The following is a 144,179-nucleotide window of genomic DNA, read 5'->3' as shown; positions in this document are numbered from 1 at the left end:
TATCCCCTCATAGAACAGGCTATGAGAATAAATGGTTTGGAAAGTAGGGGACCCCTATTGACAAAACTATACTAGTTATACATAGGGAAATAAATCTGGTATGAAAAGGCCTATAACTAGTAACAAAATACAATAACAGTCTAAAAACCCACTATGTACGTAACTGTCAACGACTACACAAATATATATTTCTTTATGGGATTTATTATTTTGAAAAAATATAGCTTTTTTTTTGGTTGTCTATAGATAAATCATAATATCCCCTCATAGAACAGGCTATGAGAATAAATGGTTTGGAAAGTAGGGGACCCCTATTGACAAAACTATACTAGTTATACATAGGGAAATAAATCTGGTATGAAAAGGCCTATAACTAGTAACACAATACAATAACAGTCTAAAAACCCACTATGTACATAACTGTCAACGACTACACAAATATATATTTCTTTATAGCATTTATTATTTTGAAAAAAGATAGCTTTTTTTTTGGTTGTTTATAGATAAATCATAATATCCCCTCATAGAACAGGCTATGAGAATAAATGGTTTGGAAAGTAGGGGACCCCTATTGACAAAACTATACTAGTTATACATAGGGAAAGAAATCTGGTATGAAAAGGCCTATAACTAGTAACACAATACAATACCAGTCTAAAAACCCACTATGTACATAACTGTCAACGACTACACAAATATATATTTCTTTATAGGATTTATTATTTTGAAAAAATATAGCTTTTTTTTTGGTTGTCTGTAGATAAATCATAATATCCCCTCATAGAACAGGCTATGAGAATAAATGGTTTGGAAAATAGGGGACCCCTATTGACAAAACTATACTAGTTATACATAGAAAAAGAAATCTGGTATGAAAAGGCCTATAACTAGTAACACAATACAATAACAGTCTAAAAACCCACTATTTACATAACTGTCAACGACTACACAAATATATATTTCTTTATAGGATTTATTATTTTGAAAAAATATAGCTTTGTTTTTTTGGGTTGTCTATAGATAAATCATAATATCCCCTCATAGAACAGGCTATGAGAATAAATGGTTTGGAAAGTAGGGGACCCCTATTGACAAAACTATACTAGTTATACATAGGGAAAGAAATCTGGTATGAAAAGGCCTATAACTAGTAACACAATACAATAACAGTCTAAAAACCCACTATGTACATAACTGTCAACGACTACACAAATATATATTTCTTTATAGGATTTATTATTTTGAAAAAATATAGCTTTTTTTTGGTTGTCTATAGATAAATCATAATATCCCCTCATAGAACAGGCTATGAGAATAAATGGTTTGGAAAGTAGGGGACCCCTTTTGACAAAACTATACTAGTTATACATAGGGAAAGAAATCTGGTATGAAAAGGCCTATAACTAGTAACACACTACAATAACAGTCTAAAAACCCACTCTGTACATAACTGTCAACGACTACACAAATATATATTTCTTTATAGGATTTATTATTTTGAAAAAATATAGCTTTTTTTTGGTTGTCTATAGATAAATCATAATATCCCCTCATAGAACAGGCTATGAGAATAAATGGTTTGGAAAGTAGGGGACCCCGATTGACAAAACTATACTAGTTATACATAGGGAAAGAAATCTGGTATGAAAAGGCCTATAACTAGTAATACAATACAATAACAGTCTAAAAACCCACTATGTACATAACTGTCAACGACTACACAAATATATATTTCTTTATAGGATTTATTATTTTGAAAAAATATAGCTTTTTTTTGGTTGTCTATAGATAAATCATAATATCCCCTCATAGAACAGGCTATGAGAATAAATGGTTTGGAAAGTAGGGGACCCCTATTGAGAAAACTATACTAGTTATACATAGGGAAACAAATCTGGTATGAAAAGGCCTATAACTAGTAACACAATACAATAACAGTCTAAAAACCCACTATGTACATAACTGTCAACGACTACACAAATATATATTTCTTTATAGGATTTATTATTTTGAAAAAAGATAGCTTTTTTTTTGGTTGTCTATAGATAAATCATAATATCCCCTCATAGTACAGGCTATGAGAATAAATGGTTTGGAAATTAGGGGACCCCTATTGACAAAACTATACTAGTTATACATAGGGAAAGAAATCTGGTATGAAAAGGCCTATAACTAGTAACACAATACAATAACAGTCTAAAAACCCACTATGTACATAACTGTCAACGACTACACAAATATATATGTCTTTATAGGATTTATTATTTTGAAAAAATATAGCTTTTTTTTTGGTTGTCTATAGATAAATCATAATATCCCCTCATAGGACACGCTATGAGAATAAATGGTTTGAAAAGTAGGGGACCCCTATTGACAAAACTATACTAGTTATACATAGGGAAAGAAATCTGGTATGAAAAGGCCTATAACTAGTAAAACAATACAATAACAGTCTAAAAACCCACTATGTACATAACTGTCAACGACTACACAAATATATATTTCTTTATAGGATTTATTATTTTGAAAAAATATAGCTTTTTTTTGGTTGTCTATAGATAAATCATAATATCCCCTCATAGAACAGGCTATGAGAATAAATGGTTTGGAAAGTAGGGGACCCCTATTGACAAAACTATACTAGTTATACATAGGGAAAGAAATCTGGTATGAAAAGGCCTATAACTAGTTACACAATACAATAACAGTCTAAAAACCCACTATGTACATAACTGTCAACGACTACACAAATATATATTTCTTTGTAGGATTTATTATTTTGAAAAAATATAGCTTTTGTTTTGGTTGTCTATAGATAAATCATAATATCCCCTCATAGAACAGGCTATGAGAATAAATGGTTTGGAAAGTAGGGGACCCCTAGTGACAAAACTATACTAGTTATACATAGGGAAAGAAATCTGGTATGAAAAGGCCTATAACTAGTAACACAATACAATAACAGTCTAAAAACCCACTATGTACATAACTGTCAACGACTACACAAATATATATTTCTTTATATGATTTATTATTTTGAAAAAATATAGCTTTTTTTTGGTTGTCTATAGATAAATCATAATATCCCCTCATAGAACAGGCTATGAGAATAAATGGTTTGGAAAGTAGGGGACCCCTATTGACAAAACTATACTAGTTATACATAGGGAAAGAAATCTGGTATGAAAAGGCCTATAACTAGTAACACAATACAATAACAGTCTAAAAACCCACTATGTACATAACTGTCAATGACTACACAAATATATATTTCTTTATAGGATTTATTATTTTGAAAAAATATAGCTTTTGTTTTGGTTGTCTATAGATAAATCCTAATATCCCCTCATAGAACAGGCTATGAGAAAAAATGGTTTGGAAAGTAGGGGACCCCTATTGACAAAACTATACTAGTTATACATAGGGAAAGAAATCTGGTATGAAAAGGCCTATAACTAGTAACACAATACAATAACAGTCTAAAACCCCACTATGTACATAACTGTCAACGACTACACAAATATATATTTCTTTATAGGATTTATTATTTTGAAAAAATATAGCTTTTTTTTTGGTTGTCTATAGATAAATCATAATATCCCCTCATAGAACAGGCTATGAGAATAAATGGTTTGGAAAGTAGGGGACCCCTAGTGACAAAACTATACTAGTTATACATAGGGAAAGAAATCTGGTATGAAAAGGCCTATAACTAGTAACACACTACAATAACAGTCTAAAAACCCACTATGTACATAACTGTCAACGACTACACAAATATATATTTCTTTGTAGGATTTATTATTTTGAAAAAATATAGCTTTTTTTTTTTGGTTGTCTATAGATAAATCATAATATCCCCTCATAGAACAGGCTATGAGAATAAATGGTTTGGAAAGTAGGGGACCCCTATTGACAAAACTATACTAGTTATACATAGGGAAATAAATCTGGTATGAAAAGGCCTATAACTAGTAACAAAATACAATAACAGTCTAAAAACCCACTATGTACGTAACTGTCAACGACTACACAAATATATATTTCTTTATGGGATTTATTATTTTGAAAAAATATAGCTTTTTTTTTGGTTGTCTATAGATAAATCATAATATCCCCTCATAGAACAGGCTATGAGAATAAATGGTTTGGAAAGTAGGGGACCCCTATTGACAAAACTATACTAGTTATACATAGGGAAATAAATCTGGTATGAAAAGGCCTATAACTAGTAACACAATACAATAACAGTCTAAAAACCCACTATGTACATAACTGTCAACGACTACACAAATATATATTTCTTTATAGCATTTATTATTTTGAAAAAAGATAGCTTTTTTTTTGGTTGTTTATAGATAAATCATAATATCCCCTCATAGAACAGGCTATGAGAATAAATGGTTTGGAAAGTAGGGGACCCCTATTGACAAAACTATACTAGTTATACATAGGGAAAGAAATCTGGTATGAAAAGGCCTATAACTAGTAACACAATACAATACCAGTCTAAAAACCCACTATGTACATAACTGTCAACGACTACACAAATATATATTTCTTTATAGGATTTATTATTTTGAAAAAATATAGCTTTTTTTTTGGTTGTCTGTAGATAAATCATAATATCCCCTCATAGAACAGGCTATGAGAATAAATGGTTTGGAAAATAGGGGACCCCTATTGACAAAACTATACTAGTTATACATAGAAAAAGAAATCTGGTATGAAAAGGCCTATAACTAGTAACACAATACAATAACAGTCTAAAAACCCACTATGTACATAACTGTCAACGACTACACAAATATATATTTCTTTATAGGATTTATTATTTTGAAAAAATATAGCTTTGTTTTTTTGGGTTGTCTATAGATAAATCATAATATCCCCTCATAGAACAGGCTATGAGAATAAATGGTTTGGAAAGTAGGGGACCCCTATTGACAAAACTATACTAGTTATACATAGGGAAAGAAATCTGGTATGAAAAGGCCTATAACTAGTAACACAATACAATAACAGTCTAAAAACCCACTATGTACATAACTGTCAACGACTACACAAATATATATTTCTTTATAGGATTTATTATTTTGAAAAAATATAGCTTTTTTTTGGTTGTCTATAGATAAATCATAATATCCCCTCATAGAACAGGCTATGAGAATAAATGGTTTGGAAAGTAGGGGACCCCTATTGACAAAACTATACTAGTTATACATAGGGAAAGAAATCTGGTATGAAAAGGCCTATATCTAGTAACACACTACAATAACAGTCTAAAAACCCACTCTGTACATAACTGTCAACGACTACACAAATATATATTTCTTTATAGGATTTATTATTTTGAAAAAATATAGCTTTTTTTTGGTTGTCTATAGATAAATCATAATATCCCCTCATAGAACAGGCTATGAGAATAAATGGTTTGGAAAGTAGGGGACCCCTATTGACAAAACTATACTAGTTATACATAGGGAAAGAAATCTGGTATGAAAAGGCCTATAACTAGTAATACAATACAATAACAGTCTAAAAACCCACTATGTACATAACTGTCAACGACTACACAAATATATATTTCTTTATAGGATTTATTATTTTGAAAAAATATAGCTTTTTTTTGGTTGTCTATAGATAAATCATAATATCCCCTCATAGAACAGGCTATGAGAATAAATGGTTTGGAAAGTAGGGGACCCCTATTGAGAAAACTATACTAGTTATACATAGGGAAAGAAATCTGGTATGAAAAGGCCTATAACTAGTAACACAATACAATACCAGTCTAAAAACCCACTATGTACATAACTGTCAACGACTACACAAATATATATTTCTTTATAGGATTTATTATTTTGAAAAAAGATAGCTTTTTTTTTGGTTGTCTATAGATAAATCATAATATCCCCTCATAGTACAGGCTATGAGAATAAATGGTTTGGAAATTAGGGGACCCCTATTGACAAAACTATACTAGTTATACATAGGGAAAGAAATCTGGTATGAAAAGGCCTATAACTAGTAACACAATACAATAACAGTCTAAAAACCCACTATGTACATAACTGTCAACGACTACACAAATATATATGTCTTTATAGGATTTATTATTTTGAAAAAATATAGCTTTTTTTTTGGTTGTCTATAGATAAATCATAATATCCCCTCATAGGACACGCTATGAGAATAAATGGTTTGGAAAGTAGGGGACCCCTATTGACAAAACTATACTAGTTATACATAGGGAAAGAAATCTGGTATGAAAAGGCCTATAACTAGTAACACAATACAATAACAGTCTAAAAACCCACTATGTACATAACTGTCAACGACTACACAAATATATATTTCTTTATAGGATTTATTATTTTGAAAAAATATAGCTTTTTTTTGGTTGTCTATAGATAAATCATAATATCCCCTCATAGAACAGGCTATGAGAATAAATGGTTTGGAAAGTAGGGGACCCCTATTGACAAAACTATACTAGTTATACATAGGGAAAGAAATCTGGTATGAAAAGGCCTATAACTAGTTACACAATACAATAACAGTCTAAAAACCCACTATGTACATAACTGTCAACGACTACACAAATATATATTTCTTTGTAGGATTTATTATTTTGAAAAAATATAGCTTTTGTTTTGGTTGTCTATAGATAAATCATAATATCCCCTCATAGAACAGGCTATGAGAATAAATGGTTTGGAAAGTAGGGGACCCCTAGTGACAAAACTATACTAGTTATACATAGGGAAAGAAATCTGGTATGAAAAGGCCTATAACTAGTAACACAATACAATAACAGTCTAAAAACCCACTATGTACATAACTGTCAACGACTACACAAATATATATTTCTTTATATTATTTATTATTTTGAAAAAATATAACTTTTTTTTTGGTTGTCTATAGATAAATCATAATATCCCCTCTTAGAACAGGCTATGAGAATAAATGGTTGGGAAAGTAGGGGACCCCTATTGACAAAACTATACTAGTTATACATAGGGAAAGAAATCTGGTATGAAAAGGCCTATAACTAGTAACATAATACAATAACAGTCTAAAAACCCACTATGTACGTAACTGTCAACGACTACACAAATATATATTTCTTTATAGGATTTATTATTTTGAAAAAATATAGCTTTTTTTTTGGTTGTCTATAGATAAATCATAATATCCCCTCATAGAACAGGCTATGAGAATAAATGGTTTGGAAAGTAGGGGACCCCTATTGACAAAACTATACTAGTTATACATAGGGAAAGAAATCTGGTATGAAAAGGCCTATAACTAGTAACACAATACAATACCAGTCTAAAAACCTACTACGTACATAACTGTCAACGACTACACAAATATATATTTCTTTATAGGATTTATTATTTTGAAAAAATAAAGCATTTTTTTTGGTTGTCTATAGATAAATCATAATATCCCCTCATAGAACAGGCTATGAGAATAAATGGTTTGGAAAGTAGGGGACCCCTATTGACAAAACTATACTAGTTATACATAGGGAAAGAAATCTGGTATGAAAAGGCCTATAACTAGTAACACAATACAATAACAGTCTAAAAACCCACTATGTACATAACTGTCAACGACTACACAAATATATATTTCTTTATAGGATTTATTATTTTGAAAAAATATAGCTTTTTTTTGGTTTCCAATAGATAAATCATAATATCCCCTCATAGAACAGGCTATGAGAATAAATGGTTTGGAAAGTAGGGGACCCCTATTGACAAAACTATACTAGTTATACATAGGGAAAGAAATCTGGTATGAAAAGGCCTATAACTAGTAACATAATACAATAACAGTCTAAAAACCCACTATGTACGTAACTGTCAACGACTACACAAATATATATTTCTTTATAGGATTTATTATTTTGAAAAAATATAGCTTTTTTTTTGGTTGTCTATAGATAAATCATAATATCCTCTCATAGAACAGGCTATGAGAATAAATGGTTTGGAAAGTAGGGGACCCCTATTGACAAAACTATACTAGTTATACATAGGGAAAGAAATCTGGTATGAAAAGGCCTATAACTAGTAACACAATACAATACCAGTCTAAAAACCTACTATGTACATAACTGTCAACGACTACACAAATATATATGTCTTTATAGGATTTATTATTTTGAAAAAATAAAGCATTTTTTTTTGTTGTCTATAGATAAATCATAATATCCCCTCATAGAACAGGCTATGAGAATAAATGGTTTGGAAAGTAGGGGACCCCTATTGACAAAACTATACTAGTTATACATAGGGAAAGAAATCTGGTATGAAAAGGCCTATAACTAGTAACACAATACAATAACAGTCTAAAAACCCACTATGTACATAACTGTCAACGACTACACAAATATATATTTCTTTATAGGATTTATTATTTTGAAAAAATATAGCTTTTTTTTGGTTGTCTATAGATAAATCATAATATCCCCTCATAGAACAGGCTATGAGAATAAATGGTTTGGAAAGTAGGGGACCCCTATTGACAAAACTATACTAGTTATACATAGGGAAAGAAATCTGGTATGAAAAGGCCTATAACTAGTAACACAATACAATAACAGTCTAAAAACCCACTATGTACATAACTGTCAATGACTACACAAATATATATTTCTTTATAGGATTTATTATTTTGAAAAAATATAGCTTTTGTTTTGGTTGTCTATAGATAAATCCTAATATCCCCTCATAGAACAGGCTATGAGAAAAAATGGTTTGGAAAGTAGGGGACCCCTATTGACAAAACTATACTAGTTATACATAGGGAAAGAAATCTGGTATGAAAAGGCCTATAACTAGTAACACAATACAAAAACAGTCTAAAACCCCACTATGTACATAACTGTCAACGACTACACAAATATATATTTCTTTATAGGATTTATTATTTTGAAAAAATATAGCTTTTTTTTTGGTTGTCTATAGATAAATCATAATATCCCCTCATAGAACAGTCTATGAGAATAAATGGTTTGGAAAGTAGGGGACCCCTAGTGACAAAACTATACTAGTTATACATAGGGAAAGAAATCTGGTATGAAAAGGCCTATAACTAGTAACACACTACAATAACAGTCTAAAAACCCACTATGTACATAACTGTCAACGACTACACAAATATATATTTCTTTGTAGGATTTATTATTTTGAAGAAATATAGCTTTTTTTTTTTTTTGGTTGTCTATAGATAAATCATAATATCCCCTCATAGAACAGGCTATGAGAATAAATGGTTTGGAAAGTAGGGGACCCCTATTGACAAAACTATACTAGTTATACATAGGGAAATAAATCTGGTATGAAAAGGCCTATAACTAGTAACAAAATACAATAACAGTCTAAAAACCCACTATGTACGTAACTGTCAACGACTACACAAATATATATTTCTTTATGGGATTTATTATTTTGAAAAAATATAGCTTTTTTTTTGGTTGTCTATAGATAAATCATAATATCCCCTCATAGAACAGGCTATGAGAATAAATGGTTTGGAAAGTAGGGGACCCCTATTGACAAAACTATACTAGTTATACATAGGGAAATAAATCTGGTATGAAAAGGCCTATAACTAGTAACACAATACAATAACAGTCTAAAAACCCACTATGTACATAACTGTCAACGACTACACAAATATATATTTCTTTATAGCATTTATTATTTTGAAAAAAGATAGCTTTTTTTTTGGTTGTTTATAGATAAATCATAATATCCCCTCATAGAACAGGCTATGAGAATAAATGGTTTGGAAAGTAGGGGACCCCTATTGACAAAACTATACTAGTTATACATAGGGAAAGAAATCTGGTATGAAAAGGCCTATAACTAGTAACACAATACAATACCAGTCTAAAAACCCACTATGTACATAACTGTCAACGACTACACAAATATATATTTCTTTATAGGATTTATTATTTTGAAAAAATATAGCTTTTTTTTTGGTTGTCTGTAGATAAATCATAATATCCCCTCATAGAACAGGCTATGAGAATAAATGGTTTGGAAAATAGGGGACCCCTATTGACAAAACTATACTAGTTATACATAGAAAAAGAAATCTGGTATGAAAAGGCCTATAACTAGTAACACAATACAATAACAGTCTAAAAACCCACTATTTACATAACTGTCAACGACTACACAAATATATATTTCTTTATAGGATTTATTATTTTGAAAAAATATAGCTTTGTTTTTTTGGGTTGTCTATAGATAAATCATAATATCCCCTCATAGAACAGGCTATGAGAATAAATGGTTTGGAAAGTAGGGGACCCCTATTGACAAAACTATACTAGTTATACATAGGGAAAGAAATCTGGTATGAAAAGGCCTATAACTAGTAACACAATACAATAACAGTCTAAAAACCCACTATGTACATAACTGTCAACGACTACACAAATATATATTTCTTTATAGGATTTATTATTTTGAAAAAATATAGCTTTTTTTTGGTTGTCTATAGATAAATCATAATATCCCCTCATAGAACAGGCTATGAGAATAAATGGTTTGGAAAGTAGGGGACCCCTTTTGACAAAACTATACTAGTTATACATAGGGAAAGAAATCTGGTATGAAAAGGCCTATAACTAGTAACACACTACAATAACAGTCTAAAAACCCACTCTGTACATAACTGTCAACGACTACACAAATATATATTTCTTTATAGGATTTATTATTTTGAAAAAATATAGCTTTTTTTTGGTTGTCTATAGATAAATCATAATATCCCCTCATAGAACAGGCTATGAGAATAAATGGTTTGGAAAGTAGGGGACCCCGATTGACAAAACTATACTAGTTATACATAGGGAAAGAAATCTGGTATGAAAAGGCCTATAACTAGTAATACAATACAATAACAGTCTAAAAACCCACTATGTACATAACTGTCAACGACTACACAAATATATATTTCTTTATAGGATTTATTATTTTGAAAAAATATAGCTTTTTTTTGGTTGTCTATAGATAAATCATAATATCCCCTCATAGAACAGGCTATGAGAATAAATGGTTTGGAAAGTAGGGGACCCCTATTGAGAAAACTATACTAGTTATACATAGGGAAACAAATCTGGTATGAAAAGGCCTATAACTAGTAACACAATACAATAACAGTCTAAAAACCCACTATGTACATAACTGTCAACGACTACACAAATATATATTTCTTTATAGGATTTATTATTTTGAAAAAAGATAGCTTTTTTTTTGGTTGTCTATAGATAAATCATAATATCCCCTCATAGTACAGGCTATGAGAATAAATGGTTTGGAAATTAGGGGACCCCTATTGACAAAACTATACTAGTTATACATAGGGAAAGAAATCTGGTATGAAAAGGCCTATAACTAGTAACACAATACAATAACAGTCTAAAAACCCACTATGTACATAACTGTCAACGACTACACAAATATATATGTCTTTATAGGATTTATTATTTTGAAAAAATATAGCTTTTTTTTTGGTTGTCTATAGATAAATCATAATATCCCCTCATAGGACACGCTATGAGAATAAATGGTTTGAAAAGTAGGGGACCCCTATTGACAAAACTATACTAGTTATACATAGGGAAAGAAATCTGGTATGAAAAGGCCTATAACTAGTAAAACAATACAATAACAGTCTAAAAACCCACTATGTACATAACTGTCAACGACTACACAAATATATATTTCTTTATAGGATTTATTATTTTGAAAAAATATAGCTTTTTTTGGTTGTCTATAGATAAATCATAATATCCCCTCAATAGAACAGGCTATGAGAATAAATGGTTTGGAAAGTAGGGGACCCCTATTGACAAAACTATACTAGTTATACATAGGGAAAGAAATCTGGTATGAAAAGGCCTATAACTAGTTACACAATACAATAACAGTCTAAAAACCCACTATGTACATAACTGTCAACGACTACACAAATATATATTTCTTTGTAGGATTTATTATTTTGAAAAAATATAGCTTTTGTTTTGGTTGTCTATAGATAAATCATAATATCCCCTCATAGAACAGGCTATGAGAATAAATGGTTTGGAAAGTAGGGGACCCCTAGTGACAAAACTATACTAGTTATACATAGGGAAAGAAATCTGGTATGAAAAGGCCTATAACTAGTAACACAATACAATAACAGTCTAAAAACCCACTATGTACATAACTGTCAACGACTACACAAATATATATTTCTTTATATGATTTATTATTTTGAAAAAATATAGCTTTTTTTTGGTTGTCTATAGATAAATCATAATATCCCCTCATAGAACAGGCTATGAGAATAAATGGTTTGGAAAGTAGGGGACCCCTATTGACAAAACTATACTAGTTATACATAGGGAAAGAAATCTGGTATGAAAAGGCCTATAACTAGTAACACAATACAATAACAGTCTAAAAACCCACTATGTACATAACTGTCAATGACTACACAAATATATATTTCTTTATAGGATTTATTATTTTGAAAAAATATAGCTTTTGTTTTGGTTGTCTATAGATAAATCCTAATATCCCCTCATAGAACAGGCTATGAGAAAAAATGGTTTGGAAAGTAGGGGACCCCTATTGACAAAACTATACTAGTTATACATAGGGAAAGAAATCTGGTATGAAAAGGCCTATAACTAGTAACACAATACAATAACAGTCTAAAACCCCACTATGTACATAACTGTCAACGACTACACAAATATATATTTCTTTATAGGATTTATTATTTTGAAAAAATATAGCTTTTTTTTTGGTTGTCTATAGATAAATCATAATATCCCCTCATAGAACAGGCTATGAGAATAAATGGTTTGGAAAGTAGGGGACCCCTAGTGACAAAACTATACTAGTTATACATAGGGAAAGAAATCTGGTATGAAAAGGCCTATAACTAGTAACACACTACAATAACAGTCTAAAAACCCACTATGTACATAACTGTCAACGACTACACAAATATATATTTCTTTGTAGGATTTATTATTTTGAAAAAATATAGCTTTTTTTTTTTGGTTGTCTATAGATAAATCATAATATCCCCTCATAGAACAGGCTATGAGAATAAATGGTTTGGAAAGTAGGGGACCCCTATTGACAAAACTATACTAGTTATACATAGGGAAATAAATCTGGTATGAAAAGGCCTATAACTAGTAACAAAATACAATAACAGTCTAAAAACCCACTATGTACGTAACTGTCAACGACTACACAAATATATATTTCTTTATGGGATTTATTATTTTGAAAAAATATAGCTTTTTTTTTGGTTGTCTATAGATAAATCATAATATCCCCTCATAGAACAGGCTATGAGAATAAATGGTTTGGAAAGTAGGGGACCCCTATTGACAAAACTATACTAGTTATACATAGGGAAATAAATCTGGTATGAAAAGGCCTATAACTAGTAACACAATACAATAACAGTCTAAAAACCCACTATGTACATAACTGTCAACGACTACACAAATATATATTTCTTTATAGCATTTATTATTTTGAAAAAAGATAGCTTTTTTTTTGGTTGTTTATAGATAAATCATAATATCCCCTCATAGAACAGGCTATGAGAATAAATGGTTTGGAAAGTAGGGGACCCCTATTGACAAAACTATACTAGTTATACATAGGGAAAGAAATCTGGTATGAAAAGGCCTATAACTAGTAACACAATACAATACCAGTCTAAAAACCCACTATGTACATAACTGTCAACGACTACACAAATATATATTTCTTTATAGGATTTATTATTTTGAAAAAATATAGCTTTTTTTTTGGTTGTCTGTAGATAAATCATAATATCCCCTCATAGAACAGGCTATGAGAATAAATGGTTTGGAAAATAGGGGACCCCTATTGACAAAACTATACTAGTTATACATAGAAAAAGAAATCTGGTATGAAAAGGCCTATAACTAGTAACACAATACAATAACAGTCTAAAAACCCACTATGTACATAACTGTCAACGACTACACAAATATATATTTCTTTATAGGATTTATTATTTTGAAAAAATATAGCTTTGTTTTTTTGGGTTGTCTATAGATAAATCATAATATCCCCTCATAGAACAGGCTATGAGAATAAATGGTTTGGAAAGTAGGGGACCCCTATTGACAAAACTATACTAGTTATACATAGGGAAAGAAATCTGGTATGAAAAGGCCTATAACTAGTAACACAATACAATAACAGTCTAAAAACCCACTATGTACATAACTGTCAACGACTACACAAATATATATTTCTTTATAGGATTTATTATTTTGAAAAAATATAGCTTTTTTTTGGTTGTCTATAGATAAATCATAATATCCCCTCATAGAACAGGCTATGAGAATAAATGGTTTGGAAAGTAGGGGACCCCTATTGACAAAACTATACTAGTTATACATAGGGAAAGAAATCTGGTATGAAAAGGCCTATATCTAGTAACACACTACAATAACAGTCTAAAAACCCACTCTGTACATAACTGTCAACGACTACACAAATATATATTTCTTTATAGGATTTATTATTTTGAAAAAATATAGCTTTTTTTTGGTTGTCTATAGATAAATCATAATATCCCCTCATAGAACAGGCTATGAGAATAAATGGTTTGGAAAGTAGGGGACCCCTATTGACAAAACTATACTAGTTATACATAGGGAAAGAAATCTGGTATGAAAAGGCCTATAACTAGTAATACAATACAATAACAGTCTAAAAACCCACTATGTACATAACTGTCAACGACTACACAAATATATATTTCTTTATAGGATTTATTATTTTGAAAAAATATAGCTTTTTTTTGGTTGTCTATAGATAAATCATAATATCCCCTCATAGAACAGGCTATGAGAATAAATGGTTTGGAAAGTAGGGGACCCCTATTGAGAAAACTATACTAGTTATACATAGGGAAAGAAATCTGGTATGAAAAGGCCTATAACTAGTAACACAATACAATACCAGTCTAAAAACCCACTATGTACATAACTGTCAACGACTACACAAATATATATTTCTTTATAGGATTTATTATTTTGAAAAAAGATAGCTTTTTTTTTGGTTGTCTATAGATAAATCATAATATCCCCTCATAGTACAGGCTATGAGAATAAATGGTTTGGAAATTAGGGGACCCCTATTGACAAAACTATACTAGTTATACATAGGGAAAGAAATCTGGTATGAAAAGGCCTATAACTAGTAACACAATACAATAACAGTCTAAAAACCCACTATGTACATAACTGTCAACGACTACACAAATATATATGTCTTTATAGGATTTATTATTTTGAAAAAATATAGCTTTTTTTTTGGTTGTCTATAGATAAATCATAATATCCCCTCATAGGACACGCTATGAGAATAAATGGTTTGGAAAGTAGGGGACCCCTATTGACAAAACTATACTAGTTATACATAGGGAAAGAAATCTGGTATGAAAAGGCCTATAACTAGTAACACAATACAATAACAGTCTAAAAACCCACTATGTACATAACTGTCAACGACTACACAAATATATATTTCTTTATAGGATTTATTATTTTGAAAAAATATAGCTTTTTTTTGGTTGTCTATAGATAAATCATAATATCCCCTCATAGAACAGGCTATGAGAATAAATGGTTTGGAAAGTAGGGGACCCCTATTGACAAAACTATACTAGTTATACATAGGGAAAGAAATCTGGTATGAAAAGGCCTATAACTAGTTACACAATACAATAACAGTCTAAAAACCCACTATGTACATAACTGTCAACGACTACACAAATATATATTTCTTTGTAGGATTTATTATTTTGAAAAAATATAGCTTTTGTTTTGGTTGTCTATAGATAAATCATAATATCCCCTCATAGAACAGGCTATGAGAATAAATGGTTTGGAAAGTAGGGGACCCCTAGTGACAAAACTATACTAGTTATACATAGGGAAAGAAATCTGGTATGAAAAGGCCTATAACTAGTAACACAATACAATAACAGTCTAAAAACCCACTATGTACATAACTGTCAACGACTACACAAATATATATTTCTTTATATTATTTATTATTTTGAAAAAATATAACTTTTTTTTTGGTTGTCTATAGATAAATCATAATATCCCCTCTTAGAACAGGCTATGAGAATAAATGGTTGGGAAAGTAGGGGACCCCTATTGACAAAACTATACTAGTTATACATAGGGAAAGAAATCTGGTATGAAAAGGCCTATAACTAGTAACATAATACAATAACAGTCTAAAAACCCACTATGTACGTAACTGTCAACGACTACACAAATATATATTTCTTTATAGGATTTATTATTTTGAAAAAATATAGCTTTTTTTTTGGTTGTCTATAGATAAATCATAATATCCCCTCATAGAACAGGCTATGAGAATAAATGGTTTGGAAAGTAGGGGACCCCTATTGACAAAACTATACTAGTTATACATAGGGAAAGAAATCTGGTATGAAAAGGCCTATAACTAGTAACACAATACAATACCAGTCTAAAAACCTACTACGTACATAACTGTCAACGACTACACAAATATATATTTCTTTATAGGATTTATTATTTTGAAAAAATAAAGCATTTTTTTTGGTTGTCTATAGATAAATCATAATATCCCCTCATAGAACAGGCTATGAGAATAAATGGTTTGGAAAGTAGGGGACCCCTATTGACAAAACTATACTAGTTATACATAGGGAAAGAAATCTGGTATGAAAAGGCCTATAACTAGTAACACAATACAATAACAGTCTAAAAACCCACTATGTACATAACTGTCAACGACTACACAAATATATATTTCTTTATAGGATTTATTATTTTGAAAAAATATAGCTTTTTTTTGGTTTCCAATAGATAAATCATAATATCCCCTCATAGAACAGGCTATGAGAATAAATGGTTTGGAAAGTAGGGGACCCCTATTGACAAAACTATACTAGTTATACATAGGGAAAGAAATCTGGTATGAAAAGGCCTATAACTAGTAACACAATACAATAACAGTCTAAAAACCCACTATGTACATAACTGTCAACGACTACACAAATATATATTTCTTTATAGGATTTATTATTTTGAAAAAATATAGCTTTGTTTTTTTGGGTTGTCTATAGATAAATCATAATATCCCCTCATAGAACAGGCTATGAGAATAAATGGTTTGGAAAGTAGGGGACCCCTATTGACAAAACTATACTAGTTATACATAGGGAAAGAAATCTGGTATGAAAAGGCCTATAACTAGTAACACAATACAATAACAGTCTAAAAACCCACTATGTACATAACTGTCAACGACTACACAAATATATATTTCTTTATAGGATTTATTATTTTGAAAAAATATAGCTTTTTTTTGGTTGTCTATAGATAAATCATAATATCCCCTCATAGAACAGGCTATGAGAATAAATGGTTTGGAAAGTAGGGGACCCCTATTGACAAAACTATACTAGTTATACATAGGGAAAGAAATCTGGTATGAAAAGGCCTATAACTAGTAACACACTACAATAACAGTCTAAAAACCCACTATGTACATAACTGTCAACGACTACACAAATATATATTTCTTTATAGGATTTATTATTTTGAAAAAATATAGCTTTTTTTTGGTTGTCTATAGATAAATCATAATATACCCTCATAGAACAGGCTATGAGAATAAATGGTTTGGAAAGTAGGGGACCCCTATTGACAAAACTATACTAGTTATACATAGGGAAAGAAATCTGGTATGAAAAGGCCTATAACTAGTAATACAATACAATAACAGTCTAAAAACCCACTATGTACATAACTGTCAACGACTACACAAATATATATTTCTTTATAGGATTTATTATTTTAAAAATATATAGCTTTTTTTTGGTTGTCTATAGATAAATCATAATATCCCCTCATAGAACAGGCTATGAGAATAAATGGTTTGGAAAGTAGGGGACCCCTATTGACAAAACTATACTAGTTATACATAGGGAAAGAAATCTGGTATGAAAAGGCCTATAACTAGTAACACAATACAATAACAGTCTAAAAACCCACTATGTACATAACTGTCAACGACTACACAAATATATATTTCTTTATAGGATTTATTATTTTGAAAAAATATAGCTTTTTTTTGGTTGTCTATAGATAAATCATAATATCCCCTCTTAGAACAGGCTATGAGAATAAATGGTTTGGAAAGTAGGGGACCCCTATTGACAAAAGTATACTAGTTATACATAGGGAAAGAAATCTGGTATGAAAAGGCCTATAACTAGTAACACAATACAATAACAGTCTAAAAACCCACTATGTACATAACTGTCAATGACTACACAAATATATATTTCTTTATAGGATTTATTATTTTGAAAAAATATAGCTTTTGTTTTGGTTGTCTATAGATAAATCCTAATATCCCCTCATAGAACAGGCTATGAGAAAAAATGGTTTGGAAAGTAGGGGACCCCTATTGACAAAACTATACTAGTTATACATAGGGAAAGAAATCTGGTATGAAAAGGCCTATAACTAGTAACACAATACAATAACAGTCTAAAACCCCACTATGTACATAACTGTCAACGACTACACAAATATATATTTCTTTATAGGATTTATTATTTTGAAAAAATATAGCTTTTTTTTGGTTGTCTATAGATAAATCATAATATCCCCTCATAGAACAGGCTATGAGAATAAATGGTTTGGAAAGTAGGGGACCCCTAGTGACAAAACTATACTAGTTATACATAGGGAAAGAAATCTGGTATGAAAAGGCCTATAACTAGTAACACACTACAATAACAGTCTAAAAACCCACTATGTACATAACTGTCAACGACTACACAAATATATATTTCTTTGTAGGATTTATTATTTTGAAAAAATATAGCTTTTTTTTTTTTGGTTGTCTATAGATAAATCATAATATCCCCTCATAGAACAGGCTATGAGAATAAATGGTTTGGAAAGTAGGGGACCCCTATTGACAAAACTATACTAGTTATACATAGGGAAATAAATCTGGTATGAAAAGGCCTATAACTAGTAACACAATACAATAACAGTCTAAAAACCCACTATGTACGTAACTGTCAACGACTACACAAATATATATTTCTTTATGGGATTTATTATTTTGAAAAAATATAGCTTTTTTTTGGTTGTCTATAGATAAATCATAATATCCCCTCATAGAACAGGCTATGAGAATAAATGGTTTGGAAAGTAGGGGACCCCTATTGACAAAACTATACTAGTTATACATAGGGAAATAAATCTGGTATGAAAAGGCCTATAACTAGTAACACAATACAATAACAGTCTAAAAACCCACTATGTTCATAACTGTCAACGACTACACAAATATATATTTCTTTATAGCATTTATTATTTTGAAAAAAGATAGCTTTTTTTTTGGTTGTTTATAGATAAATCATAATTTCCCCTCATAGAACAGGCTATGAGAATAAATGGTTTGGAAAGTAGGGGACCCCTATTGACAAAACTATACTAGTTATACATAGGGAAAGAAATCTGGTATGAAAAGGCCTATAACTAGTAACACAATACAATAACAGTCTAAAAACCCACTATGTACATAACTGTCAACGACTACACAAATATATATTTCTTTATAGGATTTATTATTTTGAAAAAATATAGCTTTTTTTTGGTTGTCTATAGATAAATCATAATATCCCCTCATAGAACAGGCTATGAGAATAAATGGTTTGGAAAGTAGGGGACCCCTATTGACAAAACTATACTAGTTATACATAGGGAAAGAAATCTGGTATGAAAAGGCCTATAACTAGTAACACACTACAATAACAGTCTAAAAACCCACTATGTACATAACTGTCAACGACTACACAAATATATATTTCTTTATAGGATTTATTATTTTGAAAAAATATAGCTTTTTTTTGGTTGTCTATAGATAAATCATAATATCCCCTCATAGAACAGGCTATGAGAATAAATGGTTTGGAAAGTAGGGGACCCCTAGTGACAAAACTATACTAGTTATACATAGGGAAAGAAATCTGGTATGAAAAGGCCTATAACTAGTAACACACTACAATAACAGTCTAAAAACCCACTATGTACATAACTGTCAACGACTACACAAATATATATTTCTTTGTAGGATTTATTATTTTGAAAAAATATAGCTTTTTTTTTTTGGGTTGTCTATAGATAAATCATAATATCCCCTCATAGAACAGGCTATGAGAATAAATGGTTTGGAAAGTAGGGGACCCCTATTGACAAAACTATACTAGTTATACATAGGGAAATAAATCTGGTATGAAAAGGCCTATAACTAGTAACACAATACAATAACAGTCTAAAAACCCACTATGTACGTAACTGTCAACGACTACACAAATATATATTTCTTTATGGGATTTATTATTTTGAAAAAATATAGCTTTTTTTTTGGTTGTCTATAGATAAATCATAATATCCCCTCATAGAACAGGCTATGAGAATAAATGGTTTGGAAAGTAGGGGACCCCTATTGACAAAACTATACTAGTTATACATAGGGAAATAAATCTGGTATGAAAAGGCCTATAACTAGTAACACAATACAATAACAGTCTAAAAACCCACTATGTACATAACTGTCAACGACTACACAAATATATATTTCTTTATAGCATTTATTATTTTGAAAAAAGATAGCTTTTTTTTTGGTTGTTTATAGATAAATCATAATATCCCCTCATAGAACAGGCTATGAGAATAAATGGTTTGGAAAGTAGGGGACCCCTATTGACAAAACTATACTAGTTATACATAGGGAAAGAAATCTGGTATGAAAAGGCCTATAACTAGTAACACAATACAATAACAGTCTAAAAACCCACTATGTACATAACTGTCAACGACTACACAAATATATATTTCTTTATAGGATTTATTATTTTGAAAAAATATAGCTTTTTTTTTGGTTGTCTATAGATAAATCATAATATCCCCTCATAGAACAGGCTATGAGAATAAATGGTTTGGAAAATAGGGGACCCCTATTGACAAAACTATACTAGTTATACATAGAGAAAGAAATCTGGTATGAAAAGGCCTATAACTAGTAACACAATACAATAACAGTCTAAAAACCCACTATGTACATAACTGTCAATGACTACACAAATATATATTTCTTTATAGGATTTATTATTTTGAAAAAATATAGCTTTGTTTTTTTGGGTTGTCTATAGATAAATCATAATATCCCCTCATAGAACAGGCTATGAGAATAAATGGTTTGGAAAGTAGGGGACCCCTATTGACAAAACTATACTAGTTATACATAGGGAAAGAAATCTGGTATGAAAAGGCCTATAACTAGTAACACAATACAATACCAGTCTAAAAACCTACTATGTACATAACTGTCAACGACTACACAAATATATATTTCTTTATAGGATTTATTATTTTGAAAAAATAAAGCATTTTTTTTGGTTGTCTATAGATAAATCATAATATCCCCTCATAGAACAGGCTATGAGAATAAATGGTTTGGAAAGTAGGGGACCCCTATTGACAAAACTATACTAGTTATACACAGGGAAAGAAATCTGGTATGAAAAGGCCTATAACTAGTAACACAATACAATAACAGTCTAAAAACCCACTATGTACATAACTGTCAATGACTACACAAATATATATTTCTTTATAGGATTTATTATTTTGAAAAAATATAGCTTTTGTTTTGGTTGTCTATAGATAAATCATAATATCCCCTCATAGAACAGGCTATGAGAATAAATGGTTTGGAAAGTAGGGGACCCCTAGTGACAAAACTATACTAGTTATACATAGGGAAAGAAATCTGGTATGAAAAGGCCTATAACTAGTAACACACTACAATAACAGTCTAAAAACCCACTATGTACATAACTGTCAACGACTACACAAATATATATTTCTTTGTAGGATTTATTATTTTGAAAAAATATAGCTTTTCTTTTTTTTTGGTTGTCTATAGATAAATCATAATATCCCCTCATAGAACAGGCTATGAGAATAAATGGTTTGGAAAATAGGGGACCCCTATTGACAAAACTATACTAGTTATACATAGGGAAATAAATCTGGTATGAAAAGGCCTATAACTAGTAACACAATACAATAACAGTCTAAAAACCCACTATGTACATAACTGTCAACGACTACACAAATATATATTTCTTTATAGCATTTATTATTTTGAAAAAAGATAGCTTTTTTTTTGGTTGTTTATAGATAAATCATAATATCCCCTCATAGAACAGGCTATGAGAATAAATGGTTTGGAAAGTAGGTGACCCCTATTGACAAAACTATACTAGTTATACATAGGGAAAGAAATCTGGTATGAAAAGGCCTATAACTAGTAACACAATACAATAACAGTCTAAAAACCCACTATGTACATAACTGTCAACGACTACACAAATATATATTTCTTTATAGGATTTATTATTTTGAAAAAATATAGCTTTTTTTTTGGTTGTCTATAGATAAATCATAATATCCCCTCATAGAACAGGCTATGAGAATAAATGGTTTGGAAAATAGGGGACCCCTATTGACAAAACTATACTAGTTATACATAGAGAAAGAAATCTGGTATGAAAAGGCCTATAACTAGTAACACAATACAATAACAGTCTAAAAACCCACTATGTACATAACTGTCAATGACTACACAAATATATATTTCTTTATAGGATTTATTATTTTGAAAAAATATAGCTTTGTTTTTTTGGGTTGTCTATAGATAAATCATAATATCCCCTCATAGAACAGGCTATGAGAATAAATGGTTTGGAAAGTAGGGGACCCCTATTGACAAAACTATACTAGTTATACATAGGGAAAGAAATCTGGTATGAAAAGGCCTATAACTAGTAACACAATACAATACCAGTCTAAAAACCTACTATGTACATAACTGTCAACGACTACACAAATATATATTTCTTTATAGGATTTATTATTTTGAAAAAATAAAGCATTTTTTTTGGTTGTCTATAGATAAATCATAATATCCCCTCATAGAACAGGCTATGAGAATAAATGGTTTGGAAAGTAGGGGACCCCTATTGACAAAACTATACTAGTTATACATAGGGAAAGAAATCTGGTATGAAAAGGCCTATAACTAGTAACACAATACAATAACAGTCTAAAAACCCACTATGTACATAACTGTCAATGACTACACAAATATATATTTCTTTATAGGATTTATTATTTTGAAAAAATATAGCTTTTGTTTTGGTTGTCTATAGATAAATCATAATATCCCCTCATAGAACAGGCTATGAGAATAAATGGTTTGGAAAGTAGGGGACCCCTAGTGACAAAACTATACTAGTTATACATAGGGAAAGAAATCTGGTATGAAAAGGCCTATAACTAGTAACACACTACAATAACAGTCTAAAAACCCACTATGTACATAACTGTCAACGACTACACAAATATATATTTCTTTGTAGGATTTATTATTTTGAAAAAATATAGCTTTTCTTTTTTTTTGGTTGTCTATAGATAAATCATAATATCCCCTCATAGAACAGGCTATGAGAATAAATGGTTTGGAAAGTAGGGGACCCCTATTGACAAAACTATACTAGTTATACATAGGGAAATAAATCTTGTATGAAAATGCCTATAACTAGTAACACAATACAATAACAGTCTAAAAACCCACTATGTACATAACTGTCAACGACTACACAAATATATATTTCTTTATAGCATTTATTATTTTGAAAAAAGATAGCTTTTTTGGGTTGTTTATAGATAAATCATAATATCCCCTCATAGAACAGGCTATGAGAATAAATGGTTTGGAAAGTAGGGGACCCCTATTGACAAAACTATACTAGTTATACATAGGGAAAGAAATCTGGTATGAAAAGGCCTATAACTAGTAAAACAATACAATAACAGTCTAAAAACCCACTATGTACATAACTGTCAACGACTACACAAATATATATTTCTTTATAGGATTTATTATTTTGAAAAAATATAGCTTTTTTTTTGGTTGTCTATAGATAAAGCATAATATCCCCTCATAGAACAGGCTATGAGAATAAATGGTTTGGAAAGTAGGGGACCCCTATTGACAAAACTATACTAGTTATACATAGGGAAAGAAATCTGGTATGAAAAGGCCTATAACTAGTAACACAATACAATAACAGTCTAAAAACCCACTATGTACATAACTGTCAACGACTACACAAATATATATTTCTTTATAGGATTTATTATTTTGAAAAAATATAGCTTTTTTTTTGTTGTCTATAGATAACTCATAATATCCCCTCATAGAACAGGCTATGAGAATAAATGGTTTGGAAAGTAGGGGACCCCTATTGACAAAACTATACTAGTTATACATAGGGAAAGAAATCTGGTATGAAAAGGCCTATAACTAGTAACACAATACAATAACAGTCTAAAAACCCACTATGTACATAACTGTCAACGACTACACAAATATATATTTCTTTATAGGATTTATTATTTTGAAAAAATATAGCTTTTTTTTTGGTTGTCTATAGATAAATCATAATATCCCCTCATAGAACAGGCTATGAGAATAAATGGTTTGGAAAGTAGGGGACCCCTATTGACAAAACTATACTAGTTATACATAGGGAAAGAAATCTGGTATGAAAAGACCTATAACTAGTAATACAATACAATAACAGTCTAAAAACCCACTATGTACATAACTGTCAACGACTACACAAATATATATTTCTTTATAGGATTTATTATTTTGAAAAAAAGATAGCTTTTTTTTTGGTTGTATATAGATAAATCATAATATCCCCTCATAGTACAGGCTATGAGAATAAATGGTTTGGAAATTAGGGGAACCCTATTGACAAAACTATACTAGTTATACATAGGGAAAGAAATCTGGTATGAAAAGGCCTATAACTAGTAACACAATACAATAACAGTCTAAAAACCCACTATGTACATAACTGTCAACGACTACACAAATATATATTTCTTTATAGGATTTATTATTTTGAAAAAATATAGCTTTTTTTTGGTTGTCTATAGATAAATCATAATATCCCCTCATAGAACAGGCTATGAGAATAAATGGTTTGGAAAGTAGGGGACCCCTAGTGACAAAACTATACTAGTTATACATAGGGAAAGAAATCTGGTATGAAAAGGCCTATAACTAGTAACACAATAAAATACCAGTCTAAAAACCCACTATGTACATAACTGTCAACGACTACACAAATATATATTTCTTTATAGGATTTATTATTTTGAAAAAATATAGCTTTGTTTTGGTTGTCTATAGATAAATCATAATATCCCCTCATAGAACAGGCTATGAGAATAAATGGTTTGGAAAGTAGGGGACCCCTAGTGACAAAACTATACTAGTTATACATAGGGAAAGAAATCTGGTATGAAAAGGCCTATAACTAGTAACACAATAAAATACCAGTCTAAAAACCCACTATGTACATAACTGTCAACGACTACACAAATATATATTTCTTTATAGGATTTATTATTTTGAAAAAATATAGCTTTGTTTTTTTTGGTTGTCTATAGATAAATCATAATATCCCCTCATAGAACAGGCTATGAGAATAAATGGTTTGGAAAGTAGGGGACCCCTATTGACAAAACTATACTAGTTATACATAGGGAAAGAAATCTGGTATGAAAAGGCCTATAACTAGTAACACAATACAATAACAGTCTAAAAACCCACTATGTACATAACTGTCAACGACTACACAAATATATATTTCTTTATAGGATTTATTATTTTGAAAAAATATAGCTTTTTTTTGGTTGTCTATAGATAAATCATAATATCCCCTCATAGAACAGGCTATGAGAATAAATGGTTTGGAAAGTAGGGGACCCCTATAGAGAAAACTATACTAGTTATACATAGGGAAAGAAATCTGGTATGAAAAGGCCTATAACTAGTAACACAATACAATAACAGTCTAAAAACCCACTATGTACATAACTGTCAACGACTACACAAATATATATTTCTTTATAGGATTTATTATTTTGAAAAAATATAGCTTTGTTTTTTTGGGTTGTCTATAGATAAATCATAATATCCCCTCATAGAACAGGCTATGAGAATAAATGGTTTGGAAAGTAGGGGACCCCTATTGACAAAACTATACTAGTTATACATAGGGAAAGAAATCTGGTATGAAAAGGCCTATAACTAGTAACACAATACAATACCAGTCTAAAAACCTACTATGTACATAACTGTCAACGACTACACAAATATATATTTCTTTATAGGATTTATTATTTTGAAAAAATAAAGCATTTTTTTTGGTTGTCTATAGATAAATCATAATATCCCCTCATAGAACAGGCTATGAGAATAAATGGTTTGGAAAGTAGGGGACCCCTATTGACAAAACTATACTAGTTATACATAGGGAAAGAAATCTGGTATGAAAAGGCCTATAACTAGTAACACAATACAATAACAGTCTAAAAACCCACTATGTACATAACTGTCAATGACTACACAAATATATATTTCTTTATAGGATTTATTATTTTGAAAAAATATAGCTTTTGTTTTGGTTGTCTATAGATAAATCATAATATCCCCTCATAGAACAGGCTATGAGAATAAATGGTTTGGAAAGTAGGGGACCCCTAGTGACAAAACTATACTAGTTATACATAGGGAAAGAAATCTGGTATGAAAAGGCCTATAACTAGTAACACACTACAATAACAGTCTAAAAACCCACTATGTACATAACTGTCAACGACTACACAAATATATATTTCTTTGTAGGATTTATTATTTTGAAAAAATATAGCTTTTCTTTTTTTTTGGTTGTCTATAGATAAATCATAATATCCCCTCATAGAACAGGCTATGAGAATAAATGGTTTGGAAAGTAGGGGACCCCTATTGACAAAACTATACTAGTTATACATAGGGAAATAAATCTTGTATGAAAATGCCTATAACTAGTAACACAATACAATAACAGTCTAAAAACCCACTATGTACATAACTGTCAACGACTACACAAATATATATTTCTTTATAGCATTTATTATTTTGAAAAAAGATAGCTTTTTTGGGTTGTTTATAGATAAATCATAATATCCCCTCATAGAACAGGCTTTGAGAATAAATGGTTTGGAAAGTAGGGGACCCCTATTGACAAAACTATACTAGTTATACATAGGGAAAGAAATCTGGTATGAAAAGGCCTATAACTAGTAAAACAATACAATAACAGTCTAAAAACCCACTATGTACATAACTGTCAACGACTACACAAATATATATTTCTTTATAGGATTTATTATTTTGAAAAAATATAGCTTTTTTTTTGGTTGTCTATAGATAAATCATAATATCCCCTCATAGAACAGGCTATGAGAATAAATGGTTTGGAAAGTAGGGGACCCCTATTGACAAAACTATACTAGTTATACATAGGGAAAGAAATCTGGTATGAAAAGGCCTATAACTAGTAACACAATACAATAACAGTCTAAAAACCCACTATGTACATAACTGTCAACGACTACACAAATATATATTTCTTTATAGGATTTATTATTTTGAAAAAATATAGCTTTTTTTTTGTTGTCTATAGATAAATCATAATATCCCCTCATAGAACAGGCTATGAGAATAAATGGTTTGGAAAGTAGGGGACCCCTATTGACAAAACTATACTAGTTATACATAGGGAAAGAAATCTGGTATGAAAAGGCCTATAACTAGTAACACAATACAATAACAGTCTAAAAACCCACTATGTACATAACTGTCAACGACTACACAAATATATATTTCTTTATAGGATTTATTATTTTGAAAAAATATAGCTTTTTTTTTGGTTGTCTATAGATAAATCATAATATCCCCTCATAGAACAGGCTATGAGAATAAATGGTTTGGAAAGTAGGGGACCCCTATTGACAAAACTATACTAGTTATACATAGGGAAAGAAATCTGGTATGAAAAGGCCTATAACTAGTAATACAATACAATAACAGTCTAAAAACCCACTATGTACATAACTGTCAACGACTACACAAATATATATTTCTTTATAGGATTTATTATTTTGAAAAAAAGATAGCTTTTTTTTTGGTTGTATATAGATAAATCATAATATCCCCTCATAGTACAGGCTATGAGAATAAATGGTTTGGAAATTAGGGGAACCCTATTGACAAAACTATACTAGTTATACATAGGGAAAGAAATCTGGTATGAAAAGGCCTATAACTAGTAACACAATACAATAACAGTCTAAAAACCCACTATGTACATAACTGTCAACGACTACACAAATATATATTTCTTTATAGGATTTATTATTTTGAAAAAATATAGCTTTTTTTTGGTTGTCTATAGATAAATCATAATATCCCCTCATAGAACAGGCTATGAGAATGAATGGTTTGGAAAGTAGGGGACCCCTAGTGACAAAACTATACTAGTTATACATAGGGAAAGAAATCTGGTATGAAAAGGCCTATAACTAGTAACACAATAAAATACCAGTCTAAAAACCCACTATGTACATAACTGTCAACGACTACACAAATATATATTTCTTTATAGGATTTATTATTTTGAAAAAATATAGCTTTGTTTTGGTTGTCTATAGATAAATCATAATATCCCCTCATAGAACAGGCTATGAGAATAAATGGTTTGGAAAGTAGGGGACCCCTAGTGACAAAACTATACTAGTTATACATAGGGAAAGAAATCTGGTATGAAAAGGCCTATAACTAGTAACACAATAAAATACCAGTCTAAAAACCCACTATGTACATAACTGTCAACGACTACACAAATATATATTTCTTTATAGGATTTATTATTTTGAAAAAATATAGCTTTGTTTTTTTTGGTTGTCTATAGATAAATCATAATATCCCCTCATAGAACAGGCTATGAGAATAAATGGTTTGGAAAGTAGGGGACCCCTATTGACAAAACTATACTAGTTATACATAGGGAAAGAAATCTGGTATGAAAAGGCCTATAACTAGTAACACAATACAATAACAGTCTAAAAACCCACTATGTACATAACTGTCAACGACTACACAAATATATATTTCTTTATAGGATTTATTATTTTGAAAAAATATAGCTTTTTTTTGGTTGTCTATAGATAAATCATAATATCCCCTCATAGAACAGGCTATGAGAATAAATGGTTTGGAAAGTAGGGGACCCCTATAGAGAAAACTATACTAGTTATACATAGGGAAAGAAATCTGGTATGAAAAGGCCTATAACTAGTAACACAATACAATAACAGTCTAAAAACCCACTATGTACATAACTGTCAACGACTACACAAATATATATTTCTTTATAGGATTTATTATTTTGAAAAAATATAGCTTTGTTGTTTTTGGTTGTCTATAGATAAATCATAATATCCCCTCATAGAACAGGCTATGAGAATAAATGGTTTGGAAAGTAGGGGACCCCTATTGACAAAACTATACAAGTTATACATAGGGAAAGAAATCTGGTATGAAAAGGCCTATAACTAGTAACACAATACAATAACAGTCTAAAAACCCACTATGTACATAACTGTCAACGACTACACAAATATATATTTCTTTATAGGATTTATTATTTTGAAAAAATATAGCTTTTTCTTTGGTTATCTATAGATAAATCATAATATCCCCTCATAGAACAGGCTATGAGAATAAATGGTTTGGAAAGTAGGGGACCCCTAATGACAAAATTATACTAGTTATACATAGGGAAAGAAATCTGGTATGAAAAGGCCTATAACTAGTAACACACTACAATAACAGTCTAAAAACCCACTATGTACATAACTGTCAACGACTACACAAATATATATTTCTTTGTAGGATTTATTATTTTGAAAAAATATAGCTTTTTTTTTTTGGGTTGTCTATAGATAAATCATAATATCCCCTCATAGAACAGGCTATGAGAATAAATGGTTTGGAAAGTAGGGGACCCCTATTGACAAAACTATACTAGTTATACATAGGGAAATAAATCTGGTATGAAAAGGCCTATAACTAGTAACACAATACAATAACAGTCTAAAAACCCACTATGTACGTAACTGTCAACGACTACACAAATATATATTTCTTTATATTATTTATTATTTTGAAAAAATATAACTTTTTTTTGGGTTGTCTATAGATAAATCATAATATCCCCTCATAGAACAGGCTATGAGAATAAATGATAGGGAAAGTAGGGGACCCCTATTGACAAAACTATACTAGTTATACATAGGGAAAGAAATCTGGTATGAAAAGGCCTATAACTAGTAACACAATACAATAACAGTCTAAAAACCCACTATGTACATAACTGTCAACGACTACACAAATATATATTTCTTTATAGGATTTATTATTTTGAAAAAATATAGCTTTTTTTTGGTTGTCTATAGATAAATCATAATATCCCCTCATAGAACAGGCTATGAGAATAAATGGTTTGGAAAGTAGGGGACCCCTATTGACAAAACTATACTAGTTATACATAGGGAAAGAAATCTGGTATGAAAAGGCCTATAACTAGTAACACAATACAATAACAGTCTAAAAACCCACTATGTACATAACTGTCAACGACTACACAAATATATATTTCTTTATAAGATTTATTATTTTGAAAAAATATAGCTTTGTTTTTTTTGGTTGTCTATAGATAAATCATAATATCCCCTCATAGAACAGGCTATGAGAATAAATGGTTTGGAAAGTAGGGGACCCCTATTGACAAAACTATACTAGTTATACATAGGGAAAGAAATCTGGTATGAAAAGGCCTATAACTAGTAACACAATACAATAACAGTCTAAAAACCCACTATGTACATAACTGTCAACGACTACACAAATATATATTTCTTTATAGGATTTATTATTTTGAAAAAATATAGCTTTTTTTTGGTTGTCTATAGATAAATCATAATATCCCCTCATAGAACAGGCTATGAGAATAAATGGTTTGGAAAGTAGGGGACCCCTATAGAGAAAACTATACTAGTTATACATAGGGAAAGAAATCTGGTATGAAAAGGCCTATAACTAGTAACACAATACAATAACAGTCTAAAAACCCACTATGTACATAACTGTCAACGACTACACAAATATATATTTCTTTATAGCATTTATTATTTTGAAAAAATATAGCTTTGTTGTTTTTGGTTGTCTATAGATAAATCATAATATCCCCTCATAGAACAGGCTATGAGAATAAATGGTTTGGAAAGTAGGGGACCCCTATTGACAAAACTATACAAGTTATACATAGGGAAAGAAATCTGGTATGAAAAGGCCTATAACTAGTAACACAATACAATAACAGTCTAAAAACCCACTATGTACATAACTGTCAACGACTACACAAATATATATTTCTTTATAGGATTTATTATTTTGAAAAAATATAGCTTTTTTTTTTGGTTATCTATAGATAAATCATAATATCCCCTCATAGAACAGGCTATGAGAATAAATGGTTTGGAAAGTAGGGGACCCCTAGTGACAAAACTATACTAGTTATACATAGGGAAAGAAATCTGGTATGAAAAGGCCTATAACTAGTAACACACTACAATAACAGTCTAAAAACCCACTATGTACATAACTGTCAACGACTACACAAATATATATTTCTTTGTAGGATTTATTATTTTGAAAAAATATAGCTTTTTTTTTTTGGGTTGTCTATAGATAAATCATAATATCCCCTCATAGAACAGGCTATGAGAATAAACGGTTTGGAAAGTAGGGGACCCCTATTGACAAAACTATACTAGTTATACATAGGGAAATAAATCTGGTATGAAAAGGCCTATAACTAGTAACACAATACAATAACAGTCTAAAAACCCACTATGTACGTAACTGTCAACGACTACACAAATATATATTTCTTTATATTATTTATTATTTTGAAAAAATATAAGCTTTTTTTTTGGTTGTCTATAGATAAATCATAATATCCCCTCATAGAACAGGCTATGAGAATAAATGGTTGGGAAAGTAGGGGACCCCTATTGACAAAACTATACTAGTTATACATAGGGAAAGAAATCTGGTATGAAAAGGCCTATAACTAGTAACACAATACAATAACAGTCTAAAAACCCACTATGTACATAACTGTCAACGACTACACAAATATATATTTCTTTATAGCATTTATTATTTTGAAAAAATATAGCTTTTTTTTGGTTGTTTATAGATAAATCATAATATCCCCTCATAGAACAGGCTATGAGAATAAATGGTTTGGAAAGTAGGGGACCCCTATTGACAAAACTATACTAGTTATACATAGGGAAAGAAATCTGGTATGAAAAGGCCTATAACTAGTAACACAATACAATAACAGTCTAAAAACCCACTATGTACATAACTGTCAACGACTACACAAATACATATTTCTTTATAGGATTTATTATTTTGAAAACATATAGCTTTTTTTTTGGTTGTCTATAGATAAATCATAATATCCCCTCATAGAACAGGCAATGAGAATAAATGGTTTGGAAAGTAGGGGACCCCTATTGACAAAACTATACTAGTTATACATAGGGAAAGAAATCTGGTATGAAAAGGCCTATAACTAGTAACACAATACAATAACAGTCTAAAAACCCACTATGTACATAACTGTCAACGACTACACAAATATATATTTCTTTGTAGGATTTATTATTTTGAAAAAATATAGCTTTTGTTTTGGTTGTCTATAGATAAATCATAATATCCCCTCATAGAACAGGCTATGAGAATAAATGGTTTGGAAAGTAGGGGACCCCTATTGACAAAACTATACTAGTTATACATAGGGAAAGAAATCTGGTATGAAAAGCCCTATAACTAGTAACACAATACAATAACAGTCTAAAAACCCACTATGTACATAACTGTCAACGACTACAACAATATATATTTCTTTATAGGATTTATTATTTTGAAAAAATATAGCTTTGTTTTTTTTGGTTGTCTATAGATAAATCATAATATCCCCTCATAGAACAGGCTATGAGAATAAATGGTTTGGAAAGTAGGGGACCCCTATTGACAAAACTATACTAGTTATACATAGGGAAAGAAATCTGGTATGAAAAGGCCTATAACTAGTAACACAATACAATAACAGTCTAAAAACCCACTATGTACATAACTGTCAACGACTACACAAATATATATTTCTTTATAGGATTTATTATTTTGAAAAAATATAGCTTTTTTTTGGTTGTCTATAGATAAATCATAATATCCCCTCATAGAACAGGCTATGAGAATACATGGTTTGGAAAGTAGGGGACCCCTATTGACAAAACTATACTAGTTATACATAGGGAAAGAAATCTGGTATGAAAAGGCCTATAACTAGTAACACAATACAATAACAGTCTAAAAACCCACTATGTACATAACTGTCAATGACTACACAAATATATATTTCTTTATAGGATTTATTATTTTGAAAAAAGATAGCTTTTTTTTTGGTTGTCTATAGATAAATCATAATATCCCCTCATAGTACAGGCTATGAGAATAAATGGTTTGGAAATTAGGGGAACCCTATTGACAAAACTATACTAGTTATACATAGGGAAAGAAATCTGGTATGAAAAGGCCTATAACTAGTAACACAATACAATAACAGTCTAAAAACCCACTATGTACATAACTGTCAACGACTACACAAATATATATTTCTTTATAGGATTTATTATTTTGAAAAAATATAGCTTTTTTTTTGGTTGTCTATAGATAAATCATAATATCCCCTCATAGGACACGCTATGAGAATAAATGGTTTGGAAAGTAGGGGACCCCTATTGACAAAACTATACTAGTTATACATAGGGAAAGAAATCTGGTATGAAAAGGCCTATAACTAGTAACACAATACAATAACAGTCTAAAAACCCACTATGTACATAACTGTCAACGACTACACAAATATATATTTCTTTATAGGATTTATTATTTTGAAAAAATATAGCTTTTTTTTGGTTGTCTATAGATAAATCATAATATCTCCTCATGGAACAGGCTATGAGAATAAATGGTTTGGAAAGTAGGGGACCCCTAGTGACAAAACTATACTAGTTATACATAGGGAAAGAAATCTGGTATGAAAAGGCCTATAACTAGTAACACAATACAATAACAGTCTAAAAACCCACTATGTACATAACTGTCAACGACTACACAAATATATATTTCTTTATAGGATTTATTATTTTGAAAAAATATAGCTTTTTTTTGGTTGTCTATAGATAAATCCTAATATCCCCTCATAGAACAGGCTATGAGAAAAAATGGTTTGGAAAGTAGGGGACCCCTATTGACAAAACTATACTAGTTATACATAGGGAAAGAAATCTGGTATGAAAAGGCCTATAACTAGTAACACAATACAATAACAGTCTAAAAACCCACTATGTACATAACTGTCAACGACTACACAAATATATATTTCTTTATAGGATTTATTATTTTGAAAAAATATAGCTTTTTTTTGGTTGTCTATAGATAAATCATAATATCCCCTCATAGAACAGGCTATGAGAATAAATGGTTTGGAAAGTAGGGGACCCCTAGTGACAAAACTATACTAGTTATACATAGGGAAAGAAATCTGGTATGAAAAGGCCTATAACTAGTAACACAATAAAATACCAGTCTAAAAACCCACTATGTACATAACTGTCAACGACTACACAAATATATATTTCTTTATAGGATTTATTATTTTGAAAAAATATAGCTTTGTTTTTTTTGGTTGTCTATAGATAAATCATAATATCCCCTCATAGAACAGGCTATGAGAATAAATGGTTTGGAAAGTAGGGGACCCCTAGTGACAAAACTATACTAGTTATACATAGGGAAAGAAATCTGGTATGAAAAGGCCTATAACTAGTAACACAATAAAATACCAGTCTAAAAACCCACTATGTACATAACTGTCAACGACTACACAAATATATATTTCTTTATAGGATTTATTATTTTGAAAAAATATAGCTTTGTTTTTTTTGGTTGTCTATAGATAAATCATAATATCCCCTCATAGAACAGGCTATGAGAATAAATGGTTTGGAAAGTAGGGGACCCCTATTGACAAAACTATACTAGTTATACATAGGGAAAGAAATCTGGTATGAAAAGGCCTATAACTAGTAACACAATACAATAACAGTCTAAAAACCCACTATGTACATAACTGTCAACGACTACACAAATATATATTTCTTTATAGGATTTATTATTTTGAAAAAATATAGCTTTTTTTTGGTTGTCTATAGATAAATCATAATATCCCCTCATAGAACAGGCTATGAGAATAAATGGTTTGGAAAGTAGGGGACCCCTATAGAGAAAACTATACTAGTTATACATAGGGAAAGAAATCTGGTATGAAAAGGCCTATAACTAGTAACACAATACAATAACAGTCTAAAAACCCACTATGTACATAACTGTCAACGACTACACAAATATATATTTCTTTATAGGATTTATTATTTTGAAAAAATATAGCTTTGTTGTTTTTGGTTGTCTATAGATAAATCATAATATCCCCTCATAGAACAGGCTATGAGAATAAATGGTTTGGAAAGTAGGGGACCCCTGTTGACAAAACTATACAAGTTATACATAGGGAAAGAAATCTGGTATGAAAAGGCCTATAACTAGTAACACAATACAATAACAGTCTAAAAACCCACTATGTACATAACTGTCAACGACTACACAAATATATATTTCTTTATAGGATTTATTATTTTGAAAAAATATAGCTTTTTCTTTGGTTATCTATAGATAAATCATAATATCCCCTCATAGAACAGGCTATGAGAATAAATGGTTTGGAAAGTAGGGGACCCCTAGTGACAAAACTATACTAGTTATACATAGGGAAAGAAATCTGGTATGAAAAGGCCTATAACTAGTAACACACTACAATAACAGTCTAAAAACCCACTATGTACATAACTGTCAACGACTACACAAATATATATTTCTTTATAGCATTTATTATTTTGAAAAAAGATAGCTTTTTTTGGGGATGTTTATAGATAAATCATAATATCCCCTCATAGAACAGGCTATGAGAATAAATGGTTTGGAAAGTAGGGGACCCCTATAGAGAAAACTATACTAGTTATACATAGGGAAAGAAATCTGGTATGAAAAGGCCTATAACTAGTAACACAATACAATAACAGTCTAAAAACCCACTATGTACATAACTGTCAACGACTACACAAATATATATTTCTTTATAGGATTTATTATTTTGAAAAAATATAGCTTTGTTGTTTTTGGTTGTCTATAGATAAATCATAATATCCCCTCATAGAACAGGCTATGAGAATAAATGGTTTGGAAAGTAGGGGACCCCTATTGACAAAACTATACAAGTTATACATAGGGAAAGAAATCTGGTATGAAAAGGCCTATAACTAGTAACACAATACAATAACAGTCTAAAAACCCACTATGTACATAATTGTCAACGACTACACAAATATATATTTCTTTATAGGATTTATTATTTTGAGAAAATATAGCTTTTTCTTTGGTTATCTATAGATAAATCATAATATCCCCTCATAGAACAGGCTATGAGAATAAATGGTTTGGAAAGTAGGGGACCCCTAGTGACAAAACTATACTAGTTATACATAGGGAAAGAAATCTGGTATGAAAAGGCCTATAACTAGTAACACACTACAATAACAGTCTAAAAACCCACTATGTACATAACTGTCAACGACTACACAAATATATATTTCTTTGTAGGATTTATTATTTTGAAAAAATATAGCTTTTTTTTTTTGGGTTGTCTATAGATAAATCATAATATCCCCTCATAGAACAGGCTATGAGAATAAATGGTTTGGAAAGTAGGGGACCCCTATTGACAAAACTATACTAGTTATACATAGGGAAATAAATCTGGTATGAAAAGGCCTATAACTAGTAACACAATAAAATAACAGTCTAAAAACCCACTATGTACGTAACTGTCAACGACTACACAAATATATATTTCTTTATATTATTTATTATTTTGAAAAAATATAACTTTTTTTTTTGGTTGTCTATAGATAAATCATAATATCCCCTCATAGAACAGGCTATGAGAATAAATGATTGGGAAAGTAGGGGACCCCTATTGACAAAACTATACTAGTTATACATAGGGAAAGAAATCTGGTATGAAAAGGCCTATAACTAGTAACACAATACAATAACAGTCTAAAAACCCACTATGTACATAACTGTCAACGACTACACAAATATATATTTCTTTATAGGATTTATTATTTTGAAAAAATATAGCTTTTTTTTGGTTGTCTATAGATAAATCATAATATCCCCTCATAGAACAGGCTATGAGAATAAATGGTTTGGAAAGTAGGGGACCCCTATTGACAAAACTATACTAGTTATACATAGGGAAAGAAATCTGGTATGAAAAGGCCTATAACTAGTAACACAATACAATAACAGTCTAAAAACCCACTATGTACATAACTGTCAACGACTACACAAATATATATTTCTTTATAAGATTTATTATTTTGAAAAAATATAGCTTTGTTTTTTTTGGTTGTCTATAGATAAATCATAATATCCCCTCATAGAACAGGCTATGAGAATAAATGGTTCGGAAAGTAGGGGACCCCTATTGACAAAACTATACTAGTTATACATAGGGAAAGAAATCTGGTATGAAAAGGCCTATAACTAGTAACACAATACAATAACAGTCTAAAAACCCACTATGTACATAACTGTCAACGACTACACAAATATATATTTCTTTATAGGATTTATTATTTTGAAAAAATATAGCTTTTTTTTGGTTGTCTATAGATAAATCATAATATCCCCTCATAGAACAGGCTATGAGAATAAATGGTTTGGAAAGTAGGGGACCCCTATAGAGAAAACTATACTAGTTATACATAGGGAAAGAAATCTGGTATGAAAAGGCCTATAACTAGTAACACAATACAATAACAGTCTAAAACCCCACTATGTACATAACTGTCAACGACTACACAAATATATATTTCTTTATAGGATTTATTATTTTGAAAAAATATAGCTTTTTTTTGGTTGTCTATAGATAAATCATAATATCCCCTCATAGAACAGGCTATGAGAATAAATGGTTTGGAAAGTAGGGGACCCCTAGTGACAAAACTATACTAGTTATACATAGGGAAAGAAATCTGGTATGAAAAGGCCTATAACTAGTAACACACTACAATAACAGTCTAAAAACCCACTATGTACATAACTGTCAACGACTACACAAATATATATTTCTTTGTAGGATTTATTATTTTGAAAAAATATAGCTTTTTTTTTTTTGGTTGTCTATAGATAAATCATAATATCCCCTCATAGAACAGGCTATGAGAATAAATGGTTTGGAAAGTAGGGGACCCCTATTGACAAAACTATACTAGTTATACATAGGGAAATAAATCTGGTATGAAAAGGCCTATAACTAGTAACACAATACAATAACAGTCTAAAAACCCACTATGTACGTAACTGTCAACGACTACACAAATATATATTTCTTTATGGGATTTATTATTTTGAAAAAATATAGCTTTTTTTTGGTTGTCTATAGATAAATCATAATATCCCCTCATAGAACAGGCTATGAGAATAAATGGTTTGGAAAGTAGGGGACCCCTATTGACAAAACTATACTAGTTATACATAGGGAAATAAATCTGGTATGAAAAGGCCTATAACTAGTAACACAATACAATAACAGTCTAAAAACCCACTATGTTCATAACTGTCAACGACTACACAAATATATATTTCTTTATAGCATTTATTATTTTGAAAAAAGATAGCTTTTTTTTTGGTTGTTTATAGATAAATCATAATATCCCCTCATAGAACAGGCTATGAGAATAAATGGTTTGGAAAGTAGGGGACCCCTATTGACAAAACTATACTAGTTATACATAGGGAAAGAAATCTGGTATGAAAAGGCCTATAACTAGTAACACAATACAATAACAGTCTAAAAACCCACTATGTACATAACTGTCAACGACTACACAAATATATATTTCTTTATAGGATTTATTATTTTGAAAAAATATAGCTTTTTTTTGGTTGTCTATAGATAAATCATAATATCCCCTCATAGAACAGGCTATGAGAATAAATGGTTTGGAAAGTAGGGGACCCCTATTGACAAAACTATACTAGTTATACATAGGGAAAGAAATCTGGTATGAAAAGGCCTATAACTAGTAACACACTACAATAACAGTCTAAAAACCCACTATGTACATAACTGTCAACGACTACACAAATATATATTTCTTTATAGGATTTATTATTTTGAAAAAATATAGCTTTTTTTTGGTTGTCTATAGATAAATCATAATATCCCCTCATAGAACAGGCTATGAGAATAAATGGTTTGGAAAGTAGGGGACCCCTAGTGACAAAACTATACTAGTTATACATAGGGAAAGAAATCTGGTATGAAAAGGCCTATAACTAGTAACACACTACAATAACAGTCTAAAAACCCACTATGTACATAACTGTCAACGACTACACAAATATATATTTCTTTGTAGGATTTATTATTTTGAAAAAATATAGCTTTTTTTTTTGGGTTGTCTATAGATAAATCATAATATCCCCTCATAGAACAGGCTATGAGAATAAATGGTTTGGAAAGTAGGGGACCCCTATTGACAAAACTATACTAGTTATACATAGGGAAATAAATCTGGTATGAAAAGGCCTATAACTAGTAACACAATACAATAACAGTCTAAAAACCCACTATGTACGTAACTGTCAACGACTACACAAATATATATTTCTTTATGGGATTTATTATTTTGAAAAAATATAGCTTTTTTTTTGGTTGTCTATAGATAAATCATAATATCCCCTCATAGAACAGGCTATGAGAATAAATGGTTTGGAAAGTAGGGGACCCCTATTGACAAAACTATACTAGTTATACATAGGGAAATAAATCTGGTATGAAAAGGCCTATAACTAGTAACACAATACAATAACAGTCTAAAAACCCACTATGTACATAACTGTCAACGACTACACAAATATATATTTCTTTATAGCATTTATTATTTTGAAAAAAGATAGCTTTTTTTTTGGTTGTTTATAGATAAATCATAATATCCCCTCATAGAACAGGCTATGAGAATAAATGGTTTGGAAAGTAGGGGACCCCTATTGACAAAACTATACTAGTTATACATAGGGAAAGAAATCTGGTATGAAAAGGCCTATAACTAGTAACACAATACAATAACAGTCTAAAAACCCACTATGTACATAACTGTCAACGACTACACAAATATATATTTCTTTATAGGATTTATTATTTTGAAAAAATATAGCTTTTTTTTTGGTTGTCTATAGATAAATCATAATATCCCCTCATAGAACAGGCTATGAGAATAAATGGTTTGGAAAGTAGGGGACCCCTATAGAGAAAACTATACTAGTTATACATAGGGAAAGAAATCTGGTATGAAAAGGCCTATAACTAGTAACACAATACAATAACAGTCTAAAAACCCACTATGTACATAACTGTCAACGACTACACAAATATATATTTCTTTATAGGATTTATTATTTTGAAAAAATATAGCTTTGTTGTTTTTGGTTGTCTATAGATAAATCATAATATCCCCTCATAGAACAGGCTATGAGAATAAATGGTTTGGAAAGTAGGGGACCCCTGTTGACAAAACTATACAAGTTATACATAGGGAAAGAAATCTGGTATGAAAAGGCCTATAACTAGTAACACAATACAATAACAGTCTAAAAACCCACTATGTACATAACTGTCAACGACTACACAAATATATATTTCTTTATAGGATTTATTATTTTGAAAAAATATAGCTTTTTCTTTGGTTATCTATAGATAAATCATAATATCCCCTCATAGAACAGGCTATGAGAATAAATGGTTTGGAAAGTAGGGGACCCCTAGTGACAAAACTATACTAGTTATACATAGGGAAAGAAATCTGGTATGAAAAGGCCTATAACTAGTAACACACTACAATAACAGTCTAAAAACCCACTATGTACATAACTGTCAACGACTACACAAATATATATTTCTTTATAGCATTTATTATTTTGAAAAAAGATAGCTTTTTTTGGGGATGTTTATAGATAAATCATAATATCCCCTCATAGAACAGGCTATGAGAATAAATGGTTTGGAAAGTAGGGGACCCCTATAGAGAAAACTATACTAGTTATACATAGGGAAAGAAATCTGGTATGAAAAGGCCTATAACTAGTAACACAATACAATAACAGTCTAAAAACCCACTATGTACATAACTGTCAACGACTACACAAATATATATTTCTTTATAGGATTTATTATTTTGAAAAAATATAGCTTTGTTGTTTTTGGTTGTCTATAGATAAATCATAATATCCCCTCATAGAACAGGCTATGAGAATAAATGGTTTGGAAAGTAGGGGACCCCTATTGACAAAACTATACAAGTTATACATAGGGAAAGAAATCTGGTATGAAAAGGCCTATAACTAGTAACACAATACAATAACAGTCTAAAAACCCACTATGTACATAATTGTCAACGACTACACAAATATATATTTCTTTATAGGATTTATTATTTTGAGAAAATATAGCTTTTTCTTTGGTTATCTATAGATAAATCATAATATCCCCTCATAGAACAGGCTATGAGAATAAATGGTTTGGAAAGTAGGGGACCCCTAGTGACAAAACTATACTAGTTATACATAGGGAAAGAAATCTGGTATGAAAAGGCCTATAACTAGTAACACACTACAATAACAGTCTAAAAACCCACTATGTACATAACTGTCAACGACTACACAAATATATATTTCTTTGTAGGATTTATTATTTTGAAAAAATATAGCTTTTTTTTTTTGGGTTGTCTATAGATAAATCATAATATCCCCTCATAGAACAGGCTATGAGAATAAATGGTTTGGAAAGTAGGGGACCCCTATTGACAAAACTATACTAGTTATACATAGGGAAATAAATCTGGTATGAAAAGGCCTATAACTAGTAACACAATAAAATAACAGTCTAAAAACCCACTATGTACGTAACTGTCAACGACTACACAAATATATATTTCTTTATATTATTTATTATTTTGAAAAAATATAGCTTTTTTTTGGTTGTCTATAGATAAATCATAATATCCCCTCATAGAACAGGCTATGAGAATAAATGGTTTGGAAAGTAGGGGACCCCTATTGACAAAACTATACTAGTTATACATAGGGAAAGAAATCTGGTATGAAAAGGCCTATAACTAGTAACACAATACAATAACAGTCTAAAAACCCACTATGTACATAACTGTCAACGACTACACAAATATATATTTCTTTATAAGATTTATTATTTTGAAAAAATATAGCTTTGTTGTTTTTGGTTGTCTATAGATAAATCATAATATCCCCTCATAGAACAGGCTATGAGAATAAATGGTTTGGAAAGTAGGGGACCCCTATTGACAAAACTATACTAGTTATACATAGGGAAAGAAATCTGGTATGAAAAGGCCTATAACTAGTAACACAATACAATAACAGTCTAAAAACCCACTATGTACATAACTGTCAACGACTACACAAATATATATTTCTTTATAGGATTTATTATTTTGAAAAAATATAGCTTTTTTTTGGTTGTCTATAGATAAATCATAATATCCCCTCATAGAACAGGCTATGAGAATAAATGGTTTGGAAAGTAGGGGACCCCTATAGAGAAAACTATACTAGTTATACATAGGGAAAGAAATCTGGTATGAAAAGGCCTATAACTAGTAACACAATACAATAACAGTCTAAAACCCCACTATGTACATAACTGTCAACGACTACACAAATATATATTTCTTTATAGGATTTATTATTTTGAAAAAATATAGCTTTTTTTTGGTTGTCTATAGATAAATCATAATATCCCCTCATAGAACAGGCTATGAGAATAAATGGTTTGGAAAGTAGGGGACCCCTAGTGACAAAACTATACTAGTTATACATAGGGAAAGAAATCTGGTATGAAAAGGCCTATAACTAGTAACACACTACAATAACAGTCTAAAAACCCACTATGTACATAACTGTCAACGACTACACAAATATATATTTCTTTGTAGGATTTATTATTTTGAAAAAATATAGCTTTTTTTTTTTTGGTTGTCTATAGATAAATCATAATATCCCCTCATAGAACAGGCTATGAGAATAAATGGTTTGGAAAGTAGGGGACCCCTATTGACAAAACTATACTAGTTATACATAGGGAAATAAATCTGGTATGAAAAGGCCTATAACTAGTAACACAATACAATAACAGTCTAAAAACCCACTATGTACGTAACTGTCAACGACTACACAAATATATATTTCTTTATGGGATTTATTATTTTGAAAAAATATAGCTTTTTTTTGGTTGTCTATAGATAAATCATAATATCCCCTCATAGAACAGGCTATGAGAATAAATGGTTTGGAAAGTAGGGGACCCCTATTGACAAAACTATACTAGTTATACATAGGGAAATAAATCTGGTATGAAAAGGCCTATAACTAGTAACACAATACAATAACAGTCTAAAAACCCACTATGTTCATAACTGTCAACGACTACACAAATATATATTTCTTTATAGCATTTATTATTTTGAAAAAAGATAGCTTTTTTTTTGGTTGTTTATAGATAAATCATAATATCCCCTCATAGAACAGGCTATGAGAATAAATGGTTTGGAAAGTAGGGGACCCCTATTGACAAAACTATACTAGTTATACATAGGGAAAGAAATCTGGTATGAAAAGGCCTATAACTAGTAACACAATACAATAACAGTCTAAAAACCCACTATGTACATAACTGTCAACGACTACACAAATATATATTTCTTTATAGGATTTATTATTTTGAAAAAATATAGCTTTTTTTTGGTTGTCTATAGATAAATCATAATATCCCCTCATAGAACAGGCTATGAGAATAAATGGTTTGGAAAGTAGGGGACCCCTATTGACAAAACTATACTAGTTATACATAGGGAAAGAAATCTGGTATGAAAAGGCCTATAACTAGTAACACACTACAATAACAGTCTAAAAACCCACTATGTACATAACTGTCAACGACTACACAAATATATATTTCTTTATAGGATTTATTATTTTGAAAAAATATAGCTTTTTTTTGGTTGTCTATAGATAAATCATAATATCCCCTCATAGAACAGGCTATGAGAATAAATGGTTTGGAAAGTAGGGGACCCCTAGTGACAAAACTATACTAGTTATACATAGGGAAAGAAATCTGGTATGAAAAGGCCTATAACTAGTAACACACTACAATAACAGTCTAAAAACCCACTATGTACATAACTGTCAACGACTACACAAATATATATTTCTTTGTAGGATTTATTATTTTGAAAAAATATAGCTTTTTTTTTTTGGGTTGTCTATAGATAAATCATAATATCCCCTCATAGAACAGGCTATGAGAATAAATGGTTTGGAAAGTAGGGGACCCCTATTGACAAAACTATACTAGTTATACATAGGGAAATAAATCTGGTATGAAAAGGCCTATAACTAGTAACACAATACAATAACAGTCTAAAAACCCACTATGTACGTAACTGTCAACGACTACACAAATATATATTTCTTTATGGGATTTATTATTTTGAAAAAATATAGCTTTTTTTTTGGTTGTCTATAGATAAATCATAATATCCCCTCATAGAACAGGCTATGAGAATAAATGGTTTGGAAAGTAGGGGACCCCTATTGACAAAACTATACTAGTTATACATAGGGAAATAAATCTGGTATGAAAAGGCCTATAACTAGTAACACAATACAATAACAGTCTAAAAACCCACTATGTACATAACTGTCAACGACTACACAAATATATATTTCTTTATAGCATTTATTATTTTGAAAAAAGATAGCTTTTTTTTTGGTTGTTTATAGATAAATCATAATATCCCCTCATAGAACAGGCTATGAGAATAAATGGTTTGGAAAGTAGGGGACCCCTATTGACAAAACTATACTAGTTATACATAGGGAAAGAAATCTGGTATGAAAAGGCCTATAACTAGTAACACAATACAATAACAGTCTAAAAACCCACTATGTACATAACTGTCAACGACTACACAAATATATATTTCTTTATAGGATTTATTATTTTGAAAAAATATAGCTTTTTTTTTGGTTGTCTATAGATAAATCATAATATCCCCTCATAGAACAGGCTATGAGAATAAATGGTTTGGAAAATAGGGGACCCCTATTGACAAAACTATACTAGTTATACATAGAGAAAGAAATCTGGTATGAAAAGGCCTATAACTAGTAACACAATACAATAACAGTCTAAAAACCCACTATGTACATAACTGTCAATGACTACACAAATATATATTTCTTTATAGGATTTATTATTTTGAAAAAATATAGCTTTGTTTTTTTGGGTTGTCTATAGATAAATCATAATATCCCCTCATAGAACAGGCTATGAGAATAAATGGTTTGGAAAGTAGGGGACCCCTATTGACAAAACTATACTAGTTATACATAGGGAAAGAAATCTGGTATGAAAAGGCCTATAACTAGTAACACAATACAATACCAGTCTAAAAACCTACTATGTACATAACTGTCAACGACTACACAAATATATATTTCTTTATAGGATTTATTATTTTGAAAAAATAAAGCATTTTTTTTGGTTGTCTATAGATAAATCATAATATCCCCTCATAGAACAGGCTATGAGAATAAATGGTTTGGAAAGTAGGGGACCCCTATTGACAAAACTATACTAGTTATACATAGGGAAAGAAATCTGGTATGAAAAGGCCTATAACTAGTAACACAATACAATAACAGTCTAAAAACCCACTATGTACATAACTGTCAATGACTACACAAATATATATTTCTTTATAGGATTTATTATTTTGAAAAAATATAGCTTTTGTTTTGGTTGTCTATAGATAAATCATAATATCCCCTCATAGAACAGGCTATGAGAATAAATGGTTTGGAAAGTAGGGGACCCCTAGTGACAAAACTATACTAGTTATACATAGGGAAAGAAATCTGGTATGAAAAGGCCTATAACTAGTAACACACTACAATAACAGTCTAAAAACCCACTATGTACATAACTGTCAACGACTACACAAATATATATTTCTTTGTAGGATTTATTATTTTGAAAAAATATAGCTTTTCTTTTTTTTTGGTTGTCTATAGATAAATCATAATATCCCCTCATAGAACAGGCTATGAGAATAAATGGTTTGGAAAGTAGGGGACCCCTATTGACAAAACTATACTAGTTATACATAGGGAAATAAATCTTGTATGAAAATGCCTATAACTAGTAACACAATACAATAACAGTCTAAAAACCCACTATGTACATAACTGTCAACGACTACACAAATATATATTTCTTTATAGCATTTATTATTTTGAAAAAAGATAGCTTTTTTGGGTTGTTTATAGATAAATCATAATATCCCCTCATAGAACAGGCTATGAGAATAAATGGTTTGGAAAGTAGGGGACCCCTATTGACAAAACTATACTAGTTATACATAGGGAAAGAAATCTGGTATGAAAAGGCCTATAACTAGTAAAACAATACAATAACAGTCTAAAAACCCACTATGTACATAACTGTCAACGACTACACAAATATATATTTCTTTATAGGATTTATTATTTTGAAAAAATATAGCTTTTTTTTTGGTTGTCTATAGATAAATCATAATATCCCCTCATAGAACAGGCTATGAGAATAAATGGTTTGGAAAGTAGGGGACCCCTATTGACAAAACTATACTAGTTATACATAGGGAAAGAAATCTGGTATGAAAAGGCCTATAACTAGTAACACAATACAATAACAGTCTAAAAACCCACTATGTACATAACTGTCAACGACTACACAAATATATATTTCTTTATAGGATTTATTATTTTGAAAAAATATAGCTTTTTTTTTTGTTGTCTATAGATAAATCATAATATCCCCTCATAGAACAGGCTATGAGAATAAATGGTTTGGAAAGTAGGGGACCCCTATTGACAAAACTATACTAGTTATACATAGGGAAAGAAATCTGGTATGAAAAGGCCTATAACTAGTAACACAATACAATAACAGTCTAAAAACCCACTATGTACATAACTGTCAACGACTACACAAATATATATTTCTTTATAGGATTTATTATTTTGAAAAAATATAGCTTTTTTTTTGGTTGTCTATAGATAAATCATAATATCCCCTCATAGAACAGGCTATGAGAATAAATGGTTTGGAAAGTAGGGGACCCCTATTGACAAAACTATACTAGTTATACATAGGGAAAGAAATCTGGTATGAAAAGGCCTATAACTAGTAATACAATACAATAACAGTCTAAAAACCCACTATGTACATAACTGTCAACGACTACACAAATATATATTTCTTTATAGGATTTATTATTTTGAAAAAAAGATAGCTTTTTTTTTGGTTGTATATAGATAAATCATAATATCCCCTCATAGTACAGGCTATGAGAATAAATGGTTTGGAAATTAGGGGAACCCTATTGACAAAACTATACTAGTTATACATAGGGAAAGAAATCTGGTATGAAAAGGCCTATAACTAGTAACACAATACAATAACAGTCTAAAAACCCACTATGTACATAACTGTCAACGACTACACAAATATATATTTCTTTATAGGATTTATTATTTTGAAAAAATATAGCTTTTTTTTGGTTGTCTATAGATAAATCATAATATCCCCTCATAGAACAGGCTATGAGAATAAATGGTTTGGAAAGTAGGGGACCCCTAGTGACAAAACTATACTAGTTATACATAGGGAAAGAAATCTGGTATGAAAAGGCCTATAACTAGTAACACAATAAAATACCAGTCTAAAAACCCACTATGTACATAACTGTCAACGACTACACAAATATATATTTCTTTATAGGATTTATTATTTTGAAAAAATATAGCTTTGTTTTGGTTGTCTATAGATAAATCATAATATCCCCTCATAGAACAGGCTATGAGAATAAATGGTTTGGAAAGTAGGGGACCCCTAGTGACAAAACTATACTAGTTATACATAGGGAAAGAAATCTGGTATGAAAAGGCCTATAACTAGTAACACAATAAAATACCAGTCTAAAAACCCACTATGTACATAACTGTCAACGACTACACAAATATATATTTCTTTATAGGATTTATTATTTTGAAAAAATATAGCTTTGTTTTTTTTGGTTGTCTATAGATAAATCATAATATCCCCTCATAGAACAGGCTATGAGAATAAATGGTTTGGAAAGTAGGGGACCCCTATTGACAAAACTATACTAGTTATACATAGGGAAAGAAATCTGGTATGAAAAGGCCTATAACTAGTAACACAATACAATAACAGTCTAAAAACCCACTATGTACATAACTGTCAACGACTACACAAATATATATTTCTTTATAGGATTTATTATTTTGAAAAAATATAGCTTTTTTTTGGTTGTCTATAGATAAATCATAATATCCCCTCATAGAACAGGCTATGAGAATAAATGGTTTGGAAAGTAGGGGACCCCTATAGAGAAAACTATACTAGTTATACATAGGGAAAGAAATCTGGTATGAAAAGGCCTATAACTAGTAACACAATACAATAACAGTCTAAAAACCCACTATGTACATAACTGTCAACGACTACACAAATATATATTTCTTTATAGGATTTATTATTTTGAAAAAATATAGCTTTGTTGTTTTTGGTTGTCTATAGATAAATCATAATATCCCCTCATAGAACAGGCTATGAGAATAAATGGTTTGGAAAGTAGGGGACCCCTATTGACAAAACTATACAAGTTATACATAGGGAAAGAAATCTGGTATGAAAAGGCCTATAACTAGTAACACAATACAATAACAGTCTAAAAACCCACTATGTACATAACTGTCAACGACTACACAAATATATATTTCTTTATAGGATTTATTATTTTGAAAAAATATAGCTTTTTCTTTGGTTATCTATAGATAAATCATAATATCCCCTCATAGAACAGGCTATGAGAATAAATGGTTTGGAAAGTAGGGGACCCCTAATGACAAAATTATACTAGTTATACATAGGGAAAGAAATCTGGTATGAAAAGGCCTATAACTAGTAACACACTACAATAACAGTCTAAAAACCCACTATGTACATAACTGTCAACGACTACACAAATATATATTTCTTTGTAGGATTTATTATTTTGAAAAAATATAGCTTTTTTTTTTTGGGTTGTCTATAGATAAATCATAATATCCCCTCATAGAACAGGCTATGAGAATAAATGGTTTGGAAAGTAGGGGACCCCTATTGACAAAACTATACTAGTTATACATAGGGAAATAAATCTGGTATGAAAAGGCCTATAACTAGTAACACAATACAATAACAGTCTAAAAACCCACTATGTACGTAACTGTCAACGACTACACAAATATATATTTCTTTATATTATTTATTATTTTGAAAAAATATAACTTTTTTTTTGGTTGTCTATAGATAAATCATAATATCCCCTCATAGAACAGGCTATGAGAATAAATGATAGGGAAAGTAGGGGACCCCTATTGACAAAACTATACTAGTTATACATAGGGAAAGAAATCTGGTATGAAAAGGCCTATAATGAAAAGGGGGGGCCCTCGGCCCCCCCGCACGCATGGCGGCGCGGCGACCGTCGCCCCCACTGTCTCCTTGGTTGCCACTCGGCGGTGGGGGCGTGCCCTGGGGGGCGCGGCCCACCGCCGATTGGCTGGCGGCCCCCTTGACCCGGATCCTGGGAAATGGGTCCGGGTCAGGGGGGGCGGGCTAGAGGAGGGGCCACCTGGCCCCTCAGGAATAAAGAGATAGGGAGCGCCCAGGAGACCCCCTTGTCCCTGGACGCTCCCTCGCCGAAACGGTGTGCCCCGCGCTCGGGGCTGCTTTGTTTTGGTAATTTCTTTCATTTTTCTTACAGGTCACCTTTTTCCGGTGTGGGACCAGCGCTGAGGAGAGAATAATCCGTTAACAGGAGCAGTTTTGGCGAAGGGCTGCGGTGCTCCTGCGTGGGACGGGACAATGGGACAAGGGGACGCTCCACGAGGAATGGGACGCTCCACGAGGAACAGAGGGACCGGGGGACCAGTTTTCCGCCCAAGGAAGGATCCGGATTGAGGATGGGTCGTGGCGGAGTGTACTTTGGCGCAAGTTAAGTATGGGCTCGGCATGCGATGTTAGTGCGGGTTTTCCCTTGCGTAGCGGGACGGCTCTTGGTTGTGAATGTTGAGGAGCGGGGAGGACGTTGGCTGTGTGTCTGTTCTCTCCGAGTCTGGTGCGCGCTATATGTGTGAAGGTTTGTCAAACGGTCCAGGGTGGTTGGCAAGCGATCTCGATCTTGTCTGGAGTAGGTGGGGGTGTTAGTATCTTTGTGACGAGTGTATAGGTTTGGCGCTCTTTTTGTGACCCTTTACGTGATGTTGTTGCAATCGCGGCCAATTCTGGCCGGAACACTCGATACGCATAGTGTTTCGGTGTTTCAATGGGGGACAGTGAGGGAATTGCAATTTGACGGATCGTTTTTCATCTGGGTTTGGCTCTGAAATTCGCCACAGATTTTCGGGTCGCAGTTTGGTCAACTGGAGCTTTTGAAGTGATGTATTCCTGGCGCCGCTTGTAGAATTGGCTGTGGACTTTGCAGTTTCACCAAACGCACGATTGGCGGATGGGCACGGGCGCAGGAGGGACGAAAACAGGGAGCCTGAAATGCATGTAGCCATTGGTTGGAAGTGCTGGTGTTCTCGAGTGCGCGGGACAGCTGGAATTCTCCCACGGTATAATAAAGGCACCCTGAGATGTGCTGGTCATACGACAGATGATTGTCCACTGCCATCGTGGGACGGCTCAGGGACGGGGTTTCCTGGACTCGCTGCTGAGCGCTTCTGGCACAGTGAGCTGCGTCTAGGAGGTCTTGTGCTGGAGGAGACTGGCGGCTGCATCCCGCCCAGTGATGGCTTTCTTAGAGTGTAATCTCGGGGGGCACAGCTTCGAGCTCGGGTTTCCCCCTCCACCAGCCCCTTGACTCCTCTCGCTATCTTTTAACTGCATGACCCCAGGAGAGGAGTTGGCCTAACGGTTAGGGCGCTCGACCTCGGACCTGGGGATCTGGGTTCGAGTCTCGATGACGACGCCAAAAAATGCGTGTAGGTTTAAAATAAAAAGGCAATGCATTTCCCACCAAGTAAAGCGAAAGTATGTCAAATAAAGGGTTTTCAAGAAACTTAAAAAATGTAACTACCCAAACTGCACAGTGAGCAGGAGGCAACTTTTTCGATGGTGAGCTTTCAATGGCAAAGGAATGGTGGCATATATTTTAGGTATTCCTTTATTAGCAGAGGTTGTGGCAGTCTTTATCCCCTCCTTAATGGGTAATTCATAGACTCTAGATAAGGTCCATCGAACTGAGCGTCTGCAATGGGGATGCCAGATGCTGTGATACTCCGGGGTTGTCATTCCACGACGGGAGGGGGGTTCGAACATCCCGTGCAGCTTGTGCTTCGGGTTCGCATTGGTGGGAGCAGCCGACAGACAGGGACCCGGAAGGAGGGGGGTGAGATACAAACAGACGGGGCCCAAAGGGTGGGACTTGGTCAGCGAGACGTAATTTTGGTGGCTAAAACGAAGAACACCCTTCTCTTGGCCCTCTCTTGGGTTCGTGCCTTTCACCCTTATGTCCCTTCTCTGCTCCCGTCAACTTAACAAAGATGCAGAGCCGTCTTAGCGCAATAGGCTGCGCGTCTCTCTCGTAACCCGAAGGTCGTGAGTTCGATCTTCACAGGGGGCACGTGTTTGGTATCACTGGTATGCTAACAGCCAGAGTTAATTCCATATGGTGGTTTGCATGGTAATCTATTCCATATGTCACATAGGGCCGAAGAGTGGTGAGGATAAGTTACTGGCAATGACCGACTGAGCAGAGCGGCTTATGGTATGCAGCAGTAGACCTGCCTTCCTGGGTTCAAATTATAGAACGACTATCAGCGGCCTGCTAGGTGGTAGTTGGAACAACCATGGAACCATTCACGGATAGGGTATACCACCTTCCATTTAAGTGGAGAACACAGCTGTTGCAAGTGTACGGTTGAGAAGCCGGTTATTTTAGAATTGCTTCTTTAGTGCGATGCAGGTCAGAGAAATAGGTAGTTTGAGTCTCTCCTTTGTGATTTTCCCTTCAGCATTACAATGAGCCTAGGTGGGGCGTGAGTGACGTGTTATGGGATTACGCGCTAAAGTGGGTTAAACACCAGTAGATAACAGAATGCTGCTCCTGCTGTGCATATTTCTCTCGACACCGCGTGGTTTTTTCGGGCATTCCACAGGCTTCCAAGGCGGATGGTTTACATCTCGTTAAATGGATGTTTTTCTGAGATATAATTAACGTTCAGGCGACAACACTGACAATGTTACCCTACATGTTCTGATCAGCTAACACATTCTCTACAGACCAATTCACGCCCTTCTTATGTATGCTTCATCTGTGTTTACCATTTCTATTCACATTTACACTGACATATGAATTACCGCTTTCTCTTTCTTAAATAACGTGTACAGTCAATATTATGACAGTTACTTTCTCTGCTTGTGTTTCATAAAGGTGAGAGGCACAAACGAGTTTGGTTTGCTTGTAATTGCCAATTGTAAATGTGGGCGAGCTGGTTAGAGGGATTTGCACTGCTTAATTGATGCAACTACAGTAGGAGCTTCCCTATCATTAACATGTATGGTTCCAGGAAGCACTTTGTCAACAATGGCAGCTTTGTGTTCAGAGACGTGTGCAGTGTGGCTGTACTGATATTCAATCTTGTACGCGATTAATTTAAAACAATCACTACACTGTACTGCTATAAGTATTCTCCGACTGCTGTTCCAGGGAGTATTACAAAAATCAAGGGGGTCCGCACTCCGCAGCGCCTTCCGGGCGCCTTACACACGCTCAAATTACACACACTCGGCCTGTGACAGTTCAGAGTTGGGAATAGTGCACGGAATGGGGGTAGTCTTACCTTTGTGGGCCGAGCCGCTGCGCGCACCGGCCAGGAGTTTCAGTGCAAAACAGTGAGCGAGGCCTGTACTTTACCTTGCTCCGTATTACCGCTTTTCTGCAGTGGTTGAACGTGTTGTATTATGGCATGGGCTGTTTCATGTGCACCATGTTTGTAAAACGTGGGCACGGTGATTACAAGTTTCCTTGGAGCACCCGGGTGCGGGCGTTAAATACATTCCTTAATAGCCGTGATGCCCGGGTTACATATGCCTTTGTTGTGTTCATCCCTGGGCCCCTTTATTGATGTGCTCCAGGCACTTGCAATATGTTATCCAAGCCATGGTGGCTGCTTACTTAGCCTACCCAAAGAACGGCCATTGACCTAAGTCAAATTTTGACGCTCTAGAATGACTATCATTGGTGTCTGCTGAGGTGATAGTTAGAACAATCATGGAAACAATCACGGATAAGGTATAACTAATGATTTATTGCACTGTGGAGGTAAGCACCATATGAGGTGCTGTTGACTATTCTAGGGGGGGCTTTGCACCAGTCCAAACATTGCACCTGTCCGTTGGACCCTTCATGGATGATAGGTTAAAGTCAACATTATTAGTGAGCTATCCTAGGGTTAGCTGTATTGCGTGCAGCCTTCAGCCAAGTCATGAGGGAATATAGAGCAGCTTGTTTTACCAGTCTTTAATCTCATGAATGAGTAAATGGAAAAGAACAGGGGTATGCCAATAAATAGGAGTAGTTGTACTAAACACACCCCTTTAGTTCAGTCAGTAAACTTATTTTCACACACAAGTACATTGGCACAAGATACGTTGAGCCTATGATGAGATTTGAGGCGAATATGTACAGTGTGGAAACTTATTTAGCACACTGTCATTTAGCACCATATACGTTGAGCTCTACGGGGGTACCAAAGCCACGTATTAATAACATGGTGGGGGAACCACGAATGGCAGGGAGACAGGGCCTAGAGCCTTTGGACAGACTAATTGGGGTCCTGATAGTGATACACACCCTGATGTCGCACCTAAAAGGGGCCCAAGAGCCTGGTTGCGGCATCAGATAGTTCTGGGGATCCATGTGATCATGTCCGGTTGGCTGGGATGATATCTCCCAGAAGCCAAAGTGGCGAGCGGAAACGGTCCTTGGGCCAGCGTATGGCCTGGCGGAGATGGGGCTGTGCTAATTCTTTTAGCCAAAGAATGGGATGCTGCACTGTTAAGTAGGCTGTCTTGTTGTGCACATAAGATCCTATGCATAAAGACGTGGGTAGAAAACCAGAATTAAGAGGCGATGTCCTCGCCCGCAGCACAACTTTCTCGTGTAACAATGATTGTGAAAATGGGAGGCCAATTTTACAGCCTACCAGGGTTAACATTTTCCGTCGACGTGTTAATGTGTGGTGACCTGGCACTAAGATTATCTAAAACTTAGCGACTGATGGTAATGTAAGTTAATGCGTGTACAGCAGTTATTGCCGGAACACTAATGGTGTGTGTCTATCTTTCCAGTTTATGTATGGCCGGGTCCATGGTGAATACCTGGAGTGCCCCACATTACAATGGCTGCAACAGGTGGACAGCCCAAGGGATGCTTACGTCAGTCACGGCTGGGTCCATGGCGGATATCGGAGGAGTGCTCCACACCGCAACAGCAACAGCTGGTGGACAAAAAATGGGAAGCAAACGTCGAGAAAGAGGACACCAAGGGCCCAGGTACTCCTGGCAGGTGTAAGTGCTACCCATTCCCTACGGTGGAAGTGGGAATTGTCACCCATGTTTTCTTGGTCTTTTCTTGGTTGCTGCAGTTTTTCTCAAACCTGTCACGCAGGGGAGGGACTCATCACCAGAGGTGGTGGAGCTGCAATGGGCCAGCACAAACAACAAGCTGGACGCTGGACAGGGAAGAGTTGGTTGGAGGGTCTGTGCCATGGTCAGTTCAGGAGCTTCTTTCAGGGACTTATAGCTCAGCAGCCCGACCTCCTGTCAGCGGTGATACTTCACCTAGGGGGGGCTGAATTGGCCAAACTAGGGAGGCGAATACTCATTGATGGGTTCTTCTCCACTGTGGGTGGGTCTTCAGGACTTGGGTGGCACGGTGGTAGGATCTCAACTTATCCCGGGGTGGCAGGGACTCGGTCAGGGTGTTGAATCACTCGATAAAGGGGATCAACACACAGTGGGACAAACTATTTCAAGCCCCCACTCGGCCTGCAGATGATCCAACATGGGTGTATTGGTTCTACCTGGTAATGGGTGTATTGGCTCTGCCTGGTAACGGGAGTCCATGTGACGGAGGAAGGGAGGGTCCTGTGGTCTGATGATGCCGGGGCCTGGCTGGAAGGGGTTACTAGAGGGAGAACTTTGTCGGGTAGACCTAGGCAGGGGGAGGCCAGATCGTCGGTTAACAATGCTGGCCTGTGGCGGTAAGGTCATTATCGGTGAGCACATATTTTGAGGTCTGAGGGGGCGGGCATCATCCTATGGAGGTTCCCGCCCAGGGGGAGGAGCCTGCGGGCCACTCCCACAACTCCAGGGGCAAGGTAATAGATGCTGCAAAGCAAAGGAGCGCGGGTAGGAGTAGTTCACGCTTTCCTTAGGCTGGTAGCCACCCCGCGCGCGTGGACTCATGACGCCACCGGCGCAGAGTAAGGGCCCTCCTTTAGTGGGTAAATGGAGTTCAGGGCGTAGACCGGGCAATTCCCGGGGTAACACTGCGCATGCGCACATCCAGAGGGGAGGCGCAGCTTGTAAGACCTGACACCGGTAGTGACCCTGCCATATGGCCAGAAATGTACAAAAATTCTAGATGAGGATGTTTAGTATAAGTTAGGAATAACATGTATTAGAGTTTTGTTAAAGTCAGGCTCTCAAACTTGTTGCTAAGAGTATGTAACTAAATGTCCTGCTGAATTTTTGTATAAATTGTTGATTATGCAATTAAAACCTTTTTTAATTTCATACTTTAATAAATACGGCCGGGCGACTAGCGCCCGCCTTCCAAAAAGTAAAGACGTCTCGTGTCCACGTTCCTGGGTATTGGGTGCCGGATTGGGGGGGAGGCGGCAGCTAGTCGCTGACCATGTGAAAAGGGGGGGCCCTCGGCCCCCCCGCACGCATGGCGGCGCGGCGACCGTCGCCCCCACTGTCTCCTTGGTTGCCACTCGGCGGTGGGGGCGTGCCCTGGGGGGCGCGGCCCACCGCCGATTGGCTGGCGGCCCCCTTGACCCGGATCCTGGGAAATGGGTCCGGGTCAGGGGGGGCGGGCTAGAGGAGGGGCCACCTGGCCCCTCAGGAATAAAGAGATAGGGAGCGCCCAGGAGACCCCCTTGTCCCTGGACGCTCCCTCGCCGAAACGGTGTGCCCCGCGCTCGGGGCTGCTTTGTTTTCCCACCCACCATCCCTTGGAACAAAAAGTTTGGTAGCAGTTCTTATCTCTGGTTGGAGGGTAAGTTCTGGATGTACGGTCCACGGGTCTCACAGGGTAATAGAGATGAACGGTTGGTGTATTTTGTTGATGCTTTTGTCTAGGAATTTTTCCCCCTTTTAGCAAGTCATGTGTGAAGTGAACTGTATTTAATGCTATGTGTCTTTAGGCCCTTTTTCCCTTTGTAGCTATACGTTGATACTGTTTGAAGTGAACTGTATTTAATGCTATGTGTCTTTAGGCCTTTTTTCCCTTTGTAGCTATACGTTGATACTGCTTGAAGTGAACTGTATTTAATGCTATGTGTCTTTAGGCCTTTTTTCCCTTTGTAGCTATACGTTGATACTGTTTGAAGTGTACGGTATTTATTGCTAGATGTCTTTAGGCCTTTTTTCCCTTTGTAGCTATACGTTGATACTGTTTTATTAGCCAGTGTAGCTGTCCTTTAGAATTTTTCCCATAGGTCGTCGTATTTATTAGGTATGGGGCATGCGGTAAGGTCATTATCGGTGAGCACATATTTTGAGGTCTAAGGGGGCGGGCATCATCCTATGGAGGTTCCCGCCCAGGGGGAGGAGCCTGCGGGCCACTCCCACAACTCCAGGGGCAAGGTAATAGATGCTGCAAAGCAAAGGAGCGCGGGTAGGAGTAGTTCACGCTTTCCTTAGGCTGGTAGCCACCCCGCGCGCGTGGACTCATGACGCCACCGGCGCAGAGTAAGGGCCCTCCTTTAGTGGGTAAATGGAGTTCAGGGCGTAGACCGGGCAATTCCCGGGGTAACACTGCGCATGCGCACATCCAGAGGGGAGGCGCAGCTTGTAAGACCTGACACCGGTAGTGACCCTGCCATATGGCCAGAAATGTACAAAAATTCTAGATGAGGATGTTTAGTATAAGTTAGGAATAACATGTATTAGAGTTTTGTTAAAGTCAGGCTCTCAAACTTGTTGCTAAGAGTATGTAACTAAATGTCCTGCTGAATTTTTGTATAAATTGTTGATTATGCAATTAAAACCTTTTTTAATTTCATACTTTAATAAATACGGCCGGGCGACTAGCGCCCGCCTTCCAAAAAGTAAAGACGTCTCGTGTCCACGTTCCTGGGTATTGGGTGCCGGATTGGGGGGGAGGCGGCAGCTAGTCGCTGACCATGCTAGTAACACAATACAATAACAGTCTAAAAACCCACTATGTACATAACTGTCAACGACTACACAAATATATATTTCTTTATAGGATTTATTATTTTGAAAAAATATAGCTTTTTTTTGGTTGTCTATAGATAAATCATAATATCCCCTCATAGAACAGGCTATGAGAATAAATGGTTTGGAAAGTAGGGGACCCCTATTGACAAAACTATACTAGTTATACATAGGGAAAGAAATCTGGTATGAAAAGGCCTATAACTAGTAACACAATACAATAACAGTCTAAAAACCCACTATGTACATAACTGTCAACGACTACACAAATATATATTTCTTTATAAGATTTATTATTTTGAAAAAATATAGCTTTGTTTTTTTTGGTTGTCTATAGATAAATCATAATATCCCCTCATAGAACAGGCTATGAGAATAAATGGTTTGGAAAGTAGGGGACCCCTATTGACAAAACTATACTAGTTATACATAGGGAAAGAAATCTGGTATGAAAAGGCCTATAACTAGTAACACAATACAATAACAGTCTAAAAACCCACTATGTACATAACTGTCAACGACTACACAAATATATATTTCTTTATAGGATTTATTATTTTGAAAAAATATAGCTTTTTTTTGGTTGTCTATAGATAAATCATAATATCCCCTCATAGAACAGGCTATGAGAATAAATGGTTTGGAAAGTAGGGGACCCCTATAGAGAAAACTATACTAGTTATACATAGGGAAAGAAATCTGGTATGAAAAGGCCTATAACTAGTAACACAATACAATAACAGTCTAAAAACCCACTATGTACATAACTGTCAACGACTACACAAATATATATTTCTTTATAGGATTTATTATTTTGAAAAAATATAGCTTTGTTGTTTTTGGTTGTCTATAGATAAATCATAATATCCCCTCATAGAACAGGCTATGAGAATAAATGGTTTGGAAAGTAGGGGACCCCTATTGACAAAACTATACAAGTTATACATAGGGAAAGAAATCTGGTATGAAAAGGCCTATAACTAGTAACACAATACAATAACAGTCTAAAAACCCACTATGTACATAACTGTCAACGACTACACAAATATATATTTCTTTATAGGATTTATTATTTTGAAAAAATATAGCTTTTTTTTTTGGTTATCTATAGATAAATCATAATATCCCCTCATAGAACAGGCTATGAGAATAAATGGTTTGGAAAGTAGGGGACCCCTAGTGACAAAACTATACTAGTTATACATAGGGAAAGAAATCTGGTATGAAAAGGCCTATAACTAGTAACACACTACAATAACAGTCTAAAAACCCACTATGTACATAACTGTCAACGACTACACAAATATATATTTCTTTGTAGGATTTATTATTTTGAAAAAATATAGCTTTTTTTTTTTGGGTTGTCTATAGATAAATCATAATATCCCCTCATAGAACAGGCTATGAGAATAAACGGTTTGGAAAGTAGGGGACCCCTATTGACAAAACTATACTAGTTATACATAGGGAAATAAATCTGGTATGAAAAGGCCTATAACTAGTAACACAATACAATAACAGTCTAAAAACCCACTATGTACGTAACTGTCAACGACTACACAAATATATATTTCTTTATATTATTTATTATTTTGAAAAAATATAAGCTTTTTTTTGGTTGTCTATAGATAAATCATAATATCCCCTCATAGAACAGGCTATGAGAATAAATGGTTGGGAAAGTAGGGGACCCCTATTGACAAAACTATACTAGTTATACATAGGGAAAGAAATCTGGTATGAAAAGGCCTATAACTAGTAACACAATACAATAACAGTCTAAAAACCCACTATGTACATAACTGTCAACGACTACACAAATATATATTTCTTTATAGCATTTATTATTTTGAAAAAATATAGCTTTTTTTTGGTTGTTTATAGATAAATCATAATATCCCCTCATAGAACAGGCTATGAGAATAAATGGTTTGGAAAGTAGGGGACCCCTATTGACAAAACTATACTAGTTATACATAGGGAAAGAAATCTGGTATGAAAAGGCCTATAACTAGTAACACAATACAATAACAGTCTAAAAACCCACTATGTACATAACTGTCAACGACTACACAAATACATATTTCTTTATAGGATTTATTATTTTGAAAACATATAGCTTTTTTTTTGGTTGTCTATAGATAAATCATAATATCCCCTCATAGAACAGGCAATGAGAATAAATGGTTTGGAAAGTAGGGGACCCCTATTGACAAAACTATACTAGTTATACATAGGGAAAGAAATCTGGTATGAAAAGGCCTATAACTAGTAACACAATACAATAACAGTCTAAAAACCCACTATGTACATAACTGTCAACGACTACACAAATATATATTTCTTTGTAGGGTTTATTATTTTGAAAAAATATAGCTTTTGTTTTGGTTGTCTATAGATAAATCATAATATCCCCTCATAGAACAGGCTATGAGAATAAATGGTTTGGAAAGTAGGGGACCCCTATTGACAAAACTATACTAGTTATACATAGGGAAAGAAATCTGGTATGAAAAGCCCTATAACTAGTAACACAATACAATAACAGTCTAAAAACCCACTATGTACATAACTGTCAACGACTACAACAATATATATTTCTTTATAGGATTTATTATTTTGAAAAAATATAGCTTTGTTTTTTTTGGTTGTCTATAGATAAATCATAATATCCCCTCATAGAACAGGCTATGAGAATAAATGGTTTGGAAAGTAGGGGACCCCTATTGACAAAACTATACTAGTTATACATAGGGAAAGAAATCTGGTATGAAAAGGCCTATAACTAGTAACACAATACAATAACAGTCTAAAAACCCACTATGTACATAACTGTCAACGACTACACAAATATATATTTCTTTATAGGATTTATTATTTTGAAAAAATATAGCTTTTTTTTGGTTGTCTATAGATAAATCATAATATCCCCTCATAGAACAGGCTATGAGAATACATGGTTTGGAAAGTAGGGGACCCCTATTGACAAAACTATACTAGTTATACATAGGGAAAGAAATCTGGTATGAAAAGGCCTATAACTAGTAACACAATACAATAACAGTCTAAAAACCCACTATGTACATAACTGTCAATGACTACACAAATATATATTTCTTTATAGGATTTATTATTTTGAAAAAAGATAGCTTTTTTTTTGGTTGTCTATAGATAAATCATAATATCCCCTCATAGTACAGGCTATGAGAATAAATGGTTTGGAAATTAGGGGAACCCTATTGACAAAACTATACTAGTTATACATAGGGAAAGAAATCTGGTATGAAAAGGCCTATAACTAGTAACACAATACAATAACAGTCTAAAAACCCACTATGTACATAACTGTCAACGACTACACAAATATATATTTCTTTATAGGATTTATTATTTTGAAAAAATATAGCTTTTTTTTTGGTTGTCTATAGATAAATCATAATATCCCCTCATAGGACACGCTATGAGAATAAATGGTTTGGAAAGTAGGGGACCCCTATTGACAAAACTATACTAGTTATACATAGGGAAAGAAATCTGGTATGAAAAGGCCTATAACTAGTAACACAATACAATAACAGTCTAAAAACCCACTATGTACATAACTGTCAACGACTACACAAATATATATTTCTTTATAGGATTTATTATTTTGAAAAAATATAGCTTTTTTTTGGTTGTCTATAGATAAATCATAATATCTCCTCATGGAACAGGCTATGAGAATAAATGGTTTGGAAAGTAGGGGACCCCTAGTGACAAAACTATACTAGTTATACATAGGGAAAGAAATCTGGTATGAAAAGGCCTATAACTAGTAACACAATACAATAACAGTCTAAAAACCCACTATGTACATAACTGTCAACGACTACACAAATATATATTTCTTTATAGCATTTATTATTTTGAAAAAATATAGCTTTTTTTTTGGTTGTTTATAGATAAATCATAATATCCCCTCATAGAACAGGCTATGAGAATAAATGGTTTGGAAAGTAAGGGAACCCCTATTGACAAAACTATACTAGTTATACATAGGGAAAGAAATCTGGTATGAAAAGGCCTATAACTAGTAACACAATACAATAACAGTCTAAAAACCCACTATGTACATAACTGTCAACGACTACACAAATATATATTTCTTTATAGGATTTAATATTTTGAAAAAATATAGCTTTTTTTTTGGTTGTCTATAGATAAATCATAATATCCCCTCATAGAACAGGCTATGAGAATAAATGGTTTGGAAAATAGGGGACCCCTATTGACAAAACTATACTAGTTATACATAGAGAAAGAAATCTGGTATGAAAAGGCCTATAACTAGTAACACAATACAATAACAGTCTAAAAACCCACTATGTACATAACTGTCAATGACTACACAAATATATATTTCTTTATAGGATTTATTATTTTGAAAAAATATAGCTTTGTTTTTTTGGGTTGTCTATAGATAAATCATAATATCCCCTCATAGAACAGGCTATGAGAATAAATGGTTTGGAAAGTAGGGGACCCCTATTGACAAAACTATACTAGTTATACATAGGGAAAGAAATCTGGTATGAAAAGGCCTATAACTAGTAACACAATACAATACCAGTCTAAAAACCTACTATGTACATAACTGTCAACGACTACACAAATATATATTTCTTTATAGGATTTATTATTTTGAAAAAATAAAGCATTTTTTTTGGTTGTCTATAGATAAATCATAATATCCCCTCATAGAACAGGCTATGAGAATAAATGGTTTGGAAAGTAGGGGACCCCTATTGACAAAACTATACTAGTTATACATAGGGAAAGAAATCTGGTATGAAAAGGCCTATAACTAGTAACACAATACAATAACAGTCTAAAAACCCACTATGTACATAACTGTCAATGACTACACAAATATATATTTCTTTATAGGATTTATTATTTTGAAAAAATATAGCTTTTGTTTTGGTTGTCTATAGATAAATCATAATATCCCCTCATAGAACAGGCTATGAGAATAAATGGTTTGGAAAGTAGGGGACCCCTAGTGACAAAACTATACTAGTTATACATAGGGAAAGAAATCTGGTATGAAAAGGCCTATAACTAGTAACACACTACAATAACAGTCTAAAAACCCACTATGTACATAACTGTCAACGACTACACAAATATATATTTCTTTGTAGGATTTATTATTTTGAAAAAATATAGCTTTTCTTTTTTTTTGGTTGTCTATAGATAAATCATAATATCCCCTCATAGAACAGGCTATGAGAATAAATGGTTTGGAAAGTAGGGGACCCCTATTGACAAAACTATACTAGTTATACATAGGGAAATAAATCTTGTATGAAAATGCCTATAACTAGTAACACAATACAATAACAGTCTAAAAACCCACTATGTACATAACTGTCAACGACTACACAAATATATATTTCTTTATAGCATTTATTATTTTGAAAAAAGATAGCTTTTTTGGGTTGTTTATAGATAAATCATAATATCCCCTCATAGAACAGGCTATGAGAATAAATGGTTTGGAAAGTAGGGGACCCCTATTGACAAAACTATACTAGTTATACATAGGGAAAGAAATCTGGTATGAAAAGGCCTATAACTAGTAAAACAATACAATAACAGTCTAAAAACCCACTATGTACATAACTGTCAACGACTACACAAATATATATTTCTTTATAGGATTTATTATTTTGAAAAAATATAGCTTTTTTTTTGGTTGTCTATAGATAAATCATAATATCCCCTCATAGAACAGGCTATGAGAATAAATGGTTTGGAAAGTAGGGGACCCCTATTGACAAAACTATACTAGTTATACATAGGGAAAGAAATCTGGTATGAAAAGGCCTATAACTAGTAACACAATACAATAACAGTCTAAAAACCCACTATGTACATAACTGTCAACGACTACACAAATATATATTTCTTTATAGGATTTATTATTTTGAAAAAATATAGCTTTTTTTTTTGTTGTCTATAGATAAATCATAATATCCCCTCATAGAACAGGCTATGAGAATAAATGGTTTGGAAAGTAGGGGACCCCTATTGACAAAACTATACTAGTTATACATAGGGAAAGAAATCTGGTATGAAAAGGCCTATAACTAGTAACACAATACAATAACAGTCTAAAAACCCACTATGTACATAACTGTCAACGACTACACAAATATATATTTCTTTATAGGATTTATTATTTTGAAAAAATATAGCTTTTTTTTTGGTTGTCTATAGATAAATCATAATATCCCCTCATAGAACAGGCTATGAGAATAAATGGTTTGGAAAGTAGGGGACCCCTATTGACAAAACTATACTAGTTATACATAGGGAAAGAAATCTGGTATGAAAAGGCCTATAACTAGTAATACAATACAATAACAGTCTAAAAACCCACTATGTACATAACTGTCAACGACTACACAAATATATATTTCTTTATAGGATTTATTATTTTGAAAAAAAGATAGCTTTTTTTTTGGTTGTATATAGATAAATCATAATATCCCCTCATAGTACAGGCTATGAGAATAAATGGTTTGGAAATTAGGGGAACCCTATTGACAAAACTATACTAGTTATACATAGGGAAAGAAATCTGGTATGAAAAGGCCTATAACTAGTAACACAATACAATAACAGTCTAAAAACCCACTATGTACATAACTGTCAACGACTACACAAATATATATTTCTTTATAGGATTTATTATTTTGAAAAAATATAGCTTTTTTTTGGTTGTCTATAGATAAATCATAATATCCCCTCATAGAACAGGCTATGAGAATAAATGGTTTGGAAAGTAGGGGACCCCTAGTGACAAAACTATACTAGTTATACATAGGGAAAGAAATCTGGTATGAAAAGGCCTATAACTAGTAACACAATAAAATACCAGTCTAAAAACCCACTATGTACATAACTGTCAACGACTACACAAATATATATTTCTTTATAGGATTTATTATTTTGAAAAAATATAGCTTTGTTTTGGTTGTCTATAGATAAATCATAATATCCCCTCATAGAACAGGCTATGAGAATAAATGGTTTGGAAAGTAGGGGACCCCTAGTGACAAAACTATACTAGTTATACATAGGGAAAGAAATCTGGTATGAAAAGGCCTATAACTAGTAACACAATAAAATACCAGTCTAAAAACCCACTATGTACATAACTGTCAACGACTACACAAATATATATTTCTTTATAGGATTTATTATTTTGAAAAAATATAGCTTTGTTTTTTTTGGTTGTCTATAGATAAATCATAATATCCCCTCATAGAACAGGCTATGAGAATAAATGGTTTGGAAAGTAGGGGACCCCTATTGACAAAACTATACTAGTTATACATAGGGAAAGAAATCTGGTATGAAAAGGCCTATAACTAGTAACACAATACAATAACAGTCTAAAAACCCACTATGTACATAACTGTCAACGACTACACAAATATATATTTCTTTATAGGATTTATTATTTTGAAAAAATATAGCTTTTTTTTGGTTGTCTATAGATAAATCATAATATCCCCTCATAGAACAGGCTATGAGAATAAATGGTTTGGAAAGTAGGGGACCCCTATAGAGAAAACTATACTAGTTATACATAGGGAAAGAAATCTGGTATGAAAAGGCCTATAACTAGTAACACAATACAATAACAGTCTAAAAACCCACTATGTACATAACTGTCAACGACTACACAAATATATATTTCTTTATAGGATTTATTATTTTGAAAAAATATAGCTTTGTTGTTTTTGGTTGTCTATAGATAAATCATAATATCCCCTCATAGAACAGGCTATGAGAATAAATGGTTTGGAAAGTAGGGGACCCCTATTGACAAAACTATACAAGTTATACATAGGGAAAGAAATCTGGTATGAAAAGGCCTATAACTAGTAACACAATACAATAACAGTCTAAAAACCCACTATGTACATAACTGTCAACGACTACACAAATATATATTTCTTTATAGGATTTATTATTTTGAAAAAATATAGCTTTTTCTTTGGTTATCTATAGATAAATCATAATATCCCCTCATAGAACAGGCTATGAGAATAAATGGTTTGGAAAGTAGGGGACCCCTAATGACAAAATTATACTAGTTATACATAGGGAAAGAAATCTGGTATGAAAAGGCCTATAACTAGTAACGCACTACAATAACAGTCTAAAAACCCACTATGTACATAACTGTCAACGACTACACAAATATATATTTCTTTGTAGGATTTATTATTTTGAAAAAATATAGCTTTTTTTTTTTGGGTTGTCTATAGATAAATCATAATATCCCCTCATAGAACAGGCTATGAGAATAAATGGTTTGGAAAGTAGGGGACCCCTATTGACAAAACTATACTAGTTATACATAGGGAAATAAATCTGGTATGAAAAGGCCTATAACTAGTAACACAATACAATAACAGTCTAAAAACCCACTATGTACGTAACTGTCAACGACTACACAAATATATATTTCTTTATATTATTTATTATTTTGAAAAAATATAACTTTTTTTTTGGTTGTCTATAGATAAATCATAATATCCCCTCATAGAACAGGCTATGAGAATAAATGATAGGGAAAGTAGGGGACCCCTATTGACAAAACTATACTAGTTATACATAGGGAAAGAAATCTGGTATGAAAAGGCCTATAACTAGTAACACAATACAATAACAGTCTAAAAACCCACTATGTACATAACTGTCAACGACTACACAAATATATATTTCTTTATAGGATTTATTATTTTGAAAAAATATAGCTTTTTTTTGGTTGTCTATAGATAAATCATAATATCCCCTCATAGAACAGGCTATGAGAATAAATGGTTTGGAAAGTAGGGGACCCCTATTGACAAAACTATACTAGTTATACATAGGGAAAGAAATCTGGTATGAAAAGGCCTATAACTAGTAACACAATACAATAACAGTCTAAAAACCCACTATGTACATAACTGTCAACGACTACACAAATATATATTTCTTTATAAGATTTATTATTTTGAAAAAATATAGCTTTGTTTTTTTTGGTTGTCTATAGATAAATCATAATATCCCCTCATAGAACAGGCTATGAGAATAAATGGTTTGGAAAGTAGGGGACCCCTATTGACAAAACTATACTAGTTATACATAGGGAAAGAAATCTGGTATGAAAAGGCCTATAACTAGTAACACAATACAATAACAGTCTAAAAACCCACTATGTACATAACTGTCAACGACTACACAAATATATATTTCTTTATAGGATTTATTATTTTGAAAAAATATAGCTTTTTTTTGGTTGTCTATAGATAAATCATAATATCCCCTCATAGAACAGGCTATGAGAATAAATGGTTTGGAAAGTAGGGGACCCCTATAGAGAAAACTATACTAGTTATACATAGGGAAAGAAATCTGGTATGAAAAGGCCTATAACTAGTAACACAATACAATAACAGTCTAAAAACCCACTATGTACATAACTGTCAACGACTACACAAATATATATTTCTTTATAGGATTTATTATTTTGAAAAAATATAGCTTTGTTGTTTTTGGTTGTCTATAGATAAATCATAATATCCCCTCATAGAACAGGCTATGAGAATAAATGGTTTGGAAAGTAGGGGACCCCTATTGACAAAACTATACAAGTTATACATAGGGAAAGAAATCTGGTATGAAAAGGCCTATAACTAGTAACACAATACAATAACAGTCTAAAAACCCACTATGTACATAACTGTCAACGACTACACAAATATATATTTCTTTATAGGATTTATTATTTTGAAAAAATATAGCTTTTTTTTTTGGTTATCTATAGATAAATCATAATATCCCCTCATAGAACAGGCTATGAGAATAAATGGTTTGGAAAGTAGGGGACCCCTAGTGACAAAACTATACTAGTTATACATAGGGAAAGAAATCTGGTATGAAAAGGCCTATAACTAGTAACACACTACAATAACAGTCTAAAAACCCACTATGTACATAACTGTCAACGACTACACAAATATATATTTCTTTGTAGGATTTATTATTTTGAAAAAATATAGCTTTTTTTTTTTGGGTTGTCTATAGATAAATCATAATATCCCCTCATAGAACAGGCTATGAGAATAAACGGTTTGGAAAGTAGGGGACCCCTATTGACAAAACTATACTAGTTATACATAGGGAAATAAATCTGGTATGAAAAGGCCTATAACTAGTAACACAATACAATAACAGTCTAAAAACCCACTATGTACGTAACTGTCAACGACTACACAAATATATATTTCTTTATATTATTTATTATTTTGAAAAAATATAAGCTTTTTTTTTGGTTGTCTATAGATAAATCATAATATCCCCTCATAGAACAGGCTATGAGAATAAATGGTTGGGAAAGTAGGGGACCCCTATTGACAAAACTATACTAGTTATACATAGGGAAAGAAATCTGGTATGAAAAGGCCTATAACTAGTAACACAATACAATAACAGTCTAAAAACCCACTATGTACATAACTGTCAACGACTACACAAATATATATTTCTTTATAGCATTTATTATTTTGAAAAAATATAGCTTTTTTTTGGTTGTTTATAGATAAATCATAATATCCCCTCATAGAACAGGCTATGAGAATAAATGGTTTGGAAAGTAGGGGACCCCTATTGACAAAACTATACTAGTTATACATAGGGAAAGAAATATGGTATGAAAAGGCCTATAACTAGTAACACAATACAATAACAGTCTAAAAACCCACTATGTACATAACTGTCAACGACTACACAAATACATATTTCTTTATAGGATTTATTATTTTGAAAACATATAGCTTTTTTTTTGGTTGTCTATAGATAAATCATAATATCCCCTCATAGAACAGGCAATGAGAATAAATGGTTTGGAAAGTAGGGGACCCCTATTGACAAAACTATACTAGTTATACATAGGGAAAGAAATCTGGTATGAAAAGGCCTATAACTAGTAACACAATACAATAACAGTCTAAAAACCCACTATGTACATAACTGTCAACGACTACACAAATATATATTTCTTTGTAGGATTTATTATTTTGAAAAAATATAGCTTTTGTTTTGGTTGTCTATAGATAAATCATAATATCCCCTCATAGAACAGGCTATGAGAATAAATGGTTTGGAAAGTAGGGGACCCCTATTGACAAAACTATACTAGTTATACATAGGGAAAGAAATCTGGTATGAAAAGCCCTATAACTAGTAACACAATACAATAACAGTCTAAAAACCCACTATGTACATAACTGTCAACGACTACAACAATATATATTTCTTTATAGGATTTATTATTTTGAAAAAATATAGCTTTGTTTTTTTTGGTTGTCTATAGATAAATCATAATATCCCCTCATAGAACAGGCTATGAGAATAAATGGTTTGGAAAGTAGGGGACCCCTATTGACAAAACTATACTAGTTATACATAGGGAAAGAAATCTGGTATGAAAAGGCCTATAACTAGTAACACAATACAATAACAGTCTAAAAACCCACTATGTACATAACTGTCAACGACTACACAAATATATATTTCTTTATAGGATTTATTATTTTGAAAAAATATAGCTTTTTTTTGGTTGTCTATAGATAAATCATAATATCCCCTCATAGAACAGGCTATGAGAATACATGGTTTGGAAAGTAGGGGACCCCTATTGACAAAACTATACTAGTTATACATAGGGAAAGAAATCTGGTATGAAAAGGCCTATAACTAGTAACACAATACAATAACAGTCTAAAAACCCACTATGTACATAACTGTCAATGACTACACAAATATATATTTCTTTATAGGATTTATTATTTTGAAAAAAGATAGCTTTTTTTTTGGTTGTCTATAGATAAATCATAATATCCCCTCATAGTACAGGCTATGAGAATAAATGGTTTGGAAATTAGGGGAACCCTATTGACAAAACTATACTAGTTATACATAGGGAAAGAAATCTGGTATGAAAAGGCCTATAACTAGTAACACAATACAATAACAGTCTAAAAACCCACTATGTACATAACTGTCAACGACTACACAAATATATATTTCTTTATAGGATTTATTATTTTGAAAAAATATAGCTTTTTTTTTGGTTGTCTATAGATAAATCATAATATCCCCTCATAGGACACGCTATGAGAATAAATGGTTTGGAAAGTAGGGGACCCCTATTGACAAAACTATACTAGTTATACATAGGGAAAGAAATCTGGTATGAAAAGGCCTATAACTAGTAACACAATACAATAACAGTCTAAAAACCCACTATGTACATAACTGTCAACGACTACACAAATATATATTTCTTTATAGGATTTATTATTTTGAAAAAATATAGCTTTTTTTTGGTTGTCTATAGATAAATCATAATATCTCCTCATGGAACAGGCTATGAGAATAAATGGTTTGGAAAGTAGGGGACCCCTAGTGACAAAACTATACTAGTTATACATAGGGAAAGAAATCTGGTATGAAAAGGCCTATAACTAGTAACACAATACAATAACAGTCTAAAAACCCACTATGTACATAACTGTCAACGACTACACAAATATATATTTCTTTATAGGATTTATTATTTTGAAAAAATATAGCTTTTTTTTGGTTGTCTATAGATAAATCCTAATATCCCCTCATAGAACAGGCTATGAGAAAAAATGGTTTGGAAAGTAGGGGACCCCTATTGACAAAACTATACTAGTTATACATAGGGAAAGAAATCTGGTATGAAAAGGCCTATAACTAGTAACACAATACAATAACAGTCTAAAAACCCACTATGTACATAACTGTCAACGACTACACAAATATATATTTCTTTATAGGATTTATTATTTTGAAAAAATATAGCTTTTTTTTGGTTGTCTATAGATAAATCATAATATCCCCTCATAGAACAGGCTATGAGAATAAATGGTTTGGAAAGTAGGGGACCCCTAGTGACAAAACTATACTAGTTATACATAGGGAAAGAAATCTGGTATGAAAAGGCCCATAACTAGTAACACAATAAAATACCAGTCTAAAAACCCACTATGTACATAACTGTCAACGACTACACAAATATATATTTCTTTATAGGATTTATTATTTTGAAAAAATATAGCTTTGTTTTTTTTGGTTGTCTATAGATAAATCATAATATCCCCTCATAGAACAGGCTATGAGAATAAATGGTTTGGAAAGTAGGGGACCCCTAGTGACAAAACTATACTAGTTATACATAGGGAAAGAAATCTGGTATGAAAAGGCCTATAACTAGTAACACAATAAAATACCAGTCTAAAAACCCACTATGTACATAACTGTCAACGACTACACAAATATATATTTCTTTATAGGATTTATTATTTTGAAAAAATATAGCTTTGTTTTTTTTGGTTGTCTATAGATAAATCATAATATCCCCTCATAGAACAGGCTATGAGAATAAATGGTTTGGAAAGTAGGGGACCCCTAGTGACAAAACTATACTAGTTATACATAGGGAAAGAAATCTGGTATGAAAAGGCCTATAACTAGTAACACACTACAATAACAGTCTAAAAACCCACTATGTACATAACTGTCAACGACTACACAAATATATATTTCTTTGTAGGATTTATTATTTTGAAAAAATATAGCTTTTTTTTTTTGGGTTGTCTATAGATAAATCATAATATCCCCTCATAGAACAGGCTATGAGAATAAATGGTTTGGAAAGTAGGGGACCCCTATTGACAAAACTATACTAGTTATACATAGGGAAATAAATCTGGTATGAAAAGGCCTATAACTAGTAACACAATACAATAACAGTCTAAAAACCCACTATGTACGTAACTGTCAACGACTACACAAATATATATTTCTTTATGGGATTTATTATTTTGAAAAAATATAGCTTTTTTTTTGGTTGTCTATAGATAAATCATAATATCCCCTCATAGAACAGGCTATGAGAATAAATGGTTTGGAAAGTAGGGGACCCCTATTGACAAAACTATACTAGTTATACATAGGGAAATAAATCTGGTATGAAAAGGCCTATAACTAGTAACACAATACAATAACAGTCTAAAAACCCACTATGTACATAACTGTCAACGACTACACAAATATATATTTCTTTATAGCATTTATTATTTTGAAAAAAGATAGCTTTTTTTTTGGTTGTTTATAGATAAATCATAATATCCCCTCATAGAACAGGCTATGAGAATAAATGGTTTGGAAAGTAGGGGACCCCTATTGACAAAACTATACTAGTTATACATAGGGAAAGAAATCTGGTATGAAAAGGCCTATAACTAGTAACACAATACAATAACAGTCTAAAAACCCACTATGTACATAACTGTCAACGACTACACAAATATATATTTCTTTATAGGATTTATTATTTTGAAAAAATATAGCTTTTTTTTTGGTTGTCTATAGATAAATCATAATATCCCCTCATAGAAGAGGCTATGAGAATAAATGGTTTGGAAAATAGGGGACCCCTATTGACAAAACTATACTAGTTATACATAGAGAAAGAAATCTGGTATGAAAAGGCCTATAACTAGTAACACAATACAATAACAGTCTAAAAACCCACTATGTACATAACTGTCAATGACTACACAAATATATATTTCTTTATAGGATTTATTATTTTGAAAAAATATAGCTTTGTTTTTTTGGGTTGTCTATAGATAAATCATAATATCCCCTCATAGAACAGGCTATGAGAATAAATGGTTTGGAAAGTAGGGGACCCCTATTGACAAAACTATACTAGTTATACATAGGGAAAGAAATCTGGTATGAAAAGGCCTATAACTAGTAACACAATACAATACCAGTCTAAAAACCTACTATGTACATAACTGTCAACGACTACACAAATATATATTTCTTTATAGGATTTATTATTTTGAAAAAATAAAGCATTTTTTTTGGTTGTCTATAGATAAATCATAATATCCCCTCATAGAACAGGCTATGAGAATAAATGGTTTGGAAAGTAGGGGACCCCTATTGACAAAACTATACTAGTTATACATAGGGAAAGAAATCTGGTATGAAAAGGCCTATAACTAGTAACACAATACAATAACAGTCTAAAAACCCACTATGTACATAACTGTCAATGACTACACAAATATATATTTCTTTATAGGATTTATTATTTTGAAAAAATATAGCTTTTGTTTTGGTTGTCTATAGATAAATCATAATATCCCCTCATAGAACAGGCTATGAGAATAAATGGTTTGGAAAGTAGGGGACCCCTAGTGACAAAACTATACTAGTTATACATAGGGAAAGAAATCTGGTATGAAAAGGCCTATAACTAGTAACACACTACAATAACAGTCTAAAAACCCACTATGTACATAACTGTCAACGACTACACAAATATATATTTCTTTGTAGGATTTATTATTTTGAAAAAATATAGCTTTTCTTTTTTTTTGGTTGTCTATAGATAAATCATAATATCCCCTCATAGAACAGGCTATGAGAATAAATGGTTTGGAAAGTAGGGGACCCCTATTGACAAAACTATACTAGTTATACATAGGGAAATAAATCTTGTATGAAAATGCCTATAACTAGTAACACAATACAATAACAGTCTAAAAACCCACTATGTACATAACTGTCAACGACTACACAAATATATATTTCTTTATAGCATTTATTATTTTGAAAAAAGATAGCTTTTTTGGGTTGTTTATAGATAAATCATAATATCCCCTCATAGAACAGGCTATGAGAATAAATGGTTTGGAAAGTAGGGGACCCCTATTGACAAAACTATACTAGTTATACATAGGGAAAGAAATCTGGTATGAAAAGGCCTATAACTAGTAAAACAATACAATAACAGTCTAAAAACCCACTATGTACATAACTGTCAACGACTACACAAATATATATTTCTTTATAGGATTTATTATTTTGAAAAAATATAGCTTTTTTTTTGGTTGTCTATAGATAAATCATAATATCCCCTCATAGAACAGGCTATGAGAATAAATGGTTTGGAAAGTAGGGGACCCCTATTGACAAAACTATACTAGTTATACATAGGGAAAGAAATCTGGTATGAAAAGGCCTATAACTAGTAACACAATACAATAACAGTCTAAAAACCCACTATGTACATAACTGTCAACGACTACACAAATATATATTTCTTTATAGGATTTATTATTTTGAAAAAATATAGCTTTTTTTTTTGTTGTCTATAGATAAATCATAATATCCCCTCATAGAACAGGCTATGAGAATAAATGGTTTGGAAAGTAGGGGACCCCTATTGACAAAACTATACTAGTTATACATAGGGAAAGAAATCTGGTATGAAAAGGCCTATAACTAGTAACACAATACAATAACAGTCTAAAAACCCACTATGTACATAACTGTCAACGACTACACAAATATATATTTCTTTATAGGATTTATTATTTTGAAAAAATATAGCTTTTTTTTGGTTGTCTATAGATAAATCATAATATCCCCTCATAGAACAGGCTATGAGAATAAATGGTTTGGAAAGTAGGGGACCCCTATTGACAAAACTATACTAGTTATACATAGGGAAAGAAATCTGGTATGAAAAGGCCTATAACTAGTAATACAATACAATAACAGTCTAAAAACCCACTATGTACATAACTGTCAACGACTACACAAATATATATTTCTTTATAGGATTTATTATTTTGAAAAAAAGATAGCTTTTTTTTTGGTTGTATATAGATAAATCATAATATCCCCTCATAGTACAGGCTATGAGAATAAATGGTTTGGAAATTAGGGGAACCCTATTGACAAAACTATACTAGTTATACATAGGGAAAGAAATCTGGTATGAAAAGGCCTATAACTAGTAACACAATACAATAACAGTCTAAAAACCCACTATGTACATAACTGTCAACGACTACACAAATATATATTTCTTTATAGGATTTATTATTTTGAAAAAATATAGCTTTTTTTTGGTTGTCTATAGATAAATCATAATATCCCCTCATAGAACAGGCTATGAGAATAAATGGTTTGGAAAGTAGGGGACCCCTAGTGACAAAACTATACTAGTTATACATAGGGAAAGAAATCTGGTATGAAAAGGCCTATAACTAGTAACACAATAAAATACCAGTCTAAAAACCCACTATGTACATAACTGTCAACGACTACACAAATATATATTTCTTTATAGGATTTATTATTTTGAAAAAATATAGCTTTGTTTTGGTTGTCTATAGATAAATCATAATATCCCCTCATAGAACAGGCTATGAGAATAAATGGTTTGGAAAGTAGGGGACCCCTAGTGACAAAACTATACTAGTTATACATAGGGAAAGAAATCTGGTATGAAAAGGCCTATAACTAATAACACAATAAAATACCAGTCTAAAAACCCACTATGTACATAACTGTCAACGACTACACAAATATATATTTCTTTATAGGATTTATTATTTTGAAAAAATATAGCTTTGTTTTTTTTGGTTGTCTATAGATAAATCATAATATCCCCTCATAGAACAGGCTATGAGAATAAATGGTTTGGAAAGTAGGGGACCCCTATTGACAAAACTATACTAGTTATACATAGGGAAAGAAATCTGGTATGAAAAGGCCTATAACTAGTAACACAATACAATAACAGTCTAAAAACCCACTATGTACATAACTGTCAACGACTACACAAATATATATTTCTTTATAGGATTTATTATTTTGAAAAAATATAGCTTTTTTTTGGTTGTCTATAGATAAATCATAATATCCCCTCATAGAACAGGCTATGAGAATAAATGGTTTGGAAAGTAGGGGACCCCTATAGAGAAAACTATACTAGTTATACATAGGGAAAGAAATCTGGTATGAAAAGGCCTATAACTAGTAACACAATACAATAACAGTCTAAAAACCCACTATGTACATAACTGTCAACGACTACACAAATATATATTTCTTTATAGGATTTATTATTTTGAAAAAATATAGCTTTGTTGTTTTTGGTTGTCTATAGATAAATCATAATATCCCCTCATAGAACAGGCTATGAGAATAAATGGTTTGGAAAGTAGGGGACCCCTATTGACAAAACTATACAAGTTATACATAGGGAAAGAAATCTGGTATGAAAAGGCCTATAACTAGTAACACAATACAATAACAGTCTAAAAACCCACTATGTACATAACTGTCAACGACTACACAAATATATATTTCTTTGTAGGATTTATTATTTTGAAAAAATATAGCCTTTTTTTTTTTTGGGTTGTCTATAGATAAATCATAATATCCCCTCATAGAACAGGCTATGAGAATAAATGGTTTGGAAAGTAGGGGACCCCTAGTGACAAAACTATACTAGTTATACATAGGGAAAGAAATCTGGTATGAAAAGGCCTATAACTAGTAACACACTACAATAACAGTCTAAAAACCCACTATGTACATAACTGTCAACGACTACACAAATATATATTTCTTTATAGGATTTATTATTTTGAAAAAATATAGCTTTTTTGTTTTTGGTTGTCTATAGATAAATCATAATATCCCCTCATAGAACAGGCTATGAGAATAAATGGTTTGGAAAGTAGGGGACCCCTATTGACAAAACTATACAAGTTATACATAGGGAAAGAAATCTGGTATGAAAAGGCCTATAACTAGTAACACAATACAATAACAGTCTAAAAACCCACTATGTACATAACTGTCAACGACTACACAAATATATATTTCTTTATAGGATTTATTATTTTGAAAAAATATAGCTTTTTTTTTGGTTATCTATAGATAAATCATAATATCCCCTCATAGAACAGGCTATGAGAATAAATGGTTTGGAAAGTAGGGGACCCCTAGTGACAAAACTATACTAGTTATACATAGGGAAAGAAATCTGGTATGAAAAGGCCTATAACTAGTAACACACTACAATAACAGTCTAAAAACCCACTATGTACATAACTGTCAACGACTACACAAATATATATTTCTTTGTAGGATTTATTATTTTGAAAAAATATAGCCTTTTTTTTTTTGGGTTGTCTATAGATAAATCATAATATCCCCTCATAGAACAGGCTATGAGAATAAATGGTTTGGAAAGTAGGGGACCCCTATTGACAAAACTATACTAGTTATACATAGGGAAATAAATCTGGTATGAAAAGGCCTATAACTAGTAACACAATACAATAACAGTCTAAAAACCCACTATGTACATAACTGTCAACGACTACACAAATATATATTTCTTTATAGGATTTATTGTTTTGAAAAAATATAGCTTTTTTTTGGTTGTCTATAGATAAATCATAATATCCCCTCATAGAACAGGCTATGAGAATAAATGGTTTGGAAAGTAGGGGACCCCTACTGACAAAACTATACTAGTTATACATAGGGAAAGAAATCTGGTATGAAAAGGCCTATAACTAGTAACACAATACAATAACAGTCTAAAAACCCACTATGTACATAACTGTCAACGACTACACAAATATATATTTCTTTATAGGATTTATTATTTTGAAAAAATATAGCTTTGTTTTTTTTGGTTGTCTATAGATAAATCATAATATCCCCTCATAGAACAGGCTATGAGAATAAATGGTTTGGAAAGTAGGGGACCCCTATTGACAAAACTATACTAGTTATACATAGGGAAAGAAATCTGGTATGAAAAGGCCTATAACTAGTAACACAATACAATAACAGTCTAAAAACCCACTATGTACATAACTGTCAACGACTACACAAATATATATTTCTTTATAGGATTTATTATTTTGAAAAAATATAGCTTTTTTTTGGTTGTCTATAGATAAATCATAATATCCCCTCATAGAACAGGCTATGAGAATAAATGGTTTGGAAAGTAGGGGACCCCTATAGAGAAAACTATACTAGTTATACATAGGGAAAGAAATCTGGTATGAAAAGGCCTATAACTAGTAACACAATACAATAACAGTCTAAAAACCCACTATGTACATAACTGTCAACGACTACACAAATATATATTTCTTTATAGGATTTATTATTTTGAAAAAATATAGCTTTGTTGTTTTTGGTTGTCTATAGATAAATCATAATATCCCCTCATAGAACAGGCTATGAGAATAAATGGTTTGGAAAGTAGGGGACCCCTATTGACAAAACTATACAAGTTATACATAGGGAAAGAAATCTGGTATGAAAAGGCCTATAACTAGTAACACAATACAATAACAGTCTAAAAACCCACTATGTACATAACTGTCAACGACTACACAAATATATATTTCTTTATAGGATTTATTATTTTGAAAAAATATAGCTTTTTTTTTTGGTTATCTATAGATAAATCATAATATCCCCTCATAGAACAGGCTATGAGAATAAATGGTTTGGAAAGTAGGGGACCCCTAGTGACAAAACTATACTAGTTATACATAGGGAAAGAAATCTGGTATGAAAAGGCCTATAACTAGTAACACACTACAATAACAGTCTAAAAACCCACTATGTACATAACTGTCAACGACTACACAAATATATATTTCTTTGTAGGATTTATTATTTTGAAAAAATATAGCTTTTTTTTTTTGGGTTGTCTATAGATAAATCATAATATCCCCTCATAGAACAGGCTATGAGAATAAACGGTTTGGAAAGTAGGGGACCCCTATTGACAAAACTATACTAGTTATACATAGGGAAATAAATCTGGTATGAAAAGGCCTATAACTAGTAACACAATACAATAACAGTCTAAAAACCCACTATGTACGTAACTGTCAACGACTACACAAATATATATTTCTTTATATTATTTATTATTTTGGAAAAATATAAGCTTTTTTTTTGGTTGTCTATAGATAAATCATAATATCCCCTCATAGAACAGGCTATGAGAATAAATGGTTGGGAAAGTAGGGGACCCCTATTGACAAAACTATACTAGTTATACATAGGGAAAGAAATCTGGTATGAAAAGGCCTATAACTAGTAACACAATACAATAACAGTCTAAAAACCCACTATGTACATAACTGTCAACGACTACACAAATATATATTTCTTTATAGCATTTATTATTTTGAAAAAATATAGCTTTTTTTTGGTTGTTTATAGATAAATCATAATATCCCCTCATAGAACAGGCTATGAGAATAAATGGTTTGGAAAGTAGGGGACCCCTATTGACAAAACTATACTAGTTATACATAGGGAAAGAAATCTGGTATGAAAAGGCCTATAACTAGTAACACAATACAATAACAGTCTAAAAACCCACTATGTACATAACTGTCAACGACTACACAAATACATATTTCTTTATAGGATTTATTATTTTGAGAAAATATAGCTTTTTCTTTGGTTATCTATAGATAAATCATAATATCCCCTCATAGAACAGGCTATGAGAATAAATGGTTTGGAAAGTAGGGGACCCCTAGTGACAAAACTATACTAGTTATACATAGGGAAAGAAATCTGGTATGAAAAGGCCTATAACTAGTAACACACTACAATAACAGTCTAAAAACCCACTATGTACATAACTGTCAACGACTACACAAATATATATTTCTTTGTAGGATTTATTATTTTGAAAAAATATAGCTTTTTTTTTTTTGGGTTGTCTATAGATAAATCATAATATCCCCTCATAGAACAGGCTATGAGAATAAATGGTTTGGAAAGTAGGGGACCCCTATTGACAAAACTATACTAGTTATACATAGGGAAATAAATCTGGTATGAAAAGGCCTATAACTAGTAACACAATAAAATAACAGTCTAAAAACCCACTATGTACGTAACTGTCAACGACTACACAAATATATATTTCTTTATATTATTTATTATTTTGAAAAAATATAACTTTTTTTTTGGTTGTCTATAGATAAATCATAATATCCCCTCATAGAACAGGCTATGAGAATAAATGATTGGGAAAGTAGGGGACCCCTATTGACAAAACTATACTAGTTATACATAGGGAAAGAAATCTGGTATGAAAAGGCCTATAACTAGTAACACAATACAATAACAGTCTAAAAACCCACTATGTACATAACTGTCAACGACTACACAAATATATATTTCTTTATAGGATTTAATATTTTGAAAAAATATAGCTTTTTTTTGGTTGTCTATAGATAAATCATAATATCCCCTCATAGAACAGGCTATGAGAATAAATGGTTTGGAAAGTAGGGGACCCCTATTGACAAAACTATACTAGTTATACATAGGGAAAGAAATCTGGTATGAAAAGGCCTATAACTAGTAACACAATACAATAACAGTCTAAAAACCCACTATGTACATAACTGTCAACGACTACACAAATATATATTTCTTTATAAGATTTATTATTTTGAAAAAATATAGCTTTGTTTTTTTTGGTTGTCTATAGATAAATCATAATATCCCCTCATAGAACAGGCTATGAGAATAAATGGTTTGGAAAGTAGGGGACCCCTATTGACAAAACTATACTAGTTATACATAGGGAAAGAAATCTGGTATGAAAAGGCCTATAACTAGTAACACAATACAATAACAGTCTAAAAACCCACTATGTACATAACTGTCAACGACTACACAAATATATATTTCTTTATAGGATTTATTATTTTGAAAAAATATAGCTTTTTTTTGGTTGTCTATAGATAAATCATAATATCCCCTCATAGAACAGGCTATGAGAATAAATGGTTTGGAAAGTAGGGGACCCCTATAGAGAAAACTATACTAGTTATACATAGGGAAAGAAATCTGGTATGAAAAGGCCTATAACTAGTAACACAATACAATAACAGTCTAAAAACCCACTATGTACATAACTGTCAACGACTACACAAATATATATTTCTTTATAGGATTTATTATTTTGAAAAAATATAGCTTTGTTGTTTTTGGTTGTCTATAGATAAATCATAATATCCCCTCATAGAACAGGCTATGAGAATAAATGGTTTGGAAAGTAGGGGACCCCTATTGACAAAACTATACAAGTTATACATAGGGAAAGAAATCTGGTATGAAAAGGCCTATAACTAGTAACACAATACAATAACAGTCTAAAAACCCACTATGTACATAACTGTCAACGACTACACAAATATATATTTCTTTATAGGATTTATTATTTTGAAAAAATATAGCTTTTTTTTTGGTTATCTATAGATAAATCATAATATCCCCTCATAGAACAGGCTATGAGAATAAATGGTTTGGAAAGTAGGGGACCCCTAGTGACAAAACTATACTAGTTATACATAGGGAAAGAAATCTGGTATGAAAAGGCCTATAACTAGTAACACACTACAATAACAGTCTAAAAACCCACTATGTACATAACTGTCAACGACTACACAAATATATATTTCTTTGTAGGATTTATTATTTTGAAAAAATATAGCTTTTTTTTTTTGGGTTGTCTATAGATAAATCATAATATCCCCTCATAGAACAGGCTATGAGAATAAACGGTTTGGAAAGTAGGGGACCCCTATTGACAAAACTATACTAGTTATACATAGGGAAATAAATCTGGTATGAAAAGGCCTATAACTAGTAACACAATACAATAACAGTCTAAAAACCCACTATGTACGTAACTGTCAACGACTACACAAATATATATTTCTTTATATTATTTATTATTTTGAAAAAATATAAGCTTTTTTTTTGGTTGTCTATAGATAAATCATAATATCCCCTCATAGAACAGGCTATGAGAATAAATGGTTGGGAAAGTAGGGGACCCCTATTGACAAAACTATACTAGTTATACATAGGGAAAGAAATCTGGTATGAAAAGGCCTATAACTAGTAACACAATACAATAACAGTCTAAAAACCCACTATGTACATAACTGTCAACGACTACACAAATATATATTTCTTTATAGCATTTATTATTTTGAAAAAATATAGCTTTTTTTTGGTTGTTTATAGATAAATCATAATATCCCCTCATAGAACAGGCTATGAGAATAAATGGTTTGGAAAGTAGGGGACCCCTATTGACAAAACTATACTAGTTATACATAGGGAAAGAAATCTGGTATGAAAAGGCCTATAACTAGTAACACAATACAATAACAGTCTAAAACCCACTATGTACATAACTGTCAACGACTACACAAATACATATTTCTTTATAGGATTTATTATTTTGAAAACATATAGCTTTTTTTTTGGTTGTCTATAGATAAATCATAATATCCCCTCATAGAACAGGCAATGAGAATAAATGGTTTGGAAAGTAGGGGACCCCTATTGACAAAACTATACTAGTTATACATAGGGAAAGAAATCTGGTATGAAAAGGCCTATAACTAGTAACACAATACAATAACAGTCTAAAAACCCACTATGTACATAACTGTCAACGACTACACAAATATATATTTCTTTATAGGATTTATTATTTTGAAAGAATATAGCTGTTTTTTTTGGTTGTCTATAGATAAATCATAATATCCCCTCATAGAACAGGCTATGAGAATAAATGGTTTGGAAAGTAGGGGACCCCTATAGAGAAAACTATACTAGTTATACATAGGGAAAGAAATCTGGTATGAAAAGGCCTATAACTAGTAACACAATACAATAACAGTCTAAAAACCCACTATGTACATAACTGTCAACGACTACACAAATATATATTTCTTTATAGGATTTATTATTTTGAAAAAATATAGCTTTGTTGTTTTTGGTTGTCTATAGATAAATCATAATATCCCCTCATAGAACAGGCTATGAGAATAAATGGTTTGGAAAGTAGGGGACCCCTGTTGACAAAACTATACAAGTTATACATAGGGAAAGAAATCTGGTATGAAAAGGCCTATAACTAGTAACACAATACAATAACAGTCTAAAAACCCACTATGTACATAACTGTCAACGACTACACAAATATATATTTCTTTATAGGATTTATTATTTTGAAAAAATATAGCTTTTTTTTTGGTTGTCTATAGATAAATCATAATATCCCCTCATAGGACACGCTATGAGAATAAATGGTTTGGAAAGTAGGGGACCCCTATTGACAAAACTATACTAGTTATACATAGGGAAATAAATCTGGTATGAAAAGGCCTATAACTAGTAACACAATACAATAACAGTCTAAAAACCCACTATGTACATAACTGTCAACGACTACACAAATATATATTTCTTTATAGGATTTATTATTTTGAAAAAATATAGCTTTTTTTTGGTTGTCTATAGATAAATCATAATATCTCCTCATGGAACAGGCTATGAGAATAAATGGTTTGGAAAGTAGGGGACCCCTAGTGACAAAACTATACTAGTTATACATAGGGAAAGAAATCTGGTATGAAAAGGCCTATAACTAGTAACACAATACAATAACAGTCTAAAAACCCACTATGTACATAACTGTCAACGACTACACAAATATATATTTCTTTATAGGATTTATTATTTTGAAAAAATATAGCTTTTTTTTGGTTGTCTATAGATAAATCCTAATATCCCCTCATAGAACAGGCTATGAGAAAAAATGGTTTGGAAAGTAGGGGACCCCTATTGACAAAACTATACTAGTTATACATAGGGAAAGAAATCTGGTATGAAAAGGCCTATAACTAGTAACACAATACAATAACAGTCTAAAAACCCACTATGTACATAACTGTCAACGACTACACAAATATATATTTCTTTATAGGATTTATTATTTTGAAAAAATATAGCTTTTTTTTGGTTGTCTATAGATAAATCATAATATCCCCTCATAGAACAGGCTATGAGAATAAATGGTTTGGAAAGTAGGGGACCCCTAGTGACAAAACTATACTAGTTATACATAGGGAAAGAAATCTGGTATGAAAAGGCCTATAACTAGTAACACAATACAATAACAGTCTAAAAACCCACTATGTACATAACTGTCAACGACTACACAAATATATATTTCTTTATAGGATTTATTATTTTGAAAAAATATAGCTTTGTTTTTTTTGGTTGTCTATAGATAAATCATAATATCCCCTCATAGAACAGGCTATGAGAATAAATGGTTTGGAAAGTAGGGGACCCCTAGTGACAAAACTATACTAGTTATACATAGGGAAAGAAATCTGGTATGAAAAGGCCTATAACTAGTAACACAATAAAATACCAGTCTAAAAACCCACTATGTACATAACTGTCAACGACTACACAAATATATATTTCTTTATAGGATTTATTATTTTGAAAAAATATAGCTTTGTTTTTTTTGGTTGTCTATAGATAAATCATAATATCCCCTCATAGAACAGGCTATGAGAATAAATGGTTTGGAAAGTAGGGGACCCCTATTGACGAAACTATACTAGTTATACATAGGGAAAGAAATCTGGTATGAAAAGGCCTATAACTAGTAACACAATACAATAACAGTCTAAAAACCCACTATGTACATAACTGTCAACGACTACACAAATATATATTTCTTTATAGGATTTATTATTTTGAAAAAATATAGCTTTTTTTTGGTTGTCTATAGATAAATCATAATATTCCCTCATAGAACAGGCTATGAGAATAAATGGTTTGGAAAGTAGGGGACCCCTAGTGACAAAACTATACTAGTTATACATAGGGAAAGAAATCTGGTATGAAAAGGCCTATAACTAGTAACACAATACAATAACAGTCTAAAAACCCACTATGTACATAACTGTCAACGACTACACAAATATATATTTCTTTATAGGATTTATTATTTTGAAAAAATATAGCTTTGTTTTTTTTGGTTGTCTATAGATAAATCATAATATCCCCTCATAGAACAGGCTATGAGAATAAATGGTTTGGAAAGTAGGGGACCCCTATTGACAAAACTATACTAGTTATACATAGGGAAAGAAATCTGGTATGAAAAGGCCTATAACTAGTAACACAATACAATAACAGTCTAAAAACCCACTATGTACATAACTGTCAACGACTACACAAATATATATTTCTTTATAGGATTTATTATTTTGAAAAAATATAGCTTTGTTTTTTTTGGTTGTCTATAGATAAATCATAATATCCCCTCATAGAACAGGCTATGAGAATAAATGGTTTGGAAAGTAGGGGACCCCTATTGACAAAACTATACTAGTTATACATAGGGAAAGAAATCTGGTATGAAAAGGCCTATAACTAGTAACACAATACAATAACAGTCTAAAAACCCACTATGTACATAACTGTCAACGACTACACAAATATATATTTCTTTATAGGATTTATTATTTTGAAAAAATATAGCTTTTTTTTGGTTGTCTATAGATAAATCATAATATCCCCTCATAGAACAGGCTATGAGAATAAATGGTTTGGAAAGTAGGGGACCCCTATAGAGAAAACTATACTAGTTATACATAGGGAAAGAAATCTGGTATGAAAAGGCCTATAACTAGTAACACAATACAATAACAGTCTAAAAACCCACTATGTACATAACTGTCAACGACTACACAAATATATATTTCTTTATAGGATTTATTATTTTGAAAAAATATAGCTTTTTTTTTGGTTGTCTATAGATAAATCATAATATCCCCTCATAGGACACGCTATGAGAATAAATGGTTTGGAAAGTAGGGGACCCCTATTGACAAAACTATACTAGTTATACATAGGGAAATAAATCTGGTATGAAAAGGCCTATAACTAGTAACACAATACAATAACAGTCTAAAAACCCACTATGTACATAACTGTCAACGACTACACAAATATATATTTCTTTATAGGATTTATTATTTTGAAAAAATATAGCTTTTTTTTGGTTGTCTATAGATAAATCATAATATCTCCTCATGGAACAGGCTATGAGAATAAATGGTTTGGAAAGTAGGGGACCCCTAGTGACAAAACTATACTAGTTATACATAGGGAAAGAAATCTGGTATGAAAAGGCCTATAACTAGTAACACAATACAATAACAGTCTAAAAACCCACTATGTACATAACTGTCAACGACTACACAAATATATATTTCTTTATAGGATTTATTATTTTGAAAAAATATAGCTTTTTTTTGGTTGTCTATAGATAAATCCTAATATCCCCTCATAGAACAGGCTATGAGAAAAAATGGTTTGGAAAGTAGGGGACCCCTATTGACAAAACTATACTAGTTATACATAGGGAAAGAAATCTGGTATGAAAAGGCCTATAACTAGTAACACAATACAATAACAGTCTAAAAACCCACTATGTACATAACTGTCAACGACTACACAAATATATATTTCTTTATAGGATTTATTATTTTGAAAAAATATAGCTTTTTTTTGGTTGTCTATAGATAAATCATAATATCCCCTCATAGAACAGGCTATGAGAATAAATGGTTTGGAAAGTAGGGGACCCCTAGTGACAAAACTATACTAGTTATACATAGGGAAAGAAATCTGGTATGAAAAGGCCTATAACTAGTAACACAATACAATAACAGTCTAAAAACCCACTATGTACATAACTGTCAACGACTACACAAATATATATTTCTTTATAGGATTTATTATTTTGAAAAAATATAGCTTTGTTTTTTTTGGTTGTCTATAGATAAATCATAATATCCCCTCATAGAACAGGCTATGAGAATAAATGGTTTGGAAAGTAGGGGACCCCTAGTGACAAAACTATACTAGTTATACATAGGGAAAGAAATCTGGTATGAAAAGGCCTATAACTAGTAACACAATAAAATACCAGTCTAAAAACCCACTATGTACATAACTGTCAACGACTACACAAATATATATTTCTTTATAGGATTTATTATTTTGAAAAAATATAGCTTTGTTTTTTTTGGTTGTCTATAGATAAATCATAATATCCCCTCATAGAACAGGCTATGAGAATAAATGGTTTGGAAAGTAGGGGACCCCTATTGACGAAACTATACTAGTTATACATAGGGAAAGAAATCTGGTATGAAAAGGCCTATAACTAGTAACACAATACAATAACAGTCTAAAAACCCACTATGTACATAACTGTCAACGACTACACAAATATATATTTCTTTATAGGATTTATTATTTTGAAAAAATATAGCTTTTTTTTGGTTGTCTATAGATAAATCATAATATTCCCTCATAGAACAGGCTATGAGAATAAATGGTTTGGAAAGTAGGGGACCCCTAGTGACAAAACTATACTAGTTATACATAGGGAAAGAAATCTGGTATGAAAAGGCCTATAACTAGTAACACAATACAATAACAGTCTAAAAACCCACTATGTACATAACTGTCAACGACTACACAAATATATATTTCTTTATAGGATTTATTATTTTGAAAAAATATAGCTTTGTTTTTTTTGGTTGTCTATAGATAAATCATAATATCCCCTCATAGAACAGGCTATGAGAATAAATGGTTTGGAAAGTAGGGGACCCCTATTGACAAAACTATACTAGTTATACATAGGGAAAGAAATCTGGTATGAAAAGGCCTATAACTAGTAACACAATACAATAACAGTCTAAAAACCCACTATGTACATAACTGTCAACGACTACACAAATATATATTTCTTTATAGGATTTATTATTTTGAAAAAATATAGCTTTGTTTTTTTTGGTTGTCTATAGATAAATCATAATATCCCCTCATAGAACAGGCTATGAGAATAAATGGTTTGGAAAGTAGGGGACCCCTATTGACAAAACTATACTAGTTATACATAGGGAAAGAAATCTGGTATGAAAAGGCCTATAACTAGTAACACAATACAATAACAGTCTAAAAACCCACTATGTACATAACTGTCAACGACTACACAAATATATATTTCTTTATAGGATTTATTATTTTGAAAAAATATAGCTTTTTTTTGGTTGTCTATAGATAAATCATAATATCCCCTCATAGAACAGGCTATGAGAATAAATGGTTTGGAAAGTAGGGGACCCCTATAGAGAAAACTATACTAGTTATACATAGGGAAAGAAATCTGGTATGAAAAGGCCTATAACTAGTAACACAATACAATAACAGTCTAAAAACCCACTATGTACATAACTGTCAACGACTACACAAATATATATTTCTTTATAGGATTTATTATTTTGAAAAAATATAGCTTTGTTGTTTTTGGTTGTCTATAGATAAATCATAATATCCCCTCATAGAACAGGCTATGAGAATAAATGGTTTGGAAAGTAGGGGACCCCTGTTGACAAAACTATACAAGTTATACATAGGGAAAGAAATCTGGTATGAAAAGGCCTATAACTAGTAACACAATACAATAACAGTCTAAAAACCCACTATGTACATAACTGTCAACGACTACACAAATATATATTTCTTTATAGGATTTATTATTTTGAAAAAATATAGCTTTTTCTTTGGTTATCTATAGATAAATCATAATATCCCCTCATAGAACAGGCTATGAGAATAAATGGTTTGGAAAGTAGGGGACCCCTAGTGACAAAACTATACTAGTTATACATAGGGAAAGAAATCTGGTATGAAAAGGCCTATAACTAGTAACACACTACAATAACAGTCTAAAAACCCACTATGTACATAACTGTCAACGACTACACAAATATATATTTCTTTATAGCATTTATTATTTTGAAAAAAGATAGCTTTTTTTTGGGATGTTTATAGATAAATCATAATATCCCCTCATAGAACAGGCTATGAGCATAAATGGTTTGGAAAGTAGGGGACCCCTATTGACAAAACTATACTAGTTATACATAGGGAAAGAAATCTGGTATGAAAAGGCCTATAACTAGTAACACAATACAATAACAGTCTAAAAACCCACTATGTACATAACTGTCAACGACTACACAAATATATATTTCTTTATAGGATTTATTATTTTGAAAAAATATAGCTTTGTTTTTTTTGGTTGTCTATAGATAAATCATAATATCCCCTCATAGAACAGGCTATGAGAATAAATGGTTTGGAAAGTAGGGGACCCCTATTGACAAAACTATACTAGTTATACATAGGGAAAGAAATCTGGTATGAAAAGGCCTATAACTAGTAACACAATACAATAACAGTCTAAAAACCCACTATGTACGTAACTGTCAACGACTACACAAATATATATTTCTTTATATTATTTATTATTTTGAAAAAATATAACTTTTTTTTTGGTTGTCTATAGATAAATCATAATATCCCCTCATAGAACAGGCTATGAGAATAAATGATTGGGAAAGTAGGGGACCCCTATTGACAAAACTATACTAGTTATACATAGGGAAAGAAATCTGGTATGAAAAGGCCTATAACTAGTAACACAATACAATAACAGTCTAAAAACCCACTATGTACATAACTGTCAACGACTACACAAATATATATTTCTTTATAGGATTTATTATTTTGAAAAAATATAGCTTTTTTTTGGTTGTCTATAGATAAATCATAATATCCCCTCATAGAACAGGCTATGAGAATAAATGGTTTGGAAAGTAGGGGACCCCTATTGACAAAACTATACTAGTTATACATAGGGAAAGAAATCTGGTATGAAAAGGCCTATAACTAGTAACACAATACAATAACAGTCTAAAAACCCACTATGTACATAACTGTCAACGACTACACAAATATATATTTCTTTATAAGATTTATTATTTTGAAAAAATATAGCTTTGTTTTTTTTGGTTGTCTATAGATAAATCATAATATCCCCTCATAGAACAGGCTATGAGAATAAATGGTTTGGAAAGTAGGGGACCCCTATTGACAAAACTATACTAGTTATACATAGGGAAAGAAATCTGGTATGAAAAGGCCTATAACTAGTAACACAATACAATAACAGTCTAAAAACCCACTATGTACATAACTGTCAACGACTACACAAATATATATTTCTTTATAGGATTTATTATTTTGAAAAAATATAGCTTTTTTTTGGTTGTCTATAGATAAATCATAATATCCCCTCATAGAACAGGCTATGAGAATAAATGGTTTGGAAAGTAGGGGACCCCTATAGAGAAAACTATACTAGTTATACATAGGGAAAGAAATCTGGTATGAAAAGGCCTATAACTAGTAACACAATACAATAACAGTCTAAAAACCCACTATGTACATAACTGTCAACGACTACACAAATATATATTTCTTTATAGGATTTATTATTTTGAAAAAATATAGCTTTGTTGTTTTTGGTTGTCTATAGATAAATCATAATATCCCCTCATAGAACAGGCTATGAGAATAAATGGTTTGGAAAGTAGGGGACCCCTATTGACAAAACTATACAAGTTATACATAGGGAAAGAAATCTGGTATGAAAAGGCCTATAACTAGTAACACAATACAATAACAGTCTAAAAACCCACTATGTACATAACTGTCAACGACTACACAAATATATATTTCTTTATAGGATTTATTATTTTGAAAAAATATAGCTTTTTTTTTTGGTTATCTATAGATAAATCATAATATCCCCTCATAGAACAGGCTATGAGAATAAATGGTTTGGAAAGTAGGGGACCCCTAGTGACAAAACTATACTAGTTATACATAGGGAAAGAAATCTGGTATGAAAAGGCCTATAACTAGTAACACACTACAATAACAGTCTAAAAACCCACTATGTACATAACTGTCAACGACTACACAAATATATATTTCTTTGTAGGATTTATTATTTTGAAAAAATATAGCTTTTTTTTTTTGGGTTGTCTATAGATAAATCATAATATCCCCTCATAGAACAGGCTATGAGAATAAACGGTTTGGAAAGTAGGGGACCCCTATTGACAAAACTATACTAGTTATACATAGGGAAATAAATCTGGTATGAAAAGGCCTATAACTAGTAACACAATACAATAACAGTCTAAAAACCCACTATGTACGTAACTGTCAACGACTACACAAATATATATTTCTTTATATTATTTATTATTTTGAAAAAATATAAGCTTTTTTTTTGGTTGTCTATAGATAAATCATAATATCCCCTCATAGAACAGGCTATGAGAATAAATGGTTGGGAAAGTAGGGGACCCCTATTGACAAAACTATACTAGTTATACATAGGGAAAGAAATCTGGTATGAAAAGGCCTATAACTAGTAACACAATACAATAACAGTCTAAAAACCCACTATGTACATAACTGTCAACGACTACACAAATATATATTTCTTTATAGCATTTATTATTTTGAAAAAATATAGCTTTTTTTGGTTGTTTATAGATAAATCATAATATCCCCTCATAGAACAGGCTATGAGAATAAATGGTTTGGAAAGTAGGGGACCCCTATTGACAAAACTATACTAGTTATACATAGGGAAAGAAATCTGGTATGAAAAGGCCTATAACTAGTAACACAATACAATAACAGTCTAAAACCCACTATGTACATAACTGTCAACGACTACACAAATACATATTTCTTTATAGGATTTATTATTTTGAAAACATATAGCTTTTTTTTTGGTTGTCTATAGATAAATCATAATATCCCCTCATAGAACAGGCAATGAGAATAAATGGTTTGGAAAGTAGGGGACCCCTATTGACAAAACTATACTAGTTATACATAGGGAAAGAAATCTGGTATGAAAAGGCCTATAACTAGTAACACAATACAATAACAGTCTAAAAACCCACTATGTACATAACTGTCAACGACTACACAAATATATATTTCTTTATAGGATTTATTATTTTGAAAAAAATATAGCTGGTTTTTTTTGGGTGTCTATAGATAAATCATAATATCCCCTCATAGAACAGGCTATGAGAATAAATGGTTTGGAAAGTAGGGGACCCCTATTGACAAAACTATACTAGTTATACATAGGGAAAGAAATCTGGGATGAAAAGGCCTATAACTAGTAACACAATACAATAACAGTCTAAAAACCCACTATGTACATAACTGTCAACGACTACACAAATATATATTTCTTTATAGGATTTATTATTTTGAAAGAATATAGCTGTTTTTTTTGGTTGTCTATAGATAAATCATAATATCCCCTCATAGAACAGGCTATGAGAATAAATGGTTTGGAAAGTAGGGGACCCCTAGTGACAAAACTATACTAGTTATACATAGGGAAAGAAATCTGGTATGAAAAGGCCTATAACTAGTAACACAATAAAATACCAGTCTAAAAACCCACTATGTACATAACTGTCAACGACTACACAAATATATATTTCTTTATAGGATTTATTATTTTGAAAAAATATAGCTTTGTTTTTTTTTGGTTGTCTATAGATAAATCATAATATCCCCTCATAGAACAGGCTATGAGAATAAATGGTTTGGAAAGTAGGGGACCCCTAGTGACAAAACTATACTAGTTATACATAGGGAAAGAAATCTGGTATGAAAAGGCCTATAACTAGTAACACAATAAAATACCAGTCTAAAAACCCACTATGTACATAACTGTCAACGACTACACAAATATATATTTCTTTATAGGATTTATTATTTTGAAAAAATATAGCTTTGTTTTTTTTGGTTGTCTATAGATAAATCATAATATCCCCTCATAGAACAGGCTATGAGAATAAATGGTTTGGAAAGTAGGGGACCCCTATTGACAAAACTATACTAGTTATACATAGGGAAAGAAATCTGGTATGAAAAGGCCTATAACTAGTAACACAATACAATAACAGTCTAAAAACCCACTATGTACATAACTGTCAACGACTACACAAATATATATTTCTTTATAGGATTTATTATTTTGAAAAAATATAGCTTTTTTTTGGTTGTCTATAGATAAATCATAATATCCCCTCATAGAACAGGCTATGAGAATAAATGGTTTGGAAAGTAGGGGACCCCTATAGAGAAAACTATACTAGTTATACATAGGGAAAGAAATCTGGTATGAAAAGGCCTATAACTAGTAACACAATACAATAACAGTCTAAAAACCCACTATGTACATAACTGTCAACGACTACACAAATATATATTTCTTTATAGGATTTATTATTTTGAAAAAATATAGCTTTGTTGTTTTTGGTTGTCTATAGATAAATCATAATATCCCCTCATAGAACAGGCTATGAGAATAAATGGTTTGGAAAGTAGGGGACCCCTGTTGACAAAACTATACAAGTTATACATAGGGAAAGAAATCTGGTATGAAAAGGCCTATAACTAGTAACACAATACAATAACAGTCTAAAAACCCACTATGTACATAACTGTCAACGACTACACAAATATATATTTCTTTATAGGATTTATTATTTTGAAAAAATATAGCTTTTTTTTTGGTTGTCTATAGATAAATCATAATATCCCCTCATAGGACACGCTATGAGAATAAATGGTTTGGAAAGTAGGGGACCCCTATTGACAAAACTATACTAGTTATACATAGGGAAATAAATCTGGTATGAAAAGGCCTATAACTAGTAACACAATACAATAACAGTCTAAAAACCCACTATGTACATAACTGTCAACGACTACACAAATATATATTTCTTTATAGGATTTATTATTTTGAAAAAATATAGCTTTTTTTTGGTTGTCTATAGATAAATCATAATATCTCCTCATGGAACAGGCTATGAGAATAAATGGTTTGGAAAGTAGGGGACCCCTAGTGACAAAACTATACTAGTTATACATAGGGAAAGAAATCTGGTATGAAAAGGCCTATAACTAGTAACACAATACAATAACAGTCTAAAAACCCACTATGTACATAACTGTCAACGACTACACAAATATATATTTCTTTATAGGATTTATTATTTTGAAAAAATATAGCTTTTTTTTGGTTGTCTATAGATAAATCCTAATATCCCCTCATAGAACAGGCTATGAGAAAAAATGGTTTGGAAAGTAGGGGACCCCTATTGACAAAACTATACTAGTTATACATAGGGAAAGAAATCTGGTATGAAAAGGCCTATAACTAGTAACACAATACAATAACAGTCTAAAAACCCACTATGTACATAACTGTCAACGACTACACAAATATATATTTCTTTATAGGATTTATTATTTTGAAAAAATATAGCTTTTTTTTGGTTGTCTATAGATAAATCATAATATCCCCTCATAGAACAGGCTATGAGAATAAATGGTTTGGAAAGTAGGGGACCCCTAGTGACAAAACTATACTAGTTATACATAGGGAAAGAAATCTGGTATGAAAAGGCCTATAACTAGTAACACAATACAATAACAGTCTAAAAACCCACTATGTACATAACTGTCAACGACTACACAAATATATATTTCTTTATAGGATTTATTATTTTGAAAAAATATAGCTTTGTTTTTTTTGGTTGTCTATAGATAAATCATAATATCCCCTCATAGAACAGGCTATGAGAATAAATGGTTTGGAAAGTAGGGGACCCCTAGTGACAAAACTATACTAGTTATACATAGGGAAAGAAATCTGGTATGAAAAGGCCTATAACTAGTAACACAATAAAATACCAGTCTAAAAACCCACTATGTACATAACTGTCAACGACTACACAAATATATATTTCTTTATAGGATTTATTATTTTGAAAAAATATAGCTTTGTTTTTTTTGGTTGTCTATAGATAAATCATAATATCCCCTCATAGAACAGGCTATGAGAATAAATGGTTTGGAAAGTAGGGGACCCCTATTGACAAAACTATACTAGTTATACATAGGGAAAGAAATCTGGTATGAAAAGGCCTATAACTAGTAACACAATACAATAACAGTCTAAAAACCCACTATGTACATAACTGTCAACGACTACACAAATATATATTTCTTTATAGGATTTATTATTTTGAAAAAATATAGCTTTTTTTTGGTTGTCTATAGATAAATCATAATATCCCCTCATAGAACAGGCTATGAGAATAAATGGTTTGGAAAGTAGGGGACCCCTATAGAGAAAACTATACTAGTTATACATAGGGAAAGAAATCTGGTATGAAAAGGCCTATAACTAGTAACACAATACAATAACAGTCTAAAAACCCACTATGTACATAACTGTCAACGACTACACAAATATATATTTCTTTATAGGATTTATTATTTTGAAAAAATATAGCTTTGTTGTTTTTGGTTGTCTATAGATAAATCATAATATCCCCTCATAGAACAGGCTATGAGAATAAATGGTTTGGAAAGTAGGGGACCCCTGTTGACAAAACTATACAAGTTATACATAGGGAAAGAAATCTGGTATGAAAAGGCCTATAACTAGTAACACAATACAATAACAGTCTAAAAACCCACTATGTACATAACTGTCAACGACTACACAAATATATATTTCTTTATAGGATTTATTATTTTGAAAAAATATAGCTTTTTCTTTGGTTATCTATAGATAAATCATAATATCCCCTCATAGAACAGGCTATGAGAATAAATGGTTTGGAAAGTAGGGGACCCCTAGTGACAAAACTATACTAGTTATACATAGGGAAAGAAATCTGGTATGAAAAGGCCTATAACTAGTAACACACTACAATAACAGTCTAAAAACCCACTATGTACATAACTGTCAACGACTACACAAATATATATTTCTTTATAGCATTTATTATTTTGAAAAAAGATAGCTTTTTTTTGGGATGTTTATAGATAAATCATAATATCCCCTCATAGAACAGGCTATGAGCATAAATGGTTTGGAAAGTAGGGGACCCCTATTGACAAAACTATACTAGTTATACATAGGGAAAGAAATCTGGTATGAAAAGGCCTATAACTAGTAACACAATACAATAACAGTCTAAAAACCCACTATGTACATAACTGTCAACGACTACACAAATATATATTTCTTTATAGGATTTATTATTTTGAAAAAATATAGCTTTGTTTTTTTTGGTTGTCTATAGATAAATCATAATATCCCCTCATAGAACAGGCTATGAGAATAAATGGTTTGGAAAGTAGGGGACCCCTATTGACAAAACTATACTAGTTATACATAGGGAAAGAAATCTGGTATGAAAAGGCCTATAACTAGTAACACAATACAATAACAGTCTAAAAACCCACTATGTACGTAACTGTCAACGACTACACAAATATATATTTCTTTATATTATTTATTATTTTGAAAAAATATAACTTTTTTTTTGGTTGTCTATAGATAAATCATAATATCCCCTCATAGAACAGGCTATGAGAATAAATGATTGGGAAAGTAGGGGACCCCTATTGACAAAACTATACTAGTTATACATAGGGAAAGAAATCTGGTATGAAAAGGCCTATAACTAGTAACACAATACAATAACAGTCTAAAAACCCACTATGTACATAACTGTCAACGACTACACAAATATATATTTCTTTATAGGATTTATTATTTTGAAAAAATATAGCTTTTTTTTGGTTGTCTATAGATAAATCATAATATCCCCTCATAGAACAGGCTATGAGAATAAATGGTTTGGAAAGTAGGGGACCCCTATTGACAAAACTATACTAGTTATACATAGGGAAAGAAATCTGGTATGAAAAGGCCTATAACTAGTAACACAATACAATAACAGTCTAAAAACCCACTATGTACATAACTGTCAACGACTACACAAATATATATTTCTTTATAAGATTTATTATTTTGAAAAAATATAGCTTTGTTTTTTTTGGTTGTCTATAGATAAATCATAATATCCCCTCATAGAACAGGCTATGAGAATAAATGGTTTGGAAAGTAGGGGACCCCTATTGACAAAACTATACTAGTTATACATAGGGAAAGAAATCTGGTATGAAAAGGCCTATAACTAGTAACACAATACAATAACAGTCTAAAAACCCACTATGTACATAACTGTCAACGACTACACAAATATATATTTCTTTATAGGATTTATTATTTTGAAAAAATATAGCTTTTTTTTGGTTGTCTATAGATAAATCATAATATCCCCTCATAGAACAGGCTATGAGAATAAATGGTTTGGAAAGTAGGGGACCCCTATAGAGAAAACTATACTAGTTATACATAGGGAAAGAAATCTGGTATGAAAAGGCCTATAACTAGTAACACAATACAATAACAGTCTAAAAACCCACTATGTACATAACTGTCAACGACTACACAAATATATATTTCTTTATAGGATTTATTATTTTGAAAAAATATAGCTTTGTTGTTTTTGGTTGTCTATAGATAAATCATAATATCCCCTCATAGAACAGGCTATGAGAATAAATGGTTTGGAAAGTAGGGGACCCCTATTGACAAAACTATACAAGTTATACATAGGGAAAGAAATCTGGTATGAAAAGGCCTATAACTAGTAACACAATACAATAACAGTCTAAAAACCCACTATGTACATAACTGTCAACGACTACACAAATATATATTTCTTTATAGGATTTATTATTTTGAAAAAATATAGCTTTTTTTTTTGGTTATCTATAGATAAATCATAATATCCCCTCATAGAACAGGCTATGAGAATAAATGGTTTGGAAAGTAGGGGACCCCTAGTGACAAAACTATACTAGTTATACATAGGGAAAGAAATCTGGTATGAAAAGGCCTATAACTAGTAACACACTACAATAACAGTCTAAAAACCCACTATGTACATAACTGTCAACGACTACACAAATATATATTTCTTTGTAGGATTTATTATTTTGAAAAAATATAGCTTTTTTTTTTTGGGTTGTCTATAGATAAATCATAATATCCCCTCATAGAACAGGCTATGAGAATAAACGGTTTGGAAAGTAGGGGACCCCTATTGACAAAACTATACTAGTTATACATAGGGAAATAAATCTGGTATGAAAAGGCCTATAACTAGTAACACAATACAATAACAGTCTAAAAACCCACTATGTACGTAACTGTCAACGACTACACAAATATATATTTCTTTATATTATTTATTATTTTGAAAAAATATAAGCTTTTTTTTTGGTTGTCTATAGATAAATCATAATATCCCCTCATAGAACAGGCTATGAGAATAAATGGTTGGGAAAGTAGGGGACCCCTATTGACAAAACTATACTAGTTATACATAGGGAAAGAAATCTGGTATGAAAAGGCCTATAACTAGTAACACAATACAATAACAGTCTAAAAACCCACTATGTACATAACTGTCAACGACTACACAAATATATATTTCTTTATAGCATTTATTATTTTGAAAAAATATAGCTTTTTTTTGGTTGTTTATAGATAAATCATAATATCCCCTCATAGAACAGGCTATGAGAATAAATGGTTTGGAAAGTAGGGGACCCCTATTGACAAAACTATACTAGTTATACATAGGGAAAGAAATCTGGTATGAAAAGGCCTATAACTAGTAACACAATACAATAACAGTCTAAAACCCACTATGTACATAACTGTCAACGACTACACAAATACATATTTCTTTATAGGATTTATTATTTTGAAAACATATAGCTTTTTTTTTGGTTGTCTATAGATAAATCATAATATCCCCTCATAGAACAGGCAATGAGAATAAATGGTTTGGAAAGTAGGGGACCCCTATTGACAAAACTATACTAGTTATACATAGGGAAAGAAATCTGGTATGAAAAGGCCTATAACTAGTAACACAATACAATAACAGTCTAAAAACCCACTATGTACATAACTGTCAACGACTACACAAATATATATTTCTTTATAGGATTTATTATTTTGAAAAAAATATAGCTGGTTTTTTTTGGGTGTCTATAGATAAATCATAATATCCCCTCATAGAACAGGCTATGAGAATAAATGGTTTGGAAAGTAGGGGACCCCTATTGACAAAACTATACTAGTTATACATAGGGAAAGAAATCTGGGATGAAAAGGCCTATAACTAGTAACACAATACAATAACAGTCTAAAAACCCACTATGTACATAACTGTCAACGACTACACAAATATATATTTCTTTATAGGATTTATTATTTTGAAAGAATATAGCTGTTTTTTTTGGTTGTCTATAGATAAATCATAATATCCCCTCATAGAACAGGCTATGAGAATAAATGGTTTGGAAAGTAGGGGACCCCTATTGACAAAACTATACTAGTTATACATAGGGAAAGAAATCTGGTATGAAAAGGCCTATAACTAGTAACACAATACAATAACAGTCTAAAAACCCACTATGTACATAACTGTCAACGACTACACAAATATATATTTCTTTATAGGATTTATTATTTTGAAAAAATATAGCTTTGTTTTTTTTGGTTGTCTATAGATAAATCATAATATCCCCTCATAGAACAGGCTATGAGAATAAATGGTTTGGAAAGTAGGGGACCCCTATTGACAAAACTATACTAGTTATACATAGGGAAAGAAATCTGGTATGAAAAGGCCTATAACTAGTAACACAATACAATAACAGTCTAAAAACCCACTATGTACATAACTGTCAACGACTACACCAATATATATTTCTTTATAGGATTTATTATTTTGAAAAAATATAGCTTTGTTTTTTTTGGTTCTCTATAGATAAATCATAATATCCCCTCATAGAACGGGCTATGAGAATAAATGGTTTGGAAAGTAGGGGACCCCTATTGACAAAACTATATTAGTTATACATAGGGAAAGAAATCTGGTATGAAAAGGCCTATAACTAGTAACACAATACAATAACAGTCTAAAAACCCACTATGTACATAACTGTCAACGACTACACAAATATATATTTCTTTATAGGATTTATTATTTTGAAAAAATATAGCTTTTTTTTGGTTGTCTATAGATAAATCATAATATCCCCTCATAGAACAGGCTATGAGAATACATGGTTTGGAAAGTAGGGGACCCCTATTGACAAAACTATACTAGTTATACATAGGGAAAGAAATCTGGTATGAAAAGGCCTATAACTAGTAACACAATACAATAACAGTCTAAAAACCCACTATGTACATAACTGTCAATGACTACACAAATATATATTTCTTTATAGGATTTATTATTTTGAAAAAAGATAGCTTTTTTTTTGGTTGTCTATAGATAAATCATAATATCCCCTCATAGTACAGGCTATGAGAATAAATGGTTTGGAAATTAGGGGAACCCTATTGACAAAACTATACTAGTTATACATAGGGAAAGAAATCTGGTATGAAAAGGCCTATAACTAGTAACACAATACAATAACAGTCTAAAAACCCACTATGTACATAACTGTCAACGACTACACAAATATATATTTCTTTATAGGATTTATTATTTTGAAAAAATATAGCTTTTTTTTTGGTTGTCTATAGATAAATCATAATATCCCCTCATAGGACACGCTATGAGAATAAATGGTTTGGAAAGTAGGGGACCCCTATTGACAAAACTATACTAGTTATACATAGGGAAAGAAATCTGGTATGAAAAGGCCTATAACTAGTAACACAATACAATAACAGTCTAAAAACCCACTATGTACATAACTGTCAACGACTACACAAATATATATTTCTTTATAGGATTTATTATTTTGAAAAAATATAGCTTTTTTTTGGTTGTCTATAGATAAATCATAATATCTCCTCATGGAACAGGCTATGAGAATAAATGGTTTGGAAAGTAGGGGACCCCTAGTGACAAAACTATACTAGTTATACATAGGGAAAGAAATCTGGTATGAAAAGGCCTATAACTAGTAACACAATACAATAACAGTCTAAAAACCCACTATGTACATAACTGTCAACGACTACACAAATATATATTTCTTTATAGGATTTATTATTTTGAAAAAATATAGCTTTTTTTTGGTTGTCTATAGATAAATCCTAATATCCCCTCATAGAACAGGCTATGAGAAAAAATGGTTTGGAAAGTAGGGGACCCCTATTGACAAAACTATACTAGTTATACATAGGGAAAGAAATCTGGTATGAAAAGGCCTATAACTAGTAACACAATACAATAACAGTCTAAAAACCCACTATGTACATAACTGTCAACGACTACACAAATATATATTTCTTTATAGGATTTATTATTTTGAAAAAATATAGCTTTTTTTTGGTTGTCTATAGATAAATCATAATATCCCCTCATAGAACAGGCTATGAGAATAAATGGTTTGGAAAGTAGGGGACCCCTAGTGACAAAACTATACTAGTTATACATAGGGAAAGAAATCTGGTATGAAAAGGCCTATAACTAGTAACACAATAAAATACCAGTCTAAAAACCCACTATGTACATAACTGTCAACGACTACACAAATATATATTTCTTTATAGTATTTATTATTTTGAAAAAATATAGCTTTGTTTTTTTTGGTTGTCTATAGATAAATCATAATATCCCCTCATAGAACAGGCTATGAGAATAAATGGTTTGGAAAGTAGGGGACCCCTAGTGACAAAACTATACTAGTTATACATAGGGAAAGAAATCTGGTATGAAAAGGCCTATAACTAGTAACACAATAAAATACCAGTCTAAAAACCCACTATGTACATAACTGTCAACGACTACACAAATATATATTTCTTTATAGGATTTATTATTTTGAAAAAATATAGCTTTGTTTTTTTTGGTTGTCTATAGATAAATCATAATATCCCCTCATAGAACAGGCTATGAGAATAAATGGTTTGGAAAGTAGGGGACCCCTATTGACAAAACTATACTAGTTATACATAGGGAAAGAAATCTGGTATGAAAAGGCCTATAACTAGTAACACAATACAATAACAGTCTAAAAACCCACTATGTACATAACTGTCAACGACTACACAAATATATATTTCTTTATAGGATTTATTATTTTGAAAAAATATAGCTTTTTTTTGGTTGTCTATAGATAAATCATAATATCCCCTCATAGAACAGGCTATGAGAATAAATGGTTTGGAAAGTAGGGGACCCCTATAGAGAAAACTATACTAGTTATACATAGGGAAAGAAATCTGGTATGAAAAGGCCTATAACTAGTAACACAATACAATAACAGTCTAAAAACCCACTATGTACATAACTGTCAACGACTACACAAATATATATTTCTTTATAGGATTTATTATTTTGAAAAAATATAGCTTTGTTGTTTTTGGTTGTCTATAGATAAATCATAATATCCCCTCATAGAACAGGCTATGAGAATAAATGGTTTGGAAAGTAGGGGACCCCTGTTGACAAAACTATACAAGTTATACATAGGGAAAGAAATCTGGTATGAAAAGGCCTATAACTAGTAACACAATACAATAACAGTCTAAAAACCCACTATGTACATAACTGTCAACGACTACACAAATATATATTTCTTTATAGGATTTATTATTTTGAAAAAATATAGCTTTTTTTTTGGTTGTCTATAGATAAATCATAATATCCCCTCATAGGACACGCTATGAGAATAAATGGTTTGGAAAGTAGGGGACCCCTATTGACAAAACTATACTAGTTATACATAGGGAAATAAATCTGGTATGAAAAGGCCTATAACTAGTAACACAATACAATAACAGTCTAAAAACCCACTATGTACATAACTGTCAACGACTACACAAATATATATTTCTTTATAGGATTTATTATTTTGAAAAAATATAGCTTTTTTTTGGTTGTCTATAGATAAATCATAATATCTCCTCATGGAACAGGCTATGAGAATAAATGGTTTGGAAAGTAGGGGACCCCTAGTGACAAAACTATACTAGTTATACATAGGGAAAGAAATCTGGTATGAAAAGGCCTATAACTAGTAACACAATACAATAACAGTCTAAAAACCCACTATGTACATAACTGTCAACGACTACACAAATATATATTTCTTTATAGGATTTATTATTTTGAAAAAATATAGCTTTTTTTTGGTTGTCTATAGATAAATCCTAATATCCCCTCATAGAACAGGCTATGAGAAAAAATGGTTTGGAAAGTAGGGGACCCCTATTGACAAAACTATACTAGTTATACATAGGGAAAGAAATCTGGTATGAAAAGGCCTATAACTAGTAACACAATACAATAACAGTCTAAAAACCCACTATGTACATAACTGTCAACGACTACACAAATATATATTTCTTTATAGGATTTATTATTTTGAAAAAATATAGCTTTTTTTTTGGTTGTCTATAGATAAATCATAATATCCCCTCATAGGACACGCTATGAGAATAAATGGTTTGGAAAGTAGGGGACCCCTATTGACAAAACTATACTAGTTATACATAGGGAAAGAAATCTGGTATGAAAAGGCCTATAACTAGTAACACAATACAATAACAGTCTAAAAACCCACTATGTACATAACTGTCAACGACTACACAAATATATATTTCTTTATAGGATTTATTATTTTGAAAAAATATAGCTTTTTTTTGGTTGTCTATAGATAAATCATAATATCTCCTCATGGAACAGGCTATGAGAATAAATGGTTTGGAAAGTAGGGGACCCCTAGTGACAAAACTATACTAGTTATACATAGGGAAAGAAATCTGGTATGAAAAGGCCTATAACTAGTAACACAATACAATAACAGTCTAAAAACCCACTATGTACATAACTGTCAACGACTACACAAATATATATTTCTTTATAGGATTTATTATTTTGAAAAAATATAGCTTTTTTTTGGTTGTCTATAGATAAATCCTAATATCCCCTCATAGAACAGGCTATGAGAAAAAATGGTTTGGAAAGTAGGGGACCCCTATTGACAAAACTATACTAGTTATACATAGGGAAAGAAATCTGGTATGAAAAGGCCTATAACTAGTAACACAATACAATAACAGTCTAAAAACCCACTATGTACATAACTGTCAACGACTACACAAATATATATTTCTTTATAGGATTTATTATTTTGAAAAAATATAGCTTTTTTTTGGTTGTCTATAGATAAATCATAATATCCCCTCATAGAACAGGCTATGAGAATAAATGGTTTGGAAAGTAGGGGACCCCTAGTGACAAAACTATACTAGTTATACATAGGGAAAGAAATCTGGTATGAAAAGGCCTATAACTAGTAACACAATAAAATACCAGTCTAAAAACCCACTATGTACATAACTGTCAACGACTACACAAATATATATTTCTTTATAGGATTTATTATTTTGAAAAAATATAGCTTTGTTTTTTTTGGTTGTCTATAGATAAATCATAATATCCCCTCATAGAACAGGCTATGAGAATAAATGGTTTGGAAAGTAGGGGACCCCTAGTGACAAAACTATACTAGTTATACATAGGGAAAGAAATCTGGTATGAAAAGGCCTATAACTAGTAACACAATAAAATACCAGTCTAAAAACCCACTATGTACATAACTGTCAACGACTACACAAATATATATTTCTTTATAGGATTTATTATTTTGAAAAAATATAGCTTTGTTTTTTTTGGTTGTCTATAGATAAATCATAATATCCCCTCATAGAACAGGCTATGAGAATAAATGGTTTGGAAAGTAGGGGACCCCTATTGACAAAACTATACTAGTTATACATAGGGAAAGAAATCTGGTATGAAAAGGCCTATAACTAGTAACACAATACAATAACAGTCTAAAAACCCACTATGTACATAACTGTCAACGACTACACAAATATATATTTCTTTATAGGATTTATTATTTTGAAAAAATATAGCTTTTTTTTGGTTGTCTATAGATAAATCATAATATCCCCTCATAGAACAGGCTATGAGAATAAATGGTTTGGAAAGTAGGGGACCCCTATAGAGAAAACTATACTAGTTATACATAGGGAAAGAAATCTGGTATGAAAAGGCCTATAACTAGTAACACAATACAATAACAGTCTAAAAACCCACTATGTACATAACTGTCAACGACTACACAAATATATATTTCTTTATAGGATTTATTATTTTGAAAAAATATAGCTTTGTTGTTTTTGGTTGTCTATAGATAAATCATAATATCCCCTCATAGAACAGGCTATGAGAATAAATGGTTTGGAAAGTAGGGGACCCCTGTTGACAAAACTATACAAGTTATACATAGGGAAAGAAATCTGGTATGAAAAGGCCTATAACTAGTAACACAATACAATAACAGTCTAAAAACCCACTATGTACATAACTGTCAACGACTACACAAATATATATTTCTTTATAGGATTTATTATTTTGAAAAAATATAGCTTTTTTTTTGGTTGTCTATAGATAAATCATAATATCCCCTCATAGGACACGCTATGAGAATAAATGGTTTGGAAAGTAGGGGACCCCTATTGACAAAACTATACTAGTTATACATAGGGAAATAAATCTGGTATGAAAAGGCCTATAACTAGTAACACAATACAATAACAGTCTAAAAACCCACTATGTACATAACTGTCAACGACTACACAAATATATATTTCTTTATAGGATTTATTATTTTGAAAAAATATAGCTTTTTTTTGGTTGTCTATAGATAAATCATAATATCTCCTCATGGAACAGGCTATGAGAATAAATGGTTTGGAAAGTAGGGGACCCCTAGTGACAAAACTATACTAGTTATACATAGGGAAAGAAATCTGGTATGAAAAGGCCTATAACTAGTAACACAATACAATAACAGTCTAAAAACCCACTATGTACATAACTGTCAACGACTACACAAATATATATTTCTTTATAGGATTTATTAATTTGAAAAAATATAGCTTTTTTTTGGTTGTCTATAGATAAATCCTAATATCCCCTCATAGAACAGGCTATGAGAAAAAATGGTTTGGAAAGTAGGGGACCCCTATTGACAAAACTATACTAGTTATACATAGGGAAAGAAATCTGGTATGAAAAGGCCTATAACTAGTAACACAATACAATAACAGTCTAAAAACCCACTATGTACATAACTGTCAACGACTACACAAATATATATTTCTTTATAGGATTTATTATTTTGAAAAAATATAGCTTTTTTTTGGTTGTCTATAGATAAATCATAATATCCCCTCATAGAACAGGCTATGAGAATAAATGGTTTGGAAAGTAGGGGACCCCTAGTGACAAAACTATACTAGTTATACATAGGGAAAGAAATCTGGTATGAAAAGGCCTATAACTAGTAACACAATAAAATACCAGTCTAAAAACCCACTATGTACATAACTGTCAACGACTACACAAATATATATTTCTTTATAGGATTTATTATTTTGAAAAAATATAGCTTTGTTTTTTTTGGTTGTCTATAGATAAATCATAATATCCCCTCATAGAACAGGCTATGAGAATAAATGGTTTGGAAAGTAGGGGACCCCTAGTGACAAAACTATACTAGTTATACATAGGGAAAGAAATCTGGTATGAAAAGGCCTATAACTAGTAACACAATAAAATACCAGTCTAAAAACCCACTATGTACATAACTGTCAACGACTACACAAATATATATTTCTTTATAGGATTTATTATTTTGAAAAAATATAGCTTTGTTTTTTTTGGTTGTCTATAGATAAATCATAATATCCCCTCATAGAACAGGCTATGAGAATAAATGGTTTGGAAAGTAGGGGACCCCTATTGACAAAACTATACTAGTTATACATAGGGAAAGAAATCTGGTATGAAAAGGCCTATAACTAGTAACACAATACAATAACAGTCTAAAAACCCACTATGTACATAACTGTCAACGACTACACAAATATATATTTCTTTATAGGATTTATTATTTTGAAAAAATATAGCTTTTTTTTGGTTGTCTATAGATAAATCATAATATCCCCTCATAGAACAGGCTATGAGAATAAATGGTTTGGAAAGTAGGGGACCCCTATAGAGAAAACTATACTAGTTATACATAGGGAAAGAAATCTGGTATGAAAAGGCCTATAACTAGTAACACAATACAATAACAGTCTAAAAACCCACTATGTACATAACTGTCAACGACTACACAAATATATATTTCTTTATAGGATTTATTATTTTGAAAAAATATAGCTTTGTTGTTTTTGGTTGTCTATAGATAAATCATAATATCCCCTCATAGAACAGGCTATGAGAATAAATGGTTTGGAAAGTAGGGGACCCCTGTTGACAAAACTATACAAGTTATACATAGGGAAAGAAATCTGGTATGAAAAGGCCTATAACTAGTAACACAATACAATAACAGTCTAAAAACCCACTATGTACATAACTGTCAACGACTACACAAATATATATTTCTTTATAGGATTTATTATTTTGAAAAAATATAGCTTTTTCTTTGGTTATCTATAGATAAATCATAATATCCCCTCATAGAACAGGCTATGAGAATAAATGGTTTGGAAAGTAGGGGACCCCTAGTGACAAAACTATACTAGTTATACATAGGGAAAGAAATCTGGTATGAAAAGGCCTATAACTAGTAACACACTACAATAACAGTCTAAAAACCCACTATGTACATAACTGTCAACGACTACACAAATATATATTTCTTTATAGCATTTATTATTTTGAAAAAAGATAGCTTTTTTTTGGGATGTTTATAGATAAATCATAATATCCCCTCATAGAACAGGCTATGAGAATAAATGGTTTGGAAAGTAGGGGACCCCTATTGACAAAACTATACTAGTTATACATAGGGAAAGAAATCTGGTATGAAAAGGCCTATAACTAGTAACACAATACAATAACAGTCTAAAAACCCACTATGTACATAACTGTCAACGACTACACAAATATATATTTCTTTATAGGATTTATTATTTTGAAAAAATATAGCTTTGTTTTTTTTGGTTGTCTATAGATAAATCATAATATCCCCTCATAGAACAGGCTATGAGAATAAATGGTTTGGAAAGTAGGGGACCCCTATTGACAAAACTATACTAGTTATACATAGGGAAAGAAATCTGGTATGAAAAGGCCTATAACTAGTAACACAATACAATAACAGTCTAAAAACCCACTATGTACATGACTGTCAATGACTACACAAATATATATTTCTTTATAGGATTTATTATTTTGAAAAAATATAGCTTTTTTTTGGTTGTCTATAGATAAATCATAATATCCCCTCATAGAACAGGCTATGAGAATAAATGGTTTGGAAAGTAGGGGACCCCTATTGACAAAACTATACTAGTTATACATAGGGAAAGAAATCTGGTATGAAAAGGCCTATAACTAGTAATACAATACAATAACAGTCTAAAAACCCACTATGTACATAACTGTCAACGACTACACAAATATATATTTCTTTATAGGATTTATTATTTTGAAAAAATATAGCTTTTTTTTGGTTGTCTATAGATAAATCATAATATCCCCTCATAGAACAGGCTATGAGAATGAATGGTTTGGAAAGTAGGGGACCCCTATTGAGAAAACTATACTAGTTATACATAGGGAAAGAAATCTGGTATGAAAAGGCCTATAACTAGTAACACAATACAATAACAGTCTAAAAACCCACTATGTACATAACTGTCAACGACTACACAAATATATATTTCTTTATAGGATTTATTATTTTGAAAAAAGATAGCTTTTTTTTTGGTTGTCTATAGATAAATCATAATATCCCCTCATAGTACAGGCTATGAGAATAAATGGTTTGGAAATTAGGGGACCCCTATTGACAAAACTATACTAGTTATACATAGGGAAAGAAATCTGGTATGAAAAGGCCTATAACTAGTAACACAATACAATAACAGTCTAAAAACCCACTATGTACATAACTGTCAACGACTACACAAATATATATTTCTTTATAGGATTTATTATTTTGAAAAAATATAGCTTTTTTTTGGTTGTCTATAGATAAATCATAATATCCCCTCATAGGACACGCTATGAGAATAAATGGTTTGGAAAGTAGGGGACCCCTAGTGACAAAACTATACTAGTTATACATAGGGAAAGAAATCTGGTATGAAAAGGCCTATAACTAGTAACACAATACAATAACAGTCTAAAAACCCACTATGTACATAACTGTCAACGACTACACAAATATATATTTCTTTATAGGATTTATTATTTTGAAAAAATATAGCTTTTTTTTGGTTGTCTATAGATAAATCATAATATACCCTCATAGAACAGGCTATGAGAATAAATGGTTTGGAAAGTAGGGGACCCCTATTGACAAAACTATACTAGTTATACATAGGGAAAGAAATCTGGTATGAAAAGGCCTATAACTAGTAACACAATACAATAACAGTCTAAAAACCCACTATGTACATAACTGTCAACGACTACACAAATATATATTTCTTTATAGGATTTATTATTTTGAAAAAATATAGCTTTTTTTTGGTTGTCTATAGATAAATCATAATATCCCCTCATAGAACAGGCTATGAGAATAAATGGTTTGGAAAGTAGGGGACCCCTAGTGACAAAACTATACTAGTTATACATAGGGAAAGAAATCTGGTATGAAAAGGCCTATAACTAGTAACACAATACAATAACAGTCTAAAAACCCACTATGTACATAACTGTCAACGACTACACAAATATATATTTCTTTATAGGATTTATTATTTTGAAAAAATATAGCTTTGTTTTTTTTGGTTGTCTATAGATAAATCATAATATCCCCTCATAGAACAGGTTATGAGAATAAATGGTTTGGAAAGTAGGGGACCCCTATTGACAAAACTATACTAGTTATACATAGGGAAAGAAATCTGGTATGAAAAGGCCTATAACTAGTAACACAATACAATAACAGTCTAAAAACCCACTATGTACATAACTGTCAACGACTACACAAATATATATTTCTTTATAGGATTTATTATTTTGAAAAAATATAGCTTTTTTTTGGTTGTCTATAGATAAATCATAATATCCCCTCATAGAACAGGCTATGAGAATAAATGGTTTGGAAAGTAGGGGACCCCTAGTGACAAAACTATACTAGTTATACATAGGGAAAGAAATCTGGTATGAAAAGTCCTATAACTAGTAACACAATACAATAACAGTCTAAAAACCCACTATGTACATAACTGTCAACGACTACACAAATATATATTTCTTTATAGGATTTATTATTTTGAAAAAATATAGCTTTGTTTTTTTTGGTTGTCTATAGATAAATCATAATATCCCCTCATAGAACAGGCTATGAGAATAAATGGTTTGGAAAGTAGGGGACCCCTATTGACAAAACTATACTAGTTATACATAGGGAAAGAAATCTGGTATGAAAAGGCCTATAACTAGTAACACAATACAATAACAGTCTAAAAACCCACTATGTACATAACTGTCAACGACTACACAAATATATATTTCTTTATAGGATTTATTATTTTGAAAAAATATAGCTTTTTTTTGGTTGTCTATAGATAAATCATAATATCCCCTCATAGAACAGGCTATGAGAATAAATGGTTTGGAAAGTAGGGGACCCCTATAGAGAAAACTATACTAGTTATACATAGGGAAAGAAATCTGGTATGAAAAGGCCTATAACTAGTAACACAATACAATAACAGTCTAAAAACCCACTATGTACATAACTGTCAACGACTACACAAATATATATTTCTTTATAGGATTTATTATTTTGAAAAAATATAGCTTTTTTTTTGGTTATCTATAGATAAATCATAATATCCCCTCATAGAACAGGCTATGAGAATAAATGGTTTGGAAAGTAGGGGACCCCTAGTGACAAAACTATACTAGTTATACATAGGGAAAGAAATCTGGTATGAAAAGGCCTATAACTAGTAACACACTACAATAACAGTCTAAAAACCCACTATGTACATAACTGTCAACGACTACACAAATATATATTTCTTTGTAGGATTTATTATTTTGAAAAAATATAGCTTTTTTTTTTTTGGGTTGTCTATAGATAAATCATAATATCCCCTCATAGAACAGGCTATGAGAATAAATGGTTTGGAAAGTAGGGGACCCCTATTGACAAAACTATACTAGTTATACATAGGGAAATAAATCTGGTATGAAAAGGCCTATAACTAGTAACACAATACAATAACAGTCTAAAAACCCACTATGTACGTAACTGTCAACGACTACACAAATATATATTTCTTTATATTATTTATTATTTTGAAAAAATATAACTTTTGTTTTGGTTGTCTATAGATAAATCATAATATCCCCTCATAGAACAGGCTATGAGAATAAATGGTTGGGAAAGTAGGGGACCCCTATTGACAAAACTATACTAGTTATACATAGGGAAAGAAATCTGGTATGAAAAGGCCTATAACTAGTAACACAATACAATAACAGTCTAAAAACCCACTTTGTACATAACTGTCAACGACTACACAAATATATATTTCTTTATAGCATTTATTATTTTGAAAAAAGATAGCTTTTTTTTGGTTGTTTATAGATAAATCATAATATCCCCTCATAGAACAGGCTATGAGAATAAATGGTTTGGAAAGTAGGGGACCCCTATTGACAAAACTATACTAGTTATACATAGGGAAAGAAATCTGGTATGAAAAGGCCTATAACTAGTAACACAATACAATAACAGTCTAAAAACCCACTATGTACATAACTGTCAACGACTACACAAATACATATTTCTTTATAGGATTTATTATTTTGAAAACATATAGCTTTTTTTTGGTTGTCTATAGATAAATCATAATATCCCCTCATAGAACAGGCAATGAGAATGAATGGTTTGGAAAGTAGAGGACCCCTATTGACAAAACTATACTAGTTATACATAGGGAAAGAAATCTGGTATGAAAAGGCCTATAACTAGTAACACAATACAATAACAGTCTAAAAACCCACTATGTACATAACTGTCAACGACTACACAAATATATATTTCTTTATAGGATTTATTATTTTGAAAAAAATATAGCTGTTTTTTTTTGGGTGTCTATAGATAAATCATAATATCCCCTCATAGAACAGGCTATGAGAATAAATGGTTTGGAAAGTAGGGGACCCCTATTGACAAAACTATACTAGTTATACATAGGGAAAGAAATCTGGGATGAAAAGGCCTATAACTAGTAACACAATACAATAACAGTCTAAAAACCCACTATGTACATAACTGTCAACGACTACACAAATATATATTTCTTTATAGGATTTATTATTTTGAAAGAATATAGCTGTTTTTTTTTGGTTGTCTATAGATAAATCATAATATCCCCTCATAGAACAGGCTATGAGAATAAATGGTTTGGAAAGTAGGGGACCCCTATTGACAAAACTATACTAGTTATACATAGGGAAAGAAATCTGGTATGAAAAGGCCTATAACTAGTAACACAATACAATAACAGTCTAAAAACCCACTATGTACATAACTGTCAACGACTACACAAATATATATTTCTTTATAGGATTTATTATTTTGAAAAAATATAGCTTTGTTTTTTTTGGTTGTCTATAGATAAATCATAATATCCCCTCATAGAACAGGCTATGAGAATAAATGGTTTGGAAAGTAGGGGACCCCTATTGACAAAACTATACTAGTTATACATAGGGAAAGAAATCTGGTATGAAAAGGCCTATACCTAGTAACACAATACAATAACAGTCTAAAAACCCACTATGTACATAACTGTCAACGACTACACGAATATATATTTCTTTATAGGATTTATTATTTTGAAAAAATATAGCTTTTTTTTGGTTGTCTATAGATAAATCATAATATCCCCTCATAGAACAGGCTATGAGAATAAAAGGTTTGGAAAGTAGGTGACCCCTATTGACAAAACTATACTAGTTATACATAGGGAAAGAAATCTGGTATGAAAAGGCCTATAACTAGTAACACAATACAATAACAGTCTAAAAACCCACTATGTACATAACTGTCAACGACTACACAAATATATATTTCTTTATAGGATTTATTATTTTGAAAAAACATAGCTTTGTTTTTTGGTTGTCTATAGATAAATCATAATATCCCCTCATAGAACAGGCTATGAGAATAAATGGTTTGGAAAGTAGGGGACCCCTATTGACAAAACTATACTAGTTATACATAGGGAAAGAAATCTGGTATGAAAAGGCCTATAACTAGTAACACAATACAATAACAGTCTAAAAACCCACTATGTACATAACTGTCAACGACTACACAAATATATATTTCTTTATAGGATTTATTATTTTGAAAAAATATAGCTTTTTCTTTGGTTATCTATAGATAAATCATAATATCCCCTCATAGAACAGGCTATGAGAATAAATGGTTTGGAAAGTAGGGGACCCCTAGTGACAAAACTATACTAGTTATACATAGGGAAAGAAATCTGGTATGAAAAGGCCTATAACTAGTAACACACTACAATAACAGTCTAAAAACCCACTATGTACATAACTGTCAACGACTACACAAATATATATTTCTTTATAGCATTTATTATTTTGAAAAAAGATAGCTTTTTTTTGGGATGTTTATAGATAAATCATAATATCCCCTCATAGAACAGGCTATGAGAATAAATGGTTTGGAAAGTAGGGGACCCCTATTGACAAAACTATACTAGTTATACATAGGGAAAGAAATCTGGTATGAAAAGGCCTATAACTAGTAACACAATACAATAACAGTCTAAAAACCCACTATGTACATAACTGTCAACGACTACACAAATATATATTTCTTTATAGGATTTATTATTTTGAAAAAATATAGCTTTGTTTTTTTTGGTTGTCTATAGATAAATCATAATATCCCCTCATAGAACAGGCTATGAGAATAAATGGTTTGGAAAGTAGGGGACCCCTATTGACAAAACTATACTAGTTATACATAGGGAAAGAAATCTGGTATGAAAAGGCCTATAACTAGTAACACAATACAATAACAGTCTAAAAACCCACTATGTACATGACTGTCAATGACTACACAAATATATATTTCTTTATAGGATTTATTATTTTGAAAAAATATAGCTTTTTTTTGGTTGTCTATAGATAAATCATAATATCCCCTCATAGAACAGGCTATGAGAATAAATGGTTTGGAAAGTAGGGGACCCCTATTGACAAAACTATACTAGTTATACATAGGGAAAGAAATCTGGTATGAAAAGGCCTATAACTAGTAATACAATACAATAACAGTCTAAAAACCCACTATGTACATAACTGTCAACGACTACACAAATATATATTTCTTTATAGGATTTATTATTTTGAAAAAATATAGCTTTTTTTTGGTTGTCTATAGATAAATCATAATATCCCCTCATAGAACAGGCTATGAGAATGAATGGTTTGGAAAGTAGGGGACCCCTATTGAGAAAACTATACTAGTTATACATAGGGAAAGAAATCTGGTATGAAAAGGCCTATAACTAGTAACACAATACAATAACAGTCTAAAAACCCACTATGTACATAACTGTCAACGACTACACAAATATATATTTCTTTATAGGATTTATTATTTTGAAAAAAGATAGCTTTTTTTTTGGTTGTCTATAGATAAATCATAATATCCCCTCATAGTACAGGCTATGAGAATAAATGGTTTGGAAATTAGGGGACCCCTATTGACAAAACTATACTAGTTATACATAGGGAAAGAAATCTGGTATGAAAAGGCCTATAACTAGTAACACAATACAATAACAGTCTAAAAACCCACTATGTACATAACTGTCAACGACTACACAAATATATATTTCTTTATAGGATTTATTATTTTGAAAAAATATAGCTTTTTTTTTGGTTGTCTATAGATAAATCATAATATCCCCTCATAGGACACGCTATGAGAATAAATGGTTTGGAAAGTAGGGGACCCCTAGTGACAAAACTATACTAGTTATACATAGGGAAAGAAATCTGGTATGAAAAGGCCTATAACTAGTAACACAATACAATAACAGTCTAAAAACCCACTATGTACATAACTGTCAACGACTACACAAATATATATTTCTTTATAGGATTTATTATTTTGAAAAAATATAGCTTTTTTTTGGTTGTCTATAGATAAATCATAATATACCCTCATAGAACAGGCTATGAGAATAAATGGTTTGGAAAGTAGGGGACCCCTATTGACAAAACTATACTAGTTATACATAGGGAAAGAAATCTGGTATGAAAAGGCCTATAACTAGTAACACAATACAATAACAGTCTAAAAACCCACTATGTACATAACTGTCAACGACTACACAAATATATATTTCTTTATAGGATTTATTATTTTGAAAAAATATAGCTTTTTTTTGGTTGTCTATAGATAAATCATAATATCCCCTCATAGAACAGGCTATGAGAATAAATGGTTTGGAAAGTAGGGGACCCCTAGTGACAAAACTATACTAGTTATACATAGGGAAAGAAATCTGGTATGAAAAGGCCTATAACTAGTAACACAATACAATAACAGTCTAAAAACCCACTATGTACATAACTGTCAACGACTACACAAATATATATTTCTTTATAGGATTTATTATTTTGAAAAAATATAGCTTTGTTTTTTTTGGTTGTCTATAGATAAATCATAATATCCCCTCATAGAACAGGTTATGAGAATAAATGGTTTGGAAAGTAGGGGACCCCTATTGACAAAACTATACTAGTTATACATAGGGAAAGAAATCTGGTATGAAAAGGCCTATAACTAGTAACACAATACAATAACAGTCTAAAAACCCACTATGTACATAACTGTCAACGACTACACAAATATATATTTCTTTATAGGATTTATTATTTTGAAAAAATATAGCTTTTTTTTGGTTGTCTATAGATAAATCATAATATCCCCTCATAGAACAGGCTATGAGAATAAATGGTTTGGAAAGTAGGGGACCCCTAGTGACAAAACTATACTAGTTATACATAGGGAAAGAAATCTGGTATGAAAAGTCCTATAACTAGTAACACAATACAATAACAGTCTAAAAACCCACTATGTACATAACTGTCAACGACTACACAAATATATATTTCTTTATAGGATTTATTATTTTGAAAAAATATAGCTTTGTTTTTTTTGGTTGTCTATAGATAAATCATAATATCCCCTCATAGAACAGGCTATGAGAATAAATGGTTTGGAAAGTAGGGGACCCCTATTGACAAAACTATACTAGTTATACATAGGGAAAGAAATCTGGTATGAAAAGGCCTATAACTAGTAACACAATACAATAACAGTCTAAAAACCCACTATGTACATAACTGTCAACGACTACACAAATATATATTTCTTTATAGGATTTATTATTTTGAAAAAATATAGCTTTTTTTTGGTTGTCTATAGATAAATCATAATATCCCCTCATAGAACAGGCTATGAGAATAAATGGTTTGGAAAGTAGGGGACCCCTATAGAGAAAACTATACTAGTTATACATAGGGAAAGAAATCTGGTATGAAAAGGCCTATAACTAGTAACACAATACAATAACAGTCTAAAAACCCACTATGTACATAACTGTCAACGACTACACAAATATATATTTCTTTATAGGATTTATTATTTTGAAAAAATATAGCTTTTTTTTTGGTTATCTATAGATAAATCATAATATCCCCTCATAGAACAGGCTATGAGAATAAATGGTTTGGAAAGTAGGGGACCCCTAGTGACAAAACTATACTAGTTATACATAGGGAAAGAAATCTGGTATGAAAAGGCCTATAACTAGTAACACACTACAATAACAGTCTAAAAACCCACTATGTACATAACTGTCAACGACTACACAAATATATATTTCTTTGTAGGATTTATTATTTTGAAAAAATATAGCTTTTTTTTTTTTGGGTTGTCTATAGATAAATCATAATATCCCCTCATAGAACAGGCTATGAGAATAAATGGTTTGGAAAGTAGGGGACCCCTATTGACAAAACTATACTAGTTATACATAGGGAAATAAATCTGGTATGAAAAGGCCTATAACTAGTAACACAATACAATAACAGTCTAAAAACCCACTATGTACGTAACTGTCAACGACTACACAAATATATATTTCTTTATATTATTTATTATTTTGAAAAAATATAACTTTTGTTTTGGTTGTCTATAGATAAATCATAATATCCCCTCATAGAACAGGCTATGAGAATAAATGGTTGGGAAAGTAGGGGACCCCTATTGACAAAACTATACTAGTTATACATAGGGAAAGAAATCTGGTATGAAAAGGCCTATAACTAGTAACACAATACAATAACAGTCTAAAAACCCACTATGTACATAACTGTCAACGACTACACAAATATATATTTCTTTATAGCATTTAATATTTTGAAAAAAGATAGCTTTTTTTTGGTTGTTTATAGATAAATCATAATATCCCCTCATAGAACAGGCTATGAGAATAAATGGTTTGGAAAGTAGGGGACCCCTATTGACAAAACTATACTAGTTATACATAGGGAAAGAAATCTGGTATGAAAAGGCCTATAACTAGTAACACAATACAATAACAGTCTAAAAACCCACTATGTACATAACTGTCAACGACTACACAAATACATATTTCTTTATAGGATTTATTATTTTGAAAACATATAGCTTTTTTTTGGTTGTCTATAGATAAATCATAATATCCCCTCATAGAACAGGCAATGAGAATGAATGGTTTGGAAAGTAGAGGACCCCTATTGACAAAACTATACTAGTTATACATAGGGAAAGAAATCTGGTATGAAAAGGCCTATAACTAGTAACACAATACAATAACAGTCTAAAAACCCACTATGTACATAACTGTCAACGACTACACAAATATATATTTCTTTATAGGATTTATTATTTTGAAAAAAATATAGCTGTTTTTTTTTGGGTGTCTATAGATAAATCATAATATCCCCTCATAGAACAGGCTATGAGAATAAATGGTTTGGAAAGTAGGGGACCCCTATTGACAAAACTATACTAGTTATACATAGGGAAAGAAATCTGGGATGAAAAGGCCTATAACTAGTAACACAATACAATAACAGTCTAAAAACCCACTATGTACATAACTGTCAACGACTACACAAATATATATTTCTTTATAGGATTTATTATTTTGAAAGAATATAGCTGTTTTTTTTTGGTTGTCTATAGATAAATCATAATATCCCCTCATAGAACAGGCTATGAGAATAAATGGTTTGGAAAGTAGGGGACCCCTATTGACAAAACTATACTAGTTATACATAGGGAAAGAAATCTGGTATGAAAAGGCCTATAACTAGTAACACAATACAATAACAGTCTAAAAACCCACTATGTACATAACTGTCAACGACTACACAAATATATATTTCTTTATAGGATTTATTATTTTGAAAAAATATAGCTTTGTTTTTTTTGGTTGTCTATAGATAAATCATAATATCCCCTCATAGAACAGGCTATGAGAATAAATGGTTTGGAAAGTAGGGGACCCCTATTGACAAAACTATACTAGTTATACATAGGGAAAGAAATCTGGTATGAAAAGGCCTATACCTAGTAACACAATACAATAACAGTCTAAAAACCCACTATGTACATAACTGTCAACGACTACACGAATATATATTTCTTTATAGGATTTATTATTTTGAAAAAATATAGCTTTTTTTTGGTTGTCTATAGATAAATCATAATATCCCCTCATAGAACAGGCTATGAGAATAAAAGGTTTGGAAAGTAGGTGACCCCTATTGACAAAACTATACTAGTTATACATAGGGAAAGAAATCTGGTATGAAAAGGCCTATAACTAGTAACACAATACAATAACAGTCTAAAAACCCACTATGTACATAACTGTCAACGACTACACAAATATATATTTCTTTATAGGATTTATTATTTTGAAAAAATATAGCTTTGTTTTTTGGTTGTCTATAGATAAATCATAATATCCCCTCATAGAACAGGCTATGAGAATAAATGGTTTGGAAAGTAGGGGACCCCTATTGACAAAACTATACTAGTTATACATAGGGAAAGAAATCTGGTATGAAAAGGCCTATAACTAGTAACACAATACAATAACAGTCTAAAAACCCACTATGTACATAACTTTCAACGACTACACAAATATATATTTCTTTATAGGATTTATTATTTTGAAAAAATATAGCTTTTATTTTGGTTGTCTATAGATAAATCATAATATCCCCTCATAGAACAGGCTATGAGAATAAATGTTTTGGAAAGTAGGGGACCCCTAGTGACAAAACTATACTAGTTATACATAGGGAAAGAAATCTGGTATGAAAAGGCCTATAACTAGTAACACACTACAATAACAGTCTAAAAACCCACTATGTACATAACTGTCAACGACTACACAAATATATATTTCTTTGTAGGATTTATTATTTTGAAAAAATATAGCTTTTTTTTTTGGTTGTCTATAGATAAATCATAATATCCCCTCATAGAACAGGCTATGAGAATAAATGGTTTGGAAAGTAGGGGACCCCTATTGACAAAACTATACTAGTTATACATAGGGAAATAAATCTGGTATGAAAAGGCCTATAACTAGTAACACAATACAATAACAGTCTAAAAACCCACTATGTACGTAACTGTCAACGACTACACAAATATATATTTCTTTATGGGATTTATTATTTTGAAAAAATATAGCTTTTTTTTTGGTTGTCTATAGATAAATCATAATATCCCCTCATAGAACAGGCTATGAGAATAAATGGTTTGGAAAGTAGGGGACCCCTATTGACAAAACTATACTAGTTATACATAGGGAAATAAATCTGGTATGAAAAGGCCTATAACTAGTAACACAATAAAATAACAGTCTAAAAACCCACTATGTACATAACTGTCAACGACTACACAAATATATATTTCTTTATAGCATTTATTATTTTGAAAAAAGATAGCTTTTTTTTTGGTTGTTTATAGATAAATCATAATATCCCCTCATAGAACAGGCTATGAGAATAAACGGTTTGGAAAGTAGGGGACCCCTATTGACAAAACTATACTAGTTATACATAGGGAAAGAAATCTGGTATGAAAAGGCCTATAACTAGTAACACAATACAATAACAGTCTAAAAACCCACTATGTACATAACTGTCAACGACTACACAAATATATATTTCTTTATAGGATTTATTATTTTGAAAAAATAAAGCATTTTTTTTTGTTGTCTATAGATAAATCATAATATCCCCTCATAGAACAGGCTATGAGAATAAATGGTTTGGAAAGTAGGGGACCCCTATTGACAAAACTATACTAGTTATACATAGGGAAAGAAATCTGGTATGAAAAGGCCTATAACTAGTAACACAATACAATAACAGTCTAAAAACCCACTATGTACATAACTGTCAACGACTACACAAATATATATTTCTTTATAGGATTTATTATTTTGAAAAAATATAGCTTTTTTTTGGTTGTCTATAGATAAATCATAATATCCCCTCATAGAACAGGCTATGAGAATAAATGGTTTGGAAAGTAGGGGACCCCTATAGACAAAACTATACTAGTTATACATAGGGAAAGAAATCTGGTATGAAAAGGCCTATAACTAGTAACACAATACAATAACAGTCTAAAACCCCACTATGTACATAACTGTCAACGACTACACAAATATATATTTCTTTATAGGATTTATTATTTTGAAAAAATATAGCTTTTTTTTTGGTTGTCTATAGATAAATCATAATATCCCCTCATAGAACAGGCTATGAGAATAAATGGTTTGGAAAGTAGGGGACCCCTATTGACAAAACTATACTAGTTATACATAGGGAAATAAATCTGGTATGAAAAGGCCTATAACTAGTAACACAATACAATAACAGTCTAAAAACCCACTATGTACATAACTGTCAACGACTACACAAATATATATTTCTTTATAGCATTTATTATTTTGAAAAAAGATAGCTTTTTTTTTGGTTGTTTATAGATAAATCATAATATCCCCTCATAGAACAGGCTATGAGAATAAACGGTTTGGAAAGTAGGGGACCCCTATTGACAAAACTATACTAGTTATACATAGGGAAAGAAATCTGGTATGAAAAGGCCTATAACTAGTAACACAATACAATAACAGTCTAAAAACCCACTATGTACATAACTGTCAACGACTACACAAATATATATTTCTTTATAGGATTTATTATTTTGAAAAAATAAAGCATTTTTTTTTGTTGTCTATAGATAAATCATAATATCCCCTCATAGAACAGGCTATGAGAATAAATGGTTTGGAAAGTAGGGGACCCCTATTGACAAAACTATACTAGTTATACATAGGGAAAGAAATCTGGTATGAAAAGGCCTATAACTAGTAACACAATACAATAACAGTCTAAAAACCCACTATGTACATAACTGTCAACGACTACACAAATATATATTTCTTTATAGGATTTATTATTTTGAAAAAATATAGCTTTTTTTTGGTTGTCTATAGATAAATCATAATATCCCCTCATAGAACAGGCTATGAGAATAAATGGTTTGGAAAGTAGGGGACCCCTATAGACAAAACTATACTAGTTATACATAGGGAAAGAAATCTGGTATGAAAAGGCCTATAACTAGTAACACAATACAATAACAGTCTAAAAACCCACTATGTACATAACTGTCAATGACTACACAAATATATATTTCTTTATAGGATTTATTATTTTGAAAAAATATAGCTTTTGTTTTGGTTGTCTAAAGATAAATCCTAATATCCCCTCATAGAACAGGCTATGAGAAAAAATGGTTTGGAAAGTAGGGGACCCCTATTGACAAAACTATACTAGTTATACATAGGGAAAGAAATCTGGTATGAAAAGGCCTATAACTAGTAACACAATACAATAACAGTCTAAAACCCCACTATGTACATAACTGTCAACGACTACACAAATATATATTTCTTTATAGGATTTATTATTTTGAAAAAATATAGCTTTTTTTTTGGTTGTCTATAGATAAATCATAATATCCCCTCATAGAACAGGCTATGAGAATAAATGGTTTGGAAAGTAGGGGACCCCTAGTGACAAAACTATACTAGTTATACATAGGGAAAGAAATCTGGTATGAAAAGGCCTATAACTAGTAACACACTACAATAACAGTCTAAAAACCCACTATGTACATAACTGTCAACGACTACACAAATATATATTTCTTTGTAGGATTTATTATTTTGAAAAAATATAGCTTTATTTTTTTTGGTTGTCTATAGATAAATCATAATATCCCCTCATAGAACAGGCTATGAGAATAAATGGTTTGGAAAGTAGGGGACCCCTATTGACAAAACTATACTAGTTATACATAGGGAAAGAAATCTGGTATGAAAAGGCCTATAACTAGTAACACAATACAATAACAGTCTAAAAACCCACTATGTACATAACTGTCAACGACTACACAAATATATATTTCTTTATAGGATTTATTATTTTGAAAAAATATAGCTTTTTCTTTGGTTATCTATAGATAAATCATAATATCCCCTCATAGAACAGGCTATGAGAATAAATGGTTTGGAAAGTAGGGGACCCCTAGTGACAAAACTATACTAGTTATACATAGGGAAAGAAATCTGGTATGAAAAGGCCTATAACTAGTAACACACTACAATAACAGTCTAAAAACCCACTATGTACATAACTGTCAACGACTACACAAATATATATTTCTTTATAGCATTTATTATTTTGAAAAAAGATAGCTTTTTTTTGGGATGTTTATAGATAAATCATAATATCCCCTCATAGAACAGGCTATGAGAATAAATGGTTTGGAAAGTAGGGGACCCCTATTGACAAAACTATACTAGTTATACATAGGGAAAGAAATCTGGTATGAAAAGGCCTATAACTAGTAACACAATACAATAACAGTCTAAAAACCCACTATGTACATAACTGTCAACGACTACACAAATATATATTTCTTTATAGGATTTATTATTTTGAAAAAATATAGCTTTGTTTTTTTTGGTTGTCTATAGATAAATCATAATATCCCCTCATAGAACAGGCTATGAGAATAAATGGTTTGGAAAGTAGGGGACCCCTATTGACAAAACTATACTAGTTATACATAGGGAAAGAAATCTGGTATGAAAAGGCCTATAACTAGTAACACAATACAATAACAGTCTAAAAACCCACTATGTACATGACTGTCAATGACTACACAAATATATATTTCTTTATAGGATTTATTATTTTGAAAAAATATAGCTTTTTTTTGGTTGTCTATAGATAAATCATAATATCCCCTCATAGAACAGGCTATGAGAATAAATGGTTTGGAAAGTAGGGGACCCCTATTGACAAAACTATACTAGTTATACATAGGGAAAGAAATCTGGTATGAAAAGGCCTATAACTAGTAATACAATACAATAACAGTCTAAAAACCCACTATGTACATAACTGTCAACGACTACACAAATATATATTTCTTTATAGGATTTATTATTTTGAAAAAATATAGCTTTTTTTTGGTTGTCTATAGATAAATCATAATATCCCCTCATAGAACAGGCTATGAGAATGAATGGTTTGGAAAGTAGGGGACCCCTATTGAGAAAACTATACTAGTTATACATAGGGAAAGAAATCTGGTATGAAAAGGCCTATAACTAGTAACACAATACAATAACAGTCTAAAAACCCACTATGTACATAACTGTCAACGACTACACAAATATATATTTCTTTATAGGATTTATTATTTTGAAAAAAGATAGCTTTTTTTTTGGTTGTCTATAGATAAATCATAATATCCCCTCATAGTACAGGCTATGAGAATAAATGGTTTGGAAATTAGGGGACCCCTATTGACAAAACTATACTAGTTATACATAGGGAAAGAAATCTGGTATGAAAAGGCCTATAACTAGTAACACAATACAATAACAGTCTAAAAACCCACTATGTACATAACTGTCAACGACTACACAAATATATATTTCTTTATAGGATTTATTATTTTGAAAAAATATAGCTTTTTTTTTGGTTGTCTATAGATAAATCATAATATCCCCTCATAGGACACGCTATGAGAATAAATGGTTTGGAAAGTAGGGGACCCCTAGTGACAAAACTATACTAGTTATACATAGGGAAAGAAATCTGGTATGAAAAGGCCTATAACTAGTAACACAATACAATAACAGTCTAAAAACCCACTATGTACATAACTGTCAACGACTACACAAATATATATTTCTTTATAGGATTTATTATTTTGAAAAAATATAGCTTTTTTTTGGTTGTCTATAGATAAATCATAATATACCCTCATAGAACAGGCTATGAGAATAAATGGTTTGGAAAGTAGGGGACCCCTATTGACAAAACTATACTAGTTATACATAGGGAAAGAAATCTGGTATGAAAAGGCCTATAACTAGTAACACAATACAATAACAGTCTAAAAACCCACTATGTACATAACTGTCAACGACTACACAAATATATATTTCTTTATAGGATTTATTATTTTGAAAAAATATAGCTTTTTTTTGGTTGTCTATAGATAAATCATAATATCCCCTCATAGAACAGGCTATGAGAATAAATGGTTTGGAAAGTAGGGGACCCCTAGTGACAAAACTATACTAGTTATACATAGGGAAAGAAATCTGGTATGAAAAGGCCTATAACTAGTAACACAATACAATAACAGTCTAAAAACCCACTATGTACATAACTGTCAACGACTACACAAATATATATTTCTTTATAGGATTTATTATTTTGAAAAAATATAGCTTTGTTTTTTTTGGTTGTCTATAGATAAATCATAATATCCCCTCATAGAACAGGTTATGAGAATAAATGGTTTGGAAAGTAGGGGACCCCTATTGACAAAACTATACTAGTTATACATAGGGAAAGAAATCTGGTATGAAAAGGCCTATAACTAGTAACACAATACAATAACAGTCTAAAAACCCACTATGTACATAACTGTCAACGACTACACAAATATATATTTCTTTATAGGATTTATTATTTTGAAAAAATATAGCTTTTTTTTGGTTGTCTATAGATAAATCATAATATCCCCTCATAGAACAGGCTATGAGAATAAATGGTTTGGAAAGTAGGGGACCCCTAGTGACAAAACTATACTAGTTATACATAGGGAAAGAAATCTGGTATGAAAAGTCCTATAACTAGTAACACAATACAATAACAGTCTAAAAACCCACTATGTACATAACTGTCAACGACTACACAAATATATATTTCTTTATAGGATTTATTATTTTGAAAAAATATAGCTTTGTTTTTTTTGGTTGTCTATAGATAAATCATAATATCCCCTCATAGAACAGGCTATGAGAATAAATGGTTTGGAAAGTAGGGGACCCCTATTGACAAAACTATACTAGTTATACATAGGGAAAGAAATCTGGTATGAAAAGGCCTATAACTAGTAACACAATACAATAACAGTCTAAAAACCCACTATGTACATAACTGTCAACGACTACACAAATATATATTTCTTTATAGGATTTATTATTTTGAAAAAATATAGCTTTTTTTTGGTTGTCTATAGATAAATCATAATATCCCCTCATAGAACAGGCTATGAGAATAAATGGTTTGGAAAGTAGGGGACCCCTATAGAGAAAACTATACTAGTTATACATAGGGAAAGAAATCTGGTATGAAAAGGCCTATAACTAGTAACACAATACAATAACAGTCTAAAAACCCACTATGTACATAACTGTCAACGACTACACAAATATATATTTCTTTATAGGATTTATTATTTTGAAAAAATATAGCTTTTTTTTTGGTTATCTATAGATAAATCATAATATCCCCTCATAGAACAGGCTATGAGAATAAATGGTTTGGAAAGTAGGGGACCCCTAGTGACAAAACTATACTAGTTATACATAGGGAAAGAAATCTGGTATGAAAAGGCCTATAACTAGTAACACACTACAATAACAGTCTAAAAACCCACTATGTACATAACTGTCAACGACTACACAAATATATATTTCTTTGTAGGATTTATTATTTTGAAAAAATATAGCTTTTTTTTTTTTGGGTTGTCTATAGATAAATCATAATATCCCCTCATAGAACAGGCTATGAGAATAAATGGTTTGGAAAGTAGGGGACCCCTATTGACAAAACTATACTAGTTATACATAGGGAAATAAATCTGGTATGAAAAGGCCTATAACTAGTAACACAATACAATAACAGTCTAAAAACCCACTATGTACGTAACTGTCAACGACTACACAAATATATATTTCTTTATATTATTTATTATTTTGAAAAAATATAACTTTTGTTTTGGTTGTCTATAGATAAATCATAATATCCCCTCATAGAACAGGCTATGAGAATAAATGGTTGGGAAAGTAGGGGACCCCTATTGACAAAACTATACTAGTTATACATAGGGAAAGAAATCTGGTATGAAAAGGCCTATAACTAGTAACACAATACAATAACAGTCTAAAAACCCACTATGTACATAACTGTCAACGACTACACAAATATATATTTCTTTATAGCATTTAATATTTTGAAAAAAGATAGCTTTTTTTTGGTTGTTTATAGATAAATCATAATATCCCCTCATAGAACAGGCTATGAGAATAAATGGTTTGGAAAGTAGGGGACCCCTATTGACAAAACTATACTAGTTATACATAGGGAAAGAAATCTGGTATGAAAAGGCCTATAACTAGTAACACAATACAATAACAGTCTAAAAACCCACTATGTACATAACTGTCAACGACTACACAAATACATATTTCTTTATAGGATTTATTATTTTGAAAACATATAGCTTTTTTTTGGTTGTCTATAGATAAATCATAATATCCCCTCATAGAACAGGCAATGAGAATGAATGGTTTGGAAAGTAGAGGACCCCTATTGACAAAACTATACTAGTTATACATAGGGAAAGAAATCTGGTATGAAAAGGCCTATAACTAGTAACACAATACAATAACAGTCTAAAAACCCACTATGTACATAACTGTCAACGACTACACAAATATATATTTCTTTATAGGATTTATTATTTTGAAAAAAATATAGCTGTTTTTTTTTGGGTGTCTATAGATAAATCATAATATCCCCTCATAGAACAGGCTATGAGAATAAATGGTTTGGAAAGTAGGGGACCCCTATTGACAAAACTATACTAGTTATACATAGGGAAAGAAATCTGGGATGAAAAGGCCTATAACTAGTAACACAATACAATAACAGTCTAAAAACCCACTATGTACATAACTGTCAACGACTACACAAATATATATTTCTTTATAGGATTTATTATTTTGAAAGAATATAGCTGTTTTTTTTTGGTTGTCTATAGATAAATCATAATATCCCCTCATAGAACAGGCTATGAGAATAAATGGTTTGGAAAGTAGGGGACCCCTATTGACAAAACTATACTAGTTATACATAGGGAAAGAAATCTGGTATGAAAAGGCCTATAACTAGTAACACAATACAATAACAGTCTAAAAACCCACTATGTACATAACTGTCAACGACTACACAAATATATATTTCTTTATAGGATTTATTATTTTGAAAAAATATAGCTTTGTTTTTTTTGGTTGTCTATAGATAAATCATAATATCCCCTCATAGAACAGGCTATGAGAATAAATGGTTTGGAAAGTAGGGGACCCCTATTGACAAAACTATACTAGTTATACATAGGGAAAGAAATCTGGTATGAAAAGGCCTATACCTAGTAACACAATACAATAACAGTCTAAAAACCCACTATGTACATAACTGTCAACGACTACACGAATATATATTTCTTTATAGGATTTATTATTTTGAAAAAATATAGCTTTTTTTTGGTTGTCTATAGATAAATCATAATATCCCCTCATAGAACAGGCTATGAGAATAAAAGGTTTGGAAAGTAGGTGACCCCTATTGACAAAACTATACTAGTTATACATAGGGAAAGAAATCTGGTATGAAAAGGCCTATAACTAGTAACACAATACAATAACAGTCTAAAAACCCACTATGTACATAACTGTCAACGACTACACAAATATATATTTCTTTATAGGATTTATTATTTTGAAAAAATATAGCTTTGTTTTTTGGTTGTCTATAGATAAATCATAATATCCCCTCATAGAACAGGCTATGAGAATAAATGGTTTGGAAAGTAGGGGACCCCTATTGACAAAACTATACTAGTTATACATAGGGAAAGAAATCTGGTATGAAAAGGCCTATAACTAGTAACACAATACAATAACAGTCTAAAAACCCACTATGTACATAACTTTCAACGACTACACAAATATATATTTCTTTATAGGATTTATTATTTTGAAAAAATATAGCTTTTATTTTGGTTGTCTATAGATAAATCATAATATCCCCTCATAGAACAGGCTATGAGAATAAATGTTTTGGAAAGTAGGGGACCCCTAGTGACAAAACTATACTAGTTATACATAGGGAAAGAAATCTGGTATGAAAAGGCCTATAACTAGTAACACACTACAATAACAGTCTAAAAACCCACTATGTACATAACTGTCAACGACTACACAAATATATATTTCTTTGTAGGATTTATTATTTTGAAAAAATATAGCTTTTTTTTTTGGTTGTCTATAGATAAATCATAATATCCCCTCATAGAACAGGCTATGAGAATAAATGGTTTGGAAAGTAGGGGACCCCTATTGACAAAACTATACTAGTTATACATAGGGAAATAAATCTGGTATGAAAAGGCCTATAACTAGTAACACAATACAATAACAGTCTAAAAACCCACTATGTACGTAACTGTCAACGACTACACAAATATATATTTCTTTATGGGATTTATTATTTTGAAAAAATATAGCTTTTTTTTTGGTTGTCTATAGATAAATCATAATATCCCCTCATAGAACAGGCTATGAGAATAAATGGTTTGGAAAGTAGGGGACCCCTATTGACAAAACTATACTAGTTATACATAGGGAAATAAATCTGGTATGAAAAGGCCTATAACTAGTAACACAATAAAATAACAGTCTAAAAACCCACTATGTACATAACTGTCAACGACTACACAAATATATATTTCTTTATAGCATTTATTATTTTGAAAAAAGATAGCTTTTTTTTTGGTTGTTTATAGATAAATCATAATATCCCCTCATAGAACAGGCTATGAGAATAAACGGTTTGGAAAGTAGGGGACCCCTATTGACAAAACTATACTAGTTATACATAGGGAAAGAAATCTGGTATGAAAAGGCCTATAACTAGTAACACAATACAATAACAGTCTAAAAACCCACTATGTACATAACTGTCAACGACTACACAAATATATATTTCTTTATAGGATTTATTATTTTGAAAAAATAAAGCATTTTTTTTTGTTGTCTATAGATAAATCATAATATCCCCTCATAGAACAGGCTATGAGAATAAATGGTTTGGAAAGTAGGGGACCCCTATTGACAAAACTATACTAGTTATACATAGGGAAAGAAATCTGGTATGAAAAGGCCTATAACTAGTAACACAATACAATAACAGTCTAAAAACCCACTATGTACATAACTGTCAACGACTACACAAATATATATTTCTTTATAGGATTTATTATTTTGAAAAAATATAGCTTTTTTTTGGTTGTCTATAGATAAATCATAATATCCCCTCATAGAACAGGCTATGAGAATAAATGGTTTGGAAAGTAGGGGACCCCTATAGACAAAACTATACTAGTTATACATAGGGAAAGAAATCTGGTATGAAAAGGCCTATAACTAGTAACACAATACAATAACAGTCTAAAACCCCACTATGTACATAACTGTCAACGACTACACAAATATATATTTCTTTATAGGATTTATTATTTTGAAAAAATATAGCTTTTTTTTTGGTTGTCTATAGATAAATCATAATATCCCCTCATAGAACAGGCTATGAGAATAAATGGTTTGGAAAGTAGGGGACCCCTATTGACAAAACTATACTAGTTATACATAGGGAAATAAATCTGGTATGAAAAGGCCTATAACTAGTAACACAATACAATAACAGTCTAAAAACCCACTATGTACATAACTGTCAACGACTACACAAATATATATTTCTTTATAGCATTTATTATTTTGAAAAAAGATAGCTTTTTTTTTGGTTGTTTATAGATAAATCATAATATCCCCTCATAGAACAGGCTATGAGAATAAACGGTTTGGAAAGTAGGGGACCCCTATTGACAAAACTATACTAGTTATACATAGGGAAAGAAATCTGGTATGAAAAGGCCTATAACTAGTAACACAATACAATAACAGTCTAAAAACCCACTATGTACATAACTGTCAACGACTACACAAATATATATTTCTTTATAGGATTTATTATTTTGAAAAAATAAAGCATTTTTTTTTGTTGTCTATAGATAAATCATAATATCCCCTCATAGAACAGGCTATGAGAATAAATGGTTTGGAAAGTAGGGGACCCCTATTGACAAAACTATACTAGTTATACATAGGGAAAGAAATCTGGTATGAAAAGGCCTATAACTAGTAACACAATACAATAACAGTCTAAAAACCCACTATGTACATAACTGTCAACGACTACACAAATATATATTTCTTTATAGGATTTATTATTTTGAAAAAATATAGCTTTTTTTTGGTTGTCTATAGATAAATCATAATATCCCCTCATAGAACAGGCTATGAGAATAAATGGTTTGGAAAGTAGGGGACCCCTATAGACAAAACTATACTAGTTATACATAGGGAAAGAAATCTGGTATGAAAAGGCCTATAACTAGTAACACAATACAATAACAGTCTAAAAACCCACTATGTACATAACTGTCAATGACTACACAAATATATATTTCTTTATAGGATTTATTATTTTGAAAAAATATAGCTTTTGTTTTGGTTGTCTAAAGATAAATCCTAATATCCCCTCATAGAACAGGCTATGAGAAAAAATGGTTTGGAAAGTAGGGGACCCCTATTGACAAAACTATACTAGTTATACATAGGGAAAGAAATCTGGTATGAAAAGGCCTATAACTAGTAACACAATACAATAACAGTCTAAAACCCCACTATGTACATAACTGTCAACGACTACACAAATATATATTTCTTTATAGGATTTATTATTTTGAAAAAATATAGCTTTTTTTTTGGTTGTCTATAGATAAATCATAATATCCCCTCATAGAACAGGCTATGAGAATAAATGGTTTGGAAAGTAGGGGACCCCTAGTGACAAAACTATACTAGTTATACATAGGGAAAGAAATCTGGTATGAAAAGGCCTATAACTAGTAACACACTACAATAACAGTCTAAAAACCCACTATGTACATAACTGTCAACGACTACACAAATATATATTTCTTTGTAGGATTTATTATTTTGAAAAAATATAGCTTTATTTTTTTTGGTTGTCTATAGATAAATCATAATATCCCCTCATAGAACAGGCTATGAGAATAAATGGTTTGGAAAGTATGGGACCCCTATTGACAAAACTATACTAGTTATACATAGGGAAAGAAATCTGGTATGAAAAGGCCTATAACTAGTAACACAATACAATACCAGTCTAAAAACCCACTATGTACATAACTGTCAACGACTACACAAATATATATTTCTTTATAGGATTTATTATTTTGAAAAAATATAGCTTTTTTTTTGGTTGTCTGTAGATAAATCATAATATCCCCTCATAGAACAGGCTATGAGAATAAATGGTTTGGAAAATAGGGGACCCCTATTGACAAAACTATACTAGTTATACATAGAAAAAGAAATCTGGTATGAAAAGGCCTATAACTAGTAACACAATACAATAACAGTCTAAAAACCCACTATGTACATAACTGTCAACGACTACACAAATATATATTTCTTTATAGGATTTATTATTTTGAAAAAATATAGCTTTGTTTTTTTGGGTTGTCTATAGATAAATCATAATATCCCCTCATAGAACAGGCTATGAGAATAAATGGTTTGGAAAGTAGGGGACCCCTATTGACAAAACTATACTAGTTATACATAGGGAAAGAAATCTGGTATGAAAAGGCCTATAACTAGTAACACAATACAATAACAGTCTAAAAACCCACTATGTACATAACTGTCAACGACTACACAAATATATATTTCTTTATAGGATTTATTATTTTGAAAAAATATAGCTTTTTTTTGGTTGTCTATAGATAAATCATAATATCCCCTCATAGAACAGGCTATGAGAATAAATGGTTTGGAAAGTAGGGGACCCCTATTGACAAAACTATACTAGTTATACATAGGGAAAGAAATCTGGTATGAAAAGGCCTATAACTAGTAACACACTACAATAACAGTCTAAAAACCCACTCTGTACATAACTGTCAACGACTACACAAATATATATTTCTTTATAGGATTTATTATTTTGAAAAAATATAGCTTTTTTTTGGTTGTCTATAGATAAATCATAATATCCCCTCATAGAACAGGCTATGAGAATAAATGGTTTGGAAAGTAGGGGACCCCTATTGACAAAACTATACTAGTTATACATAGGGAAAGAAATCTGGTATGAAAAGGCCTATAACTAGTAATACAATACAATAACAGTCTAAAAACCCACTATGTACATAACTGTCAACGACTACACAAATATATATTTCTTTATAGGATTTATTATTTTGAAAAAATATAGCTTTTTTTTTGGTTGTCTATAGATAAATCATAATATCCCCTCATAGAACAGGCTATGAGAATAAATGGTTTGGAAAGTAGGGGACCCCTATTGAGAAAACTATACTAGTTATACTTAGGGAAAGAAATCTGGTATGAAAAGGCCTATAACTAGTAACACAATACAATAACAGTCTAAAAACCCACTATGTACATAACTGTCAACGACTACACAAATATATATTTCTTTATAGGATTTATTATTTTGAAAAAAGATAGCTTTTTTTTTGGTTGTCTATAGATAAATCATAATATCCCCTCATAGTACAGGCTATGAGAATAAATGGTTTGGAAATTAGGGGACCCCTATTGACAAAACTATACTAGTTATACATAGGGAAAGAAATCTGGTATGAAAAGGCCTATAACTAGTAACACAATACAATAACAGTCTAAAAACCCACTATGTACATAACTGTCAACGACTACACAAATATATATGTCTTTATAGGATTTATTATTTTGAAAAAATATAGCTTTTTTTTTGGTTGTCTATAGATAAATCATAATATCCCCTCATAGGACACGCTATGAGAATAAATGGTTTGGAAAGTAGGGGACCCCTATTGACAAAACTATACTAGTTATACATAGGGAAAGAAATCTGGTATGAAAAGGCCTATAACTAGTAACACAATACAATAACAGTCTAAAAACCCACTATGTACATAACTGTCAACGACTACACAAATATATATTTCTTTATAGGATTTATTATTTTGAAAAAATATAGCTTTTTTTTGGTTGTCTATAGATAAATCATAATATCCCCTCATAGAACAGGCTATGAGAATAAATGGTTTGGAAAGTAGGGGACCCCTATTGACAAAACTATACTAGTTATACATAGGGAAAGAAATCTGGTATGAAAAGGCCTATAACTAGTAACACAATACAATAACAGTCTAAAAACCCACTATGTACATAACTGTCAACGACTACACAAATATATATTTCTTTGTAGGATTTATTATTTTGAAAAAATATAGCTTTTGTTTTGGTTGTCTATAGATAAATCATAATATCCCCTCATAGAACAGGCTATGAGAATAAATGGTTTGGAAAGTAGGGGACCCCTAGTGACAAAACTATACTAGTTATACATAGGGAAAGAAATCTGGTATGAAAAGGCCTATAACTAGTAACACAATACAATAACAGTCTAAAAACCCACTATGTACATAACTGTCAACGACTACACAAATATATATTTCTTTATATTATTTATTATTTTGAAAAAATATAACTTTTTTTTTGGTTGTCTATAGATAAATCATAATATCCCCTCTTAGAACAGGCTATGAGAATAAATGGTTGGGAAAGTAGGGGACCCCTATTGACAAAACTATACTAGTTATACATAGGGAAAGAAATCTGGTATGAAAAGGCCTATAACTAGTAACATAATACAATAACAGTCTAAAAACCCACTATGTACGTAACTGTCAACGACTACACAAATATATATTTCTTTATAGGATTTATTATTTTGAAAAAATATAGCTTTTTTTTTTGGTTGTCTATAGATAAATCATAATATCCCCTCATAGAACAGGCTATGAGAATAAATGGTTTGGAAAGTAGGGGACCCCTATTGACAAAACTATACTAGTTATACATAGGGAAAGAAATCTGGTATGAAAAGGCCTATAACTAGTAACACAATACAATAACAGTCTAAAAACCCACTATGTACATAACTGTCAACGACTACACAAATATATATTTCTTTATAGGATTTATTATTTTGAAAAAATATAGCTTTTTTTTGGTTTCCAATAGATAAATCATAATATCCCCTCATAGAACAGGCTATGAGAATAAATGGTTTGGAAAGTAGGGGACCCCTATTGACAAAACTATACTAGTTATACATAGGGAAAGAAATCTGGTATGAAAAGGCCTATAACTAGTAACACAATACAATAACAGTCTAAAAACCCACTATGTACATAACTGTCAACGACTACACAAATATATATTTCTTTATAGGATTTATTATTTTGAAAAAATATAGCTTTGTTTTTTTGGGTTGTCTATAGATAAATCATAATATCCCCTCATAGAACAGGCTATGAGAATAAATGGTTTGGAAAGTAGGGGACCCCTATTGACAAAACTATACTAGTTATACATAGGGAAAGAAACCTGGTATGAAAAGGCCTATAACTAGTAACACAATACAATAACAGTCTAAAAACCCACTATGTACATAACTGTCAACGACTACACAAATATATATTTCTTTATAGGATTTATTATTTTGAAAAAATATAGCTTTTTTTTGGTTGTCTATAGATAAATCATAATATCCCCTCATAGAACAGGCTATGAGAATAAATGGTTTGGAAAGTAGGGGACCCCTATTGACAAAACTATACTAGTTATACATAGGGAAAGAAATCTGGTATGAAAAGGCCTATAACTAGTAACACACTACAATAACAGTCTAAAAACCCACTATGTACATAACTGTCAACGACTACACAAATATATATTTCTTTATAGGATTTATTATTTTGAAAAAATATAGCTTTTTTTTGGTTGTCTATAGATAAATCATAATATCCCCTCATAGAACAGGCTATGAGAATAAATGGTTTGGAAAGTAGGGGACCCCTATTGACAAAACTATACTAGTTATACATAGGGAAAGAAATCTGGTATGAAAAGGCCTATAACTAGTAATACAATACAATAACAGTCTAAAAACCCACTATGTACATAACTGTCAACGACTACACAAATATATATTTCTTTATAGGATTTATTATTTTAAAAAAATATAGCTTTTTTTTGGTTGTCTATAGATAAATCATAATATCCCCTCATAGAACAGGCTATGAGAATAAATGGTTTGGAAAGTAGGGGACCCCTATTGACAAAACTATACTAGTTATACATAGGGAAAGAAATCTGGTATGAAAAGGCCTATAACTAGTAACACAATACAATAACAGTCTAAAAACCCACTATGTACATAACTGTCAACGACTACACAAATATATATTTCTTTATAGGATTTATTATTTTGAAAAAATATAGCTTTTTTTTTGGTTGTCTATAGATAAATCATAATATCCCCTCATAGGACACGCTATGAGAATAAATGGTTTGGAAAGTAGGGGACCCCTATTGACAAAACTATACTAGTTATACATAGGGAAAGAAATCTGGTATGAAAAGGCCTATAACTAGTAACACAATACAATAACAGTCTAAAAACCCACTATGTACATAACTGTCAACGACTACACAAATATATATTTCTTTATAGGATTTATTATTTTGAAAAAATATAGCTTTTTTTTGGTTGTCTATAGATAAATCATAATATCCCCTCATAGAACAGGCTATGAGAATAAATGGTTTGGAAAGTAGGGGACCCCTATTGACAAAACTATACTAGTTATACATAGGGAAAGAAATCTGGTATGAAAAGGCCTATAACTAGTAACACAATACAATAACAGTCTAAAAACCCACTATGTACATAACTGTCAACGACTACACAAATATATATTTCTTTGTAGGATTTATTATTTTGAAAAAATATAGCTTTTGTTTTGGTTGTCTATAGATAAATCATAATATCCCCTCATAGAACAGGCTATGAGAATAAATGGTTTGGAAAGTAGGGGACCCCTAGTGACAAAACTATACTAGTTATACATAGGGAAAGAAATCTGGTATGAAAAGGCCTATAACTAGTAACACAATACAATAACAGTCTAAAAACCCACTATGTACATAACTGTCAACGACTACACAAATATATATTTCTTTATATTATTTATTATTTTGAAAAAATATAACTTTTTTTTGGGTTGTCTATAGATAAATCATAATATCCCCTCTTAGAACAGGCTATGAGAATAAATGGTTGGGAAAGTAGGGGACCCCTATTGACAAAACTATACTAGTTATACATAGGGAAAGAAATCTGGTATGAAAAGGCCTATAACTAGTAACATAATACAATAACAGTCTAAAAACCCACTATGTACGTAACTGTCAACGACTACACAAATATATATTTCTTTATAGGATTTATTATTTTGAAAAAATATAGCTTTTTTTTTGGTTGTCTATAGATAAATCATAATATCCCCTCATAGAACAGGCTATGAGAATAAATGGTTTGGAAAGTAGGGGACCCCTATTGACAAAACTATACTAGTTATACATAGGGAAAGAAATCTGGTATGAAAAGGCCTATAACTAGTAACACAATACAATACCAGTCTAAAAACCTACTATGTACATAACTGTCAACGACTACACAAATATATATTTCTTTATAGGATTTATTATTTTGAAAAAATAAAGCATTTTTTTTGGTTGTCTATAGATAAATCATAATATCCCCTCATAGAACAGGCTATGAGAATAAATGGTTTGGAAAGTAGGGGACCCCTATTGACAAAACTATACTAGTTATACATAGGGAAAGAAATCTGGTATGAAAAGGCCTATAACTAGTAACACAATACAATAACAGTCTAAAAACCCACTATGTACATAACTGTCAACGACTACACAAATATATATTTCTTTATAGGATTTATTATTTTGAAAAAATATAGCTTTTTTTTGGTTGTCTATAGATAAATCATAATATCCCCTCATAGAACAGGCTATGAGAATAAATGGTTTGGAAAGTAGGGGACCCCTATTGACAAAACTATACTAGTTATACATAGGGAAAGAAATCTGGTATGAAAAGGCCTATAACTAGTAACACAATACAATAACAGTCTAAAAACCCACTATGTACATAACTGTCAATGACTACACAAATATATATTTCTTTATAGGATTTATTATTTTGAAAAAATATAGCTTTTGTTTTGGTTGTCTATAGATAAATCATAATATCCCCTCATAGAACAGGCTATGAGAATAAATGGTTTGGAAAGTAGGGGACCCCTATTGACAAAAGTATACTAGTTATACATAGGGAAAGAAATCTGGTATGAAAAGGCCTATAACTAGTAACACAATACAATACCAGTCTAAAAACCTACTATGTACATAACTGTCAATGACTACACAAATATATATTTCTTTATAGGATTTATTATTTTGAAAAAATATAGCTTTTGTTTTGGTTGTCTATAGATAAATCCTAATATCCCCTCATAGAACAGGCTATGAGAAAAAATGGTTTGGAAAGTAGGGGACCCCTATTGACAAAACTATACTAGTTATACATAGGGAAAGAAATCTGGTATGAAAAGGCCTATAACTAGTAACACAATACAATAACAGTCTAAAACCCCACTATGTACATAACTGTCAACGACTACACAAATATATATTTCTTTATAGGATTTATTATTTTGAAAAAATATAGCTTTTTTTTTGGTTGTCTATAGATAAATCATAATATCCCCTCATAGAACAGGCTATGAGAATAAATGGTTTGGAAAGTAGGGGACCCCTAGTGACAAAACTATACTAGTTATACATAGGGAAAGAAATCTGGTATGAAAAGGCCTATAACTAGTAACACACTACAATAACAGTCTAAAAACCCACTATGTACATAACTGTCAACGACTACACAAATATATATTTCTTTGTAGGATTTATTATTTTGAAAAAATATAGCTTTTTTTTTTTTGGTTGTCTATAGATAAATCATAATATCCCCTCATAGAACAGGCTATGAGAATAAATGGTTTGGAAAGTAGGGGACCCCTATTGACAAAACTATACTAGTTATACATAGGGAAATAAATCTGGTATGAAAAGGCCTATAACTAGTAACACAATACAATAACAGTCTAAAAACCCACTATGTACGTAACTGTCAACGACTACACAAATATATATTTCTTTATGGGATTTATTATTTTGAAAAAATATAGCTTTTTTTTGGTTGTCTATAGATAAATCATAATATCCCCTCATAGAACAGGCTATGAGAATAAATGGTTTGGAAAGTAGGGGACCCCTATTGACAAAACTATACTAGTTATACATAGGGAAATAAATCTGGTATGAAAAGGCCTATAACTAGTAACACAATACAATAACAGTCTAAAAACCCACTATGTTCATAACTGTCAACGACTACACAAATATATATTTCTTTATAGCATTTATTATTTTGAAAAAAGATAGCTTTTTTTTTGGTTGTTTATAGATAAATCATAATATCCCCTCATAGAACAGGCTATGAGAATAAATGGTTTGGAAAGTAGGGGACCCCTATTGACAAAACTATACTAGTTATACATAGGGAAAGAAATCTGGTATGAAAAGGCCTATAACTAGTAACACAATACAATAACAGTCTAAAAACCCACTATGTACATAACTGTCAACGACTACACAAATATATATTTCTTTATAGGATTTATTATTTTGAAAAAATATAGCTTTTTTTTGGTTGTCTATAGATAAATCATAATATCCCCTCATAGAACAGGCTATGAGAATAAATGGTTTGGAAAGTAGGGGACCCCTATTGACAAAACTATACTAGTTATACATAGGGAAAGAAATCTGGTATGAAAAGGCCTATAACTAGTAACACACTACAATAACAGTCTAAAAACCCACTATGTACATAACTGTCAACGACTACACAAATATATATTTCTTTATAGGATTTATTATTTTGAAAAAATATAGCTTTTTTTTTGGTTGTCTATAGATAAATCATAATATCCCCTCATAGAACAGGCTATGAGAATAAATGGTTTGGAAAGTAGGGGACCCCTAGTGACAAAACTATACTAGTTATACATAGGGAAAGAAATCTGGTATGAAAAGGCCTATAACTAGTAACACACTACAATAACAGTCTAAAAACCCACTATGTACATAACTGTCAACGACTACACAAATATATATTTCTTTGTAGGATTTATTATTTTGAAAAAATATAGCTTTTTTTTTTTTGGTTGTCTATAGATAAATCATAATATCCCCTCATAGAACAGGCTATGAGAATAAATGGTTTGGAAAGTAGGGGACCCCTATTGACAAAACTATACTAGTTATACATAGGGAAATAAATCTGGTATGAAAAGGCCTATAACTAGTAACACAATACAATAACAGTCTAAAAACCCACTATGTACGTAACTGTCAACGACTACACAAATATATATTTCTTTATGGGATTTATTATTTTGAAAAAATATAGCTTTTTTTTTGGTTGTCTATAGATAAATCATAATATCCCCTCATAGAACAGGCTATGAGAATAAATGGTTTGGAAAGTAGGGGACCCCTAGTGACAAAACTATACTAGTTATACATAGGGAAAGAAATCTGGTATGAAAAGGCCTATAACTAGTAACACACTACAATAACAGTCTAAAAACCCACTATGTACATAACTGTCAACGACTACACAAATATATATTTCTTTGTAGGATTTATTATTTTGAAAAAATATAGCTTTTTTTTTTTTGGTTGTCTATAGATAAATCATAATATCCCCTCATAGAACAGGCTATGAGAATAAATGGTTTGGAAAGTAGGGGACCCCTATTGACAAAACTATACTAGTTATACATAGGGAAATAAATCTGGTATGAAAAGGCCTATAACTAGTAACACAATACAATAACAGTCTAAAAACCCACTATGTACGTAACTGTCAACGACTACACAAATATATATTTCTTTATGGGATTTATTATTTTGAAAAAATATAGCTTTTTTTTTGGTTGTCTATAGATAAATCATAATATCCCCTCATAGAACAGGCTATGAGAATAAATGGTTTGGAAAGTAGGGGACCCCTATTGACAAAACTATACTAGTTATACATAGGGAAATAAATCTGGTATGAAAAGGCCTATAACTAGTAACACAATACAATAACAGTCTAAAAACCCACTATGTACATAACTGTCAACGACTACACAAATATATATTTCTTTATAGCATTTATTATTTTGAAAAAAGATAGCTTTTTTTTTGGTTGTTTATAGATAAATCATAATATCCCCTCATAGAACAGGCTATGAGAATAAATGGTTTGGAAAGTAGGGGACCCCTATTGACAAAACTATACTAGTTATACATAGGGAAAGAAATCTGGTATGAAAAGGCCTATAACTAGTAACACAATACAATAACAGTCTAAAAACCCACTATGTACATAACTGTCAACGACTACACAAATATATATTTCTTTATAGGATTTATTATTTTGAAAAAATATAGCTTTTTTTTTGGTTGTCTATAGATAAATCATAATATCCCCTCATAGAACAGGCTATGAGAATAAATGGTTTGGAAAATAGGGGACCCCTATTGACAAAACTATACTAGTTATACATAGAGAAAGAAATCTGGTATGAAAAGGCCTATAACTAGTAACACAATACAATAACAGTCTAAAAACCCACTATGTACATAACTGTCAATGACTACACAAATATATATTTCTTTATAGGATTTATTATTTTGAAAAAATATAGCTTTGTTTTTTTGGGTTGTCTATAGATAAATCATAATATCCCCTCATAGAACAGGCTATGAGAATAAATGGTTTGGAAAGTAGGGGACCCCTATTGACAAAACTATACTAGTTATACATAGGGAAAGAAATCTGGTATGAAAAGGCCTATAACTAGTAACACAATACAATACCAGTCTAAAAACCTACTATGTACATAACTGTCAACGACTACAGAAATATATATTTCTTTATAGGATTTATTATTTTGAAAAAATAAAGCATTTTTTTTGGTTGTCTATAGATAAATCATAATATCCCCTCATAGAACAGGCTATGAGAATAAATGGTTTGGAAAGTAGGGGACCCCTATTGACAAAACTATACTAGTTATACATAGGGAAATAAATCTGGTATGAAAAGGCCTATAACTAGTAACACAATACAATAACAGTCTAAAAACCCACTATGTTCATAACTGTCAACGACTACACAAATATATATTTCTTTATAGCATTTATTATTTTGAAAAAAGATAGCTTTTTTTTTGGTTGTTTATAGATAAATCATAATATCCCCTCATAGAACAGGCTATGAGAATAAATGGTTTGGAAAGTAGGGGACCCCTAGTGACAAAACTATACTAGTTATACATAGGGAAAGAAATCTGGTATGAAAAGGCCTATAACTAGTAACACACTACAATAACAGTCTAAAAACCCACTATGTACATAACTGTCAACGACTACACAAATATATATTTCTTTGTAGGATTTATTATTTTGAAAAAATATAGCTTTTCTTTTTTTTTGGTTGTCTATAGATAAATCATAATATCCCCTCATAGAACAGGCTATGAGAATAAATGGTTTGGAAAGTAGGGGACCCCTATTGACAAAACTATACTAGTTATACATAGGGAAATAAATCTTGTATGAAAATGCCTATAACTAGTAACACAATACAATAACAGTCTAAAAACCCACTATGTACATAACTGTCAACGACTACACAAATATATATTTCTTTATAGCATTTATTATTTTGAAAAAAGATAGCTTTTTTGGGTTGTTTATAGATAAATCATAATATCCCCTCATAGAACAGGCTATGAGAATAAATGGTTTGGAAAGTAGGGGACCCCTATTGACAAAACTATACTAGTTATACATAGGGAAAGAAATCTGGTATGAAAAGGCCTATAACTAGTAAAACAATACAATAACAGTCTAAAAACTCACTATGTACATAACTGTCAACGACTACACAAATATATATTTCTTTATAGGATTTATTATTTTGAAAAAATATAGCTTTCTTTTTTGGTTGTCTATAGATAAATCATAATATCCCCTCATAGAACAGGCTATGAGAATAAATGGTTTGGAAAGTAGGGGACCCCTATTGACAAAACTATACTAGTTATACATAGGGAAAGAAATCTGGTATGAAAAGGCCTATAACTAGTAACACAATACAATAACAGTCTAAAAACCCACTATGTACATAACTGTCAACGACTACACAAATATATATTTCTTCATAGGATTTATTATTTTGAAAAAATATAGCTTTTTTTTTTGTTGTCTATAGATAAATCATAATATCCCCTCATAGAACAGGCTATGAGAATAAATGGTTTGGAAAGTAGGGGACCCCTATTGACAAAACTATACTAGTTATACATAGGGAAAGAAATCTGGTATGAAAAGGCCTATAACTAGTAACACAATACAATAACAGTCTAAAAACCCACTATGTACATAACTGTCAACGACTACACAAATATATATTTCTTTATAGGATTTATTATTTTGAAAAAATATAGCTTTTTTTTTGGTTGTCTATAGATAAATCATAATATCCCCTCTTAGAACAGGCTATGAGAATAAATGGTTTGGAAAGTAGGGGACCCCTATTGAGAAAACTATACTAGTTATACATAGGGAAAGAAATGTGGTATGAAAAGGCCTATAACTAGTAACACAATACAATAACAGTCTAAAAACCCACTATGTACATAACTGTCAACGACTACACAAATATATATTTCTTTATAGGATTTATTATTTTGAAAAAAGATAGCTTTTTTTTTGGTTGTATATAGATAAATCATAATATCCCCTCATAGTATAGGCTATGAGAATAAATGGTTTGGAAATTAGGGGAACCCTATTGACAAAACTATACTAGTTATACATAGGGAAAGAAATCTGGTATGAAAAGGCCTATAACTAGTAACACAATACAATAACAGTCTAAAAACCCACTATGTACATAACTGTCAACGACTACACAAATATATATTTCTTTATAGGATTTATTATTTTGAAAAAATATAGCTTTTTTTTTGGTTGTCTATAGATAAATCATAATATCCCCTCATAGAACAGGCTATGAGAATAAATGGTTTGGAAAGTAGGGGACCCCTATTGACAAAACTATACTAGTTATACATAGGGAAAGAAATCTGGTATGAAAAGGCCTATAACTAGTAACACAATACAATAACAGTCTAAAAACCCACTATGTACATAACTGTCAACGACTACACAAATATATATTTCTTTATAGGATTTATTATTTTGAAAAAATATAGCTTTTTTTTGGTTGTCTATAGATAAATCATAATATCCCCTCATAGAACAGGCTATGAGAATAAATGGTTTGGAAAGTAGGGGACCCCTATAGAGAAAACTATACTAGTTATACATAGGGAAAGAAATCTGGTATGAAAAGGCCTATAACTAGTAACACAATACAATAACAGTCTAAAAACCCACTATGTACATAACTGTCAACGACTACACAAATATATATTTCTTTATAGGATTTATT

The sequence above is a fragment of the Lissotriton helveticus genome, chromosome 3_2 (assembly GCF_964261635.1).
Source record: "Lissotriton helveticus chromosome 3_2, aLisHel1.1, whole genome shotgun sequence".
NCBI lineage: Eukaryota > Metazoa > Chordata > Amphibia > Caudata > Salamandridae > Lissotriton > Lissotriton helveticus.
This window is presented reverse-complemented; position numbering follows the sequence as displayed.